General features: G+C 39.8%; 7 protein-coding genes and 1 long non-coding RNA gene across 18 annotated transcripts in view; 3 read left to right on the forward strand and 5 right to left on the reverse strand.

Moving 5' to 3' along the window:
• Nucleotides 1-34,999: 34,999 nt before the first annotated feature.
• On the reverse strand, nt 35,000-49,556 carry si:dkeyp-72h1.1 (uncharacterized protein LOC799956 homolog). The gene is made up of 4 exons (XM_039784958.1): nt 49,384-49,556; nt 43,936-44,014; nt 39,701-39,929; nt 35,000-35,590 (listed from the first exon to the last, which is right to left on the reverse strand). Exons 2-4 carry the CDS (start codon nt 44,011-44,013, stop codon nt 35,523-35,525), a joined length of 375 nt encoding a protein of 124 aa, XP_039640892.1. The 5' UTR covers nt 44,014; nt 49,384-49,556; the 3' UTR covers nt 35,000-35,522.
• Nucleotides 49,557-50,445: 889 nt separating this feature from the next.
• Nucleotides 50,446-80,098, forward strand: LOC120549536. Of its 2 annotated transcripts, XR_005637400.1 has the most exons (5): nt 50,446-50,548; nt 52,808-52,873; nt 53,184-53,317; nt 71,551-71,641; nt 79,979-80,098. It is a non-coding gene; the product is annotated as an uncharacterized LOC120549536 (long non-coding RNA). The 2 variants fall into 2 exon arrangements; XR_005637401.1 differs by lacking the exon at nt 53,184-53,317.
• LOC120549533 (neuroblast differentiation-associated protein AHNAK-like) lies at nt 52,075-80,837 on the reverse strand. 3 transcript variants are annotated; one of them, XM_039786531.1, is made up of 8 exons: nt 80,345-80,834; nt 72,526-72,572; nt 71,516-71,626; nt 68,904-69,017; nt 68,625-68,778; nt 68,175-68,335; nt 63,334-68,085; nt 52,075-60,645 (listed from the first exon to the last, which is right to left on the reverse strand). In XM_039786531.1, the coding sequence occupies exons 1-8, from the start codon at nt 80,400-80,402 to the stop codon at nt 53,020-53,022; spliced, it is 13,023 nt and encodes a 4,340-aa protein (XP_039642465.1). In that variant the 5' UTR covers nt 80,403-80,834; the 3' UTR covers nt 52,075-53,019. The 3 variants fall into 3 exon arrangements, with proteins under 3 accessions (XP_039642465.1, XP_039642463.1, XP_039642464.1); XM_039786529.1 differs by having other exon boundaries at nt 52,075-68,085; nt 80,345-80,837; XM_039786530.1 differs by lacking the exon at nt 80,345-80,834 and adding an exon at nt 74,603-74,607 and having other exon boundaries at nt 52,075-68,085.
• Nucleotides 80,838-100,327: 19,490 nt separating this feature from the next.
• On the reverse strand, nt 100,328-103,839 carry si:dkey-177p2.6 (uncharacterized protein LOC568712 homolog). The gene is made up of 2 exons (XM_039786534.1): nt 103,692-103,839; nt 100,328-102,340 (listed from the first exon to the last, which is right to left on the reverse strand). Exon 2 carries the CDS (start codon nt 102,334-102,336, stop codon nt 101,578-101,580), a length of 759 nt encoding a protein of 252 aa, XP_039642468.1. The 5' UTR covers nt 102,337-102,340; nt 103,692-103,839; the 3' UTR covers nt 100,328-101,577.
• Nucleotides 103,840-108,319: 4,480 nt separating this feature from the next.
• Nucleotides 108,320-115,083, reverse strand: cdca4 (cell division cycle associated 4). Of its 2 annotated transcripts, XM_039786533.1 has the most exons (3): nt 114,882-115,083; nt 111,288-111,425; nt 108,320-110,945 (listed from the first exon to the last, which is right to left on the reverse strand). In XM_039786533.1, the coding sequence occupies exon 3, from the start codon at nt 110,934-110,936 to the stop codon at nt 110,007-110,009; it is 930 nt and encodes a 309-aa protein (XP_039642467.1). In that variant the 5' UTR covers nt 110,937-110,945; nt 111,288-111,425; nt 114,882-115,083; the 3' UTR covers nt 108,320-110,006. The 2 variants fall into 2 exon arrangements, with proteins under 2 accessions (XP_039642467.1, XP_039642466.1); XM_039786532.1 differs by lacking the exon at nt 111,288-111,425 and having other exon boundaries at nt 114,882-115,082.
• A 5,735-nt stretch (nt 115,084-120,818) lies between these two features.
• On the forward strand, nt 120,819-128,226 carry LOC120549537 (activator of 90 kDa heat shock protein ATPase homolog 1-like). The gene is made up of 9 exons (XM_039786535.1): nt 120,819-121,048; nt 122,539-122,729; nt 124,649-124,731; nt 124,958-125,075; nt 125,950-126,041; nt 126,224-126,352; nt 126,910-127,011; nt 127,144-127,195; nt 127,768-128,226. The coding sequence occupies exons 1-9, from the start codon at nt 120,969-120,971 to the stop codon at nt 127,938-127,940; spliced, it is 1,020 nt and encodes a 339-aa protein (XP_039642469.1). The 5' UTR covers nt 120,819-120,968; the 3' UTR covers nt 127,941-128,226.
• Nucleotides 128,227-129,052: 826 nt separating this feature from the next.
• LOC120549539 (dr1-associated corepressor) lies at nt 129,053-133,676 on the reverse strand. 3 transcript variants are annotated; one of them, XM_039786537.1, is made up of 6 exons: nt 133,636-133,676; nt 132,830-132,902; nt 132,136-132,229; nt 130,430-130,546; nt 130,155-130,254; nt 129,053-129,665 (listed from the first exon to the last, which is right to left on the reverse strand). In XM_039786537.1, exons 2-6 carry the CDS (start codon nt 132,882-132,884, stop codon nt 129,639-129,641), a joined length of 393 nt encoding a protein of 130 aa, XP_039642471.1. In that variant the 5' UTR covers nt 132,885-132,902; nt 133,636-133,676; the 3' UTR covers nt 129,053-129,638. The 3 variants fall into 3 exon arrangements, with proteins under 3 accessions (XP_039642471.1, XP_039642470.1, XP_039642472.1); XM_039786536.1 differs by having other exon boundaries at nt 133,515-133,661; XM_039786538.1 differs by lacking the exon at nt 132,136-132,229 and having other exon boundaries at nt 132,867-132,902; nt 133,515-133,661.
• An 864-nt stretch (nt 133,677-134,540) lies between these two features.
• The window catches only part of LOC120549540 (phospholipase B1, membrane-associated-like), a 20,552-nt gene continuing 10,913 nt past the window's right edge, over nt 134,541-144,179 (forward strand). Inside the window, exons 1-8 of one of the 5 annotated variants that reach the window (XM_039786542.1) lie at nt 135,442-135,518; nt 135,780-135,838; nt 136,513-136,580; nt 136,798-136,841; nt 137,208-137,386; nt 138,381-138,432; nt 138,518-138,598; nt 140,510-140,575. In XM_039786542.1, coding sequence (XP_039642476.1) covers nt 138,406-138,432; nt 138,518-138,598; nt 140,510-140,575 — 174 coding nt within the window. In that variant the 5' untranslated portion in view covers nt 135,442-135,518; nt 135,780-135,838; nt 136,513-136,580; ... (1 more) ...; nt 137,208-137,386; nt 138,381-138,405. Of the gene's footprint in view, nt 134,693-135,412; nt 135,519-135,779; nt 135,839-136,512; nt 136,581-136,797; nt 137,387-138,380; nt 138,433-138,517; nt 138,599-140,509; nt 140,576-144,179 lie in introns of those variants that run through there. The other 4 variants (XM_039786539.1, XM_039786541.1, XM_039786543.1 and 1 more) reach the window with 4 other exon arrangements.

Below are 144,179 nucleotides of genomic sequence, written 5' to 3' on the forward strand. Positions count from 1 at the left end.
TGTAAGCAAAGGACCTGAGCACTTCTTCCACCACTGTAGATCATTAATACCGGTGCATTAATATGTTGCTGCTCAAGGTGGAGCAAGTTGTAACAACTTTATTTAAAGCTAGCTTAGTCCTAGTTCAGTCCTGTGGCTCCCAACCTAGGGGTCGGGCCCCTCCAAAGGATCACCCGATAATTCTGAAGGGTCGTGAGATGATTAATGGGCTACACAAATTAGTTTTCATTGTTTTGGACACAAATACATAATGTGTAAATATTGGAGTTTTGAACAGTTATTTAAATTATCTATCTATCTGAAAAGTTTAGATAGAAATTGACTCTGCTAACAACTCATAGACATCTGAAACATGATATGGGGCCCCAGTTAGACATTGTTTTAGACTGTTTAGAACCACTTTCAAAAAAACAATGTCTAACTGGGGCCCCATGTCATGTTTCAGATGTCTATGAGTTGTTAGCAGTATTTCCATTTCAAGCTTATAACATACAACACATTGTTAACCGCTTGAAATGGAAATACTAAAGTGAAGTACAAGTAGCCTACATTCAAATTAACTACAGTAATTGAGCAAATGTACTTTCTATCACTGCAATTTACATTTTAGTAACAAGGTTGTAAAGAAGGGGACAGAAACCAAATTAACAAAAAAAAAAAAATTAACAATTTGATGAAATATTCAAAAACAAATTATGGTGGTGCATTCGGGATGTCTTGAGTGGTGAGTGGTCATCGACTGCAGTTGTTCCCAACTTTCCCAATCAAAGCAAAGCAAATCAGATTCTATACTCAGATTGCTCCATTAGCAGGATTTGAGAGGGACAGGTATTCCAAAATTCTCAAGAAAAAAAGCTCTTTCTTATTCCTTTAAGCACCACTAGATCACATAGCTGCATACAAACCTAAAATAAACCTTCAGTAGTTGATAATGCCTCCCTGCTTTCACTCAGTCATGTCAAGTCAATCAAGTGTGCCAAAGTTGTAATGACACAAATACCACATGATGACTGTCATGCAGTTTACATCCACTGGAGGGTGATATGTGACATATTTATTTCTGGGGATGAGCCAGAAAAAAATTATTGTGCAGTCATGAAGGAGCCACTGTCCTCATCTTCATTTTTTTTATTTATTGCAGGAGATAGAAGTTAAATGAAGTATGTGGAGAGAAACATTGATATTTGTATTCAGCTGCTGTTTAAAAACCAGGTCAGGCATCTGCTGCAGCTGCATGGCCCAGAAAAGGTCAGCAGTGAACATTTCTGGGCGCAGATGAGTGGCATCATGACCAATTGCTCCATCTTGTGTGTGTGTGTGTGTGTGTGTGTGTGTGTGTGTGTGTGTGTGTGTGTGTGTGTGTGTGTGTGTGTGTGTGTGTGTGTGTGTGTGTGTGTGTGTGTGTGTGTGTGTGTGTGTGTGTGTGTGACATAAAGTACAGTGAGAGATTTATAGACGGGAGTGAAACTGTTACTGAGCTGCTGTGTCAGCTACAGCTTAACCCAACACATCCTGTTTTATCTTTCCATCCATCCATCCATCATGCCGTATCTTCTTTGTCTTCATTTTCTCCAAACCCAAACCAGTCCCAAAAGTCTTTAGTGAAAATTGTAGGTGAAACCGTACAGTACAAAAGGATAACACATTGGATTGGAAATTCTTGTTTTCACAATTGCAATACAATTTTTACATGTGAAATATCAATTTGAACAGTCTATCACTACGATAAGACTAAAGGCGTTTTTACACACCAAGCCCGTATTTTTTATCCGAAATTGTTAAAAAGTAAATACGACCTCATGTTGTGTCAATCACATATAGACACCGACTTCGAAGCTTTCACATGTCATTCAAGTTTTTCAGAACAGGTTCGATTTTCTGTGGTTTTTTTCCCACAGCCTTAGATGTTTGACCACCACATCATTATCCAAAATGGCATCTGATAAGGTGACTCACTTCGCCACCTAGCGCTAAGCACTTAATGACAAACAAAGTAAAGAATACAGAGATGTGGACTTTAAAGACTCAAAACAAAGGATGTACGAAAGATTGGACAGTAGTGATTGTGCTCTAATGCCATCATGCTAACATGTTCGCCATCTTAGCTTTGCCTTTTAGCATGCTAACATTAGCCAATTAACACGAAACACAAAGTACAGATGAGGCTGATTGGAATGAACCAAAGTATTGGATAAATTAGAATGTTTTAGCCTAGAAATCTAGACGCCGTCTAGCGACAGCAAATGTAATTTGCAACAAGGTTCGGTCTAGCACCTCTCCGTTGGTTTGCGAGCTGGAAAAACCAAACTCTAGTCAGGCCAATCACATCGTGTATAGAGTCGGTGGGCGGGCTTAACATAATGATGGCAGAGTTGCGATGGTTCTGCGTGAATTCCCTGCTACTTGAAAAAAAAAGAAGATGGCTGCTGCTGGCCAACAGCAGCCTTTCGAATCGGCTTTGGCCGCGACTCTGGAAGACTCCAAGTCTTTTCTTTGAGAAGTCATTCTTAAAAATTCGTCGTTGCTCTGGTTGGTTGTAGCGCTATCCTATTGCGTGCAGAGGGAATTTGAAAGACAACCGTTTATCCCGCCCCTCGGATTGAGTCCTGCCAATGGTGAGTTCCCAGACCCAACATCTGGATGTGGGTCTGGCTTGTCAGGCTAAAGGGTCTTATTTACTAGACGCAGCCCAGCTGGCGCGTACAAATGTGACGTCATGGGATCGCCGTTGCATTTATACCCGCACTGGTGCTCGCGACACTAGCTGCAGTCTTCTCCTGAACAGCGGTGGCGCTAATGAGCAAAGGCTAACGTTGCTCTTTCTACAGACCAGAAGAAGAAGAAAAAGGTAAACAATGGCAGAACTGGCAGCAGCATTGCCTTCAATGCTTTGATTTGATTCAATGACCTACTTTTTCAGATCAAGCCTTTCATTCACCATAAAAGAACTCATCTTAACCCAGTAAGTTTACAAGAGAGACTTGCAGTCCCTCTGAGAGTCCTGACATCCGGTTGTCGGCGAACTCATTCAGGCCTCCTGTTTCCGCTTTGTCGCACGCCGCTGAAAAAAAGAAGAAGCCGTGCGCGACCTCGGCTCGCGCGCCATAAATCGGACGCGCCGGCCGGATATTACATCATTTTGACATCACGATGTCGCGCGCCACCTTGGATGCGTCTAGTCTAAAAAAGAATGTTTACCTCATGGTAGCACTAGATGAAAAGTCAACATATCACCAAAGTTACAATTCATCCTGAGGGGAACATGAATGTTTGTAGTAAATTAATTTGCATGCCAATCCATCCACCGTTGTCGACACATTTCACAAAAAAAAAACACGTGTCAACCTGATGGTGGCGCTAGAGAAAAAGTCAGGGGATCATCGAAGTCATTAGGATTTATCCTGTGACAAAATTTCATGGCAATCCATCCAGAAACTGTTGAGATATTTTCAATCATCTGTTGTTCCGAATGTCCTTAACAGACTGTAGGACATGGCTAGCTGGACCTGCACTTACTAGATTTTACCATCCTGTGCGTCAGTTAAAATCCATTCATCTATTTATCCTTTCATTTCTATTGTTCTATTATTCTTCATGATAGCTGTGTCAGTAGAATTCTTCTCTTTAACCAATCTACTTCCTTCTTTTGGATGATGGTACAGTATGACTGGTTTTGCCAACATTGCAGGGCTTTCCACCGTGCTGCTTACCTCAGCAGCAGCTCCGCCGCCACACAACGGCTGCTTTCGAGCCCAGGCTTTCAGATTTGTGTTGCATAATGAAAAGGAAAACTGTGGCGTGTGAATGGTGTGTGTGCGTGCCCAGATGTCCATGAGCTTAGACCATGTTGAATGTCCAATTATCCTGCAGTGTTATAAAACCCTTTTTTGTTAAGCTGAGGAAATGAACTGAGATTATCCGATAGTGTCCGTTGTGTTGTTGTATTGTGTGGAGAAGGAGAAGCAAATTAACGTTATCCCCAACCTCAGTCAGATATTTACTTTCCTTTCTTTTATGTTTTTTTTTTTTTTTTTATTTCATTCAGGCAGTGTAAAAAATGTACTCAATTTATTTATTCAATACATTTACCTTTAGTTACCACACAACCAATTTGGAAATGTCAGATGATTGTAGCTAAATTGTGCATGAAGTATAATTAATCTGCAGTTGTTTGGTGAAAAATGCACACACAGACACGCACACACACACACATATACCACCCATGTCACTGCAGTGTCACCTTGTACCCACAGCCCTGGAGTAAAGAGGAATCTTGGTGCTGGTATTTCTCATTTAAACGCACAGACACTGACAAGGGCCGATAATCGGTCTATCCCTAGGTTTATATTTTTGTTACCTTTTTACATTTACATTTATATTTTCTTGTACCACTATACGATCACAATATGAGAGAAAAACGTAGAGAGAGCGGACGTCTGACCAACTTTCCATTGATACTGAGCATCTGTGGTTGTGTTTGTATCCCATTGTTTCAGAATAAAGCACTTTGAATGCTCCATCCATGTCGACTCCTGTGGAGTGTTAGCAGACAGGACAAGATAGAGAAGGTCACACTAGCAGAACAATAGTAAGGTGAGTGACTGTAGTTCACTAAAAAAGAGAAAAAAAAATCTCATCCCCTCCTCACAGTGTGCGTTCGTCCCTATTTTCGCGTTCCGTCTGCCACAATACGTTCTCTCGCTGTATGATAGGAAGAGGTGTCACTTTCCTTTCTTTTCTCCCTCATCTGTATCCCCTATGTCTTCATAGATTGTGTTTAAATTCACACTGGGTATTCTCTGGCTGTCTACCACCAGTGTTTATATTGTTTTTCCCAGAATGCTCTGAGAAAAAATACCCCACCACCTTATCACCAACTTGTCCAGGGTGAATTTCCATTCTGTTTCGGCTGTCAGTCTGTCCATCAGGGTTTCTGCAGCAGAGCCTGTTTATCCTTTCATTATCTGTCACAGCGACTGAGTCTAGGTTGTTATGCAGCATGCCAGCCAAAATGTCGTCCAGGGTTGAGGGGTTATTTTCATGGAAACAAAAAATAGGGAGGTGCACCTTCTATCATGTTGATGCACCGACATTGTTGTACTTTGGGGGACTGCAGGGGGTACGTGAGAGTTTTTGTCGCTGTATATGAAGTTTGTCACTTTTTTAAAGTTTTTGTCGCTTTTTGTCACTATTTTTGATCTGTTCTTGCCTTCCTTTCTTCCTTCCTTCCTTCCTTCCTTCCTTTTTTATACTGTCTTCTTTTTGTCAAAGTTTTTGTCGTCTTTTTCAAAAAACAATTCTGCCTTTTTCAAAGTTTTTGTTACTCTTTTTGAAGTTTGTCTTTCTTCTTTCTACTGTGTCGCTTTTTACAAAGTTTTTACATATTTCTTTTTAAGTTTTTGTTGCCTTTTTTCATTAGCATTTCAATGTGTTTCAGTTACATGGCTGTTGTTTGGTAAATCTATCGCTGGTCATGGGGTACTAGGCTTCAAAACACAATTCAAATGGGGTACAATATATGACAACTGTGGCTAGCAGATTTCATCAGCTGAAGCTGGCTAGCTATTTACTGTAAGTTACCTTTATAAATTGGTGAAAAATGTTGCCTCCAGTTGACTTTTTTAATGCCCACATACATTATATTGTGCTACAAAGACTAGAGCTAACGCTAAGAAGTGCATTCTTACCAGTTACTGTACGTAGACTTATATTGCAGTATAGAGCTAGTTAGTCCTGTTGTATTATAAGTTTGAAAAATGTAAGATCAGACATTATTTCATTGTAACACCACTTTTGACTGCTTAGCTTATTATTTGGGTTTACACCATTTGCTACCACTTCTTCACTTTTAACGTTTTTAACTATGTTATTCAACTGAAAAGTTAATATGAAAGAGTCTCATCTCAGATCATGTTGAAAAAACAAAATGTTAAGTGTTGAAGTGGGATGTTTGACATTAAAAGCATTTAGAAAGCACTAGCTGTGTCAAACGATAAAATATGGAAGAACAAAAAGAAAGTCAACAGGCAGATGGCAGGAAAGTGTCAGCTACACAAGCAAAGTAGACGCTGAGTGACTTTGTTTTTGTCTTTATCTTTCTGGTTGGATTTCTGCTCTGTGACTCATTCTTTTTTTTTAAGTTTTCTCTGCTCAGAGCAGAGAAGAACACAAATAACAGGTGAGGTGAGTTTTTAAAGTTGTGCTGTCAGAGACAGGTTTATGAAAATGGATTTTGGGATAAAAGTAGGAAAAGAAGAGACAAAAGATGAAGACAGACAGATAGAGAAGATGAGCTTCAGAGGAAGGGAGACTGACAGAGAAAAAGAGAGGGGGAGTAAAAAAAATGAAGGCATGAGATGAAGAGAGAGGAAAGTTTAGTAGAGAAACATGTAGAGGAGATATGGTTATATGGATATTTATGAAAATTGGGTTATAGGGAGAGAGCAAACTTCTTTTTTTTGTGCAAATGTGTTTTTCACACCTGAATCTGACACCATTTTGTTCCAGTTCCCTAATGTCCTATACACAGTGAATATATAATATGGAGTCAATATAATACAAGTAAAAACTTACCACTGCTTTTGGGAACTAGACAAATGTGTGTAATCAATAAGAAAATCAGAAGTCAGGATGTAGTCGTACACTGGCAATGCTAAAGAATCAAAAAATGTTGAAGGGGCTTGCAAACAAATAAAAAATCCTTATGCATTTAAACATGTTCTGCTAGTGGAAGAGCGAGCATTGCATGTTGCGTATGCATTTTCTTATTTAGGAGAACAGATCACGCGTATGACGTAGTCATAGTTCAAATTGTGCTCGACCCAAATAGACTCAATTCGTGAGAGAACATCACCGTTGGCAGCAGCGTTATACGCCAACAATTAAAGGCTGAAACGTGCTTCACCAGGCTGCACGTAGGCAAATGTGCAAGTGGCTCTACGTTTTTACGTCAACTTAGGGCGCTTTCACACCTGCCTCCTCTAGTTCGGTTGATTCGCACTAGTGTTGGTTTGCCCCGCTGGTGCGGTTCGTTTGGGCAGGTGACAATGCGGCAATCGCGCTCGGGTGCGCACCAAAACAAGTGATTTCCTTTCAACAGAACTCTGGTGAGGTTCTTTTGTGGTATGAACCTGATCCGACCTCGAACCGCACCGCCTATATACACTCCGCAACAGGGGCGATTCTAGGATCAGACCTTTAGGGGGGGCTCAGCCCCTAATGAGAATGTGACACGGATACAGTGCCCTGCAAAAGTGTTAACCCCCCCCCCATTCTTCCCCTGCTAAATCAGTAATTTCACTGGATAACAATGAATATATGTATTTATTATTATAACAGATGATAAATGCAAAATATTGAACATAGGAAAAAACTACAAAAGTCCCTTTATGGGCTCGATGGTGTTTTTTGCCCCCAACGGCTCCTTCCAGGCAGCGCTGCAACCGCTGCCTCCAAGGCACCTAACCCTAACCTTAACCTTAACCCTAACCCTAACCATAACCATAACCATAACCATTGCCTAATTGACTTCAAGGCAGCACTGCAACCGTTGACTTCAAGGCACCTAACCTTAGTTTAATCTAACCTTAATCCATAACCAGTGCCTAATCCTAGTGCCTTCCAGGCAGCGCTGCCTGGAAGGAGCCATTGGGGGCAAAAAACACAGGTAAACCCTTTATTGACTACCAGAATCAAATGAAATGATAATGAGGTGTAAACAATAAATAAATAAAAAATAAAACTTTCCTTGACTGGGCTTAAGCCCCCCTAAAAAGGGTCTAAAATCAAGTCTGCGCTAAATGTCTCCTGTAGTCAGGTATGTTTAGCTATCTAGATACAAGCTGTAGCAGCTTGCAGTGTTTCTCTCACAGAAACAGACAGCAGTCGAGCTCATCGTCACTCGCATCTCCGTGGTCAAACCAGCCAAAGTCGGAGACAGACGCCGGCAGAGCAGAGCCAAGTCTCTGTGAGCAGAGCAGATCGCTCGTGAAACAGTGTCGGATTATTTGAATGAAATGAGCTGCTTTGACCACGGAGATGGAAGAAATATGCACTAGTCCAGAACCCAGGACCTTCTTCCTGTATTTACCGCCCCCAGACACATCCGACCAGTAAGCGGAGTGAACGTTCTTCCGTGGTTTGTAATGACGCATTTTTGCACGCTTGGATTTTGGAAACGAAAATGAACCAAGGGGAAACCGCTCCAAGTTTACAAACTCAACTGATTCGGACCAGAGCAAACAAACTATAGGTGTGAAAACACTCTTAGGGCCCTATCTTGCACCCAGCGCAGCGCAAAGCCCGACGCAGTTGTCAATTTCCCATCAAGAGCCCGCGTCGTTTAAATAGTAAATGCACCTGCGCCCATCTCTGCACCCATGGGCGTGCTGGTCTTACAGGGAGGTGTGTTCAGGTGCATTCTGGGCGTATATCTTGAGGCAGCGGGAAGTGATCGCGCCATTGACCAACAAAAACCTGGTCTAAAGTCAATAACTCAGCATTTCATCGTTATTTTATTATTAGTAAAATGCACTTAGGCTCGTGCACAGCATACATACATACAAAAGATTACAAATAAAAATATTACGGTGCAAATCCTCCATCATAATAGCAATGCGTCAAGGTCCAAACGCGCCTGGCTTTTAATGGGAATGGGGATGGGGAGATGATCGGCGCACGGACCCTTTTTTTCGTTTTCAAACTAGCAAAAGTTCACGCCGTGTGCTTAGATCGTTAAAATAGGGCCCTTAGTCACTCTCTGCCTTGTGTGCATAACAGGAAGAAACAAACACAGAACTTTCACCCAGGAGACTGGGGTTCCAGTCCTATTTGAAGTAAACGGTGAGTTTTTCTAGGGCTGAATAAACACTCCCGTGGGTCGTATTTCCTGCCACCGCTAGTGGTGTTAATTTATGAAACGCTCCTGTGGGTCGTTTTAGAGGCTAGGAACAACCTACATGGTTTTATGGTTTGGAGGACTTGTTGGTGTGAAAGCGCCATTAGCTAGGTTTGTTGCATTAACTAAAACTGATCAGCAGAGAGCTACAAGGGGAAGACAGAGTGAAAGGAACTGGAGGGACAGTTTGTGGCGATAAACAGTTCCTGTGCTGCTCACCATGTTGTCAGAAGAGTTTTCACACACACACACAATAACCCCCACAGAATCCCGAGCTGTGGGCTTTCTTTACAGAGAAAGGTCGCAGATGGCTACTAATGCCCAGATCACAAAAACATCAACCTCTATCTTCATTTCCACCATTAAATCCTCCCTCAACACACACGCACACACGCACACGCACACACACACACACACACACACACACACACACACACGCACGCACGCACGCACGCACACACACACTATCAGCTGCCTTTTCCAGAGAATAAATCAACCTTAAGGAGCTTTGTCATGTGTTGTTCCCAAGTTGCAGCATAAAGTGTTGTCAGTAAAACAGACTTACATGGAAGCACAAGGCAAATTAATAAGGGTCAGGGTTACATTATGTCATACATTAGCAAGTTGTCAGTCACTCGTGTGTTTAATAATGGCCGATGTGCAAGTTATGATAAACTGTTACTTGAAATGACTGGTTATGAGTGCATTAAAGTACATTTACTCAAGTACTATACTTAAGCACAATTACATCATACTTGTATTTTACTTGAGCATTTCCATTCTATGCTAATTTCTTTTCTACTCCACTACATTTCAGAGAGAAATATTGTACTTTTTACTCCATTTATTTGACACTTATAGTTACTAGTTTATTTTTACATACATATACATATTACATATGCTTATATGATCAGAAGCAGATTACTGGCTTGTACAGTCGGAGGCAGTGAAATACACTGATGTATGAAAGTGCTTTGCTAATATTTAGCAAACAGTTCCCTACTTTCACACTGTTTATTGACATTATTTAGAGTCAGTCCCACACCGTACTGCTGCCAGTAACTCAATAGAGCACCACAAGTATTAATCCACCGCTGAAAATAGTCCCCCATCAAATCAACTATTTGCTGAACATTTGCTTAAGACTAAAGAGACCAGCTGTTGTAGGAAATTACTGAGCCTTTTTTATTTATTTTTTATGAAAATATACATTTGTGAGCTGTTTTAAAAGATTTAGGCTCTAGGGAGTAACAAATCAGCTTTGGAAAGTCTTAAAAGACAGACTGTTGGTTTTGGTCTTTTAATGAGATTTGTTGACAAAACACAGAATATTGCCTGCTTTGTTCTTTAATAATTCTGGTATGTCTAAAGGACTACCAAAATATCCACGTATTACAGACTAAAAATAACACCAAGTGTCACATTTAGACACCTTTTTTCCATCAGAAATGAAACCCCTGAGACCTGCCAGGCTCAGCAGGAGAGAGACGTCTAGCTAAGATCCAGAACGGCTCAGGAATAACAGGAAATCTGACACCGTGTTCATGTCCTGGCTCAACCCAATTTGCACAATCCATATAATGTCACAGCTGTGATAATGAAAACCTTTAATAGGTGAAATCACCAAGGGACTTTGGCTTTTCCACCTGTTAAATCTATTTCATTGAAAAAGCGTCTTGTCTGCGAGCATTAAGTAGGCCTACTCTGGCCTATATGAATATGTATATATCCTGCTTCTATGTTTCATGTATTCATTGAAAGTGGCGTTTGACATCACAGGTCTGCTTTCAAAGATTCCTAGTTTAGAGGTTGAACTGGCTCGCTGCTGCGTGGTGCAAACATCAAACACACCTTCAGTCTCAGATGTGTTTTTTATCTACCCCCCACACACACACACACACTCCCCTTCTCTGCAGTGAATAGACCCTTTTAAAGGATTTTGTCTGACCACTTCCTTTTTTCTCCCCGCTAAAGGCTAATTGAGGTTGTGCAAATTAACAGAGGGAGCTGTCAGACAGCGGGAGGCTGGAGGAGGAGGAGGAGGGGTTGTTGGGTTTGTATGGCGGTGAAAATAAGCGCTTCATCCTCTGTGGTTCCCAAAATAACCTGCGCCCCGTGGCTTGATCGCCCCACTCCTGAGGACCCGGTATCCCAGCTGTGAGACGGGCTGTCAGAGTCACTCTCTCTCTCTGACACACACACACACAAACATACACACACACAGACACAGACACACACACACGTTATTACCTTTTGGTAACTTTGGTATCTTATTGTGCTGCTGACAACCGTATTTGTTATCAATTTAAAAGATCATTTAAAAGATATGGATACGTGGATATGCTCCAGACGCAGCAACAGTGGCTCTGCAAAATAGTCTCGGGAAGGAACTTGTTTTGGTGGAACATTTGCACCACCCAAAAGAAAACGCCACATACAATATTACATAAATGAAGTTAACTGTTGACACAATACAGCAACGTGAGCTATTTAAATTAGCTTACAATCATTCCCCGAAAGAACCAAGCAGGCCTGCCTTGTTGCAGAATTAAAATTTTCTTCAAAACTTGACATTTTCAGGCGTGTAGTTTGCTGGCTCGACGTTTGTTGTTGTTTCCCCAAGACTATCTTGAGCATAGCAGATGCCCATGATTAGGACACTTCTTAGGTACATTTTAAGTGAATTTTACAGTTCACTTCGCTAATAATTTCAGAACCTTGACGTTAGACACAAAACTCAAAACGGTCATCCCTTGTAACACAGACTGTCCAATGTTCAAAACATTGCATTGTCCATTCATATCTTTAAAGAAATCTTGCACTTCCACAATCATTGGTTCAAAAAACTAATTGATTGTGAAATCCCATTGAAACGTTACTTTAGATCACCCACACACAAGCTACCCATAGTTTTACTGTGTCATTGTTCGTACAATCATTAAATATTGTAGTAAAAAAATAGCTGATACATGTTTCATTATGGTACTAGATGTAAATACATCCCTGTAAAATTCAATTCAATTCAATTTTATTTATAGTATCAAATCATAACCCGAGTTATCTTGAGACACTTTACAGATAGAGTAGGTCTAGACCACGCTCTATAATTTACAAAGCCCCAACAATTCCAACAATTACAGTAATTCCCTTAAGAGCAAGCAGTGCGACAGTGGCGAGGAAAAACTACCTATTGGGAAGAAACCTGGGACAGACCCAGGCTCTTGGTAGGCGGTGTCTGACGGTACCGGTTGGGGATGTGATGAACAGTGGCAATAATAGTCACATTAAAGATAAGGAATAGTGACTTCAAATGATAGTCATAGTAGTTCATGTCAGGGCGCTGCAGGGCGTTACAGGATGTAGCGTGGCCCAGCAGAGCATGGATGGACGTAGCAGGAAGCAGCAGGGTTCAGCAGGACGCAGCATGACATTGCAGGGCACCGCAGAGCTCAGCAGGGAGTGCAGCAGGACCACGACGACAGCTGCAACCAGGATCTTGGTGCCAACGTTCTCCAAGGAAATACGCTGAGGTGAAAAAACATAAGGACTCCGGGGAGTAAACTCCCCAGAAGCTAGGATTAATAACAAGCATTTCTGGGACGGGCTGCACACAAATAGTAATAGAAAGGGAGAGGAGAGAGCAGCTCAGTGTGTCAAAGGAAGGAATTCCCCCGGCAGTCTAGAACTATGACAGCGTAACTAAGAGAGACAGGTCAAAAGGAGAGGTAGACTGAGTGCTGCAGTAGTAGAGAGAATACTACAGACACAGTGGAATCATTGAACAAAACCTGAAATGTATTGATGAAAAACAATACAGTACAATTCCAACATAGGTTTATTTGAATCAAAGCAAAATAATTAGCTACAAAATAGAAAAGAAAAGACAGTACTGTAAAACATCAAATGCAGTGTTCCTCAACTTGCTTGTACTGTAAAAAGCAAAACAAAGAACTGATTACTGTACTTCTACATCTTCATCAACTCTGTCTTGTGGATTTGGCCGCAGGTTCTCATCTACATTGCAATTAGTCAAACATCTTGGAAAAAACCTTTAGGCATGGCGAACAATGTGGTACGAGTATATATATGTATATGTATATATACATTATATATAAAGTATATATCTCAATCATCAGTAACGAGTTGGCAGAATTAGACAAGCAATTCCAAGGGCCTGCATGCATATAGTGCAGTACTGTCAATACTGTAAATAGTCTTTGAGACTTTGACACTGTTGAAACAGTGTCTGATAAACAGTAGTACATTACAGTAAAGAATGATGATGAAATATGACATCCATAGATAATGTAGTCTAATTGGTTCATGCTCCACGCTAACCGGTGACAATGAATCTCATTATCTTGAAACTTTCATGATCTAAACATGGAATATTGTTTGTCTGTTTTTCGTACAACTATGCATTAAGAGTAATGCAACAGCTGATCTTTGTTAATTGTATCCAAGCAATTGAAGCAAGTGTTAGAGTTTTGAAAAAATGTGTATTTTGATCAATGGTTGTGAGTTTTGTGTCTAGAGTTTTGAAAAATGACGTCAAGGTTCTGAAATTAGTGCCAAAGTGATTGTAAAAAACTGTAATTCAAATGTAAGATGCTCTGTTAATCAAACATTCATCCCACTTCAGCACCTTCACCTTCATGTATGTAATCAAAGCGACGTTTCATGTCCCAGATCCTCTTTCCTTCTTCATTCATACCTTCTTTCCTGTTTTCTGTTCAATGGTTGACAACTTTATTTTTTATTCTAAGGACTTTTTTGTCAATGTTTCAGGCTGAATTTTTGTGAAATAAAATAATTAAAATCTAGAATATCTATATTTGTAAAATGGTGCAGCCGTAGTCCTCTATGATCTCTTTCTGTCCGTCTGAAACACGGCATACTCCCCCTGCGTCGTGGCGTTGAGATGAAAATGGCAGCATGATTGCATGCAGCATACAGAATGAGAGCTTTAGTGCCTCTTTGTTCAGTCACAACAAACAGTCTCTTCAACTGAGCTAAGAAATACGAGACAGAAAATGAAAGCTTTAAATCACCTCAATTTTTATGTCTGGGTGAAGACTGTTACTTTCTAGTTTGCAGACAAAGCTTGATTTCTTTTGACACTGAAGTCAAATCCAGGATGAGCACCAAAGTGTTAGCATTTTTTCTTTTTTTGCTGCACAGTATGATGCAATGAGCACTAATGTAAAAACCTGGCTTTGATGTTAGAGAACAAGGGTGGTTGGTGCGATTTCCGGGGCTCCAGTCGTAGATATTTGGATGAATTAGCTGCACAAGAGCTGAAATATTGAAGAAAATCAAAATGGAGAGAGCACGAGTTCAAACAGGAAAATGTGACGGCAGAGTCTTCAGCAAGGTAAAAGGAAAGAGTGTAGGAGAAGATGTGGGAAAACCTGAAACTGAATAATGCTTTTTTTCTTCCTTTAGCTGGGGCTGAGATGCCCTCAAACGGAGCGGGTGCTGCAGTTGCACTGGGCAGCTTCCAAGTATGACCGTGTGATTACATTTTAATGTAATTTTTACTTTAACAGGGACAAAGCACAATTAAACATGAACCTTGTATGAGAACAAGGAGCGATGCATTGCACCAGGTTGTAGCACAACTGCTATTTTCCCGCCCGTAGTCCCTGGGCAGGTAGCTTAAACAATAAATATTCAACGCAAGTTAGGTACAAAACATCAGAATTTACAATTTTACAAACACATTCACACCTAATTTACAATAATACAAATTTGTGAAGTTGCGTCATAAGAAAAGCTGTTTAAAAGAAAAAGGTTATGTGTTCAGGAAATCAAGCCCAGAATAAATATAAGCAACATAGAGTTAAATAACTTAAATATTTAAAAAAAATATGAAAACATCATATCTGGTGATCTGGAGCTCACTGAATGACTGCAGGGTGATAACTGCGATGCTGATGCTGCGAGCTCAATAACACACCTGGCTGGCTCTGCCGCCATATGGACGGCACCAGGGGAGGAACCATAAGCTGCCGCTAGGGGGGGGTTATTACAGAATACAAATGATCAAATTATGTAATTAGTATTTTCTGTTTGTCTCGCAGAGCCTGATTAATGACCCATCCACATTGGGATGTGGAATTATTATTAGATATCAGGTTACAATCAAGTTTTCAACCTTAAATACTGTCTCTAGATGTTGTATTGCACATTTTAAAATGAAGTGGACAAAAAGCAACAACTGTATTTGGTCAAACCAGGCTGGTCTTTTTAACATTCAAGACCAGATGGTTCTCATAATGCTAAAGATCTTTGTATTTCCAAATAATATACTGAAATATTGCCGTTGTTCTTCATTAAAGCTAAGACGGCAGTATCCTCTGAGGATTTAATGGATATAGATATTGGGGTGGTGGCTTCTACACTTATTAGTGTATAAAGTAAAAAGGACAGGTGAACTAACACACCTACGTGAGAGTACAATTAACACTAAAACAGAAACTAGTGGCACCGTCTAATGAAACTCAGCGCAAATTCTTTCAGGAAGATTTAGAATATAAATAACTTCAATCGCCACTATCTCTCCCAAAAACTATTCAGCTGTTAAGAGGCGTTCACTTTTCAGTAACCGACCAGAATTGGCCACGAAATTCATGATCCAATCACAGCATGACTTCCTTGCTTTAAATGTCATCTCTCCTTGCTATCAGCTGTCTTTTCAGGCAAACGTGCAACCCTCCTCCTCCCCTTCCACCTCCGGGCATCGTCAACCACTGCAACCGGAGTCCCTTTCCAGTAGACAGGTCTCCGGGTTCCCTCTCCGCCATCACCAGTGTCTAGGCTCCATCGGGGGGGAATATGTCTGGCTTCTCTACAACCCTTTAAAATATTTTTAACGATGGAGTCTAATCCCCAAAGACTCGGTACATTTCTTATTATGCACATGTACAATAAATCTTTGCATATCTGCAACGAAGTCTCCCCTGATTGAAATAAGGAGAGGGTGAACATTCAGCTCACCCAGCTTCCTAACTAATAGATGTGGCTCAGCTCATTATGTAAATGTTGAGGGGAAGTAGTAGTCCCTACTGCTCTGGATTAATACTGTAAGAATGTCATGCATAACTGCTTCCCTATAAGCCACCTAAAGGCAAGTGAAGGCATACCTGCAGCCTACTGTATCATTTCAGGGATATTATGTGTTTTCAATGTGTCATCCTATATGGCCAAATAACAGGTATTGGTGATGTGCTCTGTCCTCTTTCCTGGATCCATTTAGTTGTATTTGTTTTATTCGTGTTTTTAAAGAAGACAACAATGACATCACGTCAAGATATTTTTGTATATATGTCAAGTTGAATGCGATGTCAGCATCAGTGCTAAATGTCACATTTTGTTGTCAGTGCAGCAGAGAGAAAGGAATCTTTTACAGAGCAGGACAAACCGGAGGAAAAGAGATAAATGGTGAAGCATTGGAAGCAGCAGGTCACACAGCTCCACTATATATTTTTTATCAAACTCCCTCAGGAGCGCCCCCCTTCTCTCTCCACTCACTACCTCCAAAAGGTTGCATTGTTGCCGCATTCCTTTTGAAAGAATCGGTTGCAAGAGTTGTGTCCTCTCTGTTGGGTTTACCAAAAAAAAAACAAGCATGACATACACACAGTATGAAACAGGAAGACAGTTATGGTTAAATACCCTAAACGCTTTTAAAAGTCCCCTGATTATAGTAATAATAATAATGACTAGAAGGGCACACGGAGAGCGCAGACCTCAGTCAAGGCCGTGGCCTATCTCGCAATGTTAATGAAAGTGACCTGTCAATTTCACACTAGTCTACGTCCGCAACGTTTCACTTCCGGAATTACTCTGTGATTTCATTATTTTCGTCCGGATGTCCGTTACCTTCCTCTTCCTTTGTGTTGGCGTTCTAACCTCCGGTGGATTTGTGAGGACTATGGTTAACTGCTCCTCAGATCTCTGCAGGGTAAATCCAGACAGCTAGCTAGACTATCTGTCCAATCTGAGTTTTCTGTTGCACAACTAAAACAAATTTTGAACGTACACATGTTCCACCAAAACAAGTTCCTTTCCGAGGCTGTTTAGCAGGAGCACCGGTGCTTAGCCCAGCCCAGTGCTTAGTGCCGTCCTAGACAATTGTGAAGAAATGACAATAAACCAGAGCACGTTTTTCTCCCATCCCGAATTGTTGTGTGGACTCGCCAGACCCTCCTCCGCAGCACTGTGGAGGAAGGTCTGGCAAAGCGAAACTAATTTCACACAAACTTAACATGGGTTTTCCAAATCTTCTTAAATATTGTCTTAAATGTTTTTTTGGAACACAATATATACAACCCAGTCTCACGGCAGGTCGTCAAATGGTCACGTTATTTAATCTATTGATTCATGTTCACAGGGACGTTTTTGACGTTTTTTCGTGGTGGCCAGCACGAAATTGTAAACTAATGTATTTAAATGGGAAGCATATGTCGTGGTCACAGCACGACTACGGTAGCGAGTGGTATGAAATGCCAAAAATCCGCGTAAGGAGGTTGGTTGGGGTGGTGGATGGGTCAAACAATTCAGGACTTTCACCCCGGAGGCCGGGGATCGCGTCCCGCGTGTGGCGTTTTGTTTCCCCGTTAACCGTCCCGTTATTGTCGCACGTTCCCTCCCGGCGTGTGAGGCGTCCTCCCCCGCAGCCGTGTCCCAGCGTGTGAGGCGTCCTCACCCGCGGCCGTGTCCCGGCGTGTGAGGCGTCCTCCCCCGCGGTGTGACGTTTGCTTTCACCGTTAATCTCCGTATAGACCATTTCGTGCTGGCCACCACGAAAAAAAACGAGAAAAACGTCCCCGTGAACATGAATCAATAGATTAAAAATAACGTGACCATTTCACGTACTGCCGTGAGACTGGGTTGATATATAAGCTAATGTTGGCTGCACAGACAACACTAGCATAAATGTAGTATTGTTGGGGAATTTATTGATACCAATAAAAAAGATGAAATCAACACCAGAGTTAAAGGAATACGCCACCGTTTGCTGAAATAGGGCTTATCACGGTCTCCCCTGGCTGTAGATAGGTGGGCCAACGCATTTTTTGTCTCAGTGCAAGTAATTAGGTTGTTTTTTTGTCTTTTTTGGCTCACTTTTACTCACAACATGCTAACCGGCAACATAGGATTCCATTCACTACGCTAAGCTAACTAGCGGTGGCGCTGCTGGTGTTGCACCGGACTAAAACAATGCATGCACAAAAAATGCGTTGGCCCACCTATCTACAGCTAGGGGAGACCGTGATAAGGCCTATTTCAACAAACGGTGGCGTATCCCTTTAACTTTTAAAAGAAACATCTCCGTCGTCAGTACGACCGGGGGGAAGGAACAGTAGCATGAGCCCTGCAGAGGGGGTTATGAGAGGCTGCAGATTAAAATGCTAGGATCCTGGGAGTTGGCTGGACTTTAAATAATGCATGCAGCTCTCATCAGTTCTCTGTCGTGATGTGGACGAACCAGAGATGCAGAGACTCAGTTCAGCCTAAAGAAGCCCCGAGGCTCTCCGTGGCCTGCTGGATCTCCGAGGCTCTGAGCAGGTCAACGAGCAAAAAATGAGGAGCAGATCAATTTCAATCGGATGGTATTTACTTCATAGAAAAATGACCCATTGCATCAAGAGCATAGCTTTGTAAATGTCTTTTCCCTTCTCCTGCATCTTTTCTCTATGACTGAAGCATTTCATAGGTAAAATCAACAGAGGTGGGACGTGAATAAATACAGTACAGATGTGCAAATGTGCATACTATAAAGTGCCTTTCACACAAGCATTGCAACCCTGTACTTCTCTATAGATTACCCAAAGGAGCTGTATGTGAGAAGGCAAATGTCTGAGTCAGTTGGACCAGATATTAAACGGTCTTTACACTGGCAGCTCCCGAGTACAAAGTCTTCACATTACACACAAGACAGCAACAAAAAATCGAACGGCAAGAGACTCAGTTGTTTCTGACCAAATAACAGACAATCTTATCACACTGCAGCTTTAATATAAATTGTATACAACAAATCCTCCAAATTAGACGACAAAAACATAATTTATACATCATGCCCTCAAGCAAATGTTGAAAGATAAATCCGTTTTATGAGGTGACACTATGATTAAGTTTTGGTTAGGTTTACGGAAAGATCAAGGTTATGGGGTTAAGATTACTACTTCGCCATGGTTACAGTAATACACATGTGGCTAAGGCTATATGAAACCATCATTAGTTTATATTTTTAATACACAGGCCTTAACCTTAATGGTAAGTCTGCACTTTATATTATATGTATTCTGCTATATTATTTGAATGCTATATTACCGAATATGAAAAGGACTTAGTTGGCTCTGGTCTCAGTCTTTACTTAGTCCCACCCGCCTTTGGATCTGCTTTTAACTGACATGATCTGACTTAGCCGGAAATACAGACATCTTCAGTCAATAAATATTATTAATAATAATAATACGTTTATTTAATAAAGCAACTTTTACAGAACAAAGCCATAAAGTGCTTCACACGAGTAAAATTGTTACAAATTAAACCAAAAAACAGACAAGGCCAGTTTAAATAGGTGAGTTTTCATCTGCTGTTTTCAGAGATCATATAAACTGGGGCATCATCATGCACAACAGCGACAGAAGCTCCGTCTGCAGGAGTTTGTTTTGTTTCTCTGCTACTCCCAAAAGAGGAAAATAACACTGCTGCTCAATGATTACGCTCCCTCCTGTTGTCTGCCTTCTCGTGTTCGTTGTCCAGGTGAAATTGCTGCTGTATTAGACCGTATAATGCGGCAGACACAGACAGAAAAACAAAGAGAATGAAAAGAGGAGAAAACTGTTTTGTGTGAGCGGAATTTTTCACTCGTCATCACAGGCATTTGCCAACGCCCTCCACTGAGCCAACATTTGAATTTAAATGTTCCCGGAGGGAGAATCCGGACCACTGAGCAAAATGATATTAAATCGAACAACAACATTTACTTACTAAAGAAATATTCTTCCTCACCACATCAAACTATACCCAGTATTCAGAGATGTGGACTTGAGGCTTGGTGACTTGGACTGGAGTCGATTCGAGTCACCGTTTTGATAGTCTCGCATTGCCAGACCTTCCTCCGCAGCGCTGCGAAGGAGGGTCTGCCGAATCTACACAGCATTCCGGGATGAGAGAAAAACTTGTTCTGGTTTATTGGCATTTCTTTAAACCAATCACAATTGTCTTGGGCCGCTCTAATTGCGGAGCGCTGCCACCCGCTGCAAAATAGAAGGAACTTGTTTTGGTGGAACGTTCAAAAGTAGTTTTAGTCGTTCAACAGAAAACTCCGATTGGACAGATAGTCTAGCTAGCTGTCTGGATTTACCCTGCAGAGATCTGAGGAGCAGGTAACCATAGTCCTCACAAATCCACCGGAGGTTAGAACGCCAACACAAAGAAAGAGGAAGGGGACGGACATCCGGCCCAAAAGAGGGACATCAGGCGGCACCGGAGCAATCCAGGAAGTGGAACGTCGTGGATATAGACTACCATTCTATTTCGTATAGGCTTCGCCCTCTAAGGCTACGCTATTGGGTTTATCCCTTCGCGCATGCGCAGTCGTGAAGATTTTCAGACAGCGGGAGCCAATGCTCACGCACTATGAGCGGTACCAGCGGGATGAGGACGACAGCGACCCGGTGGCCGCTCCCGCCCCACACGGCGGTGAACGGCCGCCGCAATTTCAACAGAGCCCTACCATGGGCTGGGCGACACGATCACACGTCTCGCTCAGCGGCGGAACGGGCTTCTCGCCATGTCTGTAAACACACAAACATGCGCACGCCCGCTTTCGGAGCACAGCGCGGCATGAATGAGTGTGACACACAAAAGAAAGGCGGGTTGTGTCCTATTCTCGACCTGCCCCAATTCAACCGGTGCATTATGGGGCGCCAATTCCACATGCTGACGGTCAAAACTCTCACTATCATGCACGCCTACACTCATGGCTTGGGCTTTGCAGCCAGCTAGGTCGAGTCATTACCATGGCAGGCTCTTTACCAGAATAACGCTTCTGATGCGATCTTCTGCCAGTGCATGAGAGAGAGAAAAAAGTCTATGTTCTGCTTGTGGACCCTGGCATTGATTACATCAGCTTCACCCTAACCCAATAGCGTAGCCTTAAAAGGCGAAGCCTATATGAAATAGAACAATAGTTACATTATTGTAACTCCAGATTCTATGAGTATAGGCGTAGCCCTCTAAGATTCGGGCCAAATGCTCCTGTTACATTAGCTGAAGAAAAAGCTGATGTTGGGAGATGAACAACGGGTCCGCTCTGTATATATACAGTATCTGCGGACGTAGTTGAAGCCCGTACTGTACGCAAGGGCGGGAAAGAAAATCTTCACGACTGCGCATGTGCGAAGGGATAAATCCAATAGCGTAGCCTTAGAGGGCTACAGCTATACTCATAGAATCTGGAGTTACAATAACATAACGTTTTGATGACTTGCGATATGACTCGGATGACTCGCGTGTGTTCATAAGTTTGAATGTTAGCTGTGAAATATAAAATAATACAATTGAATGTTTTGACATTTCTGTCTACATATTAAGTACACTATGCAGCGGCAGCAGTGCAAAGTGTGAGTCGTGATTGGACGGCTCAAAAAAGCTCCCCGGTAAGCGATTGTCATGATTGGAAGACTGGCTGTCAGTCAAACTCCTCGCTATGGCAACACGTGACATCAAAGACCCCCAGCCACAACGGCTGCATCTGTGCCACGAGTAATCACTTTTGGATTTCAAAAAGCCACACAAGAAGGAATAAAGCAAACAACTAGACTACAACCTCAAATATGACATATGAGACCCAATACTGCTGGTAAGGGTGCGTTATCTTGGGTGTAAAAGTGACTTGATTTGGCTCTCGACTTGGCACTAAGGACTTGACTTGACCTGCCTTGACTTGACATAACCTGTGACTTGACTTGACCCAAAAAAAAGGGTGAGACTTACTTGTAACTTGAGCAAAGATGACTTGGTCACAACACTGCTTCATAGTAACAACCCCCCCGCCCCATTCCCATTGGTGGATGTGTAAATGATGAAATGTATCTCAGTATTCTGAAATGTGCCATTCTGCATAATAAGTTCTTTTACTTTTGGTACTTCAAGTATATTTTGATGCGGATACTTTTGTACTTTAACTTAAAACTACAGTGCGTGGGTTCTGTCGCTCCCATGATGAATTCTAAGTAGTGACAACAACACTGTTGATGAATCAAGATTCAAGAGCAGTAAGGCGACATCCGTGTCTGACCTCGGGTCACTTTTCTTTTTGCAGCGCTCTCCAAATAAGAAACGCCACACCAATGGTTATTCGTTTTTGTCTTCGCCATCGGTCACTTTCTTCGCGTGTAGGGCTTTTGTTAGCAGTACACTGACTCAAGGGACTTTATCGGGTTTTCAGCCATGCCTACACCTGTTGCAGCAGTCCTCTTCCTCTCCAAGCTGAACGCTGCTGTTGTCCTTTCTCAGCGGTGACGTAGAACACAGTGTTGTGGAATTTCCAGCTTTGAACTCTGTGTCTCCATACATGACGGCCCGCAACATCTTTGTTTATATTGAAGGTTCAGCTAAACGTAACGCCTCCAGCAGGAGTTTAAATATACCATCAGGAAGACAGGAACTTCAGAGAGTTGGGACGGCACAACACGATAACACATTGTGGTTAAACTGTGCTGCCTACCTTACCTCAATTGTGTGTTCATTAAATCCATCAAGGTTTCCCGAACCTTCTTCAAGTACGTGAAATGAGTGGTGCTGCTCCTTTTTTTCCTTAACACGCATCACTCATAGTCAGCTCCGTGTATTGTTGTGATTTGTCGTAGTGTTATCCAATTGCGTGCAGTGAGATTTGCAAATGCATGCTTGGTGCCGCCCCTCGAGTTGGGCCATTTTCATTACTCATTGCCAGAGCCTTAATCTTTTGGATTTGAGTCTGGATTTCCAGGCTACATCACCGGAGCTTCTGCGTGCGAAAGTCGCCGGACTAGCTTTAGTAAACAGCCAAACTGAGAAATACAGAGAGAGTTTTGTGGAGCTGATAGTCTTAATTAGCTTTGTATCAACTTATTTGGCGATGGTGTAATGGAAAATTTACAATCATGCTTATTTGTAACAAGAGAACATATGAACACTGATGTATTGAAAAGGTTATCCAGTGCAAAAAGGGAAACTGTTTCTTTGTGATAATGCGCCAGCACCTGCTAAAATAGACATCACATATACTGTGGCTTGACCTAAGGGTCATAGAGACGGCAAATGTTCAGATATAAAAGCGCAAATGTTCAGACATACATCGCACCTTGACAAGTGCAGACGTTTCTTGCTCTTAAGGCTTCATAAATTTGACCCTTTTAGCTGTTCCTGTTTTCTAGGTGTCAGAAACCATTGACCGTTGGGTTTCCTCTTCAAGTGTTCTTTGTTTTCTGTGTATAAAGGAGACTGACTTTCTGCATGTACTTTGAGAGCTCTTTCACTGCACCCTAAACAGTGTAGTGAAACCAGCTGTCCTGCTCGCGAGCAATTATATTGATGACTCTTTCACACTGCACTCTGATGTTTTGTGAAAGTAGTATTTCTGCTTGAATTTAATAAAACGAACAAAGACAGTTTGATTTTCCTCATCTTTTGTTATTGAAAACATCTTTACTCACTCTGCTGCACAAAACTTCCACCACAATGGCTTGAATGTAACGGACGTTCATTAATATAAAAAAGTTGAGCACTATAGCTTTAAAAACATTTTAAATGCAAGACTTTAACTACACTAATTGTACTTGCTTTAAGTAAAAGACCTAAGGAACTTGTCCCACCACTGGTCAACATTGATAAAATAAAGACACATTGCACTCTGTTGTCTGACATGCAAACTGTTCACAGCTCTTCTCAGCAGAGATTTGGGCTCTTTAAGCCTCAGGGCTGTTTACCTCAGCGAGCCTTTATGAAACCATAGACAGTAGGCGGAAGCACTCGCGTCAGCGGCAGCTCACATCAACCTCCTTTCCCCCTCCCAACCGGCTCCAGGCTCCACCTGCAGAGCCGCCCCATCTAAAATTGATTAAGGTGACATTTACTATTCATAGAAAAGGTTACTAGAGTAACCCTGTGCTGTGCCGCATGTTTGAGTGGAACATTATTCCCACAACAAATGAAGAGGCGCTCTTCACTGAACTGTGTACCAAAGCTGAATGACAAGCTGGTTGTGTAATAATGAATAATATGCATATCTGCTGGCTCTCTGGATGGGATCGTGGTTTCATACCCCACTCTGAAAGGAAAGAGAGATACAGACGCCGTTGAAATTATCACCGTGAGATCAATATTATAGTAGTTTGATGGAGCTCTGTTTATATTTTCTTTCAGTTGAGGGAGATCAAAACTTTTTCATACACCCATGACCTGGTTTCTGAAGGATTTTAAAACTGTTAAAAATGCAGTTAAATGTGACGTACCGCTGCTTTGTAACATGGCCTCTGAGAATCTGATTGGCTGGCAGCTGTCAGAGTTTTGGTCTAACAGTTGAACCAGCGCTCTTAATCGCTAACAAAAGGGGTGATATTAACCTGCAGCCGGGTAACCATGGCAACAGTAATTCTGATTTCATCCTACGTTGCTGTACCTGAACTCTCAGTGGAGAAACCAACCGAACCAAACTGACTACAAACCACTGTGTTCTTCTTGTCAGTGGCAAAAATGCTGTACAATTTTGAGGAACTTGTACTTTACTTGAGTATTTCCATTTTCTGCTACCTTATCCTTCTGTTGCATAACATCTCAGAGTCAAATATTATACTCTTTACACCACTACATTAATGTGATACCTTTACTTAGCAGATTCAGATCAATTATACAAAGTATAGTCAACAAATAAATTGTGATATTATTATATTAAATATATATATATATATATTAGCTATGCCTGCCTTTATCAGAAAGCTTTGTAAAAAGCTGCTGTCAGTGTGGAAGTCACATCTAAGCTGTTGTACCACAGTATGTGAACAAGCAAACATGATCAGATTAGTTACAATATACTCACTTTATATGCCCAAATGTTCCTAGTGACCCATTATGCCTTTTATCATTGAAAGGGAATAGAAAGTAATATGAAATATTATTCAAAGTGCAATACATTTGATTTACTTTTTTATTTCTTTTTATTTCATATTTTAAGTTATTCTTTTATTTAATTTCAAGGTTTGGACATTTGTGAATACTTATTTGCAAAGAAAATAGATTCTGATAATGTTGAACATTACATTGTGTTGCTGTAAAGACTACTATTGTGAACTGTTAATTGTTAATTGTCATGCACTCTAAAACATATGATATCATATGAAAACTAGGAGGCTGCCGGCTGGTCACGTGACATCGGCTACAGAGCTCCGTGCTACAGAGCAGCAGTTGCTAGCTGTATAGCGTTAAGCCGCTACAGAGCTCTGTGCTACAGAGCAGAAGTTGCTACCCAGTATAGTATTAAGCCACTACAGAGCAGCAGTTGCTACCCAGTATAGTATTAAGCCACTACAGACCAGCAGTTGCTACCCAGTATAGTATTAAGCCACTACAGAGCAGCAGTTGCTAGCTGTATAGCGTTAAGCCGCTACAGAGCTCTGTGCTACAGAGCGGCAGTTGCTAGCAGTATAGCGTTAAGCCGCTACAGAGCTCCGTGACGCTGAGCGGCAGTAGCTAGATGTTTTAAGCCACTACAGAGATTTCTGCCGCTCTTCGTATCGGTGGCTGTTAGGTGTTGTGTTTAGCCGCTACAGTAGCCTGGAAATCCAGACCCAAGTCCAAAAGATTAAGGGTCTGGCAATAAGTAATGAAAATGGCCCAACTCGAGGGGCGGCACCAAGCATGCATTTGAAAATCTCACTGCACGCAATTGGATATCACTACGACCAATCACAACAATAGACGGGGTGACGTATCCAGAGCCCCGTACGCTCAGCTACCAGCAGAGCTAACTGGTAGATTAAACTCTTGCCGTATCCGGTCAGCAAAACAGCGAAAACGTCCTTCTTGCAAAGGAACGATTGGAGCGCCGTCTTCTGTTCCTCTTTTAGATAAAAAGCAGTCTAACTCGTTCATTGTAAAGCCGTTTCAAACAACTGGTGTTCATCCGTAGCCACCTTGCAATGTTTACTAATGACATGGACGTCACAGCGCTGTCGTCATCACACTGAACTTTTTGACCGTTTTCAGGAGGTCATCCGGGGACTTTTTGTGTTATCTACACTATATACTTCAAACTAAGTGTTTGAAGTGTGCAGGTAGGCGGTTTGAGACACAGCCAAAGATACTGTTTTATTACTGTGAGTTAACAACACAAAGTGGCTCTAATTGTGCTTCCACACACAGCTGCATGTTAGCCGAGCTGTTCGAACACACTTTCCACTCAAAGTCACCCCAGACGTTTACAACACCGGCGGCTACAAGCTGCCGGCTGAATGTTTACGTCGGCTTCCTGCTCGACATTGCCAGTGGCAGAGCCGTGCTCGGCGGCCATGATGAGTCCAATGCGGTGGTGTTTTTTCACACCAGTGTCCAACTGAAAGGCTGAGAGGCCTCAGAGGAGACGGAGCTCCTCGCTGGCTGCCGTCCACACAGTAAGGGCTCTTCAGACAACCAAACACGCTGTGTATCTCGCTGCTTTCTCATTAAGCCAAAGCACATTTAAGTGTCTCATCAGATTCAGGCTGGGTTTCAGCACATCGGCCTCTCATGGAGTCTCCTTTTTTTAGCATCGGTTCTATGTAATGACACCACTGATCAGTTTTGAAACATTTCACTTGATTTACTTGATTTCAAGGGTGTAACTTTGGGTTCAACATTGGTGGGGGGAGGGGGGGGGGGTTGATATCTCCACATGTCTAGCGAGAAAGTTTGTTTCAACATTGAGGGAACAAATTATAACCGGGTTGTCTGGTGGTCGTCCCCCAGAAAATTTGAAGCGTCCAACGCTTCATTTCCTGCATTCTGGTGAATTTTTCTGCAACAATTTGTGCCTTTTCTGCATGAAAATGTTTTTATTCATGTAAATATTTGTATTTTTTAATTAATTAATTGTTCAAAACATTCTGCACATTCAAAACATTAACCGTGTTTCGGGATGTTTTTTTTAGGAATTATGCACATGTTAAAACAAATGTTTGCTTGCCACAGAATTTAACTCTTTGACTTCATTACCGCGGCCAGTTTTGATTATTGAGGGTGTTGTAGTGTAAAGGGGTACAAGTACATAATGAACAATCTATTTACATAACCAACCCGTTCTCACTCCCAACTCGTAAAATACAGGACGCACTTTTAGCGTGAATAACACGAAGGCACATGACCAAGCGTCCGCATTTTTTGCAATGCGAGAGTGATATGAGAGTGTCTCATATCCATCGTAGGCCCCCAAATCATGGCAGACTTTGTGATATCAGCAAATATTGTATCATTGTGCAAAGAATCAATACAATATCGTATCGCGATAAAACTTGGGATTTCCAACCCTAATTTGTTGCATCTTGTTTTGTCTACAATATGTTTGACAAAACAGCCAGATTAGGATTCGTGGGGGACAGCGGCGGGCTGCTTTAGCCTATCAGGGACACATCTGAAAGCCCCGTTTGAAGCCAGCAGGAGTGGGAGATGAAAGTCCTGGCACAGCACACACTTTGACATCATCAAAACACAACTCCCTCACAACACTCAGCGGCTCTAATGGCTGTGTTAAAAGGTACTTTTAAATACACCGATTTACAAGTGGCCGCTGGCATGGTCCCTGTGGTCTTTGTTCTGAATCCAACATTAATGAATTCTACATAATAAACAGGAGAGCAGCCAGAGGAGATCCAGCCGAGCACAATAATGCTTATTTATTTGAGATTGGGTTCCAGGGAAAATGTAGCGTTTGTTTTAGAGATTTAAAGCAGTAAAATACAAAGAAAGAATATATATGTAGTAAGATAGATAGATACAGTAGATAGATAGATAGATAGATAGATAGAGTAGATAGATAGAGTAGATAGATGGAGGAAGGAAATAAGGGAGGAAGGAAGGGATGCAAAACAAGGAAGGAAAAGGGGAGAAATAAAAGCAAGGAACAAATCAAAGGAAAAAAGAAGGAAAGGAGAAAGGGAATACAGAATAAGATTAAAAAAAGAAAAAGCAATAAAGGTAGAAGAGGGGAAGATGGAAAAGAGGAGGAAAACAACTGTTTAGAAAAGGATAGAAGAATGGACGGAGTGCAGGAGATATAGAAAGGAATATAAGAAAGGAATGGGGTAATAAAAGGAAGTGCACAAGAAAAGGGAAAGGAAAGGAAGTGAGAAAATAACTTAAGGACAGAAGGAAGGAATAATAGAAGTAGGCGAAGAAGAGGAAAAGAAGGAAGAAAGAAGAGAAGGAGGAAGGAAAAAGGAAATAAAAAGGACGACAGTGTGAAGTATAAACCGAAGCAATGAAAGAGGGAGAGAAGAAGAGGAGAAGAAGAGGGGAAGAAAGAACTGTGGAAGAAGTTGACTAGAAGGGTAAAAGGGACTGACAGCAGGAAGAAAAGAGAAGTGCGTAAAAAGGAGAGAAGAGAGAAGGTAAAAGGAAAAGAAGAAGGGAAGAAATGGAAATGATAGAAGGGAAGACAGAAAGAATGTGAAAAAAGCAAAGGAAGTCAAAAAAAGAGAAGAATTCAAGAGGAGAGAGAAGAGCGAGACAGCGAGCCGTGCTTAAGAGGAGACATGAGTGCAAAGTCCTTCCTTCCTCTGAAGAACAGCTTGTGACATTTGAGACATAATTGACACTGCATCCCCCCCCTACACCCTCCCTCGCAGCCTCGCTCCCCGCAGCCCTTCATTTTCCCAGGGGTGACCCCGCTTGCTCCGATGAAGTGCTCTTCACAAGGTTGTCACTCGAAAAAAGGTCAGATCCAGAGAGACATATGAGGCATGAAAGAAATAAGATGGAGATTCGCGCCATCCATCTCGTAGTCTGGATCAAGACACCGAGCTGACCTTTAACAGTGTATCAGCCTCAACACGCTAACAAAGTGTACGTGGGAGAGTGCCGCATGTTACTGTTGGTCTGAGTGTGTTTATACAAGGCAGAAGGAAGGACGAGACACTGAGATGGGATGCCTTGAAACTGCAAAACATCAGCTCATATATCATCTTTACATGCAACTTCTTGTTTTCTTAGTTGCATTTGTCAAATTGCATGTTCAAAGCTAGTTTAACTGCCTCAGCGGTTAAAGTTATTGCATTTTCAAAAAGTCAACTCAGTCAACGCATTCTCATAAACGGGTTTGTATGACATCGTATGAAAAGTTATGCTCACTAACGCCGCCTTCACATTGGCACAGTAGATTCGGCTGCGAAACGACCGGAAGTCGTTCATTTCTTATGGAGATTCGCAGACCGCACGCGAATGGGTCCGAACCGATTCGAACGAGTGCGGTGTGAAAAAAATCGGGTCCGTTGGTCATCCAGATGCGTTTAAAGCGGCCATATTATGCTCATTTTCAGGTTCATAATTGTAATTTGAGATTGTATCAGAATAGGTTTACATGGTTCAAAAAACACCATATTTTTGTTGTACTGCACATTGCTGCAGCTCCTCTTTTCACCCTGTGTTCAGGTCTCTGTTTTAGCTACAGAGTGAGACCTCACAACTTCTGTAACATCTTTGTTGGCAGTCGCACATGCGCGGTAGCTAGGTAAGGACTTCATGAGCTAGCTAGCTGTTTAAACCACTTCTGTCAGTTACAAGGCAGGATTAGCCAGGAGACTTCTTCTAAACGAGGGCGCACTTCCAACTTTGCGGGGAATACCTGCAGAACAGGGACATGGAAGTAATTCTATACAATTTATTTTGTAGATTAGAGTGAATTTGTGTGTGTTGTAGCAGTGTTTTGCCATTGAGAACGAGCTAGTGCTAGCATGCTAATGGTTAGCCCCCTAGGCCCCTCGTTTCATCTAGTGACGTAGAAAGCCGTGCAGATTTTGAACAGCTCACCCGGAGACTGAAGGCAGGACCAGAGCTGTAACGAAGTAGAACTACTTCACTACTCTACTTAAGTACTAAAAGGCTGTATCTGTACTCTACTGGAGTATTTTTTTTTTTAAATAAACTACTTGCAATACTGCCATTTTTTTTCTACTCGCTTCCGACGCTTTCAACGGTGTAGTACAATGTCCACTGGGCGCGTATTACAGAGCTGATTTCAAGTGCCAGTGCAAAGGCGCCAGTGTGAAGACGTGACATCGGCCACAAGCTCCGTGACGGCGAGCAGCAGTTGCTAGTTTTTTAAAGATCCCATGGCATGAAAATTTCACTTTATGAGATTTTTTAACATTATTGAGTTCCCCCAGCCTGCCTATGGTCCCCCAGTAGCTAGAAATGGTGATAGGTGTAAACCGAGCCCTGGGTATCCTGCTCTGCCTTTGAGAAAATGAAAGCTCAGATGGGCCGATCAGGAATCTTCTCCTTATGAGGTCATAAGGAGCAAGGTTACCTCCCCTTTCTCTGCTTTGCCCGCCCAGAGAATTTGGCCCACCCATGAGAGAGAGAGACATCATGGCTTTCAAACAAGCAAAGTGGTAGTTGGTCAAGGCCACAACCCGCCCCTCCTCCTCAATAGCTACAGACACAGAAATGGCACATCCTAAGGAAAGCTCATTGTGGGACTGGGTCTAGTGGCTGTAATTCTGCACCAAGACTGAATTTCGGGAAAAAGACTTCAGATACAGTATTAGGGGACCACTAAGGTCTATATAAAAGAGACTTCAGATACAGTATTAGGGGACCACTAAGGTCTATATAAAAGAGACTTCAGATACAGTATTAGGGGACCACTAAGGTCTATATAAAAGAGACTTCAGATACAGTATTAGTGGACCACTAAGGTCTATATAAAAGAGACTTCAGATACAGTATTAGGGGACCACTAAGGTCTATATAAAAGAGACTTCAGATACAGTATTAGGGGACCACTAAGGTCTAGCCATGTTCTTATACAGCAGCAGTCAATGTGGTACACACGGCAACAACAACAACAAAAAAAACGTAAAAATAATACGAATTACAGTGCTTAACTTTTCGTAGCTTTTCGAACGCATGGTTCATGAGAACAGGCTGAATTGAATGTTGTCAAACCTGTGGGGCGAAAATTAAACAATTCAAAACATTCTTAACTGCGGCTGGAACTAACAATTATTTTCACTAATGATTAATCTGTTGATAATTTTTTTGATGGAGTCTTTAAAATGTCATAAAACAGTAAAACCTGTGCATCACAATTTCCCCCAAAAAACCAAGGTAATGTCCTGAAATTGCATGTTTTATCTGACCAAAACAGTCTGAAAACGTCAGAATATTCAGATATAAATCAGCCTCTATAGAGTGATGAGAGCATGAAGGATTTTTTTGTGATGAAATTATTATCAAAATGAAAAACATGTTGCCATGTGTCCATGTTTTTGATCGAGGGCATCCAACAAGCATCCGTTGAATCTTTCCTTCCATGACGTGAGAACAGCAGTGGGAACAGCAGATGTTGGGGTTTACTTCCCTTGAATAATAACTGTGAGGCAGGAAACATAAATCAGAAACTAAAATAAGAACAGAGTTTGGATTCATGGTGCAGCCTCCAGCTCAGAGGGGGAGAAACACACCTGAGTTTCCTTCACTGAAAAGCTAGAGGAAGAGAAATACTGTAGGGCTGTATCTTTCTTTTTACAAGGGAAAATACTTTCAATGAAATTGTAAAAAAAATAATATCTACATATATCTAGTCAGTTCTTCTTTATATCAATCTTGTAAATCAATCATTGTTGGTCATTTATTTGGTGGATGTTATTTTCCTTACAGTGCATTAAAGCAGAGGTTTCCAGTGGTGGAATGTAACTAAGTACATTTACTCAAGTACTGTACTTTTACTTCTACTCCATTACATTTCAGAGGGAAATATTGTGGTTTTTATTTCACTACAATTAACAAAAAGTCATTTTCATCTCACTTGGACTTCAACACTTGATCAGCAGATGTTGTATCAGTGTTTTTCTTACTACAACTTAGTTTTTCTTTCCCCTAGTGATCAAAAGTCACATCATTTATAGATAACATGGTTGGATCCAGATGTGTCTCAGCATCAGTATAAAGCAGCAGATCCTCTCCCTTGAGTACGGTATTCTTGTTGTCCCACCAAAAAAGAAATTGCAATTTAGCTCATTTTCCAACCCCACTTACTGTACAGACAGCCGTCTTTAATAACTTCACAAACCATGGCAACAACTAGCTTTTTCTAGCCGTGTGCATCACTATTAAATGTGCAGTAGGTAAGCCTTATAAAACTCACTTTCTGTCATATTTGCTGAAACTGACCCTATGTCCGAGTAGATGAAGCAGGTAATCCGGCTCCTCTGGCCCCACCTACAGCCTGTAGTGTGATTTGCAAAAATCCACAGCTCCCTGTTCAGATGCACCAATCAGGGCCAGGGGGGGTGTCTAACTGCGTGTCAATCACTGCTCATGCACACGCATTCTTAGGAGACCGTTTTGGGCTTTAGTGGAAAAGGGTGGAGGGACTGAGTTGTTAATATTCAAATTTTTTGGCTAAGTCCTGGATCTTCACAATCCTACCTACAGCACCTTCAAGTGTCCCTCGTATATATGCTACATGCAGTGTGTATCTGTATTTGAATGTGTTTTCTCATCTGATTTTTGCAGGATGTTTTTTTTAAGTATGCTAGGCCAGGCTTGGCCGGTTTCCAGTTTTGGAAAGTGAAAGTAAGCAATTGCACGGCTTGTTGTGACCGTTCCAGCGCTTTGCATTGTGGGACATAGTCCGTGAGGTAGACTGGTCCTAGTGCTGCTCGATAACAGAAAAAAAATCATAATCACAATTATTTTGGTCAATAATTAAATTATGATTATTTAAAGGTCCCATGGCATGAAAATTTCACTTTATGAGTTTTTTTTAACATTAATATGCGTTCCCCCAGCCTGCCTATGGTCCCCCAGTGGCTAGAAATGGTGATAGGTGTAAACCGAGCCCTGGGTATCCTGCTCTGCATTTGAGAAAATGAAAGCTCAGATGGGCCGATCTGGAATCTTCTCCTTATGAGGTCATAAGGAGCAAGGTTACCTCCCCTTTCTCTGCTTTGCCCACCCAGAGAATTTGGCCTGCCCATGAGAGAGAGACATCATGGCTTTCAAATGAGCAAAGTGGCAGTTGGTCAAGGCCACACCCCCACCCTCCACCGTGCCCCCCCTCTCTCCTCCTCAATAGTTACAGACACAGAAATGGTACATACTAAGGAAAGCTCATTGTGGGACTGGCACCAATGCTGAATTTTGGGAAAGAGACTTCAGATACAGTATTAGGAGACCACTAAGGTCTATATAAAAGAGACTTCAGATACAGTATTAGGAGACCACTAAGGTCTATATAAAAGAGACTTCAGATACAGTATTAGGGGACCACTAAGGTCTATATAAAAGAGACTTCAGATACAGTATTAGGAGACCACTAAGGTCTATATAAAAGAGACTTCAGATACAGTATTAGGGGACCACTAAGGTCTATATAAAAGAGACTTCGATAAGTATTAGGGGACACTAAGGTCTATATAAAAGAGACTCAGATACAGTATTAGGACACCACTAAGGTCTATATAAAAGAGACTTCAGATACAGTATTAGGGGACCACTAAGGCCTATATAAAAGAGACTTCAGATACAGTATTAGGGGACCACTAAGGTCTATATAAAAGAGACTTCAGATACAGTATTAGGGGACCACTAAGGTGTATATAAAAGAGACTTCAGATACAGTATTAGGGGACCACTAAGGTCTATATAAAAGAGACTTCAGATACAGTATTAGGGGACCACTAAGGTCTATATAAAAGCATCCAAAGAGCACCATGTCATGGAACCTTTAACATGATTACTTGTTGACTTGAAATCCGAACCTTTACCAGACAGTGGAATTGGTTGTCCCCTTCTTGCTCACCAAACGCTGTTTCTTTCCCTCCGCCATCTTCACTCGCGCTGATTTTGAAATGCTACCAGATACCACAAACAGGACCTCGCTGACTATTGGCTGAGTGAGTTTAGCCTTTGGGAGGGGCGAAAGTGAACGTGTTCTTCAGAACACAAGATAATTAATAGTTTACTTGAAAAAATTTAATGTGCAAAATTATAGTTTTTCTCGATTACATTGTTTTTGTGATCATTAGGAGCCAAAATCAAAATCACGATTAAAATTCAATTATCTGCACAGTCCTAACTGGTCTGATGCATACATACTTGAGAATTTTCCAAATCAGTATGACATCCAGGTAACATTGGCATACTGCAGATTTAGCTTTTGTTTGCATACTGAATGCTATATGCTACATTTGGGCCAAATCAGTATGTACTGCTAGTATAGTAGGCGGTTTTTGAATACAGGAATCCCAACCAGTCAGAGTAAACCTTACCTTCCCTTTGACCATCACAAACCACAGGGACAGTAAATGAAAGAGCGGTTTAAGAACTTTGAAAAGGTTTATTACTTGTGCAATATTTTAGGCTTCCAATAATTTAAAAAATATCATGTCTGTGACAAGCGACACACGTCTAAAATATACTGGTTATTTTTAACTTCTGTAACAAAATGGACTGCCTTTAAAATTCCTGTGAACATATTGCTCCAATAAGTAAAACAGAACACAATTACATTCTCTTTAACACCAATTGTATGAAGACGACATATTATAATTTATTAAAAGTAATATTGCGTAATAACATCGAATAAAGCGATGAAGGCGTTCTTCATCAAACACTGTTCTTTAAAACATCCTAGCTATTATTACAAAGTGACTAGTGAGACCAAGCATCACCAAAACTACAGCAATCAGCACTTACCATACAGTGATGTAATTTACATCTAGAGTTAATGTAAAAACTGTGCACAAAATACAGTAGTAGTAGTAGTAATATGGCACACATGACCTAAATACTTAAGACAGCATTTAGAAACACCTGTCCAGACCAGATGATATCGTGGACGACGAGGGCTTGGAGCCAGAGAGAGAACATTTCGTTTATTAAAATTAAAAACATCAAAATCACAAAGCTGGAAATATGACAACAGTCTTAATAGACGACAAAACCCTCAAATACTTAAACTGGAGAATAGGTGCTTGAATTCTGACATTAAAAACTTCGTCTTCTGCCAAGACTATATTTTCTTCATTTCAAGGCAGCTTCTCGTGAAAAGAAAGTAGCCAAAAGGCAAACCGGAATGTGATCCCTTCAATCATCTTTATAATCTCACATGTGTCAGAATAACCTCCTCCGTCAGAGGAAGAAGCGTGCACGAAAAAAACCTAAACACCTTCTGTAAATGTATTTAACACGACTCTGGATCCAAGCCCGTGAGCTGGGGTTTGGAAATCTGTTTCTCTACCCTCTCTACAATGTCTCCGTGATCTTTCTATCAATGCAACGTGCTCTTCTATTGGACTCTTTTTCATCCATCCGAGTCTGGACACACTCACAGTAACACACTCACAGTGGATTACGCAGGAAGAGCGTTTGTTCAGTTGGAGTCCTGAATCTCCGCCCCTGAAGCCTCTTGGTCCGCGTCGACATTCGACTGGTCCTCATCTGGAGAAAAAAAAAAAACATGCAGATGCTGGATCACTCCCCAATCTTTCAACAAGATATAAAGCTGACTTTGAAACCCTTCTCCGGATCCAACTACCACTGCAGATACTTTCACAGGACTTGTGTTACGGTACTCTGCACATTCAACAATCAATTTTAATCGAGCATGTGGTGAATGGTTGTTAAATGCTAATTAGATTCAATCTTTTATGTAGTCTTAAATGAATATTTATTATTACAGCGTATATATTTGTATTTATTTTGTATTTGGATGTGGTTGAGTGTACATAAGGTACCTTTTAGTCATCTGTAGCTTGCCTGGACATCTTTGTCAGACTATAACGAGGACCACAATGGAAATAAGTTTGTAACTTTCTTGTGTTATCCTCGACAGCTCTGATAAATGTACAATGTCACTGTGTTGGCATCTTGTTATGCATTTATTTCTTTTACTGTCTAATAAATCTAAATCTAAAAACAAGACTCCGCAGCCATGCCAGCCGCTCTGTGAGACTGTACTCGGACACAGAGATGCTTTAAAAACAGACTAGCATTCTTAGACTAGCATTTTAGCCCATTTCTCACTCCCAACTGGTTAAAAACAGACGCTTGGGCAGTGACTCTCAGCGTCAGATATACCGACGCAAAAATCACCCTTCAGCATGTGTACGGGACGCACCGGGCAGAGCAGCAGCTCCGCGGCGCTTTGAGATGACGCAATATTAAAAGCGACAATGGTAGCTAGTAGTATAAAAGACCGAAATGCTGCGTGAGGAGGTTGGTTGTGGTGGTAGATGGGTCAAACAACACAGGACTTTCACCCAGGAGACCTGCGTGTCATTGAAATGTAAATTTTGTAACCCCACCCGCCACCTTTTCCTAAAGCTAACTGTCCCATTCTTGTGCCGTATGTCAGTTAAACGTACGTCCCGACCCAGAGCATCAAAAGTGACGCCAGGAGCCCCGACCAAGTTCGTCTAAATATGACACTAAAGGAGACTTTACAAAGCCCAAAGGCACATGCCCAAGCGCCCATATTTCACACGATGGGAGTGAGAATGTCTTGGTTAGCATGGTAACATTTGCCAATTAGTACAGCTGAGGCTGATGGGAATGTCAATACTTTTGCAGGTATTTGGTCATAAACCAAAGCATTAGACAAATTAGAAGTGTTGTTGATCACCAAAGTTGATCCTGAGGGGAACATGAATGTCTGTACTAAATTTCACAGCAATCCATTCAATTGTTGTTGACACATTTCACTCAAAACCACTAATGGAACCTCATGGCGGCGCAAGAGGGAAAGTAAGTAAGCTGTACTGTGAACCCTGTACACTAAATACTTTAAATATGCTACACACAAGTGTTTTCAAGCTTTACCATTCTTGTTTTTTCATCGTCTTATTTCTGATGGATCTGAAAATCAGGACCGGGTTTTACAAAAGCAATTTACAGTATACATAAACAGTGGCCACACATTTCTTTTAAATGATTGTCGCTTTCAAATTGTAGTTATATTTCTGAGTCCTACAGGTCTCCTGCATGCTCAAGCACAGGAGTCATTGTATGCAGTTGGTTCTGGTTAGTTTATTGTGTAAGAATCAATAGGAGAGGAAATAATCTCATGTTGCAACTTTAATTAAAAAGGGCCCAGATCCTTAATAAGTTTCCCCCCAGAAAATTTGTTTAGCCCAGTGGCAAGTGTCTTTATTTTGGAGGAGGGTTCCTCTGGAGGCAGTCACAACACTGATGGCAGCATTAATGTAGAGCCAAAAAGTTTCGGTGATAACAGAAATATGGACTTTTAAAAAGCTATAAGACAGATTTAATAGGGACCAACATTTAAGGTAGGATTGCGAAGATCCAGGACTTCTCAGTCCCTCCCACCTTTCCACTAAAGCCCAAAACAGTCTCCTAAGCCCCTCCCACCACAAGAGAGAATGAATGCATGTGCATGAGCAGTGATTGACACGCAGTTAGACACCCCCCCGGCCCCGATTGGTGCATCTGAACAGGGAGCTGTGGATTTTTGCAAATCACACTACAGGCTGTAGGTGGTGCCAGAGGAGCTGGATTTATTTTTTTAATTACCAGTTCTACTGGAACATAGGGTCAGTTTCAGCAAATATGACAGACCATTAGTTTTATAAGGGCTTACCTACAGCACCTTTATAAGTCGCGCTAGGGAGTTTAACTGAGATTTGAAAATATGACTCTGTCTAAATTTCCAATCAAGTAGCCTCACTGTAACTGTAGATTAAAAAACGTCTTAAAAATACATTAAACAACAATTCCCAGTGTTTTAGGCCCGGTGGGGGGCAACTTAGGCCCGGTGGGCCACCAGGCTTACAGTACACTGGGGGAAACCCTGGAAAATAACAAAAACTATCTAGATAGGATGTCCCTTTTAAAATGAGTTTGAATACAACTGATATTCTCTTACAGCTTTGTTGGCAACAATCCCCAAATCTATGTATCAAATGTGGTGAATGCTTCTGTTCAGCTGCATTTCACAGCATCACGTGGTCCTCAGAAGCAGCATGAATGCTGATCAAGTTCAAGGAAAGCTGCTGATCCACACTGGATGGCATGCACTGAGCTAAAAAGTGTGTTCCCTCTAATGATTCCCCCTGAGTGGAGAATCGTGTTAATCCCGAGCTGTATGACTCCAGCAGCGACTGACTCAATGTTACAATTCATTTTTCATCTCAGTCATGCATATCATCAGATTTCTGTGCCGCAGTATAATCACTATACTTTCGTCCTTCATTCAGGTGAGAATGAAGTGCGTCGCTAGCGCAAAGAAGTAATTACAGGAAGTAACCTTTTATGGGTTTAAAGAGACGGATGTGTGTTCTTGTTATTTCTGACGCTGACGAAGCTCCTCATGTTTGGAGAGACACTCAACAGCTGCTTGCATGACTGTATGAACCCAGTCGGAGTAACTAAATACATTTACTCAAGTACTCTACTAAAGTATAATTTTGACTACTCACTACATTTCAGAGGAAAATATTGTCTTATTGTATTATTATTCACTGCACAACAATTATTTGACGGCTATATTTATTAGTTACTGTATTGTGATTTGAAATAAAAAACACTTATGATAAGCTTATGTTAAATAAAATAGAGTGTGCAAAATTAAACCAGTGACTCACAACTGTTCTGGCTGGTGAGCTTTTTTTTAAAATCAGTGTGTAGTTGGGGCTCCTTGTCATATTTCAGATGACTATCAGTTGTTATCAGTTCCACCAAAGGATCATTTCCCCTCTAAACCTGTCAGATGGATATATTTAAATAAATATCGGAGGCCTAAAGAGGTCAAATGATTCAATATTTCACCAACAGCTTCAAAAGTAAATACAAAATTGTTATTAGTCCCTCTCCCATTATTTATCTCACAACCTCATTCAACAACCCCAATTTATCAGGTGACCCTTTGGAGGGGCCCGACGCCAAGGTTTGGAGCCTCTGGACCAAACTTACCAACTGTATATAAAGCACTTAAAACTAGCTCTTGCAACAGTAAAATGCTATGTATGTAAGGGATCCTGTAGAGCGAGCCGGGTATTATGGTGAATTAGAATACCCGACAGCGGGATGTCAGGCCCCCAAGAACAGCGCACAGCCTTTCCGCTGATTTTGTCCAGTGTCCAGTGGTATTGCATTGTAAAAGAGACGTCTGTAAAACTGCTGCCATGACACCTTGTGTCGATTATGAGCCTTTCTATTCTCAATTTTTAATCCATGAACTTTTTATATTTGAAAAACTTCCCTCGAGCCGAGAAAAATCGACTTAAAGCTATAGTGCGTAGTTTCTGCCTCCCCCATGAGGAATTCTAAGTAATTACAACACCGCTGCTGTTGCATCCACATGACACGAGCCGTGGTCGCGCACCACCCCCACCCCTCCTCCGCACAGTTACTAGTAACCAAGTAGAAAAAAAAAACATGATGGACTCTTCAGAAGAGGTCATTATCCTCACTCGAGTTTCTGCGCGAAAAAGTGCCCTGGGTCAATAATAAATTAATAACAGAAAGGAACCTTTCCACTGTGGCATCACACCAAATAAAACAACCTCTCAGTGACCTCCCCCTCCTCCTCACCTGCAGTTTGTTCGTCTGCACTCTGCCTCTCCGTTTGTTCGTCCGCACTCGGCCTCTCTGTTTGTTCGTCTGCACTCGGTCTCTCCGTTTGGCCGTCCGGAGAGCTCGGTTCGTCCGGCGGCCAGCGGAGCTCGCCGCTCTCCACCTCGGCTCCATCCATCGGCTCGACCACGATGGAGGGAAGCCTCTTGGACAGCTTTGGATATCTTTCATGGGTATCCGGGAAGATCTGTTTAAAGCTTATGTAAGGTTTAACTGGAGGGTTATGAACATCATTATTCATAACATGTGGAAGAACAACAATGCGGTAAAAATCGGATTAGGACAACTTTGTGTATCAGATGAAAGATTTGCAGCTGGACTTGAAAATGTGCATAAGCTTTTCTATTTTCTAATCAGATATCAAAATATCTAAATATTTCGACACATCGTTGGTCTAGTTAGGATGTATAAAACTGGGACTTAGAAGCTTTGTATAAAGAAGCTGAAAGAAACATTTAGCAAAGTGTGATTCATTGGTGCTACATCATGTAAAACTACAATTAGGTCGACCCAAAATGCCTTTCATCAAGCTCTAAATCAGCCAATAGCAGGCCTCCAAATGTGACATGTCAGAGCTGCATTACTTCTGTCAAAACAGTTCATGCACACCTTGTCATAATTAAGACTACCCGACATTCATTGTATCTAACACCATCATGCTGAAACAAACAAAAAAATGTATATACTACATACCTATGTTACAGTGCCTTGCGAAAGTATTCGGCCCCCTTGAACTTTTCTACCTTTTGCCACATTTCAGGCCTCAAACATAAAGATATAAAACTGTAATTTTTTGTGAAGAATCAACAAGTGGGACACAATCATGAAGTGGAACGAAATTTATTGGATATTTCAAACCTTTTAAACAAATAAAAAACTGAAATATTGGGCGTGCAAAATTATTCAGCCCCCTTCAGTTAATACTTTGTAGCGCCACCTTTTGCTGCGATTACAGCTGTAAGTCGCTTGGGGTATGTCTCTATCAGTTTTGCACATCGAGAGACTGACATTTTTGCCCATTCCTCCTTGCAAAACAGCTCGAGCTCAGTGAGGTTGGATGGAGAGCGTTTGTGAACAGCAGTTTTCAGTTCTTTCCACAGATTCTCGATTGGATTCAGGTCTGGACTTTGACTTGGCCATTCTAACACCTGGATATGTTTATTTGTGAACCATTCCATTGTAGATTTTGCTTTATGTTTTGGATCATTGTCTTGTTGGAAGACAAATCTCCGTCCCAGTCTCAGGTCTTTTGCAGACTCCATCAGGTTTTCTTCCAGAATGGTCCTGTATTTGGCTCCATCCATCTTCCCATCAATTTTAACCATCTTCCCTGTCCCTGCTGAAGAAAAGCAGGCCCAAACCATGATGCTGCCACCACCATGTTTGACAGTGGGGATGGTGTGTTCAGGGTGATGAGCTGTGTTGCTTTTACGCCAAACATAACGTTTTGCATTGTTGCCAAAAGTTCGATTTTGGTTTCATCTGACCACAGCACCTTCTTCCACATGTTTGGTGTGTCTCCCAGGTGGCTTTTGGCAAACTTTAAACGACACTTTTTATGGATATCTTTAAGAAATGGCTTTCTTCTTGCCACTCTTCCATAAAGGCCAGATTTGTGCAGTATACGACTGATTGTTGTCCTATGGACAGAGTCTCCCACCTCAGCTGTAGATCTCTGCAGTTCATCCAGAGTGATCATGGGCCTCTTGGCTGCATCTCTGATCAGTCTTCTCATTGTATGAGCTGAAAGTTTAGAGGGACGGCCGGGTCTTCGTAGATTTGTAGTGGTCTGATACTCCTTCCATTTCAATATTATCGCTTGCACAGTGCTCCTTGGGATGTTTAAAGCTTGGGAAATCTTTTTGTATCCAAATCCGGCTTTAAACTTCTCCAGCACAGTATCTCGGACCTGCCTGGTGTGTTCCTTGTTCTTCATGATGCTCTCTGCGCTTTACACGGACCTCTGAGACTATCACAGAGCAGGTGCATTTATACGGAGACTTGATTACACACAGCTGGATTCTATTTATCATCATTAGTCATGTAGGTCAACATTGGATCATTCAGAGATCCTCACTGAACTTCTGGAGAGAGTTTGCTGCACTGAAAGTAAAGGGGCTGAATAATTTAGCACGCCCACTTTTTCAGTTTTTTATTTGTTAAAAAAGTTTGAAATAGCCAATAAATTTCGTTCCACTTCATAATTGGGACCCACTTGTTGTTGATTCTTCACAAAAAATTACAGTTTTATATCTTTATGTTTGAGGCCTGAAATGTGGCAAAAGGTCGAAACGTTCAAGGGGGCCGAATACTTTCGCAAGGCACTGTATGTTAGCAATATCAATATATGCTATTAAGGATAGTATTCATAAAAACCTTAAATAAGTAAAAAAAATAATATAGCTACTGTTTTAAGTGAAAGTGAAAATGCTCGAATGTGAACAAACTTCATGTTTCATTTCTTCTGTTATTCCAAAAGAGAGATTTCCATGAAAAGTGCACTGGCAGGTTTATATTTTTTATGTTTTGACTTTGTTTCAAATTTAACAGAATTCCTAGATATTATATTACACTCTTAGCTGATATATTATACATTGACAACTGATATTGACATGGTTAATATGAGCATGAACATTTTGATCAATTATGTTATATATGTATGTATGTATATATACATACCAACCCTGGTTATTTACAGGACAAGAGACGTAAAGAGGTCTACTCAATTTTTAAATTTAGTGGAAAACTGCACATTATTTAGCTGTCTAAGTTACCTATAAACATTGTTTTAACTGCATTTGAATTAATATATTTGAATGGGAAACAGGTCCTGACTCTAATGGTTATATGTTCATACATCTAAAAACAAAAAGTAAAAAAGTCAATCCATTTCGTTGTAGTTATCTTGAGCTGTTTTTACCAAAGAAAGTCAATTCCAGCAGATATCATACTAAATTTATCAAACAGAACAATCTCACCGGCACCATAAAAGAAAGCATGAGTGATCACGCTTTAAACTTAATGATGGTACATTATGCTTATAAAAATAAATCGTACAGTAGTAGATGATAAATCACTCAGCTGGATAAGACTCATACCATTTACTCACTGTTCGAATTACTGGGGGTATTGGGGGGGGGTCCGACCCCCCTAGATGAGACTTGGACCCTCCCAAAAGGGATGAAAATAATAGTTTGGGGGGTACTGAAAAAAATTTAATAAAATATAATGTTAGCCAATCCAAAATTGTATGTAGTTAAATGAGGTATTACCATCACATACCAACAATTCAGGAAATAATCTAATGAAATACGATTTTCAAACCCTCACCCCCCATTGGGCTGTACCATTTCTCTGGTACGTTGCTATGGTTCTTTGATATATATATATATATATATATATATATATATATATATTATATATATATATATATATTAACCTTGGATGATCTGTATTATATGTTATTGTCTTTGTCCTGCAATAGGTCTTTGTTATGTGTTATTGTTATGTTCTAAAACCAAGGACCATGTTGGAAATAACATGCTATCATTTGGATTATGTTGTTTGTCAAATCCAAAATAAATCAAATCAAATCAGATATCACTTCACTAGCTGTCAAAGCGTACGTACCGGGTACGGGTGTGTCAGCGAAATTAAGAGTAAGTGGCTGAATCAACTTTAATCTCTGCCTGACTGCGATGTATATCATCATGCGCTGTGCTTATGAGCAGCTCGTAAACCTAAACAGGTTTTCAGAACTCTCTTAACTTGGTTGCTCATAGTGTTTCTCTCATCTATAATGAAGTCATAGTCTAGCTAGCTAGTTCAAGCAAATATTGTCCGTATCTTGGTGAAACTAAGCCAGAGGGAATCTGCACTAATATTCAGGGAATTTGGCATATAGATTAGTGGTTCTCATGTGTGTAAGCCTATATAAAACGGAGAGAGACGTCACCAGTCGCAATAGCTCTACCCCCCTTCTCCCCGAAGCTCACGGGATAATTCACAACTGCATTTACTCCCGCAGGACTGAGTCCACATAATCACCTTCGTCACGTCAACCCACATTTTACTCCTGCGACTCACCACTGTGTGCTGTCTACTCCAATAAAACAGGACTGCAACACACACACACACACACACACACACACACACACACACACACACACACACAAACACACCTGGAAGGATACTGCGGCCTGATCTGCTTCTGCTCCACCCCCGCTGAAGTCCTCTGTACCGGGCTCCAGAGAGTTCATTACCTCAGTCATCCTAGAAGGAAAACACATGCTGCTGATCACCAATCAATCAGCTGTCTCCACTCTGTATGTCTGCTGTTTCCTTTGGCTTATTTTTGGCTTAAGTTGGCTGATGTGACCGGGGTATCATTCCTTACAGTAATACTTTCTAATTACCGTTCCAATATCAGGAGAGAAATTACCAATAACTATGACTACTTCTTAGTCTTGTTCACTACTACATTTGTACAATATTTTTCTAATTTAAACATCATACATCACACGTTAAAACACCGACGACATTTTCTGTGAAAGTATTTTGGATAGTGTACAATCTCTCACGTATCGTTTTGGCACATTTTAGCAACCCACATCATTTTTCTGAAAGGTGCCCTGTGGACAAACGTTTCTGTTTAGGCTACATTCGGTGTTTCCCACTTAAACTCACAGTGTGGCTCCTTGAGCTCTGAAAATTGTGCTGCGTGCATTTCCGTCCTCATTTGCGCAGTCGACGTTTTGAACATCTGAACATAAAACCTGCATTGTTTCCAATGATCTTTACGAGCTTGCGATCTACTTCTTCACTGCCTTTGCTGGCGTATTGATGAGATAATATAGGATAGTACTGTGTGGGTCAGACAGCTAAACAAGGCTCCTTAAAGCTCCTGGAGCTGCAGATTCGGCTGATAATTCTCCTTAGCTTCAACACTACAAAGTGAACGTTTTAAAATAAAGATTACAGCTGCTTTGACTAATGTTATGACCAGAGTCTCAGCAGAGGAGACGCCATGCCACAGTGTGCCATCATGGCGTCCTTCACCTCCACCTCATCCATTATTTTTCTTATATCTTGGGACCAATATTACTACAAACATATTGCCTCTTTAAAAACCAGCCAGCAGGACCGGCTCACTAGACTTCACACGTGACAAGTTATCAGAAACACTTTTAATACAATCCGACCCGCAGTTTGCTGTTGCCATGGGTACGAGCGTTTGAGATAGGATGCCTCTGATTGTCTGAGTAGTGCCCTTTGCCTGGATGCACAAGCGAGGCCCGAGGGCTGATTTGTGGGGGGGGTATTCATGTGTGGCGCTACGCAGCAATTACCGCCGTCAGGACTGGTTGTTGTTGTGAGACTTTCTCTGTGAAACCTCAGATTGCTTCTGCTCCCTTTGTCGTGAGCAGCGCGGAGACAATGCAGCCTTTATTTCCTCATCAGAGGCTGGTACTGTTCCTCTGGAGGGAATGTGTGCGGTCAGTCCGGCCGGTCTCACGGAGGTAGCAACTGGAGAAGAGGCGCTCGGCACATGATCCCCGTCTGATCTCTGAGAAGTGCATTCACCGAAGCAGAACAGACACAAGAATTTAAACGTTGATGCCAGACCGTAAGCTTCTCTGGAGTTTTTCCTTTTCTTCCTTCTTTTCGAGCTGAATAGTAACACGGTCTTATTTAGAGCCATTAGGCCTGAACAACTGTGGTAACTTCTGCCGGTTTAGTCTGCGGGAAGCCGCTTTTTTGCCTCAACAGAGGAATGAAATGTCAGGACTCTTTACATTTTTAGCTGCATAACTGGTGGTTCCAAACACAATAGGCATTGAATTGAGCACAGGGTAAAATTCTTCATTCTTTAAACTAACTATTTTACGCTGGAGCCCTGTTTTATTTTGGATTTTACTTGTGTTGAAGTAAATCCCACCTAAAGCCCTATTCGCACTGGACTAGTATTACCTGGGGACCTCTCGTACTTTGTAATAATTACGGAGGTTGTCTGTGATCTTAATCCATGCGCGAATCTGCCATGTCAGTAATTACCTACCATATTTCGCCAAACAGAGGTTGTATGATAATATTAGTCCCGTGTGAATCTGTGCATCTTTGTGATTTAGGGTCATGTTGGCTGCGTTTCTACAGAGCCTTGGCATCATATGTGTGGGATAATGTCAGTAAATTCAAGTAAAATACAGACTCTGCTTACCCCGTCATTTCTAAATCCCACGAGCTCCCCTGGTACTACTGGTCCCGTGGGAACAGGGTAGTGAAGACTCCTCGGTCCTTCATGTATTAGATGTTGCTCGATTGAATCAATCGTTTTTCAACAACACAACCGAAATTGATCCTTAACTCACACAACGCAGATATATAATTATACTAAAGGTGCCCTGTTGAGTTTCAACCATCAAAAGTTATGTTTACATTTGTTAATTCTTACCTAAATTCATTGTGTTTTTATTTTTGCAAAGCCTATTAAAAAAAGAAATGTTTTAAATTGTGCATTGTTTACTAGGTGTGGGAATCACCAGAGGCCTCACGATACGATATCATCACCATACTTATGTCACAATGCGATGTTATTGCGATTTTAAACAAATGGCAATATTCTGCGATAAATTGCAATTTATTACCTTTTTTCCAACTTCAAATTTTTCCCAATTTCAAATGATGTCCCCAAAAGGAAACTTTGTCAACTCTGCAATCTGTTTTATCTCTGTTTGTTCATCTCACTTCAATTGTATTGCTGCAAAATGGGATTGTCAAGCAGACAAACTGACCAACACATGTATAATAATAGATCGATACTTGGCGTCTGCGTATCGATTCAGTATTGCCACAGAAAATATCGCGATACTCTGCCGTATCGATTCCCCCCCCACCCCTGTTGTTGACGTACATCTTTTCTTTCTAGCAGTCTTCTTCTTCATTGCCTTTGTTGGCGCATTGCTGCACTTCTTTGCACATTAACCAACATTGCTCCATAGCGCCACTAGTGGTGAAAACCAACTACAGGGTACCTTTAAGGTTACCTGACGAGCCCATGGTTTCAGAACCACCTGAGAAGCTGTCATTGGAAACCGTTTGGGAAGGCACTTTCACAAAAGAATACCTGTCAGGTGATTGGATGAACCCATCTGTCTATCCTCTCCGCCATTGTTGTTTTGGACGAGCGTTCGTCACACACACCTTAGTCCTATATCCACGACGTTCCACTTCCTGGATTGCTCTAGCCGGATTTCACTCTTTTCGGGCCAGATATCCATTACCTTCTTATTTCTTTGTGTTGGCAGCTAGACTATCTGTCCAATCTGAGTTTTCTGTTGCACGACTAAAACAACTTTTGAACGTACACACGTTCCACCAAAACAAGTTCCTTCCCGAGACTATTTTGCAGAGGCACCGTGGCTCCACTCGGTGCTTAGCACCGCCCAAGACGATTGTTATTGGTTTAAAGAAATGCCAATAAACCAGAGCACGTTTTTCTCCCATCCCAGAATGCTGTGTGGACTAGCCAGGCCTTCCTCCGCAGCACTGTGGAGGAAGGTCTTGCAATGCGAGACTACACACACCTAAACCATGTCTGTAGCTGCCGGCAGCTCCTCACTGGCAGCTACAGACACCGATTGGTTCGGTCCGCTCCTTTTCGGACACAAACAAATTAACTTGAAGCCTGATATGTGTGATATGTGATCCCGCGTGATATGTGATCCCGTGATTCTCGTGTTATCTCGTGATTTCGCAAGAATCCAGCTGCCGTCCGTGCAAGGTAAGCTTTAAGGTTCCATTGGAGCTACAACTAACAACTGTTTTCATTACTGTTGGAAGAACTATTCAGATATTTTACTCAAGTGAAAGTAATCGAAAAATGTAAAATGCATTCAAAACCATAAGTATCAGCAGAATGTAGGCTACTTAAAGAATATAAAATAAAAGCACTCATGCAGCAGGATGGCTGGTCATATGTTTGTTAAATCTTAATGTGCAAAGTAACTAAAGCTGGCAGTTAAATGTAGTGAAGTAAAAAAGTACCATATTTCTCGCTAACTTAAGCCAAGGGTAGTGGAATAAAAGGTACCTCAAAATTCTACGGTAAGTGCAGTCCTTGAGTAACTGTACTTAGTTACATTCCACCACTGCAAGAATTCAATCGAATGTGTTAAAATTGCTGATTTATTGTTATAATAGTCAACAAATGGAAATGTATTAAATGTATAACGAAAAAGCTGCAACCAGCAAATGTTTGAGTTATTAACTTCTCTGCTGATTGACGAATTGATGAATCAAACAGTTGTTTTCGCACCATTATTCTTTATTAACATCTGTTGTATCTTTTCAAAAACTTGCAAAAGCACTTTAGATTTATAGATTTATCGTTAAAGTCTTTTCTCAAGATAAAATGACCAAATACCAGTTTCTAAGTTGTCTTATTGATAATAATTGGAATATTCTACAAAACACAACATCTGAAGACATCCTGTTGGGTTTTAGGACATTTTACGTTTTCTGATTGTATAGACTAATAAATAACAGAAGCACCTTGATGTACTGCAGCATCACAGACTTTGAGTTTGAAGCCAGATACTTGCACCTAAAAAAGAAAAACGAAGCACGCCAAAATCTCAAAAAAATAAAAGAATTCTCCTTGCAGTCTCATTTCCATTTTAATGTTCGTTCTTTTTCAGATGAAAGATGTGCATCTGGTGTGACCTCACATATTAAAATGCCTCCTCTTCTTCTGTCCATTATGAGATTCATCATGATGGAGACGGTCCACTTAAAGGAGCAGCGGATTTCCATCCTCCAGGGCTGTTAACAATCAGTTCCATTCCCATATTTCATTTATTTGCAGATAAAGGATATTGATGCAAATATGTTTCACTAGAACGACGCTCTACTCTCTCTCTCTCTCTCTCTCTCTCTCTCTCTCTCTCTCTCTCTCTCTCTCTCTCTCCTCTTATCACCCCAGCTGCACTTCAAACATTTTTATTTTCCAATTCTGCTGCTGAATCAGAGCCAGCAGCAACACCACCTCCTCAATTGCAGCTTCCTCCGATAAACCCAGTAAGTTTTTAAAGCCCAAGGACATGGAATAAAAATGAAATCCATGTCCAAATATAGTGATACCCTCACTTCTGAGATGTTCCACTGCTCTGTTTTGCCCAAATTTACATTTCCTATTCTATTTTTTATTTTTTTTTTTAACTCCAATGGTGCAAAACCCTTAGTTTTATGCATTTTTATATGACAACATATAGCCCATGATTAATAAATGTCAATACTGTGCAGTTAGCTCAGATATACCTGCATGGCACACACAACAGGTAGCCAGTTTACTGCAGGTAGCAGATTATATAAATAAATTTAAATAGCAGTGTGTAGCTCTAAAACACAGCTGCTACTCTTTTACAGACAGGTTGGTGCTTTTTACCCACAGACCCCACACACTGAGCATCACCAGAAAACGGTTCGATGGATTTTCCTAGACCTCTGAGGTGCAGTTTAAATGAAAGTCATCACTCATTCAGTTAGTTTTATAAAAACCGAACAGAAGCGGATTTTAGTTGCGTGTTTTGAAATGAATGATTGTTTTCCAGAGTGGTTGTAGAAGAAAAGCTCCGTAGCCTTACCTGTCTGCGGGCTGATCCAGTGTCTCAGAGCAGGAAGGTCTCCGTCCTCCGCTGCTTCATCACACTGATGCTGATGAGGAGGATGATGAGGATAGTGATGATGATGCTGGTGATGATGCGGGCTGTTGTGGGCGACAGGCAGAGGGCGCGGGAGGCTCCCGGTGAAGTTGCCCCTCGTGCCGAAGTGTACGGAGACTGCGCGGCCGGTGCTGCGTTCAAGGACTGTCGGAAACGTTGGAATTTACGAGGGGGAGCGTGCGTCCGATGTGTGTGTGTAGTCACAGGTGGAAGAAGGCTACTACTCAGATATATTACTCAAGTAAAAGAAGCAATACCACGCTACAGAAGTACTCTGTCACAAGTCAAAGTACTGCATTCAAAAGGCCTAAGTAAAAGTAGCCTACAAAATATAGCCTAGCCTACTTTAAGAAGGATGTAAAAGTAGCCTACTCATTTTGTAGAATGGCCCATTATATTATATTATTGGATCATAATTATTATATAGCTTGCAGTTGGTAGGCTACATGTGAGCCTAGATGGTATATAATAGTACAACTTCTGCATTCAAAAAGTTACTTAGTCTAAGTGAAAGTAGGCTACAAATTATTAGCATCAAAATACTTAAAGCAAGTACTCTTTATGAAGAATGGCCCATTTCAGAATAATTTATATTATATAACTGGATTATAATTATTGATGCATTAATATGTTCATCAATTTAATGTTGCAGCTGGTTGACTTACTGGGGTTGTCAATTTACTAGTCTCGCATTGCAACACCATCTTCACTGACAAGGTGTGTTTTTAATTTGAAGGAAAGCTAAGCTACAACTAATGTGCAATGCAACTGTGATGCATTTGGGAGGCTAAATTAAGACAATTAACTGATTAAGCTCTGAATCTGTATTTGTTAAGCGGTGAGCACATTCTCTTCAATCATCTCGTTCCTTGATAAAACCAAAGCCATTAGAAAACTTGTTGCAGCTTCAATTTTAATTGAATTGGCAGAACAAGTAGCCTAGCTCTTCAATCGATTATTCTTGAATTGGGGAATTTACGAAGAGCACTTTAAGGCAGCACCTAATCAGAGGTGAACCGAGCAGCCGTTGATGATTTTAAATTTGCCAACGTTTCGCACTTATATTAACGTTAGCTGAATTTGTCAGGTAACCTGCCACATTTTATACGCTGGAATTTGAGACACACGAATATGTCGTCTCTTTTTATAAGCCTGTTGTATTTTAGAACATTTAAGTAAAGTTAGTCAATGATTCTATAATGCTAACAGCAAGAAACTAGCTAATAGCAATGAAGTAGTATGTTTATTTGCTACCATTAAGCTAGCTAGCACACAGAGGTTTCACTGTGTTGTAGCTACAGATAATTCGCCTTTTTCTAATCGTTTATTTTGTATCCCAAGAGAACACAGACCTAGCTAGTACAAATATATAAACACAATACTTGTGAGCTGTGTCTCCCTCTAGTGTCCAAATACTGTAACGTTATGTGTATTAATACTTCCTATGACCATTTTGTGTAACTTAACGTTAACTTAGTCATGAGATGATAACCTAACGTTGAGAAATGTAACGTACTTTTAATTATTCATCACCATTTATTTATTTCTTCCTCTAATTTTTGCATCTTTTATGGTAAAACATCATTTTATATTTAAGAGAGTTTCCCAGTCCAAGTAACATTACTCATAAAGCAGAGTGGCTACTGTCAGCAACGGTGGAAGAAGAACTCGGATCTTTACTTTACTCTGTTACAAGTAGCTAGCTAGGCATTCAAAATCTTACTTAAGTACCAAACTATAAGCATCAAAATATACTTGGGGGAGTGGTAGTAGTGGTAGGGGGTTAAGGAAGCGAGCTTGGGACCAGGAGGGCGCCGGTTCAATCTCCAGACCGGCAGGATAAAATCTGGGTGGGGAAAGTGAAAGAGCAGCGCTTGTCCCTCATTACCACCACTGAGGTGCCCTTGAGCAAGGCCCTTAACCTCAACGGCTCCAGTGGAGCTGCTCAGTGGCCAGCAGATCAGACTGTGGTTGTACTGGGCAGCTTCCAGGTATGAATGGGCAACTGTGTGAATGTGATCAGGTCGTTGTTGCAAATGAGAAATTGTTCTCAATCGACTTACCTGGATAAATAAAGGTTACAAAAATAAATTACCAAAAGTAAAAGTACTCATGATTTCAGAATAATACACATTATATTATTGGATTATAATTATTGTATAGTGTTCATTTTATTATTGTAGCTGGTAAAGGTGGGGCTAATTTAGTTTTTTTTTTATACTACTGGGTCTATAACACTACTTAATCTATAAAAATGTATTTTAAGTCATCAGTTGATTTTTCTTTTGTATTTATAATTTAAATCTGCAAAGTAACTAGTAATTAAAGCATTTAAAAATAAATTAAGTGGAGTAAAAAAGTACAATATTTGCCTCTAAAATGTAGCTAGTGGACTAGAAGTATAAAGTAGCATTCAATGGCAATACTCAAGTTAAGTACAAGTACCTCATACTTGTACTTATACAGAACTTAGTAATTTAAAATGTAGTTACCTTCCACCACTGGTATAAATTTGGTGAGCTGATATTTGACTTATTTCACTAAATCAAATGGAACAGAATAAACAGGAAACGGATGAATTGCTGCCAGAACATAACTTCTCAGCTTCAGCCACAGGTTTACATATAATAATATTTATTTATTGTGTATAGGTTTGCAAACAAATTGCATCATAATTCAAAGAGGAGCATTAATCAAATCCAGAGATCATTAAAAGCTATTTACACAGCCAGTTTGTACACTGATATTGAAACATACTGTTGATATATTTTTACTGTAGCAAATTAGGTTCTAAGCAAAAATATTAATACAAAATATAGTTGCAGCAGTACACTTGCTTTGTTTGGTCATAAGCATTTCATTTCAGCTTTGCATTGTTATTGTTTCTTTACATTTTCTTTTGCAGCAACAAGAATATTCTGGTGATACATGTACATATTCATTTTTCTGTCATATACTGCCCAATTGTATTGTAAGTGCTCTCTAATGTCAACTTAATAGCAAAATTATTGTAAACATATTTTGGAATGTCAGTAACATTGATTGATTTTTGCAACAGTCTTGTTCAAATAAAGCATTTTAAAATCAAAAGCACTTCTGATTATCATCTGATAAATAAGAGCACAAGTAAGTTGGATCACTTTTGTTGTACATAAAAACTATGAAACAAGAAATATAAGTTTTGATAAGCAAAATACATGGCTTACTTTAGTTCTGTACCACAATAAGCATGGATATTTGGTGAAGTCCTGTCAGGATTTGCAGTAAGGGCACTGAGTTACACAGTTTATTACCAAGTGAATCACATTGTCAGTGAACTAGCCTACATTAATCCATCTCTTCATAGGTCAACAACATGCAACCAGGGATTGAAGTTATCACCTGAACACTAACTGACTGTTTCCTGTGATTGGTAAGTTGAACTTGCAAACAATCTTTCCAGTTGCCAACCTATTTTCTATCTCACCTCTCTGTTACAGTGACATTCAGAAACCCACCAGCCACTGAGGCTGGATAATGAGGAATTGTAAATTTAGACATAATTCCCATCAAGTTATTTCACTTGTCGGCTCCATCAAAGAACCTCATTTTGTCAGAGTGCACAGACTCTCTCAGTCGTTGAATGGATGAAGCTGTCTCACCTAAGATGGGCTCAGAAGAGTCAAACATACTTGTGATTTGTTTAGTTATTACAATTGTTTCTTTGCTTTCACTTCTTTCAGTTGATGTTTCCCTAACTAAATGCCTCTCGAAGACCGTTTTCTTGCTGCTTTGTGAATCCTCGACAGTCCACGATGCAGCTTCGTTAGCCTCTGATTCTAGGGGAAGGCCTTCAGCTGATTGGATTTGGACAGCAGTGAGTAGCTTGGCACGCTGTGCCTCTGGGGTGGCTTGTATATTTGATGTAATGACATGTATTTTTCCTGATTCCAGTCTGAGCGTGTCTTCTGATGAAGATGAAACTCCAGATGACAGAATGGTGATTTTCTCAGGCAAGTTGGGCTCAACCGAGATGAGCTCAGTTCTTGTGGTGGAAGTAATAATGTTACTGTGCATCTCTCCAAGCCCTGTAGCAGCGTTAGGTTCAGAGTATTTGACAGTTACCTTGGTTGGAGAAGATAAGGACAGGCCAACATGCTCACTTGTCATTGCAGAGCTAATATCAGCAAAGGCGTCTGATGACTGGACTGAAAAGGTGGGGCTTATTTCCTCAACTGTTCCCTCTACTGGGGTCTTTTCATCCTTATGCGTGTCTTTTTCAGAAATCTTGGCAGGTTCTGATGGGGAGGACAGTCCAAACTTGGGGAATTTAAACCAACCTGTCCTCTCAGGACTTTTGGTAGTAGTTTCCTTTTCTTTTGCCTCTAACTGCTTTCCACTGGTTTTATCGGTTTCATGAACATCCTTTGATGTTTCAAGATTTTCTTCTGTTTTTGGAACATCAAATTCAACATCAATATTCTTGAGGATCTCACCAAATGATGTCAAAGTCACTTTTGCTGATTTACTCAATCCTTTTGGCTCTACTTCCATTTCCACCTGATCTTCTTTGCATTCTGTGTCAACAGGCACATGTTCATCTTCAGGGTTGGGTCTTGAGAAACTCAGCTTTGGCATTTTAAATGATGGTAGTTTGAATTTACTTGGAGACCCAATATCCACACTTTCAGTCTCAGTCTTCAGCGTTTCAGAACCTGTTATTGCTTCTTTAGACACATCTGTTTTAATATCAACACTTGGACCTTTGATATTGACAGTAACATCCTCCTTTAGTTTAGCTCCATCCGTTTCAGCAACTTTGTCTGCATCGGGTACTCCTGCTGTGACATCATAGGTTGCAACTCCAAATTTGGGCATTTTCAATGTTGGCATTTTAAATTTCAGTGGTGATCCTCCAACACCTTTTGACTTAGCTTCAGACTCGGAAGCTTTCATTTCCACACTAGCTGAAGATTCTTTGACTTCAGTTTCAGGGAGTTTGACCTCTGCTTTAACTTCTGGCAGTGTGATGCCTACATCTTTCTGTGATGCATTTACATCTTGTTCAGGTCCTTTTGCTTTTGTTAGTGCAATACCGAACTTTGGCAATTTAAACTTGCTTTCTTGTCCATCATGTTCAGCTTCAAGCTCAGGAGCTTTCATTTTAATTTCAGGTTGCTTCACTATCACTTCTCTTTCTGGAAGAGAAACATCAACATCTGGAAGCTCAGCACTGACTTCAGGTTCTTTAACACTTGACTTTGAAAAAGAAAATCTGGGTAGTGTAAATGTTTTTTTTTTCAAGTTTTCATTAAGTTCTGCAGCAGATGGCTCTTCCATTGAAATAGCCCCTGAAAGCCCTTGGACTTCTGCTTTGGCCTCTGGTGATGTAACATCAACTTTGGGTGTTTCAAGGTTTACATCCGCATCAGGGGCTTTCCCACCTGTCTTTGAAAATGAAAATTTTGGAAATGACCAGTTTGGTCGTTTCAACTTGTTTTCAACATCAACTGTTGGTGCATCTGGTATTAAAATAGCACCTTCAGATTCTTTGACTTCAACATTGGGCAGTTTGATTTCAGCTTTAGCTTCTGGGAGTGTGACATCTACATCTTTCTTTGTTAAACTTAAATCAAGTTCAGTTCCTTTAACTTTGGGCATGGAGATGCCAAACTTTGGCATTTTAAACTTGCTTCGTGACCCTTCAAGTTCGCTTCCTTCAGCTTTCACATCTACAGATCGGCCTTCAGTGTCAATGCTGGGTGCAGTGACATCCACTGTAGCTCCATCAATTTTAATGTCTTTGTCCACATCAGGTACTTCCACACTGACCTTTGGAGTAGCAGCTCCAAATTTGGGTAATGTGAATGTTGGCATTTTAAGTTTTGATGGTGATCCTTCAACATTACCTGTTTGAGCTTCAATCTCAGGAGCTTTAATTTCCACTGTAGCAGACGGTTGTTTTATTTTGACATCCGGAAGTTGAACTTCAGCTTTGGCTTCTGGGAGTTTGACATCTACATCTTTCTTTGATAAGCTCAAATCGATTTCTGGCCCTTTTACCTTGGGCATGGAGATGCCAAACTTTGGCATTTTAAACTTGCTTCCTGATCCTTCAGTTTCACTTCCTTTAGCTTTCACATCTACAGATAGGCCTTTAGTGTCAATGCTGGGTCCAGTGACATCCACTGTAGCTCCATCAATTTTAATATCTTTGTCCACATCAGGTACTTCCACACTGACCTTTGGAGTAGCAGCTCCAAATTTGGGTAATGTGAATGTTGGCATTTTAAGTTTTGATGGTGATCCTTCAACATTACCTGTTTGAGCTTCAATCTCAGGAGCTTTAATTTCCACTGTAGCAGACGGTTGTTTTATTTTGACATCCGGAAGTTGAACTTCAGCTTTGGCTTCTGGGAGTTTGACATCTACATCTTTCTTTGATAAGCTCAAATCAATTTCTGGCCCTTTTACCTTGGGCATGGAGATGCCAAACTTTGGCATTTTAAACTTGCTTCCTGATCCTTCAGTTTCACTTCCTTTAGCTTTCACATCTACAGATAGGCCTTTAGTGTCAATGCTGGGTGCAGTGACATCCGCTGTAGCTCCATCAATTTGAATGTCTTTGTCCACATCAGGTACTTCCACGCTGACCTTTGGAGTAGCACCTCCAAATTTGGGTAATGTGAATGTTGGCATTTTAAGTTTTGATGGTGATCCTTCAACATTACCTGTTTGAGCTTCAATCTCAGGAGCTTTAATTTCCACTGTAGCAGACTGTTGTTTTATTTTGACATTTGGAAGTTGAACTTCAGCTTTGGCTTCTGGGAGTTTGACATCTACATCTTTCTTTGATAAGCTCAAATCAATTTCAGGCCCTTTTACTTTGGGCATTGAGAAGCCAAACAGTGGCATTTTAAATTTGCTTTCCTGCCCCTCTAATTCTACATCACCTTCTGGTGGCTTAAGCTCCACTTCAGGTTGTTTGACTTCCACATTTCCTTTCGGAAGAGAAACATCATCTGGGAGACTGACATCATCTTTAGACTCTTTTGAACTTTGCTTTGAAAATGAAAATTTGGGTAATGAAAATCTTGGCTTTTTCAATTTGGCATCAAGGTCTGTAGTGGGTGCCCCCTCTATTGAAGTACCTGAGGATTCTTTGGTATCAATATCTGGAAGTTGTATGTCTGTTTTGGCCTCTAATGATGCAATGTCTACTTTTGGGACATCAAGGTTGACATCAGCCTCAGGGGCTTTAACGTTTGTTTTTGAAAATGAAAATCTTGGCAATGTCCAGCTTGTCTTTCTCAACTTGCCATCACCCTCTATCATTGGTGCCTGTGAGACTGAAATTGAACCATCAGACTCTTTGGGTAATGTGAATGTTGGCATTTTTAATTTGGATGGTGATCCTTCAACATTACTTGTCTGAACATCACTTCCAGGAGCTTTGATTTCTACTTTGGCAGAAGATTCTTTTAGTTCAACATGAGGGAGTTTGATTCCAGCTTTGGCTTCTGGTAGAGTCACATCTACATCTATCTTTGATAAGTCTAAATCAATGTCAGGCCGTTTGATTTGAGGCCCAGAAAAACCAAGACTTGGCAGTTTAAACATGCTTCCTTTTCCTTCATGTTCAGTTCCTGTAGTTTTAATATCTATTGATGGGCCTTCAGTGCCAATGCTGGGTGCTGCAATGTCAACTGCAAGAACCTCTTCAGGAATTTTAATGTCATCTCCATCAATTTTGACGTCTCTGTCTCTGTCGGGCACCTCTACAGTGGCACTTGGAGTACCAACTCCAAATTTTGGTAATTTGAATGTCGGCATTTTCAATTTTGATGGTGATCCTTCTGAACCCTTTGTTGCAATCTTTATCTCAGGAGCTTTAATTTCCACTTCAGACTCTTTGACTGCAACATTGGGAAGTTCAATTTTAGCTTTAGCTTCTGGTAATGGGATATCTACATCTTTCTTTGATAAGCTCAAATCGATTTCTGGCCCTTTTACCTTGGACATTGAGATGCCAAACTTTGGCATTTTAAACTTGCTTCCTGATCCTTCAAATTGACTTCCTTTAGCTTTCACATCTACAGATAGGCCTTCAGTGTCAATGCTGGGTGCAGTGACATCCACTGTAGCTCCATCAATTTTAATATCTTTGTCCACATCAGGTACTTCCACACTGACCTTTGGAGTAGCAGCTCCAAATTTGGGTAATGTGAATGTTGGCATTTTAAGTTTTGACGGTGATCCTTCAGTATTACCTGTATGAGCTTCCATCTCAGGAGCTTTAATTTGCACTGCAGGTTGTTTTATTTTGACATCTGAAAGTTGAACTTCAGCTTTGGCTTCTGGGAGTGTAACATCCACATCTTTCTTTGATAAGCTCAAATCAATTTCAGGCCCTTTAATCTTTGGCATTGAGATGCCAAACTTTGGCATTTTAAACCTACTTCCTTGCCCATCAACTTCTGCTTCATACTCTGGTAGTTTCATATCCACTTCCCCTCCTTTCACTTCCACCTCTCCTTCTGGAATTGCAACATTTGCATCCTGAAGACTGGCATCAACTTCTGGGGCCTTAACACTTGTTTTTGAAAAAGAAAATCTGGGCAGTGAAAACCTTGGTTTTTTCAGTTTGGCATCTACCTCAATATCTGGTTGTTGCTCTATCACAGCACTGCCTGAAGGCTTTTTGACTTCAACCTCTGGCAGATGGACCTCTGCTTTAACTTCTGGTACATCAACATCTGTGTGTGGCACAGATATGTGCATGTCAGCTCCATCAATTTGGATTTCCGTGTCTATATCAGGTAGTTCAGTGCTGACATTTGGAGTTGCAGCTCCAAATTTTGGGAATTTGAATGTTGGCAATTGAAATTTTGATGGTGATCCTTTTACACTGCTTAATTGAGCTTCAATCTCAGGAGCTTTAATTTCCACTTTAGCAGAAGGTTCTTTGAGTTCAACATCGGGGAGATTGACTTCAGCTTTGGCGTCTGGTAGTGTGAAGTCTACATCTTTCTTTGATAAGCTGAAATCAATTTCAGGTCCTTTCACTTTTGGCATTGAGATTCCAAACTTTGGCATTTTGAACTTGCCTCCTTGCCCATCAATTTCTGCTTCACACTCTGATGGTTTCATATCCACAGCAATTTTAGAAGCTTCTGGGAGTTCAACATCATCTTTAGCCTCTGGTAGTGTTACATCTACATCTTTCTTGGGGAAGCTTAAATCAATTTCAGGTCCTTTTACTTTTGGCATTTTGATTCCAAACTTTGGCATTTGAAACTTGCCTCTGTGTCCTTCAAGTTCAACATCAGTGTGCAGAGGTTTGATTTTCACTTCAGGTTTTTTAACCTCCACCCTTTCCTCTGGAATCAAAACCTCTGCTTTTCCAAGACTGGCATCAATTTTAGGGGTCTCTGGGAGTTTGAGCTCAGTTTTAGTCTCTGGTAGTGTGATATCTGTGTCTTTCTTTGATAAACTTACATCTACATCAGGCCCTTTTACTTTAGGCATAGAGAAACTGAAATTTGGCATTTTGAATTTTGAAGGTGATCCTTCTGTATCTTTAGCTAAAACCTCAATCACAGGCGCTTTCATTTCTACTTCGGCAGAAGGTTGTTTTAGTTCAACATCAGGGAAGTTGACATCTGCTTTTGCTTCTGGTATTCTGACATCTATATCTTTCTTTGATAAGCCAAGATGAAATTCAGGTCCTTTTACCTTTGGCATGGACATTCCAAACTTTGGCATTTTGAACTCGCTTCCTTGTCCTTTAACTTCTGTCTGCAAAGGTTTAACGTCCAGCTCAGCTTCTTCAGCTTTGGCCTTAGCCTCTGGAATCAAAACATTCACTTCCACCTTTCCCTCTGGAATTGCAACTTTTGCATCTTGAAGACTGGCATCAACTTCTGGGGACTTAACACTTGGTTTTGAAAAAGAAAATCTGGGCAGTGAAAACCTTGTTTTTTTCAGTTTGGCATCAACCTCAACACCTTGCTGTTGCTTTGTTACAACACTGCCTGATGGCTTTTTGACTTCAACCTCTGGAAGATGGACCTCAGCTTTAACTTCTGGAACATCAACATCTGTGTGTGGCACAGATATGTGCATGTCAGCTCCATCAGTTTTGATTTCTGTGTCTATATCAGGTAGTTCAGTGGTGACATTTGGAGTTGCAGCTCCAAATTTAGGAAATTTGAATGTTGGCAATTGAAATTTTGATGGTGATCCTTTTACACTGCTTAATTGAGCTTCAATCTCAGGAGCTTTAATTTCCACTTTAGCAGAAGGTTCTTTGAGTTCAACATCGGGGAGATTGACTTCAGCTTTGGCGTCTGGTAGTGTGAAGTCTACATCTTTCTTTGATAAGCTGAAATCAATTTCAGGTCCTTTCACTTTTGGCATTGAGATTCCAAACTTTGGCATTTTGAACTTGCCTCCTTGCCCATCAATTTCTGCTTCACACTCTGATGGTTTCATATCCACAGCAATTTTAGAAGCTTCTGGGAGTTCAACATCATCTTTAGCCTCTGGTAGTGTTACATCTACATCTTTCTTGGGGAAGCTTAAATCAATTTCAGGTCCTTTTACTTTTGGCATTTTGATTCCAAACTTTGGCATTTGAAACTTGCCTCTGTGTCCTTCAAGTTCAACGTCAGTGTGCAGAGGTTTGATTTTCACTTCAGGTTTTTTAACCTCCACCCTTTCCTCTGGAATCAAAACCTCTGCTTTTCCAAGACTGGCATCAATTTTAGGGGTCTCTGGGAGTTTGAGCTCAGTTTTAGTCTCTGTTAGTGTGATATCTGTGTCTTTCTTTGATAAACTTACATCTACATCAGGCCCTTTTACTTTAGGCATAGAGAAACTGAAATTTGGCATTTTGAATTTTGAAGGTGATCCTTCTGTATCTTTAGCTAAAACCTCAATCACAGGAGCTTTCATTTCTACTTCGGCAGAAGGTTGTTTTAGTTCAACATCAGGGAAGTTGACATCTGCTTTTGCTTCTGGTATTCTGACATCTATATCTTTCTTTGATAAGCCAAGATGAAATTCAGGTCCTTTTACCTTTGGCATGGACATTCCAAACTTTGGCATTTTGAACTCGCTTCCTTGTCCTTTAACTTCGGTCTGCAAAGGTTTAACGTCCAGCTCAGCTTCTTCAACTTTGGCCTTAGCCTCTGGAATCAAAACATTCACTTCCATCTTTCCCTCTGGAATTGCAACTTTTGCATCTTGAAGACTGGCATCAACTTCTGGGGACTTAACACTTGGTTTTGAAAAAGAAAATCTGGGCAGTGAAAACCTTGTTTTTTTCAGTTTGGCATCAACCTCAACACCTTGCTGTTGCTCTGTTACAACACTGCCTGATGGCGTTTTGACTTCAACCTCTGGCAGATGGACCTCAGCTTTAACTTTTGGTACATCAACATCTGTGTGTGGCACAGATATGTGCATGTCAGCTCCATCAGTTTTGATTTCTGTGTCTATATCATGTAGTTCAGTGCTGACATTTGGAGTTGCAGCTCCAAATTTAGGAAATTTGAATGTTGGCAATTGAAATTTTGATGGTGATCCTTTTACACTGCTTAATTGAGCTTCAGTATCAGGAGCTTTAATTTCCACTTTAGCAGAAGATTCTTTGAGTTCAACATCGGGGAGATTGACTTCAGCTTTGGCGTCTGGTAGTGTGAAGTCTACATCTTTCTTTGATAAGCTGAAATCAATTTCAGGTCCTTTCACTTTTGGCATTGAGATTCCAAACTTTGGCATTTTGAACTTGCCTCCTTGCCCATCAATTTCTGCTTCATACTCTGGTAATTTCATATCCACAGCAATTTTAGAAGCTTCTGGGAGTTCAACATCAGCTTTAGCCTCTGGTAGTGTTACATCTACATCTTTCTTGGGGAAGCTTAAATCAATTTCAGGTCCTTTTACTTTTGGCATTTTGATTCCAAACTTTGGCATTTGAAACTTGCCTCTGTGTCCTTCAAGTTCAACGTCAGTGTGCAGAGGTTTGATTTTCACTTCAGGTTTTTTAACCTCCACCCTTTCCTCTGGAATGAAAACCTCTGCTTTTCCAAGACTGGCATCAATTTTAGGGGTCTCTGGGAGTTTGAGCTCAGTTTTAGTCTCTGGTAGTGTGATATCTGTGTCTTTCTTTGATAAACTTACATCTATATCAGGCCCTTTTACTTTAGGCATAGAGAAACTGAAATTTGGCATTTTGAATTTTGAAGGTGATCCTTCTGTATCTTTAGCTAAAACCTCAATCACAGGAGCTTTCATTTCTACTTCGGCAGAAGGTTGTTTTAGTTCAACATCAGGGAAGTTGACATCTGCTTTTGCTTCTGGTATTCTGACATCTATATCTTTCTTTGATAAGCCAAGATGAAATTCAGGTCCTTTTACCTTTGGCATGGACATTCCAAACTTTGGCATTTTGAACTCGCTTCCTTGTCCTTTAACTTCTCTCTGCAAAGGTTTAACGTCCAGCTCAGCTTTTTCAACTTTGGCCTTAGCCTCTGGAATCAAAACATTCACTTCCACCTTTCCCTCTGGAATTGCAACTTTTGCATCTTGAAGACTGGCATCAACTTCTGGGGACTTAACACTTGGTTTTGAAAAAGAAAATCTGGGCAGTGAAAACCTTGTTTTTTTCAGTTTGGCATCAACCTCAACACCTTGCTGTTGCTCTGTTACAACACTGCCTGATGGCTTTTTGACTTCAACCTCTGGCAGATGGACCTCTGCTTTAACTTCTGGTACATCAACATCTGTGTGTGGCACAGATATGTGCATGTCAGCTCCATCAGTTTTGATCTCTGTGTCTATATCAGGTAGTTTAGCGCTGACATTTGGAGTGGTAACTCCAAATTTTGGGAATTTGAATGTTGGCAATTGAAATTTTGATGGTGATCCTTTCACACTGCTTAATTGAGTTTCAATCTCTGGAGCCTTAATTTCCACTTTAGCAGAAGGTTCTTTGAGTTCAACATCTGGGAGATTGACTTCAGCTTTGGCGTCTGGTAGTGTGAAGTCTACATCTTTCTTTGATAAGCTGAAATCAATTTCAGGTCCTTTCACTTTTGGCATTGAGATTCCAAACTTTGGTATTTTGAACTTGCCTCCTTGCCCATCAATTTCTGCTTCATACTCTGGTGATTTCATATCCACAGCAATTTTAGAAGCTTCTGGGAGTTCAACATCAGCTTTAGCCTCTGGTAGTGTTACATCTACATCTTTCTTGGGGAAGCTTAAATCAATTTCAGGTCCTTTTACTTTTGGCATTGTGATTCCAAACTTTGGCATTTGGAACTTGCCTCCATGTCCTTCAATGTCAATGCCAGTTTGCAAAGGTTTGATTTTCACTTCAGGTTTTTTATCCTCCATTTTTGCCTCTGTAATCAAAACCTCTGCTTTTCCAAGACTGACATCGATTTTAGGGGCTTCTGGGAGTTTGATCTCAGCTTTAGTCCCTGGTAATGTGATATCTGTGTCTTTCTTTGATAAGCTTACATCTACATCAGGCCCTTTTACTTTAGGCATAGAGAAACTGAAATTTGGCATTTTGAATTTTGAAGGTGATCCTTCTGTATCTTTAGCTAAAACCTCAATCACAGGAGCTTTCATTTCTACCTTGGCAGAAGGTTGTTTTAGTTCAACATCAGGGAAGTTGACATCTGCTTTTGCTTCTGGTATTCTGACATCTATATCTTTCTTTGATAAGCCAAGATGAAATTCAGGTCCTTTTACCTTTGGCATGGACATTCCAAACTTTGGCATTTTGAACTCGCTTCCTTGTCCTTTAACTTCTGTCTGCAAAGGTTTAACGTCCAGCTCAGCTTCTTCAACTTTGGCCTTAGCCTCTGGAATCAAAACTTCTGCTTTTCCAAGACTGACATCAATTTTAGGGGCATCTGGGTGTTTGACCTCAACCTTTGTCTCTGGTAGTGGGATATCAATATCTCTCTTTGTTAAGCTCAAGTCAAATTCTGGCTCTTTTAATTTTGGCATTTTGATTCCAAACTTTGGCATTTTGAACTTTTCTCCCTTTCCATCAAGCTCACCTTTAGTCTGCATGAACTGCATTTCCACTTCAGGTTTTTTAACCTCCATCTTAGCCTCTGGAATTGAAACATCCACTTTTCCAAGATCAACCTCTGGAAGTTTGACATCAGGTTTTGTCTCTGGTAATTTGACATCTACGTCTTTGTTTGAAAGGCTAACATCCATTTTAGGTCCCTTCACTTTTGGCATGGAGAAACTAAGATGTGGCATTTTAAAGCTTCCTTTCCCATCCTCTTCAATTTCTGTAGTTTTCCTATCTGTTGATAGGCCCTCAATGTCAATGCTGGGTGCTTCAGTGTGAACGTCAGGGAATTTGACATCAGCTTTGGCTGCTGGTAAAGTCCCATCTACATCTTTCTTTGATAGGCTTAAATCAATGTCAGGCCGTTTGATTTGAGGTCCAGAAAAACCGAGACTTGGCAGTTTGAACTTGCTTCCCTTTCCTTCATGTTCAGTTCCTGTAGTTTTAATATCTATTGATGGGCCTTCAATGTCAATGCTGGGTGCTGCAATGTCAACTGCAAGAGCGTCTGAAGGAATTTTAATATCAGCTCCGTCGGTTTTGACATCTTTGTCCATATCAGATACTTCTACAGAAATGTCTGGAGTACCAACTCCAAATTTAGATAGTTTGAATGTCGGCATCTTAAATTTCAATGGTGATCCTTCTGTATCTTTTTCTGTAACTTTTATTTCAGGAGCTTTAATTTCCACTTCAGCAGAGGGTTCGTTTAGTTCAACTTCAGGGACTTTTACTTCAGCTTTGGCTTCTGGTAGTGTCACATCTACATCTTTCTTTGATAAGCTAAAGTGAATTTCAGGTCCTTTTATCTTTGGCATTGTGATTCCAAACTTTGGCATTTGAAATGTGTCTCCTTGTCCTTCCAATTCAACATCAGTCTGCAAAGGTTTGATTTTCACTTCAGGTTTTTTAACTTCCATCTTTGCCTCTTGAAACAAAACTTCTGCTTTTCCAAGACTGGCATCAATTTTAGGGGTTTCTGGGAGTTTGACTTCAGCACCGGCCTCTGGTAGTGTGACATCTACATCTTTCTTTGATGAACTTATATTAAGTTGAGGTCCTTTGACTTTAGGCATAGAGAATCCGAGATGTGGCATTTTAAACTTGCTTCCTTTCCCCTCATGATCAGTTCCTATAGCCTTCATATCAATTGAAGGACCCTTAACGTCAATGCTGGGTGCTTCAATATTAACCACATGCTTATTAATGTCAGCTTTAATGTCTTTGTCCATATCATGTGCTTCCACAGAGACGTTTGGAGTACCAACTCCAAATGCTGGTAGTTTAAATGTCGGCATCTTACATTTTGATGATGATCCTTCAACATCCTGTTGGTAAACTGCAATCTCTGGAGCTTTGACATCTACTTTAATTCCATGTTCTGTATGTTCAACATCAGGAGGTTTGACCTCTGCTTTAGCTTCAGGCAATAGGACATCTACATCTTTCTTTGATAAGCTTAAATCAAATTCAGGCGCTTTAATTTTTGGCATTTTTACACCAAGTTTTGGCATTTTAAGCTTGCCTCCTTGTCCATCAAGTTCCCCTCCAGTCCTCAGAGGTTTGATTTCCAATTCAGGTTTTTCAACTTCCATCTTTTGCTTTGGAATGGAAACATTTATCTTTCCAAGAGTTGCATCAATCTCTGGGGCTTCTGGGAGTTTGACTTCAGCTTTAGCCTCTGGTAGTGTGACACCTACGCCTTTTTTTGATAAGCTCAAATCAATTTCAGGTCCTTTTACTTTTGGCATCGTAATTCCAAACTTTGGCATTTGGAATTTGCCTCCTTGTCCTTCAAGTTCAACGTCAGTGTGCAAAGGTTTGATTTCCACTTCAGGTTTTTTAACTTCCACCTTTGCTTCTGGAATCAAAACCTCTGCCTTTCCAAGACGGGCATCAATTTTAGGGGTCTCTGGGAGTTTGACTTCAGATTTAACCTCTGGTAGTCTGACATCTACATCTTTCTTTGATAAGCTTAAATCAAATTCAGGTCCTTTTAATTTGGGCATTTTAATTCCAAACTTGGGCTCCTTGAACTTGCTTCCTCGTCCCTCAAGTTCACCTTCAGTCTGCCAAGGTTTGACATCCAGTTCAGGCTTTTTGACCTCCATCATTTTCTTTGGAATAGAAACATCTACATTTCCAAGAGTAACCTCAACCTCAGGAATGTCTGGGAGGTCAACCTCAGCTTTTTCTTCTGGTAATGTGAGATCTACATCTTTTTCTGATAGGCTTAAATCAATTTCAGGTCCTTTAACCTTTGGCATAGAGATGCTGAGATTTGGCATTTTAAACTTGCCACTTTTTCCCTCTCTTTCAAGTGTTCTTATATCTGCCCCATCAATCTTTTTATCCTTTTCTGCATCAGGCACATTTATACTGATGTTCTCAGTCACTGCTCCAAATTCGGGCAGTTTGAATGTGTGCTCTTTGTATTCAACACCTTTCACTTCACCTCTGATCTCTGGAAAGGAGATGTCAGACTTTGGGCTTGCAGCAAGGTTAATACCAAAACCTGTCAAACCAACGCCACCATCCTTTTTGTCTGGTGAGCCATCTACTGAATCAATGTATTCAATGCTTTCAATTTCTGGTATTTTGACCTCTGACATGACTTCTCCAATCTTGTTCCTTGTTTCAGTGTTTGACATGTCTTCGTCTTCGAGAAATATAGTCCTTTCTCCTTTTACATTGTCACCTTTTTGCTTTTGTTTTGGCAAGGCAATTCCAATGTCAGGGATTGTTATGTCTGGTTTTGCAATCCCAAAGCTTGTCATTGTTATCTTTGCCTTCTTTGATTTGAGTGTAGCTGCAGATTCATATTCCGATTTAATGCCCTCTGTGCCTTGTGTTTCTTGTGTCTGAAAAATGGCGGCTACTTGTACACTTTCTTTTCCAGGTATTATAAAATGTTCTTTGTCGCTTTGTTTTGGCTCAGTTTTGTATTCCTTTTCAGTTTTTTTAAAATCTACTTTTCTCTCCATTAAAAGCTCCTCTGAGGTTAAATCAGCAGATGTGATCTTTGGTAGTTTGACTGTTGTCTTGGAGATTTCTGGAGAGGCAGTTATGTCAAACTTACTGAAGTGTGCATCATGTTTTGTTTTAGTGGGTGTTTTCACTGATATTCTTTGTGCATTTGCATCTATTACAGTAATTTCTTCAGGAATAGGCACTCCACTCGTGTCAACCTTAGGCAGCTTAAATCCAGGCAATTTTGAAACAGCCTCTTTCACACTGTCAACATCAAATGGCAGTTGTACAGTTTCAGCTTGAATGTCTTCATAATGTCCTGTAAAAACAGCTTTAGGCTCTTTAATTCCTTTGGCTGTGGTCCTCCTAGACATGTCCTCCATACCTGGAATCACAATGTCTTCACGTTTGGGAAGTTCTGTTTTGGAAAGACTGCTTTTTGACAGTCGCTCATAAGGATCTTCTTTCACTTCTGTACCCTCAGTTGTAAACTGCTCAATTTTAGGTGTACATTCTTCAAAATTGACATTCATTTTTGGGATTGTTTCCTCAGTGGCAATGTCACTAAAGCCTATTTTAGGCAGTTTGAATGTTGGACCTGTCTTTGTTTCTGGTTTTTGTTTAACGTCCTTGCCTTTCTTAGTTTTTTCTTCACCCTTCTGTGGAGATTGCCGTATCAATTCAACATCAGATATTTCAAGTTCCACCTTTGGTATACTCATTTCCATCTGTGTTGTCCCTGATTTGGCTGAGATTACCCTTGAACTCTCACTGCTGATTATTTGTGTATTGGCATTAAGTGCAAGTTGATCCCCCTGTAGTTTTGTTTGTGACTTAAAACTTGGGATGGCATCTGATTTTTCATTTCCAGGTTGGTCTGCTATTTCAATACTTGCCCCCAGAGTTTTCAGCCTTTTTGGTGACGATTTTGCTTTTGCATCTTTCTTGTGCGATTTATCCTTTCCCAAAATTTTCATTTTTAATTCAGACCGCTCTTTCTTCTTTTTCTTCCCATCAGGGGACTTGATACCAGAGGGGCTGCCTTGACCTGCCAGAGCCACGGTTAGATCTTCTGTTTTCAAAGTGCTATCTATAGTGATGAGTTCCACCTTGTGTTGAACAGTTTGAGGGTCAGTCAGTTTTTGATAATTTTGCTCACGTCTTAAGTCTTCCACTACTTTCAGATCCTCTGTCGCATAGATTTGAGGTGTTTCTCCTGAGGGGCTTTCAAGGCACTCAGGTGAAACCATCTGCGCAGATGTTGGTGCGTCTGTGTCCTGGTCTTCAGATGAACTTATGCGGCCTCTCTTTGTTAGAACAGAGAGCTTTATTTTATGTTTCTTCTTGCCTTTGAGAGCATCTTGAGATTTTATAGGTGATTCTGTGTCACTTGTGGTGGGGCTAAGCTCAAGCTTTCTTTGCTCATCAGCCTCTGAGGTGCTGTGAGACCTTGTAAAGCGGGACTTCTTTCCTTTTCCAAAGGAGGGAAACTTAGGCCATGAAAAGCGGGCATCACCACGCCTTTTGGTTTTTCCTTGCTCCCTCATTTCTGGAGCATAGACATCTTCCTCCTGTTGAGCAACAGAAATATGAAATGTCAGTTTTATCTTCAATGCTTTTTTTTAAATCACAAAGAGTCTGACAACTTGAAAATAGTTACAGGGATGACGTCAGATTCAATGGCTGTTTCAGTGTCTGTGATGTCTGGTTTGCGTTTCAAGCAGAGCTTCACTCTGTAAGCCTGAGCGTGCTCCAGAATCTGAATGGCATCCTCATATGACACGTTGTCAAAATATACAGTGGCGCTCAGAATCTGATCACCTGCGTAAACAAGAGCAAAATATTTCAGAAGCACACAGATAAGAAGGCTGTCAGGGTCTGTCTGATAAAGGGTAATTATATCAATAAACATGAAAATAACACATGCAGTGTGATTAGTCATTAGACTTTGCAACTTGTGTGTGTGCGTGTGTTAGTAGTATACATTTGTAATGGGATTTGAAAACCTAAACAAAATACAACACAAGATGTAAAATTACCAATGTATCAGTTAGTAGCTTCGGAAAGAAATGTCACTATAATTGTTAATCATTTCCAGCTGCTAGTTTACCTTCTTTTAGTTTCAGACTTTTTGAGGCAGGTGACTCTGGTACCACTTCCTTAATGAATATTCCCTCTTTCCCCCCTCCACCATAAACAAGACCCTCTGCACATCCATCTTTGGCTGTTTTCACTATCAGTCCAGACTCAGGGCTGTGAAACTCCTGCCAACACATTGAAATAGACAGGATAACATCATTTTACCTTTAGCTGTGCTGTTCTCTGCTGCATCAAAGCCTAAAGGGAATCACATATATAGTACAGAGAGGAGAAGGTGGGAATGTCTCACCTTCAGTTTACTCATCTTTGGAGTTGAGCGCTTTTCAAACATGGACCCAAGCCCAGACTTTTTAGTTTTCTTTCCACTCCCACTTTTGTGGTGTGGGTCATGCTCTGCTTCACACTAAAAAAAACAAAAGAGTTTCCACCTCATTCAAACAGAAAAGGTGACGTATATTTCATCAACAGGCTTTAAAAGTTTTTGCACTGAGAGGGAAGGTTTATACTATGGTGGCCGACAGGGGCAAACGTACTGCAACTAAAAAAAAACACATGCAAATAGACCAAACACAAGCTAATTAAGAAAACATCTTCATAAATTTGACAACACATGCGCAGCATTTAGCAAACACGCTGCAAATACACACAACAAAAACAAATACATAAATAAAAGAGAGAGAGAGAGATTCATTATCAATTTCATATGGCTTAATAACTTTTGTTTTTATATTTTCCAGATAATTAGAGCTTGGCAATATATCGATATTATAGCTATATCGTGATATGATACTAGATATCGTCTTAGATTTTGGATATCGTAATATGGCATAAGTGTTGTCTTTTCCTGGTTTTAAAGGCTGCATTACAGTAAAGTTATTTCATTTTCTTAACTTACCAGACTGTTGTAACTGTTCTATTATTTGCCTTTACCCACTTAGCCATTATATCCAAATTACTGATGATTATTTATCAAAAATCTCATTGTGTAAATATTTTGTGAAAGCACCAATAGTCAACACTACAATATCGTTGCGGTATCAATATCGAGGTATTTGGTCAAAAGTATCATGATATTTAATTTTCTCCATATCGCCCAGCCCTACAGACAATACTTATAAAATTATATAAGCCCATCCTAATATTGTGTTAATGTTCATATAACGGTTTGTGTTTTGTCTGATGCTTTGGCAAAAATTTTATTGAAATCTTCATAAAGCCTCTTGAATTGAAAAAATTGAATTGAATTGAGAGAGGTTTGTTTTGGAAACGGGAAGAAATGTGTAGCAAAGAGGTGACCAAAAAAAAACGTGCAGGTTCATTTTTATGTTTGGCCCTTGTCTTTTACAGTATTATAAAAGAGCAACAGGTTAACATAGCTACCGTGTTAGAGACTGACTTCTACAAGAGCTTGTTAGCTAACACTAGTTAGCCCATATATGTTACTGAAAAGTAGAACACTTGAAGGAAAACAAATTATCCACTCTCTCTGACATAACCTCGCCTCCGTTGTGTAATCTGGATGCAGCGTTTTTCTGTTGAATTTGTTTTCAGGGTTTGTTTTCATTTGCATCGTTTCTGTATTTGCATCGTGTTTATATATTTGGTTGTGTTGTGTGTATTTGCAGCGTGTTTACTAAATTCTGCGTTGTCAAATTAATGTAGGTGTTTTCTTAATTTGCTTGTGAATGGTCTATTTGCATGTGTTTTCTTAAATTGCAGGGTGTTTGCCCCTGTCAGCCACCGTGTAATACACTGTAGACATACATTCATACATGGCAGTAGCTTAGAGTCTGAATTAATATTATATATGCAACAGTAAGCAAAACAGAGAGTCTATCTTACACCACACTGTGTTGACTGGGCACAAATACAGAGCCATGATCAAAATAAATGAAGTTTGTACGACGTACAAGCTCTCCATTGTGAGAGTGACGGGGAAATAATTAATGGATGAAAGGTGATAATTTAATAACACCTTAATTTGAGAGAACAAATTATTAAATTGATGGAACAGTTCAGGCATCAGAAAATCCCCTCCACTGCTCAGCAGGCTGTGTACAACAACAGCAAGCTATGTTTCCTCGGAGGCTGCAGCTGCTTTAAGCTTGTGAAGAAAGCAAAAGAGCCAGCAGCAAAACATTTTCCTCTACCAAAGTTTTAGTTTTTAAGGTAGCAGCCAAACACGGCAACATACCAAGCTTAATTACACATACATCTGTTTACACCACCATGTGTACACATTGTGATTACGACATCACAGTAATCGCGACGTATGTTTTAATTGTCCCCAGTGGGTGGGCCCTATATACATTTAGTAAAGAGCATTCAGTAAAACACAGTTTGGGACATTTCTGGTCACTTTTGTATAGTTACCATTATTATAAACTAATAGTAGAATTTGCGTGTGTGAGCAGAGTTTCATGTGGACCAGACACTGATACAATCCAATCACAATCTTCTTCAATTTCACTTTGTTATAGTCATTACAGATGCTTCTTATAATTTGATTTTAGGACACCAATAGTTACAGTATGTGTTAGCATTAATGAGCCGAATACACAAGCTTGCTTCTTTTTCTCACAAGCTTCTTTTTCTAGCTTCATTTGTTTACGGCCTAAACAAAATAGACTGTTGAATCCCAAATAGACTATTGAATGACCCAGTGGGCTTACAAGTATTTAAATAACCAATAAACCCAGTTTCCCCAGTTGAGGTGAGAGATTAAGAGAAAGCCAGTGATATTTGTTGGAGAAACCTGGTTTCTTAATCATCTTTATATTTTAGTGCATATCCAGGTTATTGAAGAGCATGTCAACACGTTCTCTGATTTATTGCTTTGACATGATTTCTCCCTGTAAGCTGGTTTGTTGTGTAACACAGTGGTGTGTTGATGCTCTGTACCTCTTTGTCACTGTCGGTGTATTTTTCACTTTCAGGATACTCCTCGACGGGAGACGATCCTTGAGGGCGCGGTCTCTCTCTCTCTGTGAACTGAGATGGCTCGTCACATGTCTGCGTGGACACAAGGTCAGTCAGCATCAAAACAGTCACATGGTCTTTTTACCCAAACAGTTGTATCATTTCTAAGAGCTATCGTGAAAGTGGAGTCACTTTTAGTCAGACAACTTTTCATCTTATTCTCTTCTTTAGCCACCTGAAAAATGTAGCTGTCATGTAGCTGCACCTGCAGAAAACATGGCTCACAAATTGTGTGATAACAACTTGTTATGCCAAAGCTGCATTAACTGGGTGTTTGGCATTTAACAATTGTCACATTAGTAGTGTTCCTGGGATGGCAATGTTGGCCGGTCCTTCAGTCCAACACTTTGGTCCAGAGCAACATATCTAAAAATGAATTGTTTTTATTCTCATATAATTTGGTACAGTGATTATTGTATTGGATTAATACCAATGACTTTGGTGATCCTGATTTTCACCTAGTAACACCACCACGTCAAACAGTTCATGTGAGTAAATTTCTAAAACTGACTGAAATCCTGTTATTCTCAGCTGTACTTTGTGATTAATGCTAAAATGGCATTCTAACATTAGAATGATAAATATGGACGTCGACTTTTATTCATATCGTATCAGTATTTTTGAAACGTATCAACTTAATAGTTTTGAACCTTCGGATCAAGTAGCTCAAGGAAAGTAAGCTGTGCCAAATTTAGAAGGCTACAGCTGTTATTTGAATGTGTCAGACACACAGAAGTGTCGTATCAGACTAGGTAAAGACAATTGATCGGGACATCCCTAGTGTATATATGTGTATAACATGTTTTCAGTTTTAACATACTGTTTTTCTGTTGATTGAAGCCGAGACTCAAACCTTTAGTGACTGATGAAGAAATCAAACAGACAGACATAATATAAAATATAAATTTTACTGTCACAGTGAAGTCACTCACTGAATCGTCCTCTGTACCAGGCTCTGGTGCTCTCAGCCTTCGACCAGCTGTTCACAAGAAAACACAGAAATAGACAAAACATAAATACCAAAATAACATCCGATTTGACAACTGCTTTTTATAATAGTATTTTAGTAAATAATAGAGCTTCGTTAAACAATATTAAGTATGTAATTACTTGATTTATTGTAGTAAATTATATAAGTATGAAGAGAACACTGTAAAAAATATCAAGCGGAATGCAACACAGAATTTGCAGAAAATGTAAATACACAAAAAACAAAAGTTCAGCACTTGTGTTTATCAGCATTTCTATATTTTAGGCAGTAAACTGAAACTTTCACCCAGTCTGACTCCTGAAAGTTGTTTTGAGGCTCAGAAAGACACTGGCGCTGATGATGATCTTATTTAGAGTTCTTCCTGGCAATAATTCCCCCAGGGACACTCTGTCTCCTTTGTCTGTTAAGTGATCCACTGTATTGATCCACAGATAAGACTCCCAGCACAGCCCCTCAAGGCTGCCAAAAGGAAAAGTCTGACTCCAAATGAATATGGTTACTCACATTATTATTATTACCTGCTCTGATGCCTAACCTCTACTTGATTTGAATCCATTTTAAACGTTCCCCCCTTCACGCCATTTTATCAGGACCAAGGGATGTAGTCCATTTGTTAGTAGATTTTTTGATTAAGATAGAAAATAGCAAATTCCCAAATATAAAAGTTTGCATAAATCAAGGCTTGATGATTGTGGAGAAATAGTGTTGCTGTGTCCTAAACATTTTCTGAGGTTTATAAACCTCATTGGCTAATAAATTCATATCATCAAAAGGCCATCAATTAGCGGATGTCATGCTGTCGAAATAAATATTGAATAAATGTGGTTGCACTCTACATGGAGAATCTAATTATTTACAGATAAAATGTTAAGCATCTGATTAATCTTTTTGTATCGAGGGACAGCTGATAAGGTGTAGGACTAAGACTGATGTCTTTGTAAGTCTTACTGAAGTACTAAACTCCTCAACTCAAATCAGGAAATTGAAGGAAAATGTATAATGTTTGCATCAAGTCCCATAACTTGCAATGCTGCATAGAAAGAGTTGTAGTAAAATTCTTTCACAGTAACAGAGTTCCCAAAAGCATTTACAAAAGTAAAGTTAATCAGTGACCAATCAGAACAAAAACAATATAAAAAACATCAAATAAAAATTCTAAATACTTATGCAGCGTTACTAACCGCTCGGATATTCACGTGTATGCTCAGCATGTCAATAATAAGAAGACAGTGAGTGAGGGTTACACAAAAAGTAATTTACTAGAGGAAAAAAAACATGTTTGCGATATAATCAGCATTTTATCAGTAATTTGAGAGGTTTTTATATTTATTGCTGTCAAAACTCTGTCTCAAAATTGTCTGTATTAAAATAGCAAACATTCTGTGAATTAATTTGAAAACAAACTTTTCAAACTCTTCTGATAAGTATTTGATGCAGAACTTTTTTGGGTTAAATATTTATTTTAAACCCTGAAAAAGTGTTGCATTTTTAAAAAGTGACATAACAATTTTGCAATACTGCAGCACCATAGTTTCTCAACAAACCACCACATAGAAACCCACTGCTCTAATGTATGTCATGTGAAGAGCTCTGACTGCCTGTGTAAGTGTGTTAGAAGACTGTTAAGGCAAAATACTAATGGTATAACAACCTCCTACTGTTTCAGGGTGTGTTGCTGCCTCAAGGTTGATAATTCAAGAAAGTTCAAGGAGCTATCAGATGACATTATAGCTCTGACACTGAAAATATGCCTGAAACACAACCTGCACTGTCATTGTAGACATATATTGGCCTGACACCACAGGATCAGAAATAACACAGAGAACATGTATCTGACAGAAAAGTAGATTCGTTGTGAACTCCGAACGCACCACAGTCTAGACGTGTTGTGAAATACAATAATGAAGTCTCTACAGCTGCCTGCACCACCCTTCTCATTACAATCCATCTCTTTCAGACCAGATATGACTAACAAAAACAAAAACCTCTCATTATGTGGAACCAAAGAACTCACCTACCTGCTGCTGTTATTTTCTTTAACTCCTGAAAATAAACTGCCCTTTAACATTCCTGGTGCGAGTGTGACTGCCAAAGTGGAAAAAGTGATTTGTTCAGTCTCAGATTGACAAAGGAGGCGGGACACTTTTAGGTTGCAGTCATACCTTGTCTGAACTTCTTTCAATCCCAAACTGAATTAAGTCCTCATGTTGACTTTGGTTTACAGACATTGCACCATATATCCCTTAAAAAAACATTTCTCATTAATTGATATCACTCCCCGCTACGTTTTCTTGATTCATTAATGAGGAGGAAGACCATCTTAAACAGCTCCTCCATTTTTGACTGTTTACTTACTTTACTAAAATAACAAAAGAACTAGAAAAGGAACAATTAAAACGACCTAACCGACTTAATCTCAAAACCTTGTAACTTTTGGTTTACATTTATATAAATAGGATTTTGACATCAGAGCAAAATTTTGCAACTCATTTACACACCCATGCACAAAGCATCATTCTATTATTGTCAATGTGAGCATGTTAGCCAGCAGATATTAGCATTCAGCCCAAAGCAAAGTACCAATACTTTGTTACTGTACTCAAGTAGATTTTTCAGATATTTTTACTTTACTTTCTATTTATTTTTGTGCCGACTTTTTACTTTTACTCCTTACATTTTTAACACAAATATCGGTACTTTCTACTCCTTACATTTTACAAAATTGGCTCGTTACTTTAGTTTCAAATTATTTCAGCGGAGTTACTGTTATTATTTTTCGCGTCATCAATATTCAGTCTAATTGGATGGGAATATTTGATGCACCGGCAGCATTGATTTGCAGCAAATCATAGCGGCTTGATGGCAGTAACTTTAGCACATAGTAGTGTGGACGACAACATGATGGAAAATAAAGAAAACGGAGATCCCAGAGATTCGGCAGACAAGCAGTAAGACATTCCCAATCATCCTTGGCCTTATCTGAGAGAGATGTTTGACATAGTAGGCATCAAGAATGACTGTTAGTTGTAAAAAAAGTATGGGGAACTTCTTAATTAATGTCTGTTTAGTAATTAATATTTTATACTTTATTTTCTTAACAGAAGCCATATTTGAGCACACACACATATATGTAGATTCCTTTTAAATGTTAAGGGGAAGATTAAAAAAAGAGAAACTGGATCTGTGAATTCCCACAGAATCACAATTGAATTCATATCTTGCTACTCAGTCAGAATCTTATTAACCTGGAGTCCCAGTCTCCGTCACGATAATCATATATGTGATGTTTTAGGTCTATTGGCAGACTTCCATTTAAAATTTAGGCAATGGCATATGAAGAGCCTTTTTTCCATGTCTACTGAAGTTTCTCAGCTTGCACTCTAGTAACATTAGCGTGGTCCAGGTGGCTTTGCATAAAAAATGTCATTTGCAAGGCTACTTTTACTTTTATACTTTAAGTAAATTTCCAAGCCTGTAGTTTGTTACTTTGACTTGAGTAAAGAAGTTAAATCAGTACTTCTACTTTTACCAGAGTATTTTTTAACACATGTATCTGTACTTCTACTTGAGTACAGGAAGTTAGTACTTTTGCCATCTCTGCTGAAGGATAGTTGAAATAGTAAAGTGGAAAAGAAAGGAAAGACGTAGAGGTATTTCTGAAGATATTGACATTCAACTGTCCAACCATCTCATAAGAAAGTTTTCCACGAGTTTCGGAGGAAATGTTCTTGTTTTACACAACCTGGTATAAAAGTGTGTTTACAGCTACAGAATTTGATTTTTCATTACTGTAAATTAACTTGAGCAGCTGAAAACTGTCATGTGCCATGTCTCAGTTACAGCACACAGCTGCTATAGAAGTGAATCATGGCATCAATGTGTGCAGTGATCTTTATGAAGGATTCAGGCCCTGCTTGGACTGGATGATGTATTTCTTATGTTATTTACCAGTTAATTCAGGCGGATGTCCAGTATTCCTGCCAACTAGTGGCACCACATATGTAGAAACTCCTTTCTCAAATATTTGTCATGTGGGTGCTGCAGAGGGCCTGATAATACCTCTCACTGCTGACTAATAATGTCAAAAATAAAATCACATAGTAGATCTATTAACTTGTTTTTTCTTATCATAGATTAGATATCGTCAATATTCATAAAGCCGCTGCCTGATGTTCTAATTTGACTTTAATGGTGATATTTTGCTTATTTACAGTATAAGCACAATCTGTATATGCTGAAGTCTTTTGTGGTGCAGATCCTGCATGATTCATATTTAGGTACAACTGCAGCCCTGGATTAGGGTGTGGCTCTTCCCTCAGTGCTGATGGGACAAAGAAGGAGGCTTATAAACTACTGCGACTGCAAACAATACTGATGTGGACACTTAAACTCATCTGTCCTAACACAATGCTGTGACAGTGAACCTCTCATAGAAGCTTGTGTTAGCATTGATTCAAGTCAAAAGATCTTACAAGTAAAAAATGACATATGTAGAAATATAAATCAGTTTGTAGATTTACTCTTGACAGAAAAGCCTAACTGTATTGTGTTGATTTTCCTCCGCTCATTTATTACATAACCACCTTCTGCTCCAGTTTGTGTTTTCTGTTGAAAATCACCTGGAAGGCTCCCTGAAACTCCCCTCTTCCCTAAACTAATATAAAGTAATGCTGTTCATTATTTGTGCTCTGAGATTTGGATTCTGCTAATTTTTTTGTGTAACAGACAGACACAGGATCCTTTTACTGGATGACAGTTTGTTTGTATCCAAATTATAATAAGATTTGAGTGAAGAAAAAAAAAAAAAGAATTCTCATGGATTATATGAACATGAGACTGCAAAAGCGCATGCCTTCAATTTGTCAATCTGCTGCAATTTTAAGCGAGTTTCCTCACAGAGTTAATCACAGCTCTGGAATTCGTATCCTAATCTGCCGGTATTGCTACAACATGCAATTACACCAAAAAATTGTTTGCAAACCCTCCTTGATGTTTGTTTTGCCTGGCATGCCTGGCGCACCAAGTGACTCAGATTTAATCGTGATTATATGGTTGATTGAAGGTTCTGACAGATTACTGCCAAGGTTGTTAACTGACAACAACCACAGCCATGTAAAAAGGGTCCCGATAACGCACAGTTTCATTTAATACACTTACGTTTTTGACAACTGATGCCAAGTAACTCCCAGTCCCCCTAGTCTGCGTTTAGTCTAGGCCTTAGTGTCTTATAATAGTCTAAAATATGTTTCTTGTCCTCCCTTACAAGAATATAAATCCAGATGGAAATTGATTAAATATGAGTTCCTAGAACCCAAGCTGGTCAACCATTGTCAGAAATGTAAATAAATAAATAAAAGCAATGTCCACCTGAGGCTCCAAGCAGGTTAAAAACAATACCAAATGCTCAGATCTCTTTACTGAAGCCGGTCTGCACTGAGTGACATCAGCTACACATATAAACTATTCAAGTGGTGTGATATTGATTAAAGAGCAGGATCTGTGTGACTGAGGCTGACTGGTTCGTAATGGATCAGGATCAGCTGATTTAGGCTTCACTGCCGAGCAGCCTCTGTCTGGCTCACTTCCTAGCAGTCAACTAAGCTTTCTCTCTCTCTCTCTCTCTCTCTCTCTCTCTCTCTCTCTCTCTCTCTCTCATCTCTCTCTCTCTGTCTTTCTTTTTCTTTCTCCCTCTCTCTCTTATCTCTCTCTCTCTCTGACCTTGAGCGTTGCCTGGAGCCTCTCACAGCAACACAAACCTCTCCATCTTCAGGCAGATTTAATTAAAAGTAGCTGCAGAGGTAAATAAGGAGAACTGTGGGAAATGGAAAGGAGCAACATAGAAACACACAAAGTATTATAGAAAGAATAATTTACCAGACAGCAGATTCACCTCCTTTTTACAGCAAACATCAACCTGAGCCTCAACATCAGCCAAAACAATATACAACAATATGTCTTTGATGTGACATATAATACAATGATGTCCACTTATCAAACTGTATTTTCCTCCCAGGTACTTCTAGGTACAGTTCAGTGAGAAACATTATAAATTCCATTAAGACTCTCCTGTCGTTATATAATCTACTTGTCATGTTGGTGACGCAGCGATTTTCTTTGGCTCGTTTTACAGTTTGATTTATTCATCCCCGGTAAGAACTCCTGCCCTGCAGAAACCTTTGAGGTTAATTTGTACATAAAGTTGTTGCATGTGTATCGGAAAACATCCACTGAAAGCAAACAACTGAATAAATCATTGGACAACGTCAACATATATATTGCCCAGCAATCATCATTGCTAATCTGTATGCTAATTGACAAAAATATAAAAAAAATTAGGAATTATTTAATAAAGTGTTTCTTTATAGTTTATGTAGTGTGTATATATATATATATATATATATATATATATATATATATATATATATATATATATATATATCGTATTTGTTATAGATTTCTACCGACTATTTTACCCCCCCAAAAAATAAAACTATGACAGAGATGGGTTTGTCTTTTCAAGGGCGTATAAAGCAAATGGCACCAGTTTTAATTTAACCTGAGTTCTTCTTTAAACACAGGCGAAGTGGCAATCTGAATCACTCCCGGGGGGCCTGTTCTCCACCAAAAGCACTTTTGGAGGGCCTGCCCCCTCTACGGGCCTCAACCGCACTGCCTGCACCGTCCATATTTACCCCCCTGTACAGCAACCTTTTCCAGAAAATATGTTTTGAAACCAGTCTGCAAAAGTGTATTAAAATCATATCTGTTTACAGATTTGCAGTTCAAACTTTCATCGTGATAAATAATAACACATACATTTTTTTCCATCAGACTTCAAGATGACAAGCATCATTACTAATATAGCATGCAATCAGTTCCACACAAACTACCTAACTATGTTCTATGCACACATACGTGATTAGATATGGTTTGTTTACATTGCGTCGTAGAGATGTTAAATCATGTCAGCAGATAATCAACCTCCATTTGATGTAATTAAAAAATATTGAATACATTTTCCCAAACTACTTTCTATCTGATTCCCTTCAACCTTGCGTTTATAATGAAAAATTCAAAATGGGATGTACCAAGAGAAAGCAGTAAGCAGTAAGATATGCATTGCGTAGATTTTAGATCTTTCAGCATCTGCAACTTTCAAAAATGTTTTTTAGGTTACTACAATAAAAGTGATGCAAGGTTACAGGTAGTAGCTCATCCCTCTTTCACATAAAGACTGCAGCTTTACACCTTATATCTGGGTTTTTTTTAAGTGGGGAGTGGTTATGTTCCCACATTTCTGTAGCCTTTTTCATGTTTACCCCCAGGAAGTTATCCTCTATCACTATTTCTGCTTTGCTGAACTGCCTCAGTAACCGAGTCTGTTTGCCTTTCAGCCTCTGCCTCAAACACACAGCAGGAGGGAAACAGGAGAAGAGCAAAGCTGCCTGACATCGTCGATGATGACATCTTCAGACACTACCCTGCACTCTGCAGACACACCCAGCGCTCACTGCAGGTCAGCGACACAACTCAGCATCAGCACCAGCCGCCTCACTGTCGCTCATCGTCACCAAAACACACACAAACATAATCTCTTCCACCGCACTACTGAACTCTGCTGCTGAATCAGGGAAAGTTCTCAGGGGAACACAGCACAGACAAAGTCATAGAGAGAGGGAAAAGAGAACAGAGAGAGTAGTGAGAACAGAGAGAGCAGAGAGAACAGAGAGAGCAGGGAGAACAGAGAGAGCGATGCTCACCCGTCCCCGAGGAGGCGGCGTGCCAGTTGGGGAAGGCCAGGTGGAAACAGTCGCACATGATGGCAACGGTGGTGGTAGCGACAGCAGCAGAGATAAGGTCCTGGGCCGTTTAGATGGAGGGAGGGTGGTGGTGGAGGGTTATGCAGGTGGTGGTGCTGCTGCTGTTGCTCCCCCCCCCCCCCAGCTCGTCCTGGATCAGCCTGTGTGTGTGCAGGTCGCTAGTCGCAGCGCAGCGAGGGATGAGTTGCAGAAATAACCAGAGAGAGAAGAGAGAGTGAGAGAGCTGTCTGCTGCCTTTTCTGAGCTCAGAGCTGTCCGCTGAGTGAAGGAAACTCCCTCGCCTGCCCAGTAAACATAGACCTCCAGCGCAGCACGCTAACTTAATTATGGGAGGAGCTGCCCCCCCCCTCCCCCTCTTTTACTTCTCCTCCTCCTCCTCTTCCTTTCTCTTCTGTTCAGTCTCATTGATCGACCTAATCGGACAAGGACAATCACAATCACAATCACAGCTTCTGGTTCCAGCAGTGACGGGAGGGGGTGAAATGGTTTATTGACATGGAGCCGTGACTCAATTTGACGCTCATTGTGGACAGGAAGGGAAGATTTTAGCTGGGAACGCATGAAAACCATAAAACCAGAGAAATCTAACTAAAACAGCATGTTACATTGAGTACAGCCTCAGACATGACATGCTGACCTGTGAGGTTGATAAAGTTTGGTGTTTAGGTCAGGACAAGCAGGTGTTTGACAAGTCGAAGTACAGCAATTCATCCTGGCCTCTAGAAAGAGTGAATCCAGTCACAAAGATAAGCATGTTCATAGCTCAGTAACATACAGTATGAGGCATCCATTTTGCACTGTGACCACATGTAAAATAAATAAATAAATAAACAGTGGAACCTGTAAATACATGTAGATGCCAATGTGGTAATACCGAAAGAATCAACCTGAAAGCAGTGAAACTGCTGAGGTTGTGAGTTACCTCTCAGTGAAAAAAGAATGCTACGTTACTCTGTCTTACATTGTTACCTTGTGATTAGATATTGTAATTTACGTCTGCACAAATGTCAACTTCAATTCATATAGTGCTGAAATGTCGATTAACAGAAAACTAATGGACAACAATATCTATAGCCATTCAACTGAAATTATTCTCTGGCTCCAGCTTCTAAAATGTGAGGATGTGCTTGCTGCTTTTTTTTTATACTAATATAATTGTAAAAAAAAAAAAAAAAATAAAAAAAATATTTTAAAAAAAATTTTTTTGTTTTTTTTTTGTTTTTTAAAATTTTTTTTTTTTTTTTTTTTTTTTTTTAAAGGATTCAGTTAATGGACTTAAGAAGCAAGTTACTGAGTTACAGCCCTAAATTAGTGATCTACGTGATGATTTACGGGATCTACGTGATGATTTGCAGCCTGACTGATGTGATAGTAAACAAAAACAAAAAATATATATATATATATATATATATATATATATATATATATATATATATATATATATATATATGTGTATATTTTTTTTTTAAGATTATTTTTGGGGGACTTTTGCCCTTTATTTCAGAGTGACAGTGGATAGACAGGAAAGGTGGGAGAAAGATGGGGGATGACATGCAGCAAAGGGCCGCAGGTCAGATTCGAACCTGGGCCGCTGCAAAGGCCTCAGCCTGCATCCGGCGCATGCTCTCACTGGGTGAGCTAGAGGTCGCCCTAAGTAAACTAAAAAGAATTTTGTTTTAAACTATAGGTTGGCAAGTTTAAAGAAATAATCTTGTGCTCTAGGAAATTGTGATGAACATGTTTCACCATTTTATGACTTTTTTTTAGACCCAGCCAAAAATAATCAGCAGATTTCTCAATAATCAATAAAATAATGGTTATTTTCGGCCCTATAATAACAACATGAAGTGAGAAAATGCAGCAGTAGTTTTTATAGTCGTAATTTTAGGGTCTAATAATCCTGCTAGTCCTGAAAGACAGACTTATTAGGTCTTTCCCCGAAACAGACAGAACATTTGACTTTAAGTGTTTCAGCCATTACATCAGTGGTGTCATTAAGAATAGATGGACATAAAGGAAAAGACACAGGTTAAGAGCTTTTTTCAACTGATCAATTAGGACATGGCTGCTGAGCCAAAAAAACAGGCTGTAATTCTTTCAGGAGGAGGTTACTAATGTTGACCATATATTTACCCAGGTGGTGGATGCAGGATGTCAGCATCAGATCTTAATAGGAAAATCTATTAAGATGTTTTACCTGCCGGCTGGCCAATATGCCAAAGATCTGAACAAATCATCGCTGCACTCACATCTGCGTGTGCTCTTGTGTTTGGTCGTCAGTGCTAAGTGATGTTTGGACCTGAGAGTGAAGCTAGCAGCGCATTAGCCAGGTTGGGACGAGCACTCAGATCAATACCGCAGAAATGCAAGGCAGCATTATGGTGTGACAGGCAGCACAGGTATCTGTGGAGGCTGGTATTATCAAAGCCTCATCTCTGATATGTTTCTTCCTGTACAATGTGTTACATTTAACAAAGCAAGTATGAAAACAGAAGTGCAACAGTATTTCCAAATCATACTTCCAGTAAGTGCTTCAGATGGGTGTGTCTACCCCAGCAAAGCAAAAATTATATTAGCAGGTATGTGGGCAGATATTTTAGGCACAAACACAGTTACTCTCCAGTGATGCAGAAAATCTTTCTGATAAAACAAAACGAGCAATTATTCAAATGTTAGGAATTAATTTCAGGTATTTTATCTGATTATACACTGAACCAGATCACTTAAACTGATTTAATGATCAAATGTCTGATCCAACTCCATTTTCTGCTCATAACAGTTCTACATTTGTGATTTTACAAATATTATTTTTTCCAAATCTGCATTCAAGTCAAATCCAGGCAGATAAGATAATCTCTTTACATCTTTTTCTTCTTCTTCTTCTTGGCTAGGATCACACAAAATGACACAGCATTTAGTTTTGGCTCAAGTTCAAAAAACATTTCCAAACCTAAATCAATTTCTGGCTGGAGGGAAAAGTACTCACAACAAGCATTTTTCTTTAACTAGACTGATGTGCCAGTGTCAGGCTTTTTGTTAATTTTCTGATCATATGTGTATTAAATTACATTTTTGAAGCATTTATCAAAAAGCATGTTACGTGAGAATGCTTGAGGACAAAATGACACGAGTTAGAACAATGTGGACATCAATACCAGAGTCAGAAAAGGCAGATTGTGCTGTTCTGTGGCTTGATGTTTATTCTTCTCAGGTAACATGTCTCTGTCTCCTTCCTATAACAAAAATCCTATTTACTATGTAAATTTATGACTATATTTTGTACCACATGGAAAAAGAAAGCAGTCATTTTAAGTGTTTTTGTGAGATTTGTACGCAAGAATCCACTTTCATTGCATATGCACATACTGTAAGTCAGACAAAAACAAGTCTATTTTAAGTCTAAGCCAGATGTTATCTGCGTCCTGATCAGGCCGCGACCTCTTTTCATCTGTACGTGGTGAGGGTGGGAATCACCACAGGTCTCACGATACGATATCATCACCATACTTATGTCACAATACAATATTATTGCGATTTTAAACATATTGCAATATTCTGCTATTTATTGCGATTTATTACCTTTTTTCCAACTTCAAAGGAAACATCTCATTTTAAAACACAAATGGATGGATAATAAACTTGGCATTAATTGATTTTGGACACTTTGGTCCAGTGAAACAAGCTATGAACTCAACACTGACCTACTGTCTGATCACCTTTTGAATTGATCAAGCAGACAAGGAGCAGCAAATGTGACATATTGTCTCCTTATGGAGTTACAGTTGCTTAAACCAAAACAAAAGGCTGAAAGATGGTAAACCGCTGGGGAGTCTGTAGAGTGACTCCTTTCACATACAAGTCATTTGATCAATTGTTACAATAAAAATACTCATTGCAGCTGCTGTAAGTCCATGATGTTACTAAGTTCCGGAACAAGGACTTTCTAATAAAAGTTAAAAAAATAAAAAATAAATAAACTGGAGTAATTATTTACTATTTTGATTCAAAAGTAACATTCCCCATTAGATGCACACCTACATCAAGCTGACTTCAGCATCAGAAACAACAAAACTGTTTCCTATATGGCTTGTAACAGTTTTTTGTGCTTGTTTTGAAGCCGTGCTGATGGATTTGTTGCTGTTAAGCAGCTGTGAAAATGTCAGCCTAAGGTGTGCGACCTTGTGAGAAGTCTCAGTACACTTCAGTTCCCAGAGAAATGCAACCGTATGAGCGTTCAGTTCCACACAACACACTGTGAAAAGCAAAACCTGACGCCCCAAGGATGAGCCAGCATCACATGGCAAACACATACCACAGACTTCATACTGTATGTTCTTAGGCAGATATTTGTTCTCTGTTGGAATGTGCATGGATGAGACTGTAAGAGATCCATATGCTCTGCTGGAGTCACACCGATTTTTAATTCAGACTCTAGGACATTCAAGCACTTCATGTTCAGTAACAGAGCACATGTATACCTAAGGGTGACTTTAGGGCATATATTTATATATATATATATATATTTTTATTTTTTATTTTTTTTTGCCGCTTTATCCTTTTTACCATTTCAGAGCTGTCCAATCTTTTGTTTTAACCAGGCTAGCATCGTTTTCATCAAAGGGAAGGTCTGCTGGTCTCCCCACCACTTTAGACCAGACTGAACTATTGGATGGATTGCTTTGACTTTTTCTCTAGTGCCACCAGTAGGTCAAGGGTTTATTTATCTAGTAAAATGGCGGGAGACTCTTTGCCATGTATATTCAACTTTAACTAACACAACTGAGCAGAATAATAGAAAGACAAAAAATACAATAAAGGAAATCTCTGTTATGAAAAGACAACGCTTACAGCAAAACTCTTCCAGCCACCTTCCTGAAGATCTTCAGAGGATCAGTGTTAGTGAACTCAGTGCAGTCTCCATTTGTGTGGCCTCATCTGTAAAGCAAATACAAAAACAGCAAAGTGTATGTTTTCATTCACACTTTAGATTCAGCGATGTATAAGGCTTGGTGATACATTGTGATACAGATGATTTTTAGACTTATTAAGGGAATTTTCTTTGCTTTAATTAGATAGTTGACAGTGGAGATGTGACAGGAAATGAGAGGAGAGAGAGGGTCCTCAGCCAGACTTTAACTGGGGCCTTTGTGAATATATGGTCAGCATCTTAAACTCCTAGACCACCAGGACACCCCATGATGCCGTTAGCTAAACTGTCACCAATGTCAGCTGTGTTTTCATTACTCTCCAGCTAGCTCCCCCCTTTGAGCTAAGTGTTGCAGAATGGTGAAATAGTAGCATCCAATCAATACCACAGTTCAAATCAAGCATGTTGGGATTTTAAAGTGAACTTTATTGTAATTTCTCCATTGTGAGCATACAACTCACTGGAGATGTAGGCTGAATTCAGTACGAGGTAAAAAACATATTGTGAAAAATGTGTGTTTCTTTTTGCAACTGGGCTTATTTTGAAAACCACCACTACAACTAACAATGTGAAATACCACTGATCTCATTTGTTTATGGTAGTTATACCCAGATATATATTATAATTAATTTGAGATATGTTGCTATGTTCTGAGGTCTTGTTTTTCAGTTTTGTGTGATTTCAAGAAAATTGCCGTCAGTGGTGTTGAAATGGTGACAGTAGTCATAAGAGGGATACAGTAAAAACCTCAGCTAGTGATTTTGATCAACATCATGTTTTCCACTCAGCAGTTGGAAATGAATTAATATCTTCATGCTTCCAGCATGATTTCATTCTCCACAGACATGAAATCTTAAGCTGGACAGGAGGCATGTGCAAAACACTGCAGTGACATGCTTTGACTATATAATTTGAAATGCATTTTTTTCATAGATGGATGAATTTATTACTCACTTTGTCAACAATGTGAAATGTGACAATGTGAAATCAATTATGATACAAGCATGATACAATTATATTGAATGTGGGAACAATTTGTACTTAAATCTCTAGTTTACTTCTATATGAGACATCTTTTCCTCATATTATTTTTAGCTTACAACATCTGACATGTGGTAGACAAGAGGTGGACGAGGCTGAAAGGTTGCTGATTCAAACCCCCTTTACAGGTAAAGAAAAAGTTATTCTGCCGGTATAACGACTCTTTCAAGAGCTATTGTTTAAGGATTGTGAAGCAAAGCAGCATGGACGGGTGTGATTGTGAAGCAGGGCATTTCTGGAAGAAAGAAAAACCTCAAAGGGTTGGATAAATAAAATACCTAGAAATGTTTTTATAGTTGAGGATGGTGCACCATCTTCACTGGTGTTCTGTGTAATTCATTAGGTAGATTATGACAGTGTGTTTGCCGTTTAGAGGATAAGAGACGTGCATCAGGCACTTTTGTGCAAAGAAAATCTGGAGGAAAAACATAAAACTTAGACATCAGATTTCTCTTCTTAATGTTTTTTTTTAGGACTGCATGTTCACTGATGTCAGAGGAAAATGAACATTTACATAGAAAGGCTTTCAAACACCTGGAGCAATTCTGAAGGAAAAGTCTGCGATCCATGAGGAAGTTGCCTATATTTACCACAGTATTATTTGGCCCAGAAAGAAAATATCTTTAGAGCTTCTGGTTGTATTGCAATGGCATTTAATACATTCAAGTTCCCCAGACTTTTCATCTAGTGCCATTATCAGGGCACAATTTAAATTTGTCCAATACCTTCAAATCTGCTTATTGGTGCCAATTATTAAAATATTAATTATAGCATGCTGACGTGAGCATTTAGTTCAAAACAGTGCTGTACCTAAAGGCCTTTGTGAACCAAGTCCGTATTTTTCGTCAGAAATTGTCTCATGTTTAAAGATAATACAACTTCACATTGGGTCAATCACGTTTACACCCTGACTTCGAAATCATTCAAGTTTTAAGAACTGGTTTGATTTTCTGCATTTTTCACATCCGTCATCAGAACCACCGTACATGCAAAACGCCATCATCCAAAATGGCATCTAATAAGCTGATTCACTTTCATCTCACAGCACAAAGCACTTACAACAAACAAAGTAAAGAATGTTTAATTTAAAGATAACTTGTGGCAGGTGATTGCAGAACAGCTTGAAATTGGGGATGGTGTACTGATCACAATACAAAGGATGTACAAAAGATTAGACTGATTGTGCTCTATAGGCAGCTAAACAATAACTTCTTGCTAATGTCTTTCATTCATTTCCCCCGTTTGGGACTAGCCCTATCCATTGCAGCTACATAATCAATTCAGTTGCTAGCAGGCTTTGGGCCCTATTTTAACAATCTAAGCGCATGGCATGAAGCGCCTGGCGCAGGTGCGTTTAGGGCGTGTCCAAATCCACTTTTGCTAGTTTGAAGGCGGAAAAAAGGGTCTGTGCGCCGGGCACATGGTTCAAAAGGGTTGTACTTAGTGTCTTCATTAATTCATAGGTGTGTTTTGGGCGTAACATGCAATAAACCAATCCGAGTGTCATCTCCCATTCCCTTTAAAAGCCAGGCGCGTTTGGACCTTGGCACATTGCTATTATGATGGAGGATTTGCACCGTAATATTTTTATTTGTAATGTTTTGCATGTTTGTGTGCTGCTGTGCGTCCCTGTGTGTGTAACAAGTATAGTGTGCGCGCGCTGTGCACGAGCCTAGGAGCATTTTAATAATGTGCTGTTAAAATAACAATGAAATTCTGCACTATTGACTTTAGACCAGGTTTTTGTTGGTCAATGGCGCGATCACATCCCGCTGCCTCAAGATAGCAATACGGCAAGAATTCACCTGAACACCCCTCCCTGTAAGACCAGCATGCCCATGGGCGCAGGTGCATTTGCTATTTAAACAACGCGGGCGTGGGACGGGAAATTGACAACTTCGTCGCTCTTAAACTAGCAAAGACACTTGCGTCGGCCTTCGCGCTGCGGGTGTAAAATAGAGCCCTTTGTCTTTTATTAGAATGCAACCACAAAGTCATCCTCCCTTCTTGATGACCCCACTTTGTCTCATATTGCAAAATGTTTGCAATGAATAGAATAATAAAACGCATGGGAGTCAGTGTGCAAGCTTTCTGTGAGTTTTATCGGATGACCGATTAAAGTAAAACTGAGTACTATGAAAATATTATATAGTTTTGACTACATTTTATCAAGTTGAGAAAATGACTTGCTCTTTTAATTAATTGCTCATTTTACTTTATTGTCATCAAACACACCCATACATTCTCACAATTTCAAAGTTTGATTGCTGACATTAAAGATAAAATTAATTTCATCCAAATATTACATAAAGATCTGTGACATGATTAAAGACAAATGAAATGTTTTATACTTTGACAATATTATGCTTGGCTGAAAGGTCTAACTAATATCTGTAATCAATGTAATTACAGCCCGTCTCATGTGATTACCACATGAAGGGCCTCCATGAATGTTGGTGAAAACACATCTGCCACATGCATATGTCCCATCTGCATGCGACTGGTGGCTAATGGCTGTGACTAATAGCTTCTACTCCGCATTTAATTACCCAGATTATAATTAATTTGGAGAAAATTCGATTGAACCGTGCTGGCAGTGCAGCCATATGGTACAGTGTCACTCTTGTTCGAGTACTTTAGTTGGATTACCACCAAGACTTAACATCAACCTTCAGCATCATCATGTCATCATGTCAAAATAACATAAATTACGTAACTTAATGTTTGTTCATTTTCATGTTACAGATTAAAGAAATCCTTTAAAATTTTGATGATAGATGCATTTAAAGTCATTTATTAAAGAAAAATGCCAAATCTTCTTTAGTTCCAGCTTCACAAATTGGAGTATTAGCTGGTCTACTCTTGTTTATATCATTATAAACTGAATATCTTCAGGTTTTTATGGAGCCCCCCTGGTCCCACTTTGTCAAAAAAAATTATTATAACTATCTCGTGGCCACGAGATAGTATCTTGAGGCCTCAAGATACGATCTCGTGGCCACGAGATACGATAGTTCTTCTTCATATTTTATAGCCTATATTTATACTTTTTACATGTATATATGTCACAAAGTGGAGCCAGGCAGCCAGAGTTTTCTTATGTTGTATATAGTGTGGTGTTTCGGGTGTTTTATTTTGTATATAGTGTGGTGTTTTGGTCTGCCTGGCACAGAACGGAAGACTCCTCCCAGCGCACCTGAGGCAGATCTCATCAGGAGAGATGCTGGAGGAACACGTAACGCACTCCAACACACAGCGCATTTTGATAATGAATGGCTGAGACACAAGGAGGAAAGAGGAGCGGATAGAGAGCGAAAAAGAAACGTTGGGGACGCTACAGGAGTGCAGGACGGAGCACAGATAGACGGGCAGGACAGCGGAGCCGGAGCCGGAGGACAGCTGTGGATGTTTGGCGGATCGGCGCGTTGGCGCCGGGAAAAGCAGAGTGGACGTTGCGTGCTGCTGGCCCTCTTCCCCCCTCCCTCAAACAGAAAAAGGGTAAAGACTGTAGTCCCTTTCTCTATAGACTGGTTGAAATCAGATTTTCTATTTTTGCCCAAATCACACTCGCACAACGCCAATGCGCCGGAAAATGTCACCTTAGGCTTTGGGAAATTGTGATGGGCATTTTTCTTTACTACTTTCAGACATTTCCTAAACTAAATAATAATACAAAAATTATAATTTCAGTTCCTGAAATGTGTAGGAAACATGTTAGAGAATGATGTTTTTCACCTAACAACATCAATATTAATCAGGGTTTATACTAGGTTATATTTTATATGGTTTATACTCACTTAGCTCCAAAGACCTGTAACTTAAAGTGGATATACTTTCAGTTTGTGTTGATTCTGGCGGCCGCTTTGGACAAAAGCGGTAGAGTTTTTACCACACCTGCTGTCGTAAAGGTCTTTCCTGAAGGTGCTGTATTGCCCACTGTAGATTACTGAGTTAGCTTTACCGGGAGGTCATACAGTTGCTTGGACAGAAAATCATTCATTTACAATAAGAGAATACGTTACAGATGCATCGTTGCATTTCAGGTGTTGCATACACTAACTTAGCCTGGATGTATCGTGAGCTAAACCGGGTAACGTTATTACTGTGTTATGAGCCAAAACAAAGAGATTGTTGTAGCAACCAACTTAATAATCACTTAGATTAATATAGCACATTTCATGAATCCCAAGGACGCTTTACACAGGTACAGGGGGACAAGGGAAAAGAAAGTAGTAGGCCAACGCAAACACGGACTAAAAGAAATCAAATGTCTGCGCTAAATTGAAGGGGGCATAATTTAACATTCCCCCCATCCGTAACCACATCATTTATAAAAGTTATTTTATGAATGAAATAGACATATTACATACCTGATGGCCAATTCTGGGTGGGTTTGAATCATATACAATCACATAATTGTCTCCATCTGTTGAAAGCCCGACCGAAGTTGACTCACGTTATCGCCCGTCGTCTTTCACTTTCCCTTTTAGCTTTTAGTTGTTCTTCGTTTAATTTCCTTCTTTCCTGTGATGGTCCTGCCCCAGTATCAGCCATAACTACAATTGCTAACTTCTAAAATATAATTAAAATACAATAGGGCCTATATAAAGAAATCTCCTGCTACCTTTTACCTGGCTGGGTACACTAACACAGGCTTTTCCGGTGTTACAAAGAAATCTGTGACCCGTCAGAATGTGTTACTGAGAGCTGTCTACCTGCTGCAAATCATTCTGTGACTTTGCGGGAATAATCGGACCTGAGCAACTGCACTAATAAAAACTACGTAAAAATAGCATTCCTTTCACTTTGTTAGTCTCCTTTGCTGTTACAGGTCATTTAAGATCTATTCTATATGAAAAATGACAGAGTTTCACAAACAAAACAAAGTTACATATAGTCACTTAATATGAGTATATACTAATTAGTGGTGGATTGAGTATTCAGTACTTTTATTTTTAAATAAAAATAACTACCTCAACGTAAAATTTCTACATTCAAAATTCTGATTTAGTAAATGTATGTAAGTATTACCTGCAAAATGTACTTTAAATATCAAAATAAAAGTACTTATATTATGCAAAATTAGCCCTTTGAATGTTACTGTAGGTCTGTATGCATCATTTTATTTTGTAGCTGGTAAAAGTAAAACTAACTTTAGCGACTATCTGCTGACTTTTAAAAAACATGCATAATATTAAACAATCTAACAGTATATAGTTTGTATGTAAAATCCTAATCTGCAAAGTAACCAATAACTATAGCTGTCAATTAAATCTTGTGGAGTAAAAAGTACAATATTTCCCTCTGAAGTGTATGGAGTGTAAACTAGCATAAAATAGAAACACTCTAGTCAAGTACAAGTGTCTCAAATCTTCAAAGTAAAGTACTTGAGTACCACTGGTACTAATACATTTGGTCTGAAGCAGATGAAGCAAGGACATTTTCAGGGTGAGTGTTTATATTTTTCATCAAGTTCTTAAAAAATGTCAGTAGTGCCAAAATAGTCATTTTCAAATCATGTTCAACAAAATGTGATTACTTTCACAATTTGCCATATTTTATCTGTTCCATTCTGAAATAAAAAGAAAAAAGCACCGTGTCCGATCCAGTGACCATTAACGTTTTGACAGTGGCTGTTTGGAAATGACCTGGTCGCCAACTTCCCCTTATTTCCCCTCTCAATTAGCGAGTCCATGTGGTCTGGGGTCACAGACAAATCACCACGGCCTGTGCTCTGTCTCTGTCTTACAGCTAGTCAAGAAAAACAACATACCAGCAGTTAATTTGTTTCCAATTTGAAAATGAATGGGAGCCTCTTAGTCTGAAGATGCCGGTTCAAATCCATTTCTACATGAACGCATGTGTTCAGGTCACATCTTGGACCTGCCTGAATCTCCACGGTGTCTGGAGGACCTTAAATCACTTACACATAATCAGACCAACAGGAATTTGTTCCTCAGGGTCACGTACCCTGTCACACACATTCCCACATCTGTCTTAATTGGGAAAGAAGCCAAAGTTGAGACATTACTCAGAGTCACAAGATTTCAGTCATTTTTTTATACAGTTCGGCTTGTTTTCATTCCGGCTTGTCATCGTAAAAAAAAAAAACACACACAAAAAAAAAACTATCCAGATAAATCGCACCATCCGGATAGCAAACATATACCATTCCGACGCGATCCATCGCACCAGCACACAAATCACGTCACACTCACAAATAGCAGACGTATGTAGCAGAGGCCGTCTACCTTATTAGAAATTCTCAGTATGTAGCCTAGTACGAAGATGTCCGTGGCAGAGATTCAAGGGAACTCGAGCTAAAGCCAGGAAGACCAGCCAACCCTTCTACATCCCTGGCCATACCTGGAAGAATTTTTAAAAATGGTTGGATGCAAAAACAACTCCTTTCAAATGCGCTGCAAGCTCTGCGCACCCAAGTACCACAAGCTAATTGTTTCCAAAACTCGCCGTCTAATTTGAAAAAGCATATTGATATTCTTTTTTTCCCCTTACATTACTTTTACTTTTATACTTTAAGTAGTTTTGAAACCAGTACTTTTACACTTTTACTTGAGTAAAAAGCTTGAGTTGATACTTATCTATACTTCTATCTGAGTAATGAATGTGAATACTTTTGACACCTCTGGTTCTGCAAAACCATTTTTCTGGCCCATCTGGAACAGAAGGGTTGGAAACTGAATTGTTGACACTAATTTTAAAACTGGGGATTGTTTAGATCTTGGGTTGAAGATGTGTGTGTGAAGCATCTACGTTTTAGAATGTGTATCTTCTTTGCAGCAACATCCATCTAACGCATTGTCTACTGTCATGGCTACAACTTTGTGTTCTATCCCGTCCTCTGGTAGTCCACCACAGGCTCAACGCTTTTGCTGACATTGAACTTCAGGTGTCGGCTGTAAAAATTCTCTCTAAGGAGAGACAGCATGTTCCTCCCTGAAAATGATTCACTGGAAATGACATACACTCACCTAAAGGATTATTAGGAACACCCTATTAATACCGTGTTTGACCCCCTTTCGCTTCAGAACTACCTTAATTCTTTGTGGCATTGATTCAACAAGGTGCTGGAAGCATTCTTTAGAAATATTGGGCCATATTGATAGGATAGCATCTTGCAGTTGATGGAGATTTGTGGGATGCACATCCAGGCCACAAAGCTCCCGTTCCACAACATCCAAAAGATGTTCTATTGGGTTGAGATCTGGTGACTGTGGGGGCCATTTTAGGACAGTGAACTCATTGTCATGTTCGAGAAACCAATTTGAAATGATACGAGCTTTGTGACATGGTGCATTATCCTGCTGGAAGTAGCCATCAGAGGATGGGTACATGGTGGTCATAAAGGGATGGACATGGTCAGAAACAATGCTCAGGTAGGCTGTGGCATTTAAACGATGCCCAATTGGAACTAAGGGGCCTAAAGTGTGCCAAGTAAACATCCCCCACACCATTACACCACCACCACCAGCCTGCACAGTGGTAACAAGGCATGACGGATCCATGTTCTCATTCTGTTTACGCCAAATTCTGACTCTACCATCGGAATGTCTCAACAGAAATCGATACTCATCAGACCAGGCAACATTTTTCCAGTCTTCAACTGTCCAATTTTGGTGAGCTTGTGCAAATTGTAGCCTCATTTCCCTATTTTTAGTGGAGATGAGTGGTACCCGGTGGGGTATTCTGCTGGTGTAGCCCATCCGCCTCAAGGTTGTGCGTGTTGTAGCTTCACAAATGCTTTGCTGCATGCTTCGGTTGTAACGAGTGGTTATTTGAGTCAAAGTTGATCTTCTATCAGCTGGAATCACTCGGCCCATTCTCCTCTGACCTCTAGCATCAACAAGGCATTTTCACCCACAGGACTGCCGCATACTGGATGTTTTTCCTTTTTCAGACCATTCTTTGTAAACCCTAGAAATGGTTGTGGGTGAGAATCCCAGTAACTGAGCAGATTGTGAAATACTCAAACCAGCCCTTCTGGCACCAACAACCATGCCACGCTCAAAGTAGCTTAGATCACCTTTCTTTCCCATTCTGACATTCAGTTTGGAGTTCAGGAGATTGTCTAGACCTGGGGCCTGTTGCACAAAAGTAGAATAAAGAAATCCAGGATAAATGAAAAAGCGCAGCTTGACTTAGTGTGATCCGCTCATTGCGGCTTAATCTGTTGCACGTTTGCCGAGCCAGGATAAGTAGGTGAAGCTATGTCAAGCCAGGAGTAGATAGCTGGGATAAGTGCACGTTCACGGCTTTCTTAAATAGACCACGGTATCAATCACAGATTTACTGATGCAGAAATGGAAAAGACGCGTGCAGCATATGTTTCACCCGCTGAGCAGCAGCTTCTAATGGAAATTTACGAGGAGGTGAAACATATAATATGCAAAAAGGGAAATACGGCTGTTATCAAACGAAAAAAAAGCCCGACAGAGAATAGCATCACTCCACGTTTTAATTGCTTTAATATGCTTGTTTTATTGGTTTTATTGCTGTATCTGTTTTTATGCGCTAAATGTGCTGGTTTTAGTGTAAAGTGTCTTTGAGTAGCCTGTAAAGCACTATATAAATAAAATGTATTATTATTTAGTCTACACCTTAAAAGTGAGCAGAGGGAATTCTTGTTCCTGGGAAATTTATAAGGACTAGGCTTAATTTCAAAGCTTATTCATAATGCGATGTTTTACAACCATATGCACAAATCTCCATAAGCTATGTCTAATTCTAAATATATTTCTACAGTTAATGTTCATACAGAACAAGCGTGACTGGACAAAAACTAGAAAAAGAAGTGACTTCAATACACGCTGTAAGCATATCTGTAAAACAATGTAGCCTGTTATTATTCATGTTTGTTTTTTTTCTCACTCCCAAGATGACAAGTGACATCCCCAAAATAAAATGATTAAGAAGCTTTGTGGCATTCCAACACATTCTCACTCCCATTTGGTAAAAAAAGGACGTTTGATCAGGTGCCATTGTCGTCGTTATTGATGCTAAAAGTCCGCTTTTAGAGTCCGCTGCGCGGTGTGGGAGGATCCCCCTGCCTCCCCCCTGCCTCCCCGCGTTGCACGGGCGGGGGCACATTTCACGGGGACAGCAGCGGAGGAAAAGCCCATTTCCTTCGTATCGTCCCACTTTTTACCATTACCATCTCAACAACTGCAGTAGTAGGATTTAAAGCAAACTCGTGACAGCAATAGTGACAAGTAATGCATGTTAATAAAATGAAGCAAAACACATTCAGAAGACAATGGAATAACTGTTAAACACGTTTATTTCGGATCAGAGCGTCAGCTGATTTAACACATCAGACTCCAGGATTAATCTTAGCCTGCCTGTTAGCCTGCTCTGGACCAGGCTAGCTGCAAAGAATAAATCTCCATGGTTACTTGGCTGGGTTTAATTCAACCTGCTTTTGTGCAACCAAGTCAAAGCTAAATTCATCCAGGATAACCGGAATATCCCGGCTTAATCCCTTATCTTGGTTTTGTGCAACAGGCCCCTGGACGACACCCCTAAATGCATTGAAGCTGCTGCCATGTGATTGGTTGATTAGGTAATTGCATTAATGAAAAATCTTACAGGTGTTCCTAATAATCCTTTAGGTGAGTGTATAAATAGTGATAACTTCCATTTCACAAAAACTATCTTTTATTAAATCCCTTCAAAGTCTTCACTACATATATGAGTCTGGACAGACTGCAAACTGCAACTTGACTTGGTTGTTGGAGCCATACAACCGTGAGGCGGTAATTGTAGTTTATTTCTTGTCACACAAATACATGTTTTGTTTGCTTGTTGTAATCATTCCTCCTATATATATTATACTGGCTGTTTAAAGATCCCTTCCTGATGCACTTTGAATGTAAGTGATGGGGGACAAAATCCACAGTCCTTATTCTGTCCAAAAATGTATTGAAGTTTATAAGAAGTTTCAGCCGTCTGAGTTAGTCAAATCAAGTCAGTATCTTGCAAAGTTAGTCGTTTTATTAGAAAATTTCCTCTTCTTGTTGCTATCCTTCCACTGCAGCTCGGCCACACAAAAAAAACACAGAATACTGTACATTGTAACTCTGGAAGATATCCACTTGATTTGACTAACTCAGACTGCTGAAGCTTGTTAGGAAGGGATCTTTTTAGCCAGTGTGAACCAGAGGAATCATTACAGCAAGCAAACCCTGTTTCAATGGTCATTTGAGCGCCTATTGTTTGAGGACTTAAATAGTAAAGCTGTCCTTGAAGTTTTTCACTTCCCATGAGCAAGTGCTGTTAAAATCTATAAAGCCTCAAATGCAGCCCCACTCACCCACTATTTTACATAAACAACTCGCCAAGTTTTGCTGGATCTACAGTATCTATCCATCAACCCAGTTGGTCCATCACATTGTTTTACAGCAGCAGCAGCAGCAGCAGAGGTTGTTTGTTCTGCGAGTGTGTGCTGAGTAAGCCAAAGCCCGGCTTTACTCTGCCACATCCGACTGATGTCTGCCTGCAAAGAAACATTAAACCCAGGGCTGATACACCGCAGCACTCAGCAGGGCCGCAGACCTTTATACATTTATACAGCTATATACACCTTCAGTTTCACTGTGACTTATGTGCAGCATCATCATAGATAGATAGATAGATAGATAGATAGATAGATAGATAGATAGATGATAGACCAACAACATCTACTGCAACTCTTACTTCTGTCTTATTCTCTGGACTGAAATCAGAGTCTGATATGCAGTAAAATAAGCTGCAAAAGAGTGAGATACACATCAAGCAATTTTAATTGCTCTGAATGTACATACACAGTAGAGACTAAACGGCTAAGAACAAGGACAATGGAGCTGAACCCAGAGGTTTGTTTAGCTGTTTTATCCTGATCCAAGCCCTGCCAGTGCGCTGGCTGCAATTAACGATTATTTTCATAGCATATTAGTCTGTTGATTATTTTCTCAATTAATCGATTAGTTGTTTGGTCTATAAAATATCAGAAAATGGTGAATCAGTGTTTCTCAAAGCCCAAGATGATGTCCTCAAATGTCTTGTTTTGTCCACAATTCATTCTGTCATAGAGGAGTAAAGAAACCACATAATCAATATTCAAATTCATTTTCATATCGATTAATCAATTATCAAAATAGTTGGCTAATAACTAATTGATTCATCTTTGCAGCTCTTCCCTGTACACTGTACATTATATCTGTTTTATTTATTTCCCTATGCAGCAATAATTATTGTTACAACCCCTTTTTTTTATCCGATAATTATGAACAGATGCATAACAAAAAATAAACAAACTACAAAAAAGACTGAATTTAGGCTCCATGCAGTCACGTTTAAGTAGATTTGATCCCAGGTAGCCATGTGGGAAGCTTTTTGTTTTTGTTTAGCTAGAATTGACAGAAGAAGGAGCTAACTAAGGACACTAATTAGAATGCCATGCACTCAAGTCCAACTTTGTAGAAATTGAATTTTATTTGATTATTCCCATTTTGTGGGACTTATTTGCCCTTGTTACTCCACTGAATTGATTAGACAACACAGAATACTGTTTACTCTCAAGATTAACATTTTACACCGTACGTTGTTTGAATAAATTGCTTGAGTTAAAACTACCAAACATAATGTGATGCACCTCCTAAATACTGCTGTTAACACATCAATAATTTAATGAGGACTATTTTTAATACTCAAGTAAGTTTGATTGATAATTCCACTTTTTCTGCAAAGCGGTGTTTTCCATTGTGAAGTAAATGATTTGTAGTTGCATTGCCCTGCAGTGCTGCAGATGTGTCTGCAGCATATGGAAGGTGAAACATGAGATTAGGCTTCTCACTCCATACATGACTGGGATAGTTTCCAGTGATATGCCTTAGCAACCCTGTTAGCCCCACTGTAAGAATGGCTGGCACTTATTTTACTCAAGTGCACAAAGGCTTTGTGCAGGAATCAGGTTTGTGATGAAGCTGCAAAAACAGCAACACTACTGAACATACGAATTTGCACCGTCATGCTTACCATCAGCACACATCTGCTTTTCAGTCAAATGGCCACCAGAGGGCAGTCTTGGCTTCCTTTTGACTCGTGGAAAAAACATTAAGGGAGATTTTGCCCTGATTCTAGCTTCCCAGGGTGTGTGCTGCATGTAACAAGATCTAATGCTGTAGGTTGGATACGTTAACACATTTGGGCTAACCAGTCACAGTAAACACGGCAGGATTTTGGTGAAGTCGGAGAGAAAGGTTTCCATGGGAGGAAATCAGGGTTAATCCATAAACCACATGCAGTCATATGTTGACTATTATCTCATTGTGTATGCACTGTTGTCGTTCAGTAAGGCACGTTTTGGAGGTTGGCAGTATATCTGTGTAATAATTTGTTTCATGATCAGTTTTTTGTAATCTGGATGTGATGTTGTGTCTCTGACCCCAAAAAACAACACAGGTCTGTTGCATAATGAGGCGTAATAAATAAAGACTCACATGAGGCAGTTTGGGTATTTTTTACTGTATTATTGAATAAAATCTATAAAATATTCCACAAAAAAATACAATACATTATTATCATCGTATTACCATCCTTCAGTTGCATTTTTCTCATTATCAGCAACAACAACATACAGCTTGTGCTTTACAGACCCTACTGACACTCTCATACAATTATAAATAACACTGCAGCTTTCTGCTTTTTGTATTCAGTCCGGTCAGGTAAATTATACAAATTAAAAAGAAAAACAACAAAAGAGAAGTGGTTTTATTTCAGAGGCTGAAATCCAACAGATTCACACTGAATTTCTGTGCAGAGCCATTAGGAGCAAAAACAAGTTGTTGGAGCAGCAGCAGTGTGCTCCTCATACATCTCATGTGATTGGTCGGTGGTCTGAGTCTGGGCAAAACAAGCTCTAAACCCCTCCTACTGAACAAGTGACGCAAGCTGCTTCCTCCCACCCCTCCTCTTATTTTTCCCTCCTGGCCCTCGCTGCCACCTCCTCCCTCAGCTAGTTTTCTGTCATCCTGTCAGGATACATTAAGCTCATATGCCACTAGTGTTCACCGAGCACAGAAAAAAAGGCAGAGAAGAGGGAAGAAACGATGGCGGTTTGGGCTTTTAGTGCTTCCCCACAGTTCTTAGGGTTTTATCAATGAAGCTGGAGCTCAGAGAAGCACATAAACCTCGACGTGAATAAAAAATTAGGGTCAGTAGTAAGGCACGTTGTCGACATGAGATGAGGACGGATTGCTTTGGTGTGACAGGAAAGCACTGGATTCCATTGGATTGGAATTTCAGCTGAGTTAAAATGGATGAAAAATGAAAAAAACTAAATGGTACTATCAGTGACAGAAAGGAGTGTTCAGGTAAACCAACAACAGACATCAGGAGGTAGTACAGGAGTAAACTACAGATAGTGAAGGTCCAACATCTGCTTCATTGCAGCCCATTGCAGCAACCCTTCACTCACTGTATCTCTTCTAATAGACAGGTGATTGGAGTTTCAGGTAGAAACACGTATGAAAAAGTTTTTGAAAACTCCCAACATTGCAATAAAACTCCATACCATCATGGCCATAATAATACATAGGCTTCTGTTGTCATTTACAACAGACATGGCATAGTAGTCCTGATTGTTGACTTGAGGCGATCAGCTCCTCAGTCAGAACCAGACTGTGATTACATTACTATTTAAAATACAGGTTTTATGCGGCGTTCATGACATGTTGGATTTACCGTAAAATACAAGCTGCCGAGAAGGATAAAACTGTTCACATCAACCGTCTGGTGAAAGGATGATTATATTTCTACAGCTACAATATTGTCCTGATAGTTTGCACAAATGATGTAAAAAGGGTCGCAAGACAATACATCGCAGACAGTACACAAAAAAATAAAAAAAAAAAAAAAAAAAAAAAAAAAAAAAAAAAAAAAAAAAAAAAAAAAAAAAAAATATCTGCTGCAGCTTGTGGTTGTTGTTTGTTTTTTTCATTCATAAATAAGAATAATATTAGATAAACAGATTTACATTTCACCGTTTCTCTAACGGATCAACAAGATGTCATCTTTTTCCCGCTTCTTGTGAAGCGATGTGAACGTGGCATTCTCCTCCAGGGATTGGAAAGTTGTTTCTTTGGCTGGTAAATCCCCAAATTCAGTGGCCACGTTCTCCTTTTCACAAGCCCAAATATAAAGACTCACCACCCTCTGACTACTGCATGAACACAGCCACAAAGATTTTGGGCTGATGTCTAATTTAAAGATCCTACATGGAGCGATAAAAAAACATTTAGTCTCAATACTGAAAGGAAAACCCGGCCTTTGCCCTCCTGGCTGGCTGAAGCACACACCCTTTTGAGTAATTGAAGGGATTTCAATTAATAATCAACCTGGGTCTGATCTCAACAGCCTGAGCGTGTGCGTCCCAAACCATGGCAGCTCAGGTTCCTTCTTCCTCAGCTGTGGGTTTCACTCAGAGATGTGGCCTTTACTCAAACCTAATAAAACATATGAGAAAAGTGGCATACACACTGAGAGACTGGACATTTCAAGGCTTCATCTGCATTTACAGTTTAACCAAATTAAGAAAAAAATCCACCTTAGACGCTCTTTCACTGTTACCTTACAAGTGTTGTGATGTACTTTTGGTGTACCGACTTTGTCTAGACGTGCCTCATCTACTTTTACTACAGATTATCGACCCACTACTCAAAACACAACCTGTGCTGAAGCCGCAGAGCTATCTGATCTGTGTCCTGCTATTGTGACTCCAGGAATTGGTCTCTCTGTCTGTTCAAGAAAGCATTTCTCCTTGTTGAATGTCAACAATAATATAATAACTTAAAGTGTGTTTGGCCAGTTATCCACCTGAGTTATAACAACCTAAAACAGTATAAAAGTGTTTAAGAGTGGATGTTTCCTTCATGTTTCCTAAAGAGACATTTTAAACTGGATTATTCATCTGCTATAACAAATATTTGTGTCTAATTTGAAGCACAAGTTCATGTACTTAACTCAAGATGTTAGATGGTTCCTTATGAATAAGTTAACCCTAAAACACTTTTTCAACTAGAATATCAGATGGAGCCTTAAAAATCAAAGGACCCTCAAATCAGTCGTTGTTCCCAGCCTCCACTATGAGCTGGAGCGGCTGTGATCAGACCCTGATCCTTGATCCATGTGCAGTAGTTTGTATTGGTGATCAGGACTTCACCAGAATCTCCATGATGTGGTCCAGCTCATTCAGGTCCATCAGACATGACTGCAGACTCCCAGTCGAGGCGTGGCTAGGAGAGCGCATTTTCACATCCTCGTCCGTCCAAAGCGACACGCTGATCGGCCACAGGGAGCCTGCCACCCAGGCAGAGGGCAGTTCTGAAGTCTCGTACATTGATGTGTCAATGTCCTCAAAGATGTCGTCCAGGGCGAGGTCGCTGAGGTAGCCCATGGCGTTTACTGCATCACTAAAAGTGTGGATCGCCGCAGCAGGTAGTGATTTCTGCTGGTCGGCCGTGCTGTTTGCCTCCTGAGAGGGGAATTCTGGGGAAAGTGGCGGTGACAGAGACAGGTCCCCATCATCACTCTCTGCACACCCAGGGCACGTAACAGGCCTGGAGTCAGGGTGGACGCCGTTCAGGAGTACCTGGGATGTGCAGGTTCCCACCCCGTCGCTCTGCATGTCCTCCTGGATCTGCCTGAGCGTATTGATGAGCAGCACTGAGCGACGCAGGCTGAGCTCCATCCCGGCCTGGTAGCCCTGGAGCTTCTCCATGCACAGGCCGAGCACCAGCTGACGCTGCTGCAGGTGGCTCATGTCGGATTTGGACGGACCCACGAGGAACCCATCCTCATCTCCCCCTCCTTCCTCCCCATTCTTCTCCTTCTCTGCAGCAGCAGGGAGGCTCTCGGCCTCCAGCTCCTCCAGGCAGCTCCACTTCCGCTTCACACCGCGACCCAACATCGACCTACATTAACACACATAGATTACCAGTTACACGTGACGTACAGTGCATTCGACCAATATGCATTTTAAAGAACGATACATTCACGTTACTGTAGTAATGCCGCCGATATTAATGTCTTTATATTTTTAACATTTTCATGGAAAAACACCATTATTCAGTAGGGGTGTAAATCACAAGTTGTATCATTATATTATATTAATTCTTAATTAACATTTCCAGACATTTAAACCAAAAAACAAACTATTCTTTTTAACTAAAAGAAAAAAGTGGGAATTTCAAAATAAAGGCGCATCTTAGAGATGTATCGATATTTTTTACTGTGCATTGATAATATGTCCTATGACTGTATGTGTTCATGTATTTGTTTTCATGTGTACATATTAAGTGTATGTGTGCACGTATGAATGCTATATAGCACATATATATATATATATAGTATTTCGGAAGATGTTTTTGTAATCATTTTAACATGGACTCTTGGGCAACCTGCCTTGAGCTAAAAATAGTATAAATAAACAAATCGAAGAAGAAAAGTGATAATTTTCTGTACACTGGTGAGAGACACAAGCCCCTGTGATATGTAAAGCTATTAATAGAGACTTTCTGTCTGCTCAACTGACAGCAATTAGGAAACCAACTTTAAAAACAGTAGCTTAAACCAGGTGATTCTTTTTGGGAACACTGAGACACATTCAGAACCACATCAGGCTGCTTTGCTATGTAATGAACCTTGTATCCAGCTTATGTAACAGCACCCAGCCTAGCAAACATGGCTAGATTCCCATTCACTTTCAATTGATCAGCTCCAAAATGAACATCAGAAACAGACTTACAGGCAAATGCAGGTCAAACGGTACACGGTGTACCGGGGTGGACGAGTTTTTTCATTTAAGACATTTGTAAAGTGAACATTATAACTTATGACTCACTGTGAGACACCCATGCAATCTGATAGACTTTACTCATCCATACAGACATGGATTAGTTAGTTAGTTAGTTAGTTAGTTAGTTGTAGATCACTGTCTCTCAATTGTTTTCCCAAATAACAATTTGGCTCACATCTAGCCCCATTTGATGAGATTTTAACCCCCATCGGAAGAGATTAAAAGCTGCTTGGTCTTATTTAACAGAGGGATGAACAACTGAATAAAGTAAATATATATATAAAAATACAATTTCCACTCTTTATAAAAAATAAGAGAATAATTTCACTCAATCCTCCTTATTTTTCCCCGGACCCCCAAGAACACCCCCTACCCCCCTTAACGGACTTCAGTGGGGGAAACACTCTCTTCGTCCAAAACTTGAGGATATTTGAAGTGAATAATAAAAACCGAGGTTAAAACGCTACCTTAGGTGCTCATGGGAAGTCTCGTGAGGTGTGTGAATCCGTCGTGTCTTCGGCTCGTTTCGTCGCCGCGTTCCTCTGCTATCGTGCCCAGGAAGATGAGGAATGTTCAGTCCGTCCACACACACAGCAGCGGGGGGAGGAGGCCAAGCCGCGGAGCAGAGAGAGAGAGAGAGAGAGAGGGGTCGAGCGCCGGAGCTCCCGGGCGGCTGTGATTGGTCAGCTCCCCAGCTGATCAAGCATCCACCTCCGCCACTCACGGGGCATCGAATGTGCGTGCGTTTGTTCCAACTGCGAGCTGCCGCTGCGTTCAGGTGCGGCTGAAATATATCCGAATCACACGTGAGCGACGAATTTGGTCAATATGACCGGAGAAATGTCGATTTAATTAAGAAAGAGGGTATATTTTGACCAATATGTGATGAAGTATGAATACAAATCCTGATCGTAGTGTTACATACACATAAATATAGACACTAAAACTGAACTGGACAACTTAATAGTGTAACCGGCATCACTACAAGAACCACTATGGTTGACAGTGGTGGAAGCTGTATTTACGTTGTTAACTTAAGTAAAAGTACCACGGTGTAAAAACACTACTTACTTACTTAATAAAAGACCAGTATAATCTACAAGTGTCATATGTACAAGTACGCATTACGCCGTAAAATGTCCCTCGTCAGCGTTGTTACTAAAGCGATAACATGTAAGAAACATTTTCATGTAGTAGCTGGGTGAGGTGGAGCTGATTTTAACTACTTTACTTTGTACCTAAATTTATAAGAATACATAATTTTTCACAAACTAATCACATGTGTAATATGTAACATGTTTGTATCTATAAAGTAAATAGTAACTACAGCTGTTAAATGAAGAGGAGTAAAAAGTACAATATTTCCGTCTGAAATATAGGCCTAGTGGAGTAAACGTATAACGTAACATCAAATAGTCTGGTAAAGTACACCTATGTGTGTGTTTGTGTGTGTGTGGCATGTGAGTTTTATAGAATATATAAATATATATATATATATATATATTATATATATATATATATATATATATATATATGATAATGTCTTTCAAAAGTATTTATGTATTGAAATATAAACAAACTATCAATTTATCAGTTAGAAATATCTAGAAGGCATAGAGAGTTGCAGTGAGCACCTGAATGCAGCATTTTAAAGAGACAGATGACTCAGAAGAGAGGGGGGAAGGACGTGAGCGGAAAGACGGGGGAGGGCAAACACCAAAAAAGGAAACTCTTCATTCACGTTTTTCAATCTCTTCCTCCTGAAGCTCTCACGGCTACACTTCTTCTACTTCTTCTTCCCTCTTCTTCTTCTACTGAACAGAAAGTTAAGATTCAACATTATTAAACTATTACATTCATTGTTTGCTGACCTACATTTTGGGGTGGACGGGGGGGGGGAATTGCATGTACATTAAAATCCACCTTAAAATGCTGCTGTTGCTGATGTTCTTTAAATTTGTGCCAAAAGATGAATGAAAAAATACAGAAAAATAACAAGCCCAACTACGTAAATTAAAAGCATTATGCATGCAGGATGAAGTTAATAACAGGTTTGTTGGTTTACATCTTTTGGTTGTAAGTCGTTTTAATGGTAGTTAATTTGAATTAGTTTAACTATCTATGGGGTCCATTTTGTTATTATGTCCAGCCAAAATGTTTTCTTTGAGAAATGGTTGTCTTGATTTATGAGATGCACCTGAAAGCAGCATGAGACCTGTGACCTGTTAGGACTTTTTAACTTAATATGAACCCATTCACGTTTTTAAAGGCAGCGCAGTCGTCTGATAGCACACAGTTAGTAATTACTTCTGGACTTCCAAGTGCATCCCTGAAACACTGCATGGATTTCCTGCATATTATTTACTGTTTTCTCTGTTGCTGCTTTTTAAGACACAATAGTCTATTTCTCTAATGACTCTAAGGGCTGCCTTTTTGCTGAGTCACCGAGAGGCCATTAATCTTTAACTATGGGCAAACGAAGACTAGGCGGCAGGCCAACATGCAGAGTAAGCTAGAATTTTACGAACAAATACCTTTTGACAGTTTCAGACAAGACTTTGTGCATGTTTAAGAATAGGAAAAGTCTCTCTTCAGTAGACTAAAAGTAGCATTCATTATTAATAGAAAATTGTCGCTATGAACAGGTTTCTTGTATGCATGTCCTGAGCTGCAAACAGACAGAAGTCCTGTTCTGTTGAATCCAACTCTGTATATCTAATGCAGAATTTCACGGTCCAACGTCATGTGAACACACGTGAGGATAAAGGTCCTGCTGCAGCCAAATGGCAGCAGTCACATCTAATTCATTTTTTAATTTTCACGTTTTTTACAAAATAAACCTACCCACAAAAACACACTCAACACATGGGCGCCTGGGTAGCTCACCTGGTAGCGAGCACGCCCATATATAGAGGTTTACTCCTCGACGCGGCGGCCATGGGTTCGACCTGCAGCCTTTTGCTGCATGTCATTCCCCCTCTCTCTCCCCTTTCATGTCTTCAGCTGTCCTATAAAAAAGAAAGGCCTAAAATGCTTAAAATAATCTTAAAAAACAACAGCACACTCAACAGTTACTGTAGCAGTGCCCTTGAGCAAGGCCCGTAACATCTTCAGGATTTACCTGATCTGTCCAGCAGTGAAAAAATGCACTCGGAGAACAAATATATATACTAAATATTGATGTAGTTTACTGCTGCAGGCATGTTTGGCCTGTTTAGTGTCTTGACTAGTGTACAGACACTTTGGTGTTACATTGGTGTAAGTACTGAACAGTTTTGTACAATTTCCAGCCATACAACTGCCCATTTACTCAGTTCCAAAACGTTGCCTCTGTCAGTGATCTGTTGCTCTGAATGAGAAGTAACAATTGTGCTTCTGCATCTGAACTGTCTCCAGCAGAAACTAGGATTTAGAAAGAGCATATGAAAAGAATAAGGTTGGTGATAGTCTATATTGTTTGCCTCCATGCCGTTGCCAGTTGCTCACTTACACATGAAGCCAAAAATGACCCCGATGATCGGCACTAATCTACCCTACACTTTCCAACGAGTCATTTCAAGGGGGATTGTGACACTCCAAAAATGTAACCCCTATTTACAGTCGTCTCTTTCGTAATGTAAGTCTATTAGGAAGTCTTTTGGGGCCATAGGGCATCACGTGAGTTGCAATTCCACCGTTTTGTTCAATTTGCTTCAAAGCCAGGCACACTTCCTGGGAGCCTGACAAACATCAACTTGGATTCAAGGATGAACTGATTTGATTTTGGCGGTCAAAGGTCAAGATCACTGTGACCTAACAAAACATGTTATTTGCCATAACTCAAGAATTCACATTTTACACAAATGTCTAATAGAATTGGTCTCATTTGTCACTGCCCTTGAGCACAGTCTTCCCACTAATGTGTGAAAAATTGTGATGTCATTTTATATCCAAATTGTCAAAGCTCAACTTCACTGTGACACCATAATGTTCTGCAAAAACGCTTTTCGGGCCATTATTCAATTCATATGGATGTGGGTGGTGTATTTAGGCTGGGAACTGCAGAGAATGCAAAAATTAAAACAACCCATGGTAGCCCTGTGGCTTAAAGTTGACATCACGCTGCATGCAGTGGCCAATCATGTTTCCGAGTATCAGACAAAACAATGATGTAATGTTATGTTTAACGTGTATTCACTCAATTTGGCCTTGAGCACCAGTTTAAAACCAACCGTAATGAGTGGGGGTTTTTTGCCTGTCGATGCACAGACTTGTAGGACCTGGCATAATAGCAGCTTGGAGAACGTGATATAGATAAATATGGGCCACTCAGGTGACACTCTTAACACCGCCGCACTACCCTGCGCTATTGTCGACAAATCCAGTGTAAAGACCGAAACGAAACAATGACTTAATCCTGCTAATAAGTATTGTGTATCAAAGCCTGATATCTCTTATTCATCTGTGCCATAGAGCTCCATTGTTTTCCAAAAATATGTTCAAAACACATCATTGAGCCATGCTGTTGTAATACATTCCTTTGATATGATAAACATCGGCACAGTTAATCTGGCTGAAAATAGTCTGCAACAAATGCACCATTTACTCCCGTTTGAGTAACATCTGCTAAAAAACAACCACCTGTTTCAGAAAATAAACTTTGAAAAAAGACTCAGTAAAGTATATATTTATGACCCAAAGATTTGTCTTCAATAGAAATGAATGGGCTTTGGGCCAAAAGCCAGACACCATATAGTGAAGTCGGAAAGTATTAAGAACTACCACAGTTAGTTTTGGTCTTCTGTGGGCATTGCTGACCAGAATAATATATACTGTATATTACCAGCTTTGTCCTTCACACTCACCCAAATCAGTTCAAAACCGGTGCCCGGATAGCTCAGTTGGTAGAGCGGGCGCCCATATATAGAGGTTTACTCCTAGACACAGCGGGCCCGGGTTTGACTCCGACCTGTGGCCCTTTGCTGCATGTCATTCCCCGTCTCATCTCTTCAGCTGTCCTGTCAAAAATAAAGGCCTAAAAATACCCCAAAAACAAGGAAATAATAAACCTATAGGAAATTAAGCGTAATACTAAAATGATCCAACCCACACAATCAATAGTTGCACCTTTTATTATAAAAAATATTTACAAAGATGCTACAATGTTTTTTCCTTGATATAAAAAATGCATACATTTTACAACGGTAATTAGTCTTTGAAGTTCTAGCTCCCATTCAGACCAGAGGGACATCCTTCAGGAGTGTTGTGGTAAGGTATTAAGCGTGTCGTAATACTGTATTTTTGTCAATACATTTTGTTTGCCTGAGTTAAATCTCTTCATCATGATGACAAGGAACAATTTTGAAAAATGCATTTGATTTTCCACATCTTTAGGAGAAAGGCAACTGTTTGCATAAAGGAATTAAAGGACATTTGAGTCGTATACAATCATTTTGAAAACGCGTATGACAGAGCTGCATAGTGATCTGAATAGTAACCCGGTTATTATTATTACTAAATAATAATAAGTGTGAAGAATAAATAGGTACTGCATTCAAAACTGAGGGCAAAATTTGGATAAATATAATTTCATCGGGCCTCGTGGTTGCTTTGATACGTCAATATGGCATATCTGTACCTAGATATAATAAATACAATAAATAAAACAATAAATTAGATTGGGTTAACACACAGAACTCTTCATTTGTAGATCTAACAAATGAGAGAAAGAAATATGGCTTCTTGATGCAGTTATCACCCCGGGGTTTCTCCAAATACTTCAGGAAAAAGCTGTTATTGTTATTAGATCTGTATGTAAAGCAGGGCAGGAAACTTACTTACATTTGTCCACTGGCTACTGTAAACTTACCAGAAAACAGTCAAATCTTAACCAGCTATTTGTGGCTGGCAGTAGTTTCCCTGCCCTGCATAAAGCTTTTGAGAAAATGAAAGAACAGCGCCTTTAAAGTGTGACGATGCCAGTCCTGACACCTGTTACAGTCGACTTGTTATACCAAAACCATGGGAAGACACTGTCTCGAGTCTGGCTACATTAAAATCTTAAAAACCGCTTGGGAGGGAAACAAAATAAAAAATATCAAATGATACTTGCAAAATCCCCCAGCTGTATAATGCAAAAAATATATTTCTATATACACATACGTACATATACATATATTCCATTCATAATTGCTCAAATCTTTAGGAAAATATGCATTGATTCATAGATTTGGATTTACAATTTGTTCTGGTTTCTGATGCATGTAGTGTGATGAATTGTTCCTCAGTCCATGTTACAATAAATAGAAATGGACAAAATGGCAGAGAATACGACCAGAAGGGGCTAGTATGACAGAATGTATGACAGACGTAAACATGGAAAGTACGTAAATAAGAATGCATCATGGTATAGGTAATTATCTTTGCCCTCTCACAGATATTGCCATGTTTTGGATTTCATCAACAAAGTAGGAAACTAACCGCTTCGCCCACAGGCCTGCGTGGCTTGTGAATCCCTAAATTCATTAATTTCATCGTCACTACTTTAAGTGTGAATTAGTTGTTTTTTTAAATAAAAGATGAAGGACCCAACAGCAGCTGCCGACTTGCCTAAGAGGCCGTTAGAGCAGACTAACTACACCTCTAACAGCCTATCCCATAATCTACTTGGCTTGCTGTTAATTTCCCACCTTGTCCCAAAACCTCCAACAATCTCCATGTGTAACAATACCACATACAGAACATGCACATGTGTACTGTGCATAGTCTGGAAAGAGTCTGAGGGATCAGTACAGAGGAATGTTTCAAGACCCCACTATGATCTCCATGATGTGGTCCAGTTCGTTGAGGTCTGACCTGCAGCTCGAGCTGGAGCTGAGGGCCGTTGGCCCATGAGAGGAAAGGCTCTCCAGCAGATCGTAAGGCCCCATTTTTGGGGCACTCTGCATGCCTGTCAGCACCGTATCGAGGTCATAGTAGGACGGATCCACGTCTGAAAACAGTTCCTCGAGCGCAGGGTCAGGGGGCGGGGCCGGGTGCTTGATCTCAAAAGTCCCAAAAACCTGCTCCCCTGTCCTGGAGTCTGCGCTCAGGTGGTCCCGGTCTCCCTCCTCTCCCTCCGACACACACTCTTCGCTGTCCTCCTCTTCATCCTCCTCGCACTCACCATCGTCTTCCTCCTCCTCCTCCTCCTCCCAGCAGGGTCCCATGCCAAAGGGACCTGCCAGATAAGAGGCAGAGGACAGCTGGGGGGAGACGGGTGACAGAGTGGACATGGTGACCTCCGTTTCCACATCTCCCTCCATCACCACCTCCTCCGCATGGTATCCTTCCTCAAGGCCCACTACCGAGAAAGGCTTTGGGCTCTGGCCGGCCTGAGCTGCTGGGTCCGTCTGCCGGCACAGCACCTCGGTGGCCACCAGGCGGTCCGCGGGACACTGGGCGGCGGCCAGGGCCTGGGTCATTATCTGCCAGGTGCCGTCCTGGGTCATCTCCTCCTGGATCTGCCTCACCGTGTTGGCGATGAGCACCGAACGGCACAGGTTGGGCTCCACCAGCATGTGGCACAGCTGCAGCTTGATCAGCGACATGTCAAGAAGCGACTGCCGCTGCAGGCTGTAAGAGGACGTCAGCGTCCGAGCCGCCACAGATGGAGCCACCGGGACCTGGTCACCACTGGAGACCGGCTCCTCTCCGGAATCTGAGAACTTGCGCTTAGTGCCCTTCGGGAACATGTTGTCTCTCTGTGGTGATGGCGAGGAGAAAGAAACACAGTCAGATATCCAACACTTATCAGAGCATTAACTAATTTATCACACTGACAAACACACAAAATGCCTACTGTTCTGAATTTCACTAGCTAAGATCATAGTTAAAAAAACAAATGCTATGTCATTAATTATGTAAATGAGTGATGTAATGAGGCTATGTGGTGTAGTATTTGTGTATGGACATGAGGGAGCTAGGGCTACAATCTGCTCAACAGCAGCTGTGACTTTATAAATAAACTACAGGTTTAAACTCTTTATGGACTACAGTAAACAGTAAATTGTTTGTTGTAGTTTTTTTCTGAAAGTTTGCTATACCTTTCCTGTTGAGAGGCACAGGCAATAGCAATGCAGCTTGGTCCCGGCTGCAACGCTTCAAGTACTTTTGTACGAGCGACAAGCAGCTTTTGTTCAGCACCATTTCTGCCCATTTTAGGCCAGTCTGAGGCAAGACTCCTGCTGGGCGGAACAACCACACTTTTAACAGACCACTGAGCCACCGAAAATAGCATGGTTACCAACTAAATGCAAACGCTGCATCAAAGTAAGCACAGACTAGAGAGACCTTTGTCAGAAAACAAACAGCACTCAAGTTACATGATCAGTGCACGTATTCCTTCCCACTGCCACCTGTGATCAAGAAAATATCCTAATCAATAAGGTGCTTTTAAGGGGTAAAAGTGATAAGAATATGACAAATAGCATTTAAAATATCACAATACAATATACCACCATGAACCACTAATATTTACAAGGGATATCTGGTTTCCGGGTCTACACACACACACACACACCACGCTTCAAAAACTAGTAGAACAAGATTTACACTTTCTCTTCACTGAGGGAGGGGAAGAAAAGTAGAGTCAACTTCCTTATTACACACCGTTTGGCACACACAGATGTCTTACAGGAACAAAACAACACTCCTGCCAACGTTAAAGGCCCTTTGACTCCCCAAAATTAGCGGGATGCATGTAAATAGGAGACTGAACTCTGAACAGCAGCCTGTGGCATTTAATTTTCCTTACAGAAAAATAGTGCAGTATCCGGCTGTGTCTCCTTTGTGTAAAAATCTGTTGGCAGGGCGTTTGGGTGAATGATTCCACTTGCTTCAAATTTCTATTTGTGATACATTCCTTTAAACATAATCACAAAAAGTAAAACCATATTGAATACAATGAAAATAGTATTGATACATATTGGACTGTAAAAGCATAGCATTAGGGTTTACAGAGTAGAAAGCAAACAGCAAAGAGTTAACAATTTTACACTTTCCTGTGGAAACCAAAATTTAACTAAATGCATGAAACACTGCGGTTATTGTCACAATGCATTTCCAACAAAGCAGTTTTTTCTTAAAATGCCAAGCAACACTAAGGCCCTATGTTCTGTGCAAATGACATACCATCTTAAAATGAACACACTGTAGCACTCCGGAGTGTTGCAACATTTTATAGCCAAAAACTGGGATGACAAAAACATTTTAACATTTAGCATTTAACCAACATATTATCAAACAAATTAGTGATTTCTAATTGGTTGGAATTGATTGTAAAACCTAATTTACTTCAACCTTCAAAAGGGGGAGTTACTGTGCTTTTTTTTTTTTTACACATGAAAAACTGACATAAAATAAGAAATACAGATTAAATTACTGCTACTGTTTTCACCTTATTGATCAGATGAATTATAAAACCCATACCAAAAAAGAAGTGGATCTAATGTACGCTGAATAGCTTGGGAGCCTTTGCTTTCTTTGAGTCTTCACTTGCATAGGGAAACAACAAGTCCTGACAGACACAATAGGAAAAAAAGTCATTTATGAAAGTGCCCGAAGATCTAAAATACAAAAGAGTGAAAAAACAATTATGGACATATGTTGTCTTCTTGTGTAGTGCATTTGTGGCTGGCCCCTGTTAAACAAGACACTAGAAAGCACTATCTCCCTAAAGGAAAAACAACAATGTGTAAAAATAGAAAATGAAATACAACCAGGAAGACCTACAACCTGAGAGAAAGCACACTGCACAGTAAAGAGAAAACAGTTTGGGACATGACAGATTTTTTACAGGTATAATGATTGGTTTTTGAACACCCTATAGTCAGGCATTTTGGGGTTAAATCCAAATAATTCTACTTAAAGATTCATTGTTAATAACAAATCAACAAAGCTAATTGTTGTATATATGTTTTCTTTATTGTGATAAAGACTCCAATCAGACTGGAAATGGCTTATATATAGATCACTCTGATCTATATATAAGCCTGATGTTAAACCTGTAGCAGACCAACACATCATACAACCGATGCAAAAATATCTTGCATTACTGCACATCTTTCAGACTATTTCTGTACATTGTACATATTCTCTATACGTCATACTGTGTACTTTTGAACATTCCCATGTCGATATTGTGCACATCCCTACACACTATACAGATCTTTTACTTTATTTTATATACATATTTACACACCTATATGGTATTTTTCATATTTCATTGTAAATTTTTCTATTCTATATTTGTTTCTTGACTTTTGCAGTAGTTGCTTTTATTTTTATTTAAGTTATTGTTATGCACCAAAACACCAAGACAAAATGCTTGTATGTGAAAACCTACACCTACAACAGCGCTGCAAGCTAATTTTAAGATTAATATATATGCTTTGAAGACATTTCATCTCTAGATGCTTAATTGTAATGATTGAGATCAACACCATTTCCAAAACACAATCAAGCATTTAAACCTACACATCCCTGTCATGTTCTCATCAAAAGGGCCTTAATAGTAAAGTTAGTCACACTGTTTCAACAAGATTTAACAGGAAAATGCTGACACATAATGATGTTCAAAAACTTGTCTAGCAGATATCAGGAAATGAGTAATCCAGTGTAAAAAAATATTCACTGTGTTAAAATTTTGCGAATGCTATTGAAGACTATGGAAGCCCATTTCCACCAATGTGGAAAAAAAAGATCCTTCAAGTCATAATGAGTTAGTATCTCAAAATAATCAGAAACGTTCACAAAATAATGACTAAATACTCTTATTTTGAGAAACCAAATCATCATAGTGACATATGATTTTTTTTCATCACATTGGCGGAAATGGGCTTCCACAGCAGTCAGATACTTGTATTACACACTTATATACATAAATATGCCAGACAGAGATACTACATACAGTGGTAGGTAAAAACATGACTACTAAACTGAGCCCTTGTATTATGCTAGGAGCCTGAAGCCAAACAAAATGCAGGCTCGCTTTACGTCAATGGCTCCTAGCATGACCCATCCCCCACTGCACACTGAATAACCACCACTTTCACAGCTCAGCGTACAAAACGAATAAATAAACTTACAGCTCGGGGGCATTCTTTTGTAACATTCCCCGATCAGTAATATTATATTAGCACTATCATCCGCCAGTTTGGAGCCATAAGAGCCGCTGTACAGAGCGGCTCGGAACTGTTGGCCGTGACTGCCGCATGCTTTGTCTTTTCAGCATCAGAGCTACCGAGCGACAATGAGGCCATTTTGCGCTAGTAGCTAACAGCTAGCCGGCTAGCTATACTACGGATCTGACTTTACGCTTATGAGCTGCTGCTAGGCTAACTGTGCTAAGATGTTCCATATAACGGAAAAAACGATACCTCCGTGGAGGTACAAACTCTTGGCATTCGTCTCAGTTTGACCTTCTTTGGACATTTATCACAAAAAAATGAATGCTAGCAAGCGTAAAGCTAATTAGCCAAAAGCGCCCACCCACACATCCTCCGCGGTCCTTCCTCCTTTCTAGCCAAAAACAAGAGTTTTCGCCGCGACTGGGCTGCTAAGTTCCTAAAAACAACAGACGGTCACCCAGGCAGCTGGTTAAAACGACTATCGCCGGGTGGTTGGGTAACCGTACTCACCTCGTGTTTGTGTTATTTTATTCCCGTCTCGGTCATAGGATCGACGGCAGGGAAGCGGAGATCAGGTTCAGATGAGATCATTCATGCCACGGCTTCAAAAACTGAACTACCTCTGTCCTGCTGCTGCTGCTGCTGCTTCTGCGGAGCGGACGGCAGGAGGAAAAGAAGGGAGGGGGAGGGGAGCCGACAAAAGCCAGCCATATGCCTGGGATTCCTCTCTAATGATTTCTCCCTGCTTTTCTCTCCTCCAAATGCTTTAATTTGAAAAACAAGTGAACAAGCCTGTGGTTGGCATCAAGTCTTACACTAACGCACATTTTTGAGTATTTCTATTGACTATTGTATGCTACTTTATACTTTATACTTGTACTCTATCTTTATCTTATAACGTTATACTTTTACTTAAGAACTGTTTACACCTCTGTACACATTCTGTACACATACTATACTACACCTACTTTTAACATTCAGTTTAATTCATTTGCAATACTGTCTACACAATTTATATTATATTTATTTTAAATATAAATTAAGTAATATAATTATACATATTATATATACTTATGCATATTATATATACTTATATTACTTATTTCTATTTTATGTTTTACCCTATGTCTTAACTTGCACTATTTTTGTCCTAGATTTAGATTTTGCTTTTACTTGTTATTGTTGTGCACATAACCAATAAGGAGCTTGAACCTACTCCACTCCCACTGATATATTGTACTTTATACTTCACTACGTGTATCTGTCAGATATAGTTCCTTTTTTCAGACTAAGATGTTTCATGTAGGAAACATATGATAATCTAATACAATAAAATGCATTATTAAGGATGAATCCAGTGGTTCCAAACCTCTTTGGCTTGTGGCCCATTAGGGTCTTTTTATGGTTGTGTGTCGAATCGACGGCGTACCCCCGCAGACCCCTCTGCGTCTACACCGGACCCTACGCCCTAGCCTGAATTGCACCGCTCGAAAAATGTAACTACACGTCGCCCGTGGCTTGGTAGCGTTGCATTTCCCCCAACTCGTTTCCTGGTTCTCCTTCTCCATAAACAACATGAAATCAAGGAGAGGGTTAACTTCTCCTGCTACAAATTTCCCCTATGGCTATGGTCACTCTTTCACTTCTCCCTCGCTCCACCACACACACACACACACACACACACACATGTCAGCTCGACGCACACACCAGCGCACAAGTATAAACATCAGGCCACTTACGTAGGCTACGGTGAAAGCTCTGCATGGAGCCTGCGCAGGACCATAAAACGGCCTTTAGTCTAGTTTAGTGATTTTCAAAGGGGGTCCAGGTAACCCCAGGGGTTCGTGAAAAGTTTTCCGATTCATTTAAATTATCATGATATAGAAAATTGTATTTTCACAAATACATTTTTACAAAAAGCCTCATAGCTCAACAAATAATGTTTACATTTTTAAATCTTTAACAGTTCATACAGTAGATTACTTTTTAATCTAACAAATCTACAACTTTTAGAATCTGCAAATATGTTTTATACTAAAATACAAAAAAAAAAATAGGCTTACGTTACGTCAAATTATGCCCAGATCACCAGGTTTGGAACCACTGGACTAAACTACTTAACTGTATATAAAGAAGTTAAAACTAAGCTCTACCTGGAGCAGCTACAACAGTACAAATGTGGCTTACACATTAATGCATCAGTAACAATCTAATGTCATATATAAATAATGTCAGTCACACGGGCCATTTTCTTTTACTTTAGCTTTAATACATGAAGTGTATTTTGCAGATAATACTTTTGAAAGATGTTTACTTGTAATGGAGTATTTTTAGATTATTGTATTGGTACTTTTTACTTAGATAAAGGAGCTGAGTACTTCTTTCACCACTGGCAATATCACACCGTAAAAACACTCCATTACAACTTGATATTACAAGTTAAAGTGCTGCATTGAAAATATGACTTAAGTTAAAGTATTATTAAGTAAAGTATCAAGTAAAGTATCGTTAGCTTAATGTACTTAAAGTATCAAAAGTAATGCAGAAAAAATGGCACAAAGACAATTCACATTCATGAAACCACAATTACAAAACGAAATCTCCATCTTAACAAGTTTTGCTTATTATTGAGTCCCTAAAATCTTATTCTACTAAAACAAAAATAACTTTCCAGTGGTTTGAGAATATTACAAACTGTTAAGCTGCACTTATCCACACATTTATCATTCTTTCCTGGAAAAGTGATCCCTCCTCTGTTGCTCTTCCTGAGATTTCTTCCATTTTTCCCCAGTTAAAGACTTTTGGGGGGGAGCTGCTCCTTATCCAAATTGTGGGTCAAAGGACAAAGGTTAACGTATACTGTACTGATTATAAAGCCCCTTTAGGCAAATTTGTGATTTTGTGATATTGGGCTATATAAATACAGTTGATCTGACTTGACTTGACTCAACAAATTTGTAAATTTGGTGTAATTTGTCTTATTTCCACCTTATTCTGTCTTATTTATACTAACAGACATTTCGACAAATGTTTTGGCTAATGATTTGTATTGATTACAGGGTGAATAATGTGACCACGCAACTTTTTATTCTATTCTAAGGGAGTCACTAACAGTGAATCATGGATCTTGACAGATTACAAATAGCAGAAAATGAGGAAACACCAAAACACCAAGTGTAAATGCAATTGGATTTCATTTTGTATAATGCAGATGATGTTTTCAAAGCCAGATGTTAACAGGGTCTTACAATGATGTGTATTCTCCTCTATGTTTAGGTGTCAAAGTTTATAAATTTGAAGATGAATTAAGTGTCAAAATACACAATGTAAATTATACCCTTGTCACTGACATATTTAGAAGTTATCTTTAGAGAGTCTTTCAGTTGTGTTTTTTTGCTCTCTAATGCCGAGACTACGACACGTAACACACTTTGAGTCAAATTTGTGTAATTATCAGTAATTATCTATGCTGGTGATGCTGCCATGAAGGTTTTAGTTTTCACCCTTGGAAATTAGTTTAATGTGCCTTAATGATGTATTTCAGAAACCTAACAACAGATATTTTTAAAATTCTTCAGTAGACTGGTTATAGCCAAAAACAGCTGATTAGATTTCTTCACTAATCTGGGATCTAAAATGTACAGTAATTATTCATAACATGGAAGTAGTTTTGTTTAATTAATTAATGTAACATATTACATTTAACCTAACAGCAAAGGGCTTTCAGCAGCAGGTGCAAATACAAACTGAGGTTAATGAGATTAATGTGATTGAAAACATTAAAAACTACTGCATACCATTTAGTTGATGAAGCAAATAATAGTCATGGTCCCTCACTGACTTCCCACTTGTAAACACTGTCAATAAAATAGACATGTCCAATACAATGTTTCCTCTGTGATACGTACCGCAGTACAGAGAGAATGAAACGGCACCGTCCCTTTCATTTGCCTGCCTACTGTCTAATATGTAAATGATGTGGAATGTGTTTACTGTGAGCCATGTAAATGCTCTAGGCATGTCATTAGGGATGCAATCATTTTCTTAGTCAATCAATTGTTTTGTCTATAAACATTTGTGAAGCTGGAACCAGGATTTTTTTGTTTGTCCTAGTTGCTGATTCTTTTTCTATTGATCGACTAATTGATTAAATGATGAATCGTTTGCATGACTATACATGATTTACAAAGCAGCCCTTTGGATCACCCAGTAAATCTATTTGATCAAAGCCAAGATTAGAATTAGCTTCATAGAATAAAAAATATGGGGGGATAAGATAGAACTTTATTTAACTCCAGGGAAATTGTTGTGCAGCAGTTGCAGTAAAAACGTATGATAAAGTGCAAATATAAAATATCAGTAAAGGTGCCAGTACAAGAATATTACAGAAATCCAAAATATACACATGCCAAAAATATAAACAAGGTTAACGGTAAGGATCTAGTGGTGGAAAGTAACTAAGTACATTTACTCGAGTACTGTACTTAAGTAAAATTTTTGAAGTGCTTGTACTTTACTTGAGTATTTCCACTTTATGCTATACTTCTTCTAATCCATTATATTTTTAGGCAAATATAGTACTTTTTACTTCTCTACATTTATTTGACAACTGTAGTTACTTTGGATTATTAATCCAAAATAGACATCAACTAATACAATACAAAACACCAATACATTATACACTGTCATAGGTTAAGCTACCTAGCAGTATATAAAGTAATTGAAATCAGCCCCACCTTTACCAGCTGCAACATCAAGGGCAGGGTTGGTAACATTTTCCAATATGCACTTATTTTATATATATATATATATATATATATATATATATATATATATATATATATTATTTGAAATTGACTTTACACTCTGACAGCAATAAATAATGTATGGGCTCTGAAAAAGGAGTAAAAAGGTCTGTCATCAGTAGCTGCTGTAATCCTGTAAAAACTCCCACCAATCAAACCGCACAGACCGCTTTTTATGAACCAATGAAATTTTACCTTATACCTTACCCCTCAAATGTACGAGCCTGAGCTCAGTGCGCGTCAATGCCAACAGAGTTGCTGCAAGTCTGCATTTAAATTTTTTCAAATTTTTTTTAATTTTAACTTTAAAGGAACACGGTGACTTATTTGGACTCTAGCTTATTCACCGTATCCCCAAGAGTTAGATAAGTCCATACATACCCTTCTCATCTCCGTGCGTGTCCTAACTCTATACACCGTATACATACTGGGAACTATATTCTCAGAAGGCGAAGCACTGCTACTCTCTGATACTTGCAGTAACATGCAGTAACTCTGAGGACCCCTAGGGGTCCCGGACGCGATATTACGAATCCCACTATGACCACGCCAAGACCCGCCCTTCCAGGCGTCCATGCTTACATGTACAGGTCCTATCCTCGGACCAATCCCCTAACCCTAACCTTAACCACTCAAGGTGAAATGCCTAACCCCAACCAATCGAGCTGCTTCGTAGGGCGGGTCTTGGCCTGGCCATAGTGGGATTCGTAATTTTGCGTCCCGGACCCCCTTTAAGATCTCTGCATTAATGCATCAATTAATTATAATCCAGTAATATAATATACATTATTCTAAAAATAGGCCATTCTGCATAATGAGTACTTTTACTTCTGCTACTTCAAATAGATTTTGGTGCTAATACTAGATTTCTTTTACCTAAATATAATTTTAAATGCAGGACTCCAACTTGTAATAAAGTTGTTCTACACTGTAGTATTGCTACTACTTTTACTTTAAGCTGCAGTAGGTATTTTGCAAAAAACAATTAGCCAGTTTTCTTGTTCAGATGGCAGCAGTAGACGGTGCCGCAGGCTGTGTGTAAGAAAACGTAAACTTCATGGACATTAAACTGGACAACGTTTTTACACAATTTCATTCCTGTACTGTATGTAGTGTATTTAGATGGATGACAATACATTTTCTAATCTAATAGTTTAGCCTTGAATTAGCTGCAGCCCTGAGCCTTTGACTATATTGTTTTGACAGCCAATAGGAAGCTCTCTCTGAAATGACCTGTGAGGGCTAGATTTTCTGAAGCCTGAAACAGAGCCAAAATGAGGGGCTGAAGTGTAGTTTTCTCTTAGACCACTTGACTTACAATATGCTAAAGCTTATTATGATTTTTTTTTTTTTAGCAATGACGCCAACAATAAACGACATACTGCAGCTTTAAGTAAAATATGTGAAGGGCCTACTTTTTTCCACCTCTGTAAGGAACATGCATATGTTGTAGTTTTGCCGAAATGTAAATGCTTACTGTATTTCAACGCGCGAGAAAAAAAACCATAAAGTCATAAAACACTTCTCATCAGATTTTTTTGTTTTTTTCTTTAAGTTTTCTTTCTTTTCATAAGTCGGAACTATTCTTCAGAAAATACTTCCGGCAGGGGGAACTTTTTTTACCTCGCGTTTCCAGCGGTTTCCAGCAATTTCTGTGCACGGCGGATTAACGCAGGAGCACCGCGAGATACAGCAGTAGCAGTCCAGAGTCTTCTAGAAACAACGTGCACCGGGGACCAGCAAACAAACCCGCTCTCTGCACAACCTTACACATTAAAACTCTGGGCTAAACATGGCTAAATGGGGAGAAGGGGACCCTCGTTGGATTGTGGAGGAGCGAGCCGATGCGACTAATGTCAATAACTGGCATTGGTGAGATATAAAGAAAGGACACTGACTGCTAGCTAACCTGCTAATGCTAACACATTGATCTCCTATTAATGTCAAGCTACAGCTGCTATTTTTGGATTTTTGTCCCACATGCAGATAGATTAGTGTCATTCAATTATCCACCGACAGCCCTGACTGTATAATGTAGAGTATTATTAAAGTATAGAATCACATTTGACGGATTTAACCTAGCTAACGTTAGCCTTACCGTTTTCAAATTAGCCTCGCTTGTAGCTAGCTACTGTAGCTTCTAATGCATGTATGCAGCCGTCGGTAGTGGTTGACAACATGTCTATTAGTAAACGCGCTGTATAGTGTAAGTATATGGTTAAATATATTCTGATAGTGATTTCTATCTCGTTGTGAGCGAAGTAGTATTTAGGTGGCCATACATATTCGGATATCAGCACATGCTGAATACATAATGAACTGTATGATGCTATATTTAGTAACATCATTCAGTTTAGTGTCATAATGTCATTCTTTACCTGACAAATCTAAATAGTTGTTCCAGGACCCAAAGGGACTCCAGATGGTATTGTGTCATGATTACATCCTATACAGTATATTTACTCAAGTGATCTCTCATTTTGTCTTTATATCAAGTGAGTGTTGCTTTTAAGTACAACAAATATATCTTTGTTTCCCAAAATGCAGCTTTGGTGACTTTAAAGACATGCTAGCTGGCTGTAGAAGTGAGGGATGAAATTAAATTTGCTACTGGACTCTGAGATAAAGCTGTCTATAGTCCCTTTGGCATGGTTTTATTTCAGTTAGCCTAATAGCTGGTTTGATTTGCATTGAGAGATGATCTTATCGAAAGTACCCCATGCCAATCTCTAGGTATGGTGAAGGGCATGTGATGATTTGGGGGGGGGGGTATTTTAATTCCAAAGGCCAAGGGAACTTTATCAGGATGCATAGTATCCTGGATCCATGAAATAACTGGCCTTTAAAAATAAAAATCTGCCTTCCTCTATGGGCATTTAACATAGGGGTATGTATACGTATGCCCCCTGTATTTTAAGGAAGAACATTTATTTATTTACAATACATTATTCATTAACAAAAAAAGTTGGTGTCCTTAAAAGGTTGGATTTTTCCTCATTTTGTTAATTAAGGCATTAATATCAATTTCCAAAAGATGATTTTTTTTTTTTGTTCCTCCTTTTTAGTCAACTTTAGCATGGGTATGTAAACTTATGATCACAACTGTATATCAGTGTTTCCCAAAACCCAAGATTATGTCCTTCTTTTGTCCACAACTCAAAGATATTCAGTTTACTGTCACAGAGGAGAGAAGAAACTAGAAAATATTTATATTTAAGAAGCTGGATTCAGAGAATTATTCATTGATTTAACAAAATAGTTGCCGATTAATTTACTGAACGATTAATCTTAGCAGCTCTAATACAGACAAAGGAGATGCAGATTTGTGTTGTTTACTCATTGTGGATGTACTCACTTTGCAGGACTGAGCGCGATGCAACAAGCTGGTCGTCGGACAAATTAAAATTCCTGCTCCTCGGGCTGAGCGTGGAGAACGAAGAGGGGAGTTGTGAGGTGACCGAAGTCAGCAAGGTGGAAGGAGAGGCCTCCATTAACAACCGCAAGGGCAAACTTATTTTCTTTTATGAATGGAGCCTGAAAGCTACCTGGACCGGTGAGTAAAAGACTGAGGCTACTGTTGGTTTTGTTTTGGGGGGAATTAAGTTAAATATGTATTCATGAAATTGGGCATAGGTCTGCTAACAGTGGTGGTGACTGTTTGCTGCTGTCGCTGCAGGATGAATACATGGGAAACTATCATAACCTGCATACTGCAGTTCATGTTTCCTGTAATGGCCATTTATTTATTTTCACAGTCAAATACTTCTTAAAATAAAAAAGGTAGTAGAGGACAATGACTCAACAGCTGATTTAAAAATAAGTTTTCTTATCTGTGTTTCAAAAATATCGGACCGGTTCACCGAATTGTACCACTAGGTGTTGCACTTGTCTTAGCCGTCTTGTCTTGTTTTTCCGACTCTGGCAGTGGCCATAGTATATGTCGATCTTTTAAAAGACATGTTTATGTTGGAATAAATACACCTACACAAGTAATTATGTATATATGTATCTCGTTGTACATACATTTGTCATCTTATGGGCATAATGTGCAAAAAACGATATTCCATTCGAATCGATTGATCAGATGAGAGAAAAAATTAGAAAAGCCTTCTGTGTGCGCTCTCACAGTTGTTTGTTTGCTTTCCTCACTACCGTTTTCAAGCTTAACAGCCAATCAGATGGATTGGCTAGTCAGCCGTCACCGATTGAATCGTCCAAAAAAAGGCCGTTGCATAGCGACAGCGCGGGACACACCACAAAAACTAAGTCATTGACCGGTTGCACTTTTCCAAGACTAAAGTGAATAGAATCTACCCCCCCTCCCCGTTTCTGCCACCTGTGATAAATATATGTCAGCTGATGGAACTCTTGGGTGACTTTTCTGGTCCTGCTCCAAGCTACCAGGTTTTTGGGTTGACATTTTAATTTGTAGTGTCGTATAGAACAGACAACTGGCTCCTGACTGTCTCTTGGTGATACTGGCTGCTCCAACGACTCTCTGGCTCTTCCCTCCGCTACAAACCCTCATGTTTGGTATGGTCATTGCAAAACGGGTCATTTTAAGAGAATGTCAGTCAACTTCTCCTCCCTGCATCAAAAAGTTGCTAAATGATATGGTTTCTTGTTTGCACCTTGAAGAAATTTGGTTTTCTTTGTCTAACTCCCATGCTAAGTTTAAGAAGATCTGGGGCCCTTTCATAGAACGCATCAGGAGGGAAAGGCCACAAACTGGGACCTGTTTTTATTTTTTATTTTATTTTTTATATCCACACCCTGGGACAAATTTGACTATACACTTAATTGTCTCGAAAATAACTGCGATTAACAATATAATTGTCTGTTTCAGTCAAATTTAAAAAATATGTATTACTTTTTCTAACAAATTAAAGTTTTAAATGAATACCAGGATACATCTTATATTACTGTTATGATCAACCATTTGTCCTCATCAATAAAAAAACAAAGCATTAATCAGTAACCAAAAAGCAGAGCGTGTGTTTAATTTCTCTGGCTTGAGGCAGCTACAGCCCAGGATGTTTGGAGTTGCTATGACAACAAGTGACAGCTGCCGCTCGCATAGTTTTAGCTCAACGGTCTGACCAATAATCCCTTTTATATAATTACAATTTGGCACATCTAAACAAAATCAACAATTACCATCAACAGTCCTACTCCTTAGGACCTTAGCAAATAGTAGCTAACAAGTTGTTCTTTACAGATTACAAAAAAGAGCACAATGGCGGCCATTTCGGCTACAGCGTTCTTGACATTATTTAAATTACATCATTTCTTTGTACTGAGTGAGTGCTGGCTGTTTTTGTTTATTTTTTTTGTTCTTTGTAGGTTTATTGTCTAACTTTGTCCTTTTCTATGTGCTTGTCTCTATATTGTTATATTGAAAAATTTACAAATAGAAAAGATGAATGAAGAGACATTGAATCTCTGACGCCTGCATTCTCTTTATTTTCCCAGGAGAGTCAAAAGCAGGAGTCAAATATACAGGAACAATTGAAGTTCCAAACCTTTCTGATGAGAACGACATGGAGGATCTTGATGTAAGTTTCACCAAAGTGTGTGTGTGTGTGTGTGTGTGTGTATGTGGGTGTGTGTGTGTGTGTGTGTGTGTGTGTGTGTGTGTGTGTGTGTGTGTGTGTGTGTGTGTGTGTGTGTGTGTGTGTGTGTGTGTGTGTGTGTGTGTGTGTGTGTGTGTGAGAGATGTTTAAAACATACCGAGTGGCGTAGGAACGCTGTGATAGTGACCGTCCTGTGATCTCTGGCCAGATTTCTGTATCGTTGAATAAAGATGAACCCGAAACGCCACTGAGCAACCTGATGAAGACAAAAGGAGCTGAGAAAATCCGCGAGGCCCTGGGAAGCTACGTTGGGTTCTTAAAAACAGGCGAGTAAAACCAGTCTCCGTCTCGCAAGCAACAATCGGCGCTAATAATTGAAACAAAAGCATCAGTTATCAGTCTCAAATTGATGGTCAGATCTTTTTGGTGTTTACCTGTAATTTAAATGATGGGAAAACGCAATGGGACCTTTTTAACAGTCTTGATGGCTCATTTCTTTAGATTTAGGGTTTACAAAGATAAGCCTGTACAGTATATTTAGGAAGTTTAAAAAGTGCTCTGTGGAAAATATCAATGGATAAAAAAACATTTCAAATGCATATTGCCATGCAAAATATAGACATTTTAATTTTGCTCAAACCCTACAGTGTGCCTCGGATTGTTATAAAAAGGCGACTTGCATATTAGTTGAGACCATATTTCACCCATGGAATAAGCCCTTTGCAAAATAGAATAAGCAGTGAAATTTAAGTTTGCTAGATATGAAACTGTTCCTTTCAACAGAAAGAACTGCCGTTTTCTTCTTGGAAACAGTTACAATGGGCATTATTGTTGAACATGTGTAACTTTTTTAACAATGTCTCTTTTTGAATCCTTAATATTTTTCCAATGAAGAGTTTTAGAATTCAATTATTTTGTACATGTTGGGGCGGCAGTAAAGGCGTTCGCCCCACGTTGGCTGAGTCCTGCAGCGGCGCGGGTTCGAAACTGACCTGCTGCCCTTTGCTGCGTGTCATCCCCCATCTCTCTCCCCCTTTCATGTCTATCCACTGTCACTTGTAATAAAGGGGAAAAAGCCCCCCCCCCCCCAAAAAAAAAAAGAGTGGAATTCCTTTGTATTTGGCTGTTTATTAGAGTACTTCAAATTCAGTGACGAAGAAGAGTTTGTTTTCAGCTCATTAGTTTTATTTTCTATTGCAGAGTTCACACAGGGAATGATCCTGCCTACAGCCAACGGTGTGGCCAAGGTGCAGTCCACATCCCAGTCCAAAGCCACGCAGGATAGAACTCGGGTTCGTCACTCAATACAAATCACCTCCAGCCGTCAGCTACATTTGACATTTTCAAACAAAGCCCGTGTCCCTAAATTATTACCTTATTAACTGTGACCGAATCGTCCGTTATGAACCATCAGGGTTTTCCTGGCGCCAGTGATCTTCTCTCACCAGACTTGTGTTCTTGTTGTGTGGAACAGGTTTCCTCCTCAAGCAGCACAACTGCTCCAGTCAACACTGGCGTCAAGATCCCCACCTGTAAGTTCAGCATGAAGGAAAAGTTCCTCACCTCGCCGCCAGATCTCTACAGGGTCTTCCTCAACCAGGAGGTGAGCATCGCCAGTCTATCCTCTGGATCTGCAGCGGAATGGAATGGGCCTTTTGGGGGGGGGGGGGACACATATCACGAGTGGGTCCTCCTCCCCCAGGACATTTTGAGCGAAAGACTTGATTAGGACATTTCATTCTGATACATTTGTATGCACCAATTTATGGTGGAAATGTCTATTTATGTGAAGGAAAACACAAAATTCAGGAGGCAGGTGACCATTCAAAAACAAACCCATAAAAGGGAACATAATGCAGTAAGCGGATTTTCACATCAGAGTACACTTGACCCCCAAAGTACCATTTGTTTGATTAGTGTGAACATTGCATACCGTACCATGGCTTGGCTTGTGAAAACGAACTGTACCAAAACAAGGAGGTGGCCTAGTATTTAACCTGACTTTGAGAAGTTTTTTTTAACCAGTGATTTTTCTGTGTCGCTGGCTAAAACCTCTTTGGGGCGGGGGCGCCTAAAATTCCTGACTTTTTTTTTAGGTTACAAAGGTGTAAGACTTGATCCAATCAATATCTGATTGAAGTGTTTTCTGTCACTCTGCAGATGGTCCAGGCGTTCACGCACGCTCCAGCTTCAGTGGAAGGAGAGCGGGGCGGAAAGTTTCGCCTGCTAGAAGGAAATGTTTTCGGTGAATTCACAGAGCTGGTAAGATGGACATGGAACCCTTTTTAAACCATAACATAATATGGAATATGAAGGTTTTTGTACATGATAATTTTGTTGTGCTCTATGCTTCCACGTTACCTTCAAATGAAAAATGAGTCCTCTCTCCAACAGGTACCTGATGAGAAAATAGTTATGAAGTGGAGGTATAACAACTGGCCCTGTGGTATGTTTGTTGATATATATTTTTTTTATATTTAAAGTCACACAAATGTATGTGGCTGGCTGCCATAAGAAATACAGTGTACTTAAATTATAAGTCCAGCCATCTATCTCTATCTATATCAATTTCTTTAGTAAAATGTGGCTGGTTACCTTTCCTCGACTAGGAATATTTTCTTGCTTTCCTTCATTTCACACTACATAAAATCTTCAGGAATCTTTGCGTGTTTTAATATACAAATTTAAGAACACTATCTTAATGTTCTGTTCATATTGTATAGTCAATTTCATTATGCCTTTGTTATACAAGTATATAATTTATGAGAAAAGTAATGGGTATATTAATCAACCGTCCATAAGACAACGTTACTGTAACTGGGCAGATTAGTGAATAAGAAGTGTCTTTGACTGTGTTAATCAGTGGTGTATTAATGGGAAATTGTAGAACAAAATTAATTGTGACCTGTTGGGGTTTATTTTCTATTTGCAGTGTTTATTTACCGATAAAGTTTATGGCCTAACTTTGTGTGCAGCGTCAGATAGCGACGCTAACGTGCGAGTGTTTGTGCTCCACAGAGCATTACGCGACAATCACCATGACGTTCGTGGACCGGAGCAGCGAGACGGAGCTGAAGGTGGAGTGTCGAGGCGTCCCGGACAACGAGGAGGAGCGGACGAAAGAGGGCTGGAAGAGATACTACTTTGAAGCTATTAAACAGACATTTGGCTATGGGGCACGACTCTACTGAAGACGGTTCACTGTAGTTTTCATCTGTTTTGACATTTTTAAACTTCTTGTTCTTCGATCTCTCTGGCACAAAATGTCCCATAAAGTCTAGCACGAGTTAATGGTAGAGACATTGAGTGGGGCCATTTGTCACCCCTTAATTTTTCAACATATTTAAATCTAGATTTCTCCCCATCAGTGTTTGGATCAGTTGTTCACAGGAGTGTAAATGGACTGTGCCTTTGGGACTCTGGATGGAAAAGGTATCTAATAAAGCAAAGAAGAGTCTATTGGACCACTAATGCAAATTGGCCTCCACTTCTATAAATATGTAATTAATGCTACAGTTAAAGCAACACCAAAGCACTTTTCCTCTTCGGTCCCCCTACAGGCTGGAAGCAGAATTGTCCATTACCGCTGTCGTATGTCTCATTCGAACTACAGATCCACTCCCCGATCTGGCAAACTTGCGTAGTGCGGTTATAGCCGATAGAGGGCCGCAAAGGTTCAAAAGAATTTTTGGTGTTGCTTTAAAATACATGTTGGCTTGCCTTTATTTTAAAATTGTTGCTTTTGAAAAGGATTTTTTGTTTTTTACCTATTTTACTCTTCAAGTGTAACTGTAGTGAAGATGCATGTTTTATTTCAAACTGCCAGACCGAGGAATGACTACTGGATATGAACTGTACTCGTAAAGTCTGTCACTTAGAGCTAAGCAGTTCTGTACTCTCCGTTGTTAGTTTGAGACTTGATGCTCATTGCGAGCCCGCCGTCTGTCAGGGAGATGAGATCCGCTCGGACCATCAGCAGCAACCTCAGCGCAAATCTTTCACTGTTGAAATGAAAATGAAAATTTCAATTCCTTATGCAGCCAGCTAGCGTAGTAACTCGAGACGTTTTTTCCTAGATTTGGCTTCAAAATGTAAATTTTCAGTAATGGTTTTCAGAACATCTATTTATTCTTCATTTTCATCCCTTCACAGTGTTAAAAGATTAGTTTCTTGGAATAAACCAATCCCTGTATGTGCTTGATTTGTTTTTATTTATGTGAGCACATCTTTGAACATTAAATCACAGAAGTTGAAATTAACTTATTTATTTACAATTTGATTTCATATGCAAAAGGTTTACTGTCTTTAAAAGTTAATTTACAAGTGCTTTAAAAATTAAACCCTCCAAACAAACTGTTTGGGCCACTATTCAGCAAAATAAGCACTGTTTAGTTTTAATGGCTGCTGACCTGGGATTTAAACTAGAGATGTACTGACTGTCTATTACTATTGAAATTGTAACAATTTGACCAGAGCCTAACATATTTTCTTTTCAACTAATGAACAAAAGTTTAAGGCAAATTTTGAGAGGAAAAAAAAAATGTAAAAGTCTGACTCAATTTAAATTGCATAATTTAAGTTCATTATACCTTAATGCAAACTTACACAGAACATTCAAGTTCTTCTTCTCCTCCTAACACATCTGCTACAAAGGACAGGCTTCTCTACATGTCTTTTTTCAAAATGAAATAAAAACTGGCAGCCAAAGGTCTAACATAAGTTAAATGTCCCCCCCCCCCAACACTAACACATTTGTTTTTTTATAGTTGATATCCCCACATTAATTGTGACCTGGACCAGCAAAGCTGAAATGAAGATAAACATTTAAACAAAAGTGACATGATGAAATGATTTGCTGTAGTAAGTGCACAGCCCTTTCCTCTGTTCACTCAAAGGCAGATGAAGAGCTCCGACTCCTGGAAGAAAGACAGGACGCCAGTCACTTCAAACCCCTTAATAAACTCATAATAACTTTCATCTTTTAGAAATGCTTGTCGTCTACTCTATCCTCAGCTTAGACGAAGAACAAACTTAATTTACACAACAGCGTGGCCTTTCCTCTGATTGCAAAGAACAAACTTTCCTCTTTTTTTTTTTTTTTTTTTTAACCCGTTTTTAACCCCAGTATAGTCTCTGTTATCTGGAGTGTAATGAACATTACAGCCTCATGGGGTCGCTATGGTAACTTATATCCTTTAAGCCTTGTTGGGCGAGTCATCGTTACAAACTATCTTATGCTGCAAAAGTACCACTGAGAATGAGCATCTAACTTTTCCTATATAACCTGCTCTACTGATGGGTGCTAAAAACCAGGCCAAATGTGTCCCTGTTGTATCTATTGTAAGAAGATAAAAACAAGCTGAATGGGAGTTGAAGCGTTGTCAGAAGTAGAATACTGTACGTACCCCGGAGCTGGAGTCGTTGTCCAGTGAGTCGAGGCTCCGTCGTGGCGCCACGTCTACCACGTCAGCCTTGGTCTTAACAGAAAGGTCATGCCAGTTGGTCCTGGAAGATCATGTCAAATTGACATCACCGCTGACAGACTAGTCAATTAACTGGCTAGTCAATCGGCACAAAATTAATCGTTTCAGTAATTAAACGTTCTCCGATTCCAGCTTCTAAAACTGTACTTTCCTTTAATGCTTCTAAAAGTGCCGATGAGAAATCGTTGGGTCTCTACCTGTACATCGGCCACATGCTCATCCCTCTTTTGTCCTTCTGGCTTGTCTTAGATGTGGCTCGCTCCGCCCGGTCTCTGAGGAAGTGGAAGTGCTCTTCCGACTCTATGCACTGCTTCCTACACAGCAACATAACAGAATACATTCATTGTCCACTCTTCATCTACAGTGCTTAGCATAAGTGAATACACCCATGCTAAAGTTGACTAAAAAGAGGAATACAAAAAAAATCATCTTTTGGAAATTGAAATTGTGAATGAATAATGTATCGTAAATAAATAAATGTTCTTCCTTAAAATACAGGAGGCATAAGCCAGTACACCCCTATGTTAAATTCCCATAGAGGCAGGCTGATTTTTATTTTTAAAGGCCAGTTATTTCATGGATCCAGGATACTATGCATCCTGATAAAGTTCCCTTGGCCTTTGGAATTAAAATAGCCCCCCCCCACAGCATCACATACCCTTCACCATACCTAGAGATTGGCATGGGGTACTTTCCATAAAATCATCTCTCAATGCAAATCAAACCAGCTATTAGGCTAACTGAAATCAAACCATGCCAATCTCTAGGTATGGTGAAGGGCATGTGATGATGGGGGCTATTTTAATTCCAAAGGCCAAAAATACTGATGCATAATCCAGAAAAACCTTTAAACTAAAACAAAATCAACTCTATGGAATTTAATATAAGAGATAATTCTATGCCCCTGTATTTTAAGGAAGAAAATTAATTTATTTACGATACATTATTCATTCACAAAGAAAATTGGTGTTCTCAAAGGTTGGATTTTTCCAATTTCTTTTAATTAAGGCATTAATCAATTTCAAAACGATGATTTTTTTTATTCCTCATTTTAGTCAACTTTAACATGGGTGTATTCACTTATGCTAAGAACTGTACATAACAGTAAAACATGTTTTAAATGTAAACATTAAGTTATTACATTCACAAAAATGTGTCCAAATGACATACTAAATACATTTGGGGTTTGTAGTGTGTTCACGTTAAGGTAAGGATATGCAGTCTTAATTTGTTTCATTTTTGAGTGTGTTTTCAAATTAAACGGTGGAAGATGTAAGAAAATACCCAAATAAGTGTTACATTTTGAGAAAGTCATTTGTTTCTGTGAGCTGAATTTGCAGCACCCCACCAGAGCTGCAGTTTGATTGACATCCAACGGTATAATTCCTTCCATTTCTTGAATACAAATTGCCAAAATCCCTATATTATGACGGTAAGTATGTAGTATGTGGTGCGTACTGTGAACTATTAGTTTGGCATACAGGCAGTGAATGCATTGCAGCTGATTTAGTCCTGGTTTCTTCTTCACTACAGATGTACTGACATATATACCCAATCTAGGCCTGCACAAATAATCGCAACTTCATCGAAATTGCAATATGGACTAGTGCAATATCTGAAATATTCTGAATAAAGTTTTGTGGTGCTGCAGAGACTTCCCGGCCTACAAATCCTATCCAACAATACCAGTCCCTCCAATACCGTGAATCATATCGCAATCACAATATCAGTCAACATAAATCGCAATTAGATCTTTTCCTCACATCGCGAGGCCCTACTCCAGTCCTGTATGGACATGTCCAAACCGACAGAAGCTGTTGAACAGAAATATGTCCCCATTAAGCGTGCAGCCTCATTCAGGCTTCTAGGCCTTTGTGAAGGTGGAACAAACGGGCGTACTCACATGTGAGCGACGGACACGACGGCGCTGAGCTCCGCCTGAGTTACCAGACAGATTTTGGTGAGCAGAGACTTGAGGAATATTTCCAGCGCTCGAGCTGATCTCTGCAGTTCAGGACTTTACAGACATCGACACATCTGTACACGGCACAAACCCAAAACACAGTCACCGTCGTCCATCTATATTTTGACGGTTCCCTGCAGCGAAACCGATTACATCACCTGCAGGGATATTGTTTTGGTACATTTTATTGGATTATTTACTGCTGCAGCGCTTTGTTTTGTTCACTGTAGTGGCTCATTTAAAAGTAGCAGTGTATTAAACTGCATATTCTGTGTCCCATGACGCTCTCAACGCAGTTCTTAAAGGCTTTTTCTACACTGATGAATAATAATACACAGTAATTGTGAGGAGAAACAGTGCACGCTTTGAGATCTTGGAGGGTATTAACAAATGTTGAAATATAGGACCAGATATTTGAAATGTTTCGATTCCATTGCCGATAAACACGCCTGCGTCTTCAGAACCTAAAACACTAAAAACGGGAAGAAAAAAAAAACATCGCAACAGTGGTGTTGGAAGAAGTATTACTGCTGCAAAACAGATGAATGAAAGTTGAATTAACAGCAGCAGCAGCAACACACACACACACACACACACACACACACACACACACACACAGGTTTAAAAAGGATACAGATGATCACAGGAACCGCCATCGCAATCCTCCCCACCTCTGCGTCCTTCTGCATGATCTTTTTGATGCGACCCTGGGAGCAAAAAACAAAGACTGTTCACCACGATCAGAGAAATGACATAAGTCTATATATCTATGACATAAGTCACGGTAAACTGCTGCATTCAAATGCTCCTTGTTAACCTCTGCTCCCTAGAGATGAGTTGAAGTTTAAACGGCTGCTGTTTTATTAGATGCTCCCTTCGTCACATCCATTCATTTTGATAGCATGTGACACCTGTGATTGTAACCATCTGTATTTACATCACACAAAATGAGTTATTCACGATCATAATGTATCTGTAATCTGTTTATTATGCTGCTGGTCTATTGGTCTAATAATGTCTTTCTTTTTCAGCTGCTTTTTTTTTTTAAACTTCTTTCTTTTTCTTATTTTAGAGGTTATATTGCACTTTGTGTCTTCTACTAGCCTACTTCTTCTGCAACTACTTCTATCGCGCCCTGAAAAATGACGACTGACAGTCGCAGTGTTAATAATGGCCCAGGTTTCCGACGGTCCCTAAAAGCAGCAGGTGTTCCCAAAGCTCCATGTTACACGAGCGCAGCTAACCGTTAGCTTATTTTTTTATTTGTTTATCTTTACCTTTTAACAGCGTTAATACACTAAAACAAAGTGTCTACTTACAGGAGGGAACCGTACATTATATTTTCGTTTCTGCCCGGGCATTTCACTCGCTTTAATCCGCGCGGTTCGTTCACATTTTTCATATTTTCACCGCAAACCGCCGCTGCGTCCATTTGTTTACCTTCAGCAGGAACTAGCGTGAAAAACACAAACACACCTGAGGTCAACCCTGCGTGACCCCAATAATGACGTCATGACCCCGCATTTTCCCTTTACAGTTCTTAAAAAATAATAATAATAATTTTAAAATCCAAATCCTATTCAAAGTTTGGAGAAGTTAAATTTTAAATGTAATTTATATTTTAAATGTAATTTAAAATAAAATTTTAAATTTAATTTAATAATTTAAGGTCCACTTTTTACATAGGCTATGTTTAAACAAGTATTACAGTCTTTATCAGCAGATGAGATGCAGTAAACAAAGTTTTTTAGAGGTGGTATCTTATTTCATTTCTTATTAAATAAAAAAACCAAACGATTCAGATAATAAGAAAGTTTAGCTCTTTTAAAATAAGACATGAACATGATTGACACTTGACTTGGTGTTTTTTTTCTCTTTTTAGACTTGAAACTGACTCAAGCAACGCTACGTTTTACCTATCTTATTCGTCCAGGGAGAAAAGTCATGTTTAGAATCAGACAATTTACTGAGTCGAAGAATTAAAGACCATCTAGACAACATGGGCATTTTAATTTGGACTTTCTGGCAATTACAAAGGGAGGATCCCCTGTCGGACTGTGCCTGGGTGGCTTTGGTTGCATTAATGACTACAAAGGTCAAAGATAAGGTTCATCAGCACTCATTACAAAGGTTATTTTAACACCAATAAAGCTTCCGACCAGCACCACAACTCATTATTTTTAATTCCATTTTAGTTTTTTTTTCATTTAGGGAGAAAGACGACAACATGTTGACAGGATGTGTGCTGTTAACAGTCTGTGTATTTGCTACATGTCATGCAGACGGTATGTGTTAGACTATATCAGCACCGTGGAGGAATGTGAGGAGTTTCTGAAACACAGTAAAAGCACCTCTTCTCATTAGTTGTTTTACAGCGTGCCAGCTCTTCCACAGAGTGGACTGGAACCAGGGTGCAGTATCTGGAACATACTTTTATATATACTTTTTCTTTTCTCTTGCAGGCTACACTTTAAAGGAAGAAGAAGATTTCAACCAGGTATTGTCTCCATCTAAATCATTTAACACTGTATTACTTGCATGACATTACAACAAAACCAGTTTCTTTCTGGTCTACATGTTCACTCTTAGTACCAGTCTTATATATTATCACATGTATACTATACTATTCTATACTATATGTATATATATATATATATATATATATATGGTTTCAAAGCAGTTATTTTGCTGTTGAGGTCACCGTCCGTCACCGTAAGTTAAATAAAAGTCTAAACACTTTGAAACTGACTGTAAGATAGTCCTAGATATATCAATCATTACTGCAACTGAAATGTATAAGGCCAATATTGGATTTTTTATTATTTTAAAGATAATTTTTTGGGCATTTTAGGCCTTTAATTGACAGGACAGCTGAAGACGTGAAAAGGGAGAGAGAGAAGGGGGAATGACATGCAGCAAAGGGTCGCAGGTCAGAGCCGATCCCGGACCCGTTGCGCAGAAGAGCCAACCTCCATATATGGGCGCCCGCTCTACCAACTGAGCTATCCGGGCGCCCCAGTATTGGATTTTATATTGAATATCAGACCTATTCACTAACCTCATCTACAGAAAATGAGTCAGAAAAAGGATGCAGCAGCATTTCATTTACTTTGTAACTCATTCATTTGAAGGCCCTATATTTTTGGTTTTAGACATCTCTTTGGTTGTTTTTAAAGTAAAATTTGGGTTGTTTTGAGTTTTTTTTCTTTCCCTGCAGGATTTTTTAGGAACAGATTTTTTAGGAACAGATTTTCTCCAGCGTGGGTTACATCCTCCGTTCCGCTGCCCTGATATGAGTCCGTCTCCCACCGTCCCAACCTCAGGTGAGTGTCACCTATAACCAACACGTTTGTCCATATTTGGAAAGTTTTGGTCCCCTTTTCCCTTTAATGTGAGAGACATACAGATTGTATAGGCTTTTATTTTGTAAAGATTTGTTTTATTGAAAGATCCTTTGCAATATGTAAGGCACATGAACATTTCCATTCCTGCATGAGGAAATGCATGGAGACTTCTTAAAGGACTAAAGAAAAAGGTTATCACAGCTCCTCTTCATGAGTTTTCTTGTTTGTCTTCTGTTCCAGTGGAATATGTCAGAGCTGCAGATGTCAAAGTCATCGCTGCACTGGGAGACTCTTTAACTGTGAGAGAAGTGGTGTTTCTTTCCTGAAAAATAGTAGAAAAGGAGAAATATAAATAGTTACCAATTCATTTATCTTTAATCATCTTACTGGGAACTGTTTAGGTTTGTATTGGCAGTGAAATCCTTACAGAAACCATTAGAAACCATCACAGCTTATAGTAGAAACCATTAGAAACCAGTACAGCTTATAGTAGAAACCATTACAGCTTATAGTAGAAACCATTAGAAACCATCACAGCTTATAGTAGAAACCATTAGAAACCATTACAGCTTATAGTAGAAACCAGTACAGCTTATAGTAGAAACCATTAGAAACCATTACAGCTTATAGTAGAAACCATTACAGCTTATAGTAGAAACCATTACATCTTATGGTGGAATCCTTTAGAAAGCATTACAGGCTCAAGGAAACTAAATAATAATAACTTAATGATTTGATACTATAAATAAAATTGAATTGAATTGAATTGAATTGAAATTAAGAATGAAACCACCAGAAACAATACAAACTCTTAAAAGTCTTTAAAATGCGTTTAAAAAGAATTCCCAGAGACTTAGTCCTGGTGGGGGGCAATTTAGGCCCAGTGGGCCACCAGGCTTGCAGTACACTGGGTAAACAATTACTATTGGCGTTTTTCTCTTCATTAAGAATATTGTATGTGTCTTTATTGCAGACAGCTATCGGGGCCATTGGTTCTACGATCTTATCAATACCTTTTGAATTTCGCCAAGTGTCTTGGAGGTAAATCAGCACCACAGCTCCAGCCAAATGCTCCATCAGTTTCCTGTCAAAGTTTATCATTAGGGGATTTATACTAATCTGTCACTGGCTCTAAACGCTTATTGTTTTTTCATTTAACTTCATCTTATCTTGCCAGTCACATTATACCTGTTGTTTTATGTTATTATTGGTGGAACTTTCATTACAGACTCTCTCTTCTCCCTTCTTCTGCTTACAGCATTGGAGGATATGGAACTTATCAAAATGTCATCACACTGGCAAGTAAGTTAGTTTATAGCAAGAAGATTAGCAGGAATAATCTCATTACAATTTGTAAAGCCAAAAGAACTCAGCTATCTGGGTCAGCAAGTTAGATTAGCCCGGCCTAGGATAGTTAGATAACTATCTAATGAATGAATGAATATCCATTTTTTTTTTTTAAATGATGCAACATCTGTGATTCTTTGGCTGAGATTGAGATTGTTTCTGACTCCAAGAAGATGTTTGCAAAACTAAAACTAAAGGCCCATTATTCCAGGATGACTTGGCTTGTTGTGCCATAACAATCAGTGTCTTTATGAAAAAAAGAAAATGGTTTGGTAAATGTTGGAGGTATCAGTTGAGGAAATCACATCTCGTGTGGTCCAGATATTTTCAAACTCTTCAATCCCAAACTGCTGGGTCCATCCCCGGTGAGGACCTTCCACGGTCAGCCAGCCACGGTCAACGAGACCGGCTTCAACTTCGCCGTCACCAGCCACAACACGCTGAAAGACTCCGCTGGACACTCACACACAACAGCTTAGATTATTCTCGGACTCAATTTGGTATTTGTTTCTTCTTTTTCCATTTACATTTGGGGGAATATTTGAGTTTTTGAGTGTCTATAAAAAAAGAGTGTAACTTTACGGCTGTATGAAAAAGAGAGGGGAAATTCATTACGCTAAGTACAGACAAATATGGATATATGCCGCTATATAAACTAAAATAAGAATATAAATAAAAAAATAGGAACTATACAAGAGCAATTAAAGACTAAATTACAGTCTATGTAGACAGCGTAAACCAGACTAATATGATTAAGTAAATCATTAAATAGGGTATTTTTATTTATTTATTCGGGACAGAGCACATTAATGAACAATGTAACATTTCTGTACAGACTGTAAATGAGCCAGGTTATAGCATAAATGCTAATTTTCACCTGTAGTCCCGAGGCAGGAAGACAACAACATACAAGATAATGCAACACAAAAGAATATAACAATATACAATATCAAAAAAAAAAAAACACATTAGCACACATTCAGGCAATTACATCAATAAAATTAGTCAAAATGATGACATAACTGGGAACTTTTAAGAAGTTGTTTAAGGTGCTTTTTAAATGTGCAGTAAGTTGGACATTCTCTAATGTTTGTTGGGATGCTGTTCCAAAAATTATCTCTATATATCTCTGTATAATTGGGTGCCCGGATAGCTCAGTTGGTAGAGCAGGCGCCCATATATAGAGGTTTACTCCTCGACGCAGTGGGCCCGGGTTGGACTCCGACCTGCGGCCCTTTGCTGCATGTCATCCCCCCTCTCTCCCCTTTCATTTCTTCAGCTGTCCTGTCAATAAAGGCCTAAAAATGCCCCAAAAATAATCTTGAAAAAAGGGTATAATTAAAATAATTATTATTCATGCAACTGTAATTTAGTAAGTCCTCAAAATATTTTCCTTGAAGGTCTTGATAATGTTTTATTGATGTTGATGTAACTGGTGGCTTCACACTGTGTGTGTGTGTGTGTGTGTGTGTGTGTGTGTGTGTGTGTCTACAGAAACATCTCAGATCAGATCAGAAACATGATAGACACATTCAAGTCTTATCCAGTAAGTCCCAGCGTTCATCACTCTGCCTACGAGATGATTAATGATCTTGATTTTGCGACATTCACCACCAAAACTTCTTCTTCAGGGTCTGAACTTCGAAGAGGACTGGAAGGTGGTGACAATGCTGATTGGCATGAACGACATTTGCGATTACTGCAAAGACAAAGTAAGACATTTGTTTTCTGAGAAGTCTGTATTTGTTCCAGTAGAGGGCAGTCGGACCGCCCCTAGTCTATATCCACAACGTTCCACTTCTGGGATTGGTCCGTCGCACCCGGAAAATTCCGTCAGATTTCACTCAGTACGGCCGCATGTCCGTCACCTTCCTTTTTCTTTGTGGACTATGGAGGACTATGGTTACCTGCTCCTCAGATCTCTGCAGGGTAAATCCAGACAGCTAGCTAGACTATCTGTCCAATTGGAGTTTTCTGTTGCATGACTAAAACAACTTTTGAACGTACACATGTTCCACCAAAACAAGTTCCTTCCCGAGGCTATTTTGCAGAGGCACCGTTGCTCCGTCTGGCGCTTAGACGCCCAAGATGATTGTGATTGGTTTAAAGAAATACCAATAAACCACAGCACGTTTTTCACCCATCTCGGAATGTTGCGTGGACTAGCCAGACCCTCCACCACAGCACTGTCGAGGAAGGTCTGGCAATGCGAGACTAGCCCGGCCCCAGTTAGGAGAAGTAGACATAAGTTCAGACACAGAAGCTAAGCAATGTCCTGTGTGGACGGGGGCAGCAAATAAACGCATTTTAGACACCTAAAAACGTCTACAGTATGTGTACACTATATTTAGAATATTTTCAGCGCTTTACCTTACTGTCAGACTGCCCTTTACAACGAAGAACTGAAGCCGTTATCTCTGCTCTCTTTAAAGCCACCAGACTCCTTTGACATCCTTTGTCATTTGACCTCACCGAACATGAGAGTTGCTGCTCTACCGCTGCCTCCATTGTTTAGTGTGTTGGTTAGTTTTGTTAGTTCCTAACCATTTAAAACACCAAAGTCACACAATAATACAAAAATATAGATGTTTTTAGGTGTCACATTTAGCTTGGGCGCCTGTTTAGCTCACCTGGTAGAGCGCGCACCCATTTACGGAGGCTCAGTCCTCTGCGCAGCGGGCCCGGGTTCGGCTCTGGCCTACGGCCCTTTGCTGCATTTCATTCCCACTCTCTCTCCCCTTTCATGTCTAAGCTGTCCTATCAAATAAAGGCCTAAAAATGCCCATAAAATAATCTTTAAAAAGAAAGCTGCTACCCCCGTCTACAGCAGGACATTGCTTATCTTCTGTGTCGTGCCCCCGCCTGCTTCACCAAACTATCCCTTTCAAATTGAAATGTAACGTGTTGCTGTGTCAGTTGACTGTGACGTTCCTGTTGGGTGTGGTTACAGGGTGTGGTCAGAGATGAAACCTTTAACCAGAGAAAACAGAGAAACATTGCTTTCCAGCTTGGTATTAACTTGAACTCTTTACATTTGATAAATGTCACGCTAAAAAGTGTTTTCTGCCCAGTTTTCTCCTCATCAGGACAGAATGTTACGTGATTATCATGGGAGACAAAAACTCCTCTAACTATTTGGTAGCGTTGAAAAGTATAGATTAGATTAGATTGACTTTTGATCCCATTTTGGGAAATATCAGTGCTACAGCAGCAAAACATAAGACATACAGCACACATACAGAATATACAAGAAATAATAAATAGGATAGAATACAAGCACAACTATTCAAAAATAAAGATAAAAAAATACAAAGAAAAGAATGTACAAACGTATGTACAAGTGGGCGAATAAAAATGTACAACCTACTTAAATAGTCTTCATAAAGATGTAAGTCAAACCTATGTTTGTGCAAGTTGCATTTAGTGCAGTGTTGTGATGTATATGAGTCATATCTAACACTCAGTGATGAATTGTCAACACCTATAACCAGAAAACTAGTAGTAATTTGTTTATTAGTAATTAGTAATTAAACACTGAGCATTTAGATGAATGAGTTAAGTGTACAAAAATAATAAAAAAAGAGACTAGAACTAATTAAATCTGTCCTCTCTACTCTCCACAGACTCTGTTCTCCCCTGACAGCTTCATTCACTACATGACAGAAGCTCTGGACATGATGATGAAGGAGGTAAGATTTTAGAACTCCAAACCAGATCAGCCATTAGAAGTCCAGCAGCCTCATCATCACACACCAGGAAACAAAGTGGGTCAACCTAAATCAAAAGTTTAAAAAAACAAACAATTTCTATTAATATATTAGGACTCTGGTGATTTGATCTCTTTGTCAGGTTTTAGAGAAATGATGGACCCAAAAATGCAGAGAATGAATGTTGAGTTTGAAGATTTAGTAAATCAAAAGGGTACAAAAAAAAAAAAGACTCCTCAAGTAAGCAGGCAAAAATAGCCTCCAAGAAAGGTTGAGGGAGCCAAATTACCAGGAATCACAAAAAACTGGAACACCGAGACAAACGGGGTAGACTACACACACACACAGACAATACAATACAATGATCTGACGACAGACAAAGACAACACAGAGACTAAATACACGAGGTAACGAGGGTGAAACAAGGGACACGTGACACGAGGGCTCAAGAACAGGTGAAACACATCTGGGGGCTGTTTCACAAAAGCAGAATATATAAATCCAGGATAACCGATAAAGTGAGGCTTGACCTAGTCTAATGTGTGCATCCTGGCTTGGTGCATTTCACGAAGGCCGAGCCAGGCTGAGGAGGAGCGACTAGGCCGAGCCAGGCTGGGGAGGAGCGACTAGGCCGAGCCAGGCTGGGGAGGAGCGACTAGGTCGAGTCAGGCTGGGGAGGAGCGACTAGGCCGAGCCAGGCTGGGGAGGAGCGACTAGGTCGAGCCAGGCTGAGGAGGAGCGACTAGGTAGAGCCAGGCTGGGGAGGAGCGACTAGGTAGAGCCAGGCTGAGGAGGAGCGACTAGGTAGAGCCAGGCTGGGGAGGAGCGACTAGGCCGAGCCAGGCTGGGGAGGAGCGACTAGGTCGAGTCAGGCTGGGGAGGAGCGACTAGGTCGAGTTAGGCTGAGGAGGAGCGACTAGGTCGAGTTAGGCTGAGGAGGAGCGACTAGGTCAAGTCAGGCTGAGGAGGAGCGACTAGGCCGAGCCAGGCTGAAGTAATTCGGATAGATGGGTGTACACGGCTTTCCTAAACAGACCACAAGGTCGATAACAGATACTGATGTTTAAATGGAGAATACGCATTGTACATACTTTATACAGAGTGAGCAGCAGCTTCTTGTGGAAGTATGATGACATGAAACACATTATTTGTAATGAAACAGCGAGAGAAAGCGTGGCAGATGACCGCGGACCGACTGAATGCGTAAGTGACCTAAATATATACATTTACTGACCACTGCTCTGAATTGAACCCTTCATAATCATACAATTCAAGGAGTTAGGCTATTCATCATTTGCACAAATGAACCGTTGTACTCTTTGCCTTAAAAGTAAGCAGAAGATTATGTTCCTCAGGAAATTTACCATGAAGATCAATTTTCTACAACGCTAAAATATGATGCGTAAATATCTCTCTCACTCTGTTCCTCCCTCTCTCTCTCATGGGCTTACATATAAATTACCTGAGTCATATTAACTTCCACTGCTCGCTTTTAATGCAAAGTGTACAACTGTTCGTTTTTGCAAATGACAGTGACTCATTGAATAGTTTCAGTTAAAAGCAGTAGTTCATGCATGTATATTTTTAGATCATTCAGTCGGTCAGCTGTTATCTGCCACGAGTTTCCTTCTCTACACATTATATGCTTTGGTCCCTGGACATAGAAAAGAAAGACACTGAAGAAATTGGACTCTAAAATCTAGAAACTATAAAGATAATTAAGTGATACATTTCATGCACACTGTAAACATGACTGTAACAGAGTAATATTCATCAGTTACTTCCCCCCCCAGCAAAATATAAGGTCAAAAACCATTGGGGTGTCCTCTCCCTGTTGTTACATGAATCTACAGTAGCCTACACTATATAGTTATTGGTCCAGTGAACTAAGACTGTAATTTGGGAGGATTTTTACAATTAGGATATGTTCTTAAAATTGTACAATCCTCCCAAATTATAGTCGTTGAAGAATACAAATAAATTAATCAACTAAAATAAATTAAAGTGCATTGGTCCACTATAGAAACACACATGTACAGCACTTCATATATTGCCCTTAATAACAGACTTCTTTTAAAACACATTTGGCAACTCTAATTATCTCAACAACTGCCGTAATATATTATATCAAACTTCTAACAACAACATGAACAGCAGTCTTCATACAGCAATATAACACTAACAATGACTGTCACATGAATAATTATAAAAAAAAATAATTGTCACAACAACTTTAAATAATAACAGTACTTAAATGAACAGCAATATGCACCTGTTGTATTTTAATGCAGGCTGATAATAATAAGGTAAAACCACTGCTGAGTGAGCATAAAAGGTTCCAGGATTAAATAAATCCTGGCTGTTAGCCTGGTCGGGAGCAGGCTAGCTGTACAGAATAAATCTCCATGGTAAGTTAGGTGCCTCTGCTTTTGTGAAACCGAGTCAAGCTAAATTGAGCCTGGATAACTGGGAAATCCCAGCTTAATCCCTTATCTTGGCTTTGTGAAATAGCCCTCTGGGCGGGTCAGACAATCACAAAGACAGGAAAACACAAGGCAGGAAGTTAAACAAGACATGACAGAGGAGAAAACACACTACAAAATAAAACAGGAAATAACTGCAAAGTTAAAAGTTTAAAGTTGATACGCATCAAAAACGTAAACAAAACCTAAAAACTAAAACGCTGAAACCGTCAAAAGCATCAAAAGTGTAAGAAATGTCGGAAAAAAGCGCCAAGCACCGACTCAGTTCTAGATTGGCAGGCGGCACAATCAAATCATCGCCAAACATTCTCCGACGGGGGCAAGAGAAGTTGCATTGTCTATATTGTCATTTGATCATACCAGTGCACTGCCCGTTCCAAACAGGCTGATTGCTGGGCCTGTGGTATTGCTTCTTGTAGCTTTCTCCAGAACCACTGTATCCGAAAAAGTACTAACAGAAGGACCCCAAAGCACTTAGTATGAGTAATATGATTTACTGTTTACTTCTACTTCAGAGGAAAACATTCTACTACACTTACCTGACAGAGAATGTTGCAGATTTAGTTTTATTCACAGTTTATTAATATCCAATATCCAATATCCAACGTTGTTCAAACTGCTCCAAATTCCAAGTTCATAGGGTACCAAGAAAACCAAGTGTGAAGTAGATTGGGTGAATGGTTTATGAGATATTTCAAAGACACACACACACACACACACACACACACACGATTTATAGTTAGATGTTGGTCTATTGTGTACACACAACATCTATTGTGTGCGTGTCTGGATCCCTCGTCTGTTGCTCTGTCTGAGGCGTCTTCCATTTCCCCCCTACTAAAGGGGTTTCTTTTAGGAGATTGTCCTTACTCCTTATCCGCCGTGAGGGTGGGAAAGGACAGGGGGTGTCGTATGCTGTGCAGCTTGTAACCCCTCTGAGGCAGATTTGTGATTTGTGATTGTAGGAGCCAAAAAAGTATTTTTTGTTTATATTTAAAGAACAATAGTTATTATTTTAAGACTTCCCATATTTTGGTTATAGTTCTGATCCACTGATTTTGATTGACAGTTATGCCACTGATTTGCAAATCGCCCACACCATA

This window comes from Perca fluviatilis, chromosome 20 (genome assembly GCF_010015445.1).
Source record: "Perca fluviatilis chromosome 20, GENO_Pfluv_1.0, whole genome shotgun sequence".
NCBI lineage: Eukaryota > Metazoa > Chordata > Actinopteri > Perciformes > Percidae > Perca > Perca fluviatilis.

Coding starts and splice junctions, on each gene's coding strand:
- si:dkeyp-72h1.1 (XM_039784958.1), bottom strand. CDS start 44,013: ATGACTGAGGTAATGAACTCTCTGGAGCCCGGTACAGAGGACTTCAGC. Junction 39,930..43,935: donor CAGAAGCAGATCAGGCCGCA/GTATCCTTCCAG, acceptor AGCTTTAAACAG/ATCTTCCCGGATACCCATGA. Junction 35,591..39,700: donor TGCAGACGAACAAACTGCAG/GTGAGGAGGAGG, acceptor TTTTTTCTCCAG/ATGAGGACCAGTCGAATGTC.
- LOC120549533 (XM_039786529.1), bottom strand. CDS start 80,402: ATGTGCGACTGTTTCCACCTGGCCTTCCCCAACTGGCACGCCGCCTCC. Junction 72,573..80,344: donor CGCCGCCTCCTCGGGGACGG/GTGAGCATCGCT, acceptor TCTTGTGAACAG/CTGGTCGAAGGCTGAGAGCA. Junction 68,336..68,624: donor AAGTCTGAAACTAAAAGAAG/GTAAACTAGCAG, acceptor TTGTTTACGCAG/GTGATCAGATTCTGAGCGCC.
- si:dkey-177p2.6 (XM_039786534.1), bottom strand. CDS start 102,336: ATGTTGGGTCGCGGTGTGAAGCGGAAGTGGAGCTGCCTGGAGGAGCTG.
- cdca4 (XM_039786533.1), bottom strand. CDS start 110,936: ATGTTCCCGAAGGGCACTAAGCGCAAGTTCTCAGATTCCGGAGAGGAG.
- LOC120549537 (XM_039786535.1), top strand. CDS start 120,969: ATGGCTAAATGGGGAGAAGGGGACCCTCGTTGGATTGTGGAGGAGCGA. Junction 121,049..122,538: donor AATGTCAATAACTGGCATTG/GTGAGATATAAA, acceptor CTCACTTTGCAG/GACTGAGCGCGATGCAACAA. Junction 126,042..126,223: donor CCACGCAGGATAGAACTCGG/GTTCGTCACTCA, acceptor TGTGTGGAACAG/GTTTCCTCCTCAAGCAGCAC.
- LOC120549539 (XM_039786536.1), bottom strand. CDS start 133,556: ATGCCCGGGCAGAAACGAAAATATAATGTACGGTTCCCTCCT. Junction 132,903..133,514: donor ATAATGTACGGTTCCCTCCT/GTAAGTAGACAC, acceptor TTTTGCTCCCAG/GGTCGCATCAAAAAGATCAT. Junction 129,666..130,154: donor ACAACGACTCCAGCTCCGGG/GTACGTACAGTA, acceptor TCTTTCTTCCAG/GAGTCGGAGCTCTTCATCTG.